The sequence below is a fragment of the Trachypithecus francoisi genome, unplaced genomic scaffold (assembly GCF_009764315.1).
Source record: "Trachypithecus francoisi isolate TF-2019V2 unplaced genomic scaffold, Tfra_2.0 Lachesis_group17, whole genome shotgun sequence".
NCBI lineage: Eukaryota > Metazoa > Chordata > Mammalia > Primates > Cercopithecidae > Trachypithecus > Trachypithecus francoisi.
In genome coordinates this window covers 100183833-100328011 of record NW_022681462.1, presented here as the reverse complement: position 1 = coordinate 100328011, position 144179 = coordinate 100183833, and the positions used below count along the sequence as shown (strand labels likewise).

At 44.9% G+C, this 144179-nt stretch overlaps 2 long non-coding RNA genes across 2 annotated transcripts; both read right to left on the bottom strand.

The window, feature by feature from the left end:
• Positions 1 to 38767: 38767 nt before the first annotated feature.
• On the bottom strand, positions 38768 to 124405 carry LOC117062766. Its single transcript, XR_004428571.1, has 7 exons — positions 124150 to 124405; positions 91219 to 91357; positions 80503 to 80659; positions 79740 to 79830; positions 48949 to 49057; positions 44549 to 44780; positions 38768 to 38920 (listed from the first exon to the last, which is right to left on the bottom strand). It is a non-coding gene; the product is annotated as an uncharacterized LOC117062766 (long non-coding RNA).
• LOC117062767 lies at positions 87661 to 88808 on the bottom strand. The gene is made up of 3 exons (XR_004428572.1): positions 88464 to 88808; positions 87937 to 88028; positions 87661 to 87755 (listed from the first exon to the last, which is right to left on the bottom strand). It is a non-coding gene; the product is annotated as an uncharacterized LOC117062767 (long non-coding RNA).
• Positions 124406 to 144179: the final 19774 nt, after the last annotated feature.

Genomic DNA, 144179 nt, shown 5'->3' with positions numbered 1-144179 from the left:
TGTTGATGTTGTTGTTGTTTTTAATGTAAGAAATGGAATCTTGCTATGTTGACCAGACTGGTCTCAAATTCCTGGCCTCAAGCGATCCTCCCCCCTCAGCCTCCCAAAGCACTGTGATTATAGGCGTGAGCCACTGCATCCAACCTCATTCATCTTTTGGTACCACATTCTCTGCTCCACCACTCAAAAATATGTCAGGTGCTGTACTAGTGCCTTCCACATCCTGGACCCTCAATGCATAGCATGGTAGCACCAAAAGGTGTGAAATAAAGAAATGAAATTATTAAATGAGTCATTCATACCCATCACGGTTATTTATATGGTAATTTATATGGTCAGGCTTGACCGTCTCGGAGGGCCACTGTCATCACAAAGCAGAACAAGGCCCACCAGGACACCCTGACCTTGTGCAGTGAGCAGGCCCTCAGGCTTAGCACAACAACCCCCAAACACTGGCACGTTCCCAGCTGAGCCAACATCCACCAGACCCACCCAAACGTGGCTACATCGGAGCCATCTAGAAACCAATTTGAACACTGCTTCTTGTGGTGAGGGACAGGAAACCAAGAGGACACGGGGGGCCGTGTCGAGGTTAACAGAGAGGGCTGCAAGCCCAGATCTCTGGTTTCTGTTCCTCTCCAGCGTTTGTCCCCTCCTACTGTTGTTAAAAATCAATTGTAAGATGCAGACAGCCAGTCCAGGCTGTCCAGAGGACAGGGCTGAGCTTCACTCCCCACTCCATCCCCAGGGCCTAGCACAGAGCCTGGCACAGAGGCCATATCACAAGTCAGAAGGAAATCTTTCCTTTCTGCCAACCCTTGATCTTCCCAAAGAGGAGCCCTGTATCCCCTGGAGGGCAGGATGGGCGGGCAAGGCAGGGACGCAATAAAGACTAAGGTCGTACACCAGAGAGCTATCGACAAGCATTTGGAAAGCTGTGTGTCAACCAAGATAGTCATTGCAGACTTATCTGTGTTATTAACAGTAAAAAAAAAAAAAAAAGGAAGGACAACTTACTTTAAGCTAAGCCCAGGGGTGCCTTGTCATAGGAGGTTCTGGGGGTAGGTACACAGTTACTGTTTGTCCCATGAATAAAAGAGTGGGTGGAAATAGGCCAGGAGTTGGGGAACTTCACATGACAAATCCAAACTAATGATGGTGAGCCAAAACACAAAACTAACACGAAAGACCCCAAATTGTTACTGTATTTAGAAATAAGATGCAAATTATTGTAAAAAATTATCATCAGATTGCTACAAGGCAATTTTTGGGTTGCTGTAAAAGGCCTCTGGCCCAGGGGCCTAACAACCTCCTAAAAGAGGATATCAGGAAAAGCAGGTGGCTAAATAGGAGAAAATAAAGGAAAAGGAACTTGTCAGTCAAACTGCATCCTGCCTAGCAGGGACTCCACACACTCAGGGAACCTCAGACCCCAGGACTTCGGACTGAGATGGACTCGGTGTCTCTGGCCAATGAGAACCAAAGTCCTTCACGCATCCTATTCTCTGAGACAAGAAAACGTAGGTATGCTTTAGGGGAAAAGCAAAAACAGACAAGGGCAGTGGGAGTTTTGATGAGCATAATCTTTACAAATCCTCGCTTTGGAATTCCAGCTTGGCCACCTACTAATTACATCATTTGGGCAAGTTTCTTAACCCCCTAGAACCTCAGTGTCCTCGTCTGTAAAATGACAGTTATAAGAATGCTACCTACTTCATCACAGCATCGTAAAGACTTACTAAGATAACTCCTGTTAAGTGCTGAGCACGCTGCCCTCCATGCAGTCTTGTTTTTGTGAGAGCGTCAGTGTCGCCATTTACCTGCTGTGCAGTTTTGAACAGATGACGAATGCGTGTGTCCTCTAGGGGCTCCTTCTGTGATATCCCCTAGGCAGCCGGACATGACTCAGCAACACTGTGCCAGGGCCAGATCCCTGAGCTAGACACCAAGGTGTGGGGCCCTCATCTCTGACCTGCCATTAAGCCACAGTGTGAAGCCTGAGCAAAGCCATTTCTCTAGGGACCTTGGTTTAGTTTGCTGGTAAAATACAAGTTTTACTCTAGGTGTTCTGTCAGCTATCTTCCAGGCTGTTTTGAAGCCAGTGCTTTCATACAAACATGGGCTCATGCTGCAGCAGGGATGGCCATGGACGTCCTTAACTCTCCTAAGAGCCACCCAGGGCCTCTCAAGTCACCTCATCAGTTGTCCTCACAGGGAGCCACCCTCTGGGAGTATTTATATCCCTCTGCTTTGATTAAAGCTGATTAGTAAATTTACAACGTGTTTGAATTTCACTAGACTTACATTTCACAACAGAGAGCAAGGTTTAGTCAACACTTTCATTTGCTAAGGGCAACCATCCAGGCTTAATAAGGCTTTCCCTAAACAGACACCTTCTTTACAAACCTCTAGGAAGCCAAGTGTTAAACAAAAGTCTAACTTGAGACTTTTCTCTTGATTCCCTATTATGGGCATTTGCAGTTTGCTTTGCAATTCCATTAGTAAGTGCACACTTGCGCACGTGCCTGGAAACGTGCACACACGCACAATGGAGCAATGCCCCAGTGTGACGGTTCCTGATGGCCAAGAACAGCACTGGGTATTTGCATGGGCAAAGACTTTAACAGCGTGAACAGGATTTTCTGAACAAGTCTGGGAATAAAATAGCTACCCACTGCCAGAGTAAATTACCAAAAAAGCAAAGGAGAAAAACAGTTCTTCCAAAGACAGTCATCTAACATCCTTACTCCCTGTACACAGATTACCAGGCTTCCCAGAAGTCAATCTTAGGCAAGATAAGGAACAATGGAAGGTACTTACAAGTTTAAAAAAATCAGATGTTTGCTTCTGGACTTCCATGCTATGATTGGCCTGAGAAAAAGAATTGTATCTCTATGAGCCTCAGTTTCCCCATATGTGAAATGAGAGTTTCAATTAAGCACTATCTCAGATCCTTTCTACTTTCAAAATCATAGGAAATCTCTGTAACAGATTTTTTAACCCATCTGAGGCCTTGGGTCACTATGAGTATCTGATAAACACGTGGGCCTTATCTCCAGAAATATAGACAAAGGCTCATAAACATGGAGAAGTTTACACAGAGTGAAAGAGGATTCAGAGAACCCCTGAAGCCTGTCCCGGAGGATTGGTTTAAAACTCTCAACTCTGGAGGAGATGTTGAAAGACAATTTCTCCAAAAGAGAGGCAGAAGATACAGTAGCTAGGGAAGTCTGGAAATCTGAAATTTTACTTTAGAAATAGATATCATGATTTTGTTGTGAGCTCTGAAAACTTGAGCCATGATTCTGTATAATGCCTCTAAGACAAAGATAAGATGTTAAAGCAGGTTCGTAACCATGGTCAGCTATGTAAGCGGTACATAAGGCCAGTTAACAGTGTGGAGTCAGGTTCTGAGAGATGAGGTGGCATGGGAATGTCTGGGGCTCTGGGTAATAAGTGGAGAATTTTCCCAGATGTTCTGTCCGTGTTCCAGAGAAGGTAGAAAGCTGGCTACTGACCAAATCCGATTTTGACATTCCTGTAAGATAGTGCCAAGCACTCAGATCTCATCAGTCCCGTGTCAGAGGCAGCAAGGCACCACATCATGGTTGGATAACCCCACATTCAATCCATTTTACTGAAAACAGCACAAATAAACTAAGAATCAGAGCACTCAATGACTCATATCAGAGGTATGAATTGAAAGTCAACACTTGTGTATAATCTAACTGAAGGAGAGTTTATAGCGCAGAATTCTCTCTGTTGAAAAGAAAAACTCCAAATGCGTGTGTGTGTATGTGTGCACACTCACCATTTGAGGCAGCACTGCTCCTTCTAAGAAAGTGAGAAAGAAGAAGAAAAAGCAACTCAAAACTTTTGTTTGATTTAGAAACAAAATTTAAGAATAATTGTCAAAGATATCGCTGGAATCATGATATTAAAAGAGTGATTCATTCTGGTATATTTCCAGAGGCAGTGTTTACCAGGAACTCCCTACTCCCTCTGCATCCATCACTCAGCACGGTATGTTTGCCCTGGCTTCAATTCTCTTTTTCAAAGGAACATTTTGGAGTTTGCAGCTACCTATACCTCTCTGTTTAGTGATGATGCCATTCAGCACTGCCTGTCAATTTAATACATGGGAACCTTCATCCCTCACTAAACTGTAGTAATACACTTACATGCCAAGGCCCTACACTCCTTGTTGGTGTAGCTCCACAACACCTAGTATGATGATTGGCACATAGGTGTAGCCCCACAACACCTAGTGTGATGCTTGGCACATAGGTGATCATAAGTGTTGGTAAATTACATTAAAAGTTCACTCTGGGCCAGGCGTGGTGGCTCACACCTGTAATTCCAACCCTTTGGGAGGCGAATCACCTGAGGTCAGGAGTTCGAGACCAGCCTGGCCAACATGGCGAAACCCTGTCTCTACTAAAAGTACAAAAATTAGCTGGGTGTGATGGCGGGCACCTGTAATCCCAGCTACTCAGGAGGCTGAGGCAGGAAAATTGCTTGAACCCGGGAGGCGGAGGTTGTAGTGAGCCGAGATTGCGCCACTGTACTGCAGCCTGGTGACAGATAGCGACTCCGTCTCAAATAAAAAAAAAAAAAAAGGTTCTCTCTAAGGCCACTGAACGTAAGGTGGTGTCAAAAACACTGGCTGCAAGGCAAGGCACTGATCCTCATTTTACCACTCACTAGTTACTTTAACTTCGGAACTTCTTTTAACTTCCCCCAGCCTCAGCTTCCTTAATAAAATCAAGAGTTTGGATCAAGTGTGAAATCCAAGTCCAATTTGGTTTTATCTTCTATGTGGGATTGTTACCCAAGAACCTAGCTGCAGAAGCGACTCACCTGGGCTCCTGCCCATCCAAGTAATCGAAGTATAAAGACACAGGCCGCCCTTCAGGCTTACATCCTGGCTCTGCATCTTGGCAGTGTGTGGGTGGATGTACGGAGGCTGGCTTCCCTGTTTCCGAGTGGCTTCTGATTTACATGGAGCCTGAAACCTATTCCGGAGGCTATCTGCATTTTAAAGGCCTTTGAAAATGGTCTTATCTGAGGATTGCATTTGAAACTTGCACTAAAGGCCCACGTTGCCTTAGGAAGAACCTGCGCTCATCAAAGCCCACTGGTAGTGAAATGGCTTCTATCTGGGGAAGCCTTTAGAATCCATTACGTAATTGGAACACGGGCTCTGGGGGGCTCTGGGTGGAGAAGCAGCTCCACTTTCCTGAGCCCACTTGAATGTTGCCGACAAGTGAAAAGAAAGGTAGAAAGAAGGCAGAAGGTAGAAAGGAAAGGATGCGAATGGTCAACTTCCAGAGGTCTATTCTCCCTCGTCCGAGTGATCCCAAATGATCTCCCAGAAGCCAAAACAAGAAGCTTTGGTGGGAAATCAGTGCTTTTAGAGGCATTACGGTCATGGAAAGGCGGCCTGCAGACTCAGGGTGCATCTCCTGCCGACCTCAGGGCCTTGCTCTCTGGCTCTTCTGCCTCAGGGTGACTTCTCAGTTTTCTCTCCTCCTGGCAGGGTCTTCCCTGACCCCTCCTCTACCCCCCACATACCATGCCCTTCCCTGCCACCAGGTCTGGCTCTCCTGAATGCCTGTCTTTTCTCCATTGCTGCGTTCACCTCATTGCAAGATGATGACCTGTGTACATTTCTGTCTCTCCTATTGAAATGAAGTTTCTCTGAGGCTAAAAGTTGGTGTCTGTACTTTCTGTAGTTAGCACACAGTTGGCACACAATACAAGTTCAACAAAAGACTAACTGAATGACTGAAGAAACGAATGAGCAAAACTGGGACGGTGGGGATAACCCAGGGACACATTTATTCGATAAACTCTTACTGAGGGCCAACTCTGTTGCTAGACTGAGGGGACAGTGGGACTCACAGGGTGGCAGGAAGACAGGGATGTTCTCAAACTTTGCCGCCTCTCAAGAGGCAGGTACACTTCTAGGTACTTTCTGGAGTGCATTGCAATCCTGAGTTCTGTGTCCCTGTCTTTGGTCCCCGAGCTAACTGACCCAGCATGGAAACTAGGTGGCAAGTGCTGATGAGGGTCACTTCTGGTCACTTCTGGTCCTCCAGGACATGCTTTGGAAGGTCCTGTCTTGTAAATAATCAGCTTTCCCCAGGAAAGAGCTGAGAAGCTGACCAAGACTGGCGAGCCAGGAGAAGGCAGCGGTGTTCTAAAAGGAAAGCTGCGATCCGTGTCAGGCCAGACCCTCTAGGACAGCCAACAGGATCCGGCATGCTCAGTGTGCAGAGGGAACAGGACATTGGCACAGCTGCAGCGATGGCCAGAGTATGAAGGAAGAAGCTGCAGCAGGAACCCAGGAGGTGGGGAGGCCCGGCTGGGGACTGAAGCCCTGGCCAGGGCCAGGGCAGGATGTCGGTGCCTGATCTGCTCTGTCTTGTTCCAGCCTCCTGGGACAACTTACCGGGTCTGAGGTCAGGCGTATGACAATACAATGGGATAGAGTCTGAAGTTCGCACATCAGAGCCCTGACAATCCTTTCTTTCACCCTAACATCCAGGACACACGTAGTCTTGAGCATTTCACACAGTAAAGCATATGTGTCCACACATACATAGATTTTGAAACTGGACTGCTTGGGTTCAAATTCTGGCTCTGTCAATTACTAGCTATGAGACCTTGGGCAAATTACTTAACCTCTCTGTATCTCAGTTTCCTCACATGAAAACGGGATACTCATAGTATCTACCTAACAGAATTGTCAGGATTACAAGAGGTAACATATGCAAGTCACTTTGAATAAGCCCTGGCACATAGTCAGTGCTATGTATGTTGTTGTTATCATGATTGTTAATATTATTTATATATTAACATACAGTTATGCATGTATATGCCCTCTGATTTTATAGTGCTGTATATTAAATGATGACAGGGAGAGAACAATCACCTGGTTAACATGGCTATGTTAGGAGAGAGGGACTTTTACTCCATCTGAAACCAAGTGGCAGAGGGCATGTGGTGGTGATGGGGTGGGGGTGGCTGGGTATGTGTGCGTTCCCTGGATGGAAATTTATAACGAAATGGGTGGCAATCATTACCTGACAGGGCTAATAATTAAGAAAGGCAGATGTAGTTTAGAGCAGAAGGGCACAGGATCCCACTCCCGAGTCCTGCAGTAAAGTGCCTATGTGTGGCCTGGTCAAGCCGCCCACTGTGGCTGGGCCTGGGGTTCCTCCTTTAAAATACAAGGGTACTTAAACTAGAAGTGGTGTGGAGAACGACTGGCATCCCAGCTCAGCACCCTGGTGGCTTCTCACCATTTACTCCTCCGACTTCTCGGCAGCTCGGAGAGACAGGCAAGTGGACTGAGCAGCTTAACTTTACAGATGGCGGCAAAGGCTTGGCTCTCATAGGAGGGAGTGACCTGTCCTTGAACTCAGATCTCTTGACCTCTGGGGTCTAGAAAAATTACCAAGGCAAGCCTGCGGGAATGGGCCCCAGAGAAGGGGGCACCCCACAAGTAAACAGGAGAAGTGGGATGTCTTTCTAACTAACCCTCTTATCAACGTTCCGAGTATTTGCCCTCAAATGGTTAACCAAAGTGACACCCAAGGCAGAAGCGGGCCTGGAAAGATCTCTGATGCAGAGAGGCTTGTGTGGCGGGAGGGTGTGTGGGAGGAAGGGAGGAAGTGGCACTTTGGTGGCTTTGTGCAATTATTTTCCAAGACAAACAGGATGCTGTTGTCTTCAAACAAATCTGATGTCCTTGCGCCCTATTGCCCTTGATTTAGATCAGTTTCAAAGACAACTTCCCCCAAGGTGATCCGGACACGTGATGCTCCTTTTAAATTGTCCTTCAGAATGCCTTTGAAGTACTGGTCCTTGCTAGTGGGTACGTTTTCCTTGGCCCAGCTAACTATCAAGTCGTTTTCAAAGTAGTTTCTTTCAAAAGTAGCCCCTTTGAAGTAGTTCCTCAGTAGACATTTTGGCATCAAGCTGTACAGACGTTTATGTAAAACATCACATCAGCCACCAGGCTGCTTCAGAGGCCAAAAGCTGCCCAAGGTTTATCATGATCTAAGTATCCTACCCAGTAAGTGAGAGAGAGCTGCCAAAAAGACAGAAGAGAGACAAAGGTCGAAAAGCAAAGCCATCTCATTCCCCTGCTCACTTGCCCACTCACTTCAAAGAGGCATAAGGAGCCCAAATATGTACTACCTCTATTCTAGAAATGAATGAGGCACAGATCTTGCCATCAAGAAGAACCCTGCAGAATGAAAGGAAAGGCTGACACCAGCCATAGTGATGAGAGGGAAGCGCAGGACAGGTTAAGTGGCTCCGGAGGGCAGAGAGGCTGTTGGCTGTGGCTAGAGGAGGCTTCTGGGATGGATCTGGAAGGATAAATGGGGTTCCTCCATGTGCTCTATCTCTAGAATGCAGTGGCTTATCCAGAGGTGTGCTCAGTTGAAAAAAATAAAACTTGATTTTCAATGTTTGCCAATTTCCTTATTGTAAACACTCCCACTTAAGAATAGCAAATTTTAAGTTACCAGTGGAGACCAACATGACTTCACTGAACGCAGAGTTGGGAAGAGACAGGCAGTGGCCACCGTGATATAGTATGCCACCCTACAGATAGGAAGGGCATAGATACCTTCAGGAAAACAGATCATAGCAAAATAATTAGGAAGTGATGAATCTGAGTATTTATCACCTTTGCTTTTGCTACCATTTGTTTTGTTGTAAATTTTTTTAATTTAATGTTTAATAATGGCTGTGTTGAATAACCAGTTCCCCAGGTTCCTCAAAGTGTAACAATTAGCTCTCACGAACTGACACAAGCCAGCTCGCACACTCCGGGCTACTTCTTCACTCACCTCTACAGCTGTGGTTTGAGCTACCATCGCATCTGCAGGAATGTGGCTCTATCCTTCTGCTCAGTCTCCCTGGCTCAAAAGCAGTGGCTACTCCTCCCATTGTACCCCGCTTCCAACCCATTCTCCACAGGGTAGCTGCAGAAATCTTTCTAAAAGGCAAGTGTGACCCTGCCATCCCCCTGATTGAACCCTCTGATGGTTCTCAGTGTGTTTTCATTCTCCCTGTGGTGTGGACCCCTGCTCATGCCCTGAGTCCTCCCAGCCCCACCTCCTGCTCTCCACATTCACAGAACCCCAGGACTCCCCTGCCCCAGATGTCTGGAAGCCCCTTCTCTCGTTCTTTATGACAGCAGGCTCCTGCCTGTCCTTTCAGATCTTCACTTAGATTTGACTTCCCCTGGGAGATTTTCGCTGGTCCCTGAGATCAGAGGCGGTGCCTCCTCTGTGTGCTGGTGGGGTCCTGGGCTCTAGCCACAGAAGCACCTGTCAGCTGGATGTTGGTGAGATGGTTTTATGGCACCTGGCTGAGCGCGAGGCCTGATGCAGACGGTCCGGTTGTGACCCCTGGCTCTGCCACTCACTGGCTTTGTGTCCTTGGAAAAGCCACGTCACACCCCTAAGCCTCTTTCTTTCCCTGTAGAATGAGGATAACAGCAGCCTCTCCTTCCTCCCTCGGAGGGTTATTTGGAGCCCTGAATGATTTCACGTGGATTGAGTGCCTTGAACATGGGTGTATGGTCAGTGCTAAATACGAGTTAACTAATACCGGCTTTGTCCCCTGTGTTTGCCTCACACCTGATCCCCATGCTGGTGGAGGCTGTTTCCATCTTTTGTCTGTGGTTTCCATAAGTGCAGCCAGTGTTGAACAGCCAGTAGAGGCTCAGGCACTGCTGAAATGGAAAATCCAGAGAATGAGTGGCCCACGGAAGGCAGAAGACATGGGCCCGCCTGCTGACAGAGAGCAAGTGAGGAGGCCAGAAACTTAGTCCTCCCAGTTCTGGAGGTTGGAAGTCCAAGGTCAAAGTCCAGCAGGGTTGGTTTCTGGTGACGGCCACCTGCTGGCTACGTCTCCAAATGGCCAGAAGTGTGCACATAAACTGAGAGTCAGGGAGCGCTCTGCTGTCTCTTCTTGTAAAGACACACATATGATTAAGTCAAGGCCCCACCCTTATGACTCATTTAACCTTAATTACTTCCTTAGAGGCCCCATCTCCAAATACAGCCACAGAGGAGGTTAGAGCTTTAGCATAGGAATTGCAGAGACACAAACATTCAGTCCACAGCAACCTCTTGCCCTAGCCCCCCCGGCTCTGTACACAGAAAGAACAGCACTGTCCTCCCGGCATTCTCTGGTGTGGAGAGGTGAAAGGGGAAAGTCATCTCCTCAGCACTCCACCTAAGCCAGCTGCTCCAGCCACGGCTGCTAATCACCAGCTAACGGTGTCCATTGCTTCTGGAGCCTGAGAATTTGTTTTTTTTTTTTTTTAAACAAGGGACCTTATTAGCTGTTAACTGCTGAGATGAGAAATTATGGTCAGACCATTCAGGTGCTCAGCCTTTCAGCTGAAGTCCCCTCCCCGGGGCCTGCCTCTGCCTCTGCATACTCAGAATTTTCCAGCCAGTTCAGTTTCTGTCAAGTAATTATTTACAAATTAGATTCCCAGGGAATACACAATCAGAAAATGTAAGCATGACACCCTTAAATCACAACAAACTATTGTTCAATAAAAGACAAACCATTTCCAGTAGCCAATGTTAGAAAACTCAGGGACCTGCCACAGCACCAGCCCACAACTGAGAGCATTTATCACCACTTAGTCTTCCTGAGTGCAGCTGAGAATGTATACAGGAACAGTGACAGACAGATACTCTCTAGTCCTAGGGTATCTTTACACAATACTTTTTTCCAAATTATTTTCTCAATTCAAAATACTTGGGCACTCTATAAAATATGGGAATTATTTATCTGTGGTTTCATTAAAGTTATAATTGCTTGTTTTAAAGCATGTACTATTGCTAGGAATAGGTTAGGTATTATGACATATCCTGCAAAATATCTTCAAATAGCCGGTCCCTCCGCCTCCCTAGAACACGGCATATGTTACTCAATGTTATGGATGTTCCACTAGAAAGACTACATTTACCACCCTCTCTCTGGCTGGGTGTGGCCATCTGAGCTCTGGCAGAGGCTGTGCAAGATGAAATGTGTATGTGGGGGTGTATGTGGGGGTGAAATGGCAAGGCAGGGGGGCTTTCAGAAAGGCTGCCTCATAAAAGCAGAAGGGAAGGGAGTGGCACTCTTTTCCCTCTTCCTCTTTTCTGCTCTCTGAAATATGGATGTGATATCTAGAACACCCACAAATATCTTGACCATGAGATAACCTTGAGATTTAAGCAAGCCATGAGCTAGCATAGTGGAAGAATAAGACAGGAGGGGCCTGAGTGGGGGTGACCATGCCACGGTCACCCAGCCATCCACAGCTTGAGTTCACAGAGAGAGTGAACTAGCCTTTGTGTCACCAGAGCGTCTGTTCGTGGGGTGTTCTGTGATGTGCACCCGCACCTGATCCTCAGGGCTGCCATGCACATGTCACGCTAGGGTCGGTAGCCGGTGCATTCATCTGAAACCCAGAGCTCATTGACAGACAGCGTATTTGTGATTCTTTCATTGATTCACAGACAAATCATTTGCTGAAGCTCTGTTTGCTAAGCTTTCAAAAGCCAATTCTCTCCCCTAAGGTTCCCAATCTAGTTCAGACATAAAATCAACCATTATATTGTTAAGATATAAAGCAAGATATCTCAAGCAGGACGACTCTCCTGTGCGAGAATTATACTAGTGTCAAAATATTGGAATTGGATATGGCTAGTCTTTCTTTCTCTTTGAAGGTCTTCAGGATAGAAATTTGGGAGAGAGGTGACCAACAGGGCAATGCGTGTGCGTGTGTGTGTGTGTGTGTGCATACATGTGCTCTTGTGCATGTGAGGATGTTGGAAGATAGAGAAGGCAAGATAGAGAGACAGAAGAAAAGCATATGATGCCGCAGATAAATGCAACCAAATTAGTATTTCCTCCCAAAGTCCCATAATTCTTAACATTTACATCTAAACACTAACTTAACTGCACTTAAGGGTTGTGAAAACTCTAGCCACCATAGCAAAAATTTAGTATAGCTCAACTCCATATAATTTTATTATTTCCAATAAAAACAAAATGTTATGTATATAACTAAATAGAATTGGGTTTTTATGTTTATGTAAGACTCTTCACATCATTAGACTCACCCTTCTATAAACTGCATTTTCTACCATGGCCCCAAGGATGATTACTGTAATCTCAAGACATCTACACAATCCTGAGACAAACCCAAACAACTATGAATCTCCCAGTGGGGGAAAGGTCATGCTGATAGTTATCTTATGTTACTTATTACTAAATTCACAAATTTCAAATTATAGTCACATTACTTGAAATTATAAATACAATATGTCTAGAATAAGCCCCACTAACAATGTGAGCACAGCTCGGAGGTAGAATCAGCCACATCGTGTACTTTACACTGAAACTCCACTCTTTTTCAAGAGTGTGTTAATGGCCTCTGCCTGCAAGTGTGGGCCCATGTGCTTTTTTCCAAAAACCAAAATGACAATAATTAAACCAGGCAGCTGCTGCCCCTAGCAATACGACAACCTCTCCCTGCTCCCTGGAATTTGCCGGAATCACCCTACTTGAGCTCATCCCGTTCGAATTAGCTGCTCCCTCCCTGTGCCCTGGCAATCTGGGTGAGTTTCCCATCTATTAGCTGAATTATTCAGATGTTTTCCCACAATGGCCCTAGCAGTCCTCATATAACTAGTTTCTAAATCAACAGTGAATTACATTATTGACAATCTGAGCAGATTAATTAAGAAATCTGTCAGGAATGACGCGATGAGAGCTGGCTCCTGTTCAAGGTGGATCTGCAGTCTTCAAGATAGAAGCACGCCTGATGTGGCTTTGGAAGTGAGGGGTGAGGAACAGCAGCAGACCCAGGCACAGGCCACCCCCACTGGGCTTAGCAGGATAGCCAACATGGGCAGGCTGGGCTGGAAGTAGTAAGTCTCACACTCACACAACCTCACAGGGCTGCTGGCTGGCTTGCATCAACCAAAGCGTGGGGCTGAAAAAACATTCTGTGTACCCTCAAGCACTTTTTCAACGTGAGCTATGTATTGTTATTCCCATATGCAGATCCTGGGTGACAGAAACCATCATAACTATGTCAGAAGAGGCTACTTGGCTTTTAGGCTTTTAAATTCCTTTGTTTTGGGGGGCTCTCAGGCCCCCAAAACCCAAACAACCTAGAAAATCCATTTTGGTGCCCAGCAACAAGAAAGCAACTTCTATTCTATATCCATCTATTCCTTCATGCATTAGTCCATTTTCACACTGCTATAAAGAAATGCCTGAGACTGGGTAATTTCTAAACTAAAGAGGTTTCATTGATTCACAGTTCCACTTGGCTGGGGAGACCTCAGGAAACTTACCATCATGGCAGAAGAGGGAGCAAGGTTTGTCTTACATGGCAGCAGGAGAGAGAGGGAGTGAGCAGGGGAAACTGCCACTTTAAAACCACCAGCTCTCATGAGAACTCACGAAAACCATCAGATCACGTGGGAACTTCCTCACTACGAGAACAGCATGGAGCCAACTGCCCACATGATTCAATCACCTCCCACCAGGCCCCTCCCTGGACATGTGGGGATTACAATTCCGGATGAGATTTGGGTGGGGACACAGAGCCAAACCATATCACTTCATAATAAAATTTTAGTTGATTTCTCCAGAGAATCTTGCAGTCAAAACCCAACATAAATGCAAGTAAATAAGAATGAAAAATCAGAATATCACAGAGTTCTGTTTGATCTAATCGATTTGAGAGTTTTTTGAGACCCTACTAGATCCATCAGCAATAATTTTGCAAATTTTCAGTGGCTAACACAAAAGATGTAAATTCCAAAGTCCTAGGTTCAAGTTTGAATGAAGCACTTAGGAACTGGGTAGCCCTGCATCAGCCACTCCCAAAGCTGAGTGTTTTCACCTGCAAAGATCCCTGCCTCCCAGGCTGCTGTGAGAATCAGGTAGAAAAATGTGTTTGAAAGAGGGAATGGCTGATGTGTTATCCAACACACAACTTAAATATCTCATTTCATTTAATATTTACAACAACCTGCAATAAACACATTAACTCTGTTTTAAGAATAAGGACATGGAGGCTTAGGGAAGGTGAGTACATTTTTCAATATCAGAGAGTTGCTAGTAGCAGAGGCTGCCCCTGAGCCCCAGGCATCAGATTCCCACATGAGGTTAGGGGTGTCCTGGGCAACTTGGGTTGTAGCTGAGCTCCAAAGGGTGAGTCAAGGTTTTCAGGAGAGAGGGAGCATGGTGAGGGCAGGAATGCTGGGAAGGAGGGTGCCCTGGGCATCCTGTAGAGGAGCCACTGTAGGACCGGGGTGCTGTGTGGGTGCATGGTGTGTCTGAGAACCAGCAAGTGGTCTAATGAAGCCAAGCGGTGCCAAAGGAGCCAGGCAGAAGGTGAAAGAGTGGCGTGACAATTATCCTAATAGCAACAACCACAGCAGCAACCTGATTGACACTAATGAGAATGAGCTGGGGGTCTGATGGCGTTCAGGGTTTTTACACATGCTAATGAACCCAGTGCTCCTCTCACCACGTGATCAATGAAGACAGTGAGCCCAAGAGGAGTGACGTCACTGGACATTGGTTATGAAGTGGACTTTGAGAGCCTGAAGGACAAGAGGAAATGTGTGGCCTCGAACAACAAGAGACAATCATCAGAAGGGCAGGTGGCTGCACAAGCCGTGAGCCTCCCATCACTGAAGCTTTCAGGCAGGAGTTAGAAGAACATTTTCCTGGGATGTTGTAAAGCAATTCTGACACCTTATCTCTTCTACCTCCAGATTCTGTAAGGCCCAGAAGTGGGATCAGTCTTCTGACCTGGTGTTCTTCAGAGTCCTCATTGTGCACACCCAGTCACCTAACAGAACCTAGGGCAAAGAAGGGTGGAGTTTATTCATACCAAAAATGGGAATAAATTAAAAGGAATATCTTCCTAGATCAGAGATGAGACTGTTCAATCCATGATGATATGCAGTTGGAACAAGATCAGGAATGAAAAGAAGCTACAGAAATGCAAGTCAGGAAGAGAGACCTTGACCAGAAGGAATGAATGCAGATAAGACTGTCTCCAAAGACTCAGGGCAGGCCGGGCATGGTAGCTCTTGCCTGTAATCCCAGCACTTTGGGAGGCTGAGTTGGGTGGATCACTAGAGCCCAGGAGTTCAAGACCAGCCTGGGCAACATGGCAGAAAACAGTAATTAGCCAGGCATGGTGGTGCATACCTTTAGTCGCAGCTACTGGGGAGGCTAAGGAGGGAGGATTGCTTAAGCCCAGGAGGTAGAGGTTATCGTGAGCCACGATCTGCCACTGCACTCCAACAGAGCAAGACCCTGTCTCAAAAAAAAAAAAAAAAAGACTCAGGGCTGCCTGCTAGACCTGCTCAGACCTGCAGAGTGGGTGCTGATTTAGGACAAGAATAGTATCAATTTGAGGTGGACTCTAGAAACCACTAGTCAACAGCGGCCTCATATCTTATCACTCACTGCTGTTTGCTTGGAAATCTGCAGTCTTCAGTTCCGCTACTCAATGAAGCATCCAGGGCTCTGGGGGTTCCTCTCAGGGGCAGACTTGGGGCATCAAGCATCCTTTTCAAGCATTCTCCTTCCCCCCAACCTCAGCCAGAGCAAGAGTCTCTGATTAATTTATCATATTTGGTTTATCTTTGAGACTGTGTTGAATAAAAGGGTTTGACTGCTTTCGTAGACTAAAAACACTCTCCAAAACCATTAAAGACTGTTTGTTTTTAACCTGCTCTGTAAAACACCTAATTCTATGCACTGTGCTGAAATATTTTTGGAGGTAACAATGAAGATTTTGGCATAAGAGTGTCCTGATTTTCCCGGAATTCTTAGATTCTAAAATTCTGCGTTTTCTGACATTCTGATTTCCTACTGCCAATCAAAGAGTGACAGTCCACGCCTGACTCTTTGTCCCAGGTTTTCTGTGGTAGAAATTTTCTCTCCCTAATGAGCTGGAAGAGTTTTTGAAAACATTAGAAAGAAGGAGATAATATTAAAAGCACAAAGCCTGTGGGTAGAAAAAATTCAAGACCAGAGAATAGAAAGCCTCCTGCTTTAGTTACTGAGTAATTTAGTTACTGAGAAAGTAGCCAGCCAGAGGGACATACAGTGGTGGAGATAGCCACGTTCATCACACAAAAAGCCAAACCCCTCCATGAACCCACCCAAACATACACCTGTCTCCAGGCTTACGTAGGAGAGACTAAATCATTCCAAGTTGCTAAGACCTGCCTTTAAAGTTTCCTGAAGGATGTTGCAATCATTCTGGGAAATAGATCTATGTATCATTCAAAATGAGCTCATCAACATGATGCATAAATGGGCACCAATACAAAGTTTAATATTTCAGAGTAAATGGTGAATCTTTAGGAATTCATCTATTTAGAAACCAATAACTGACTAGGAGGATACATTATTTCTTTTGATGTGCTTTTTACCTATATTATCTCAGTTAATCCTTCAACAGCTCTCAAGGTAGCTGCTATTATCCCCATTTTATAGATGCAAGAACTAGGGCTCTGCAACCTCACATGAGCTACTTGCTCAAGCTACCTGTACTTGAGCCCAGGTCCTCTGATTAAGCATCTTACATTCTTGCTCCTACACTGAAGGCTTTCAAACAGTGGCCCACAGAGACCCTGAACTAACAACAACAGTAATAATAATGATCCTAATAGCCATGGTAATAGCTCACATGTGTTGAGTACTTAATACGGACCAGCCACTCTGTTGAGCATTTTAGACACTTTATCTTTTTAACTTTCTCTGGAATTCCATGAATGATTCCATCACTTGACTAAGGTCACACAGACAACATGGAGTGAAGCTGAGCTGAAACCCAGGAGGCATCAGGTTGACCCACCAGCACCTCTCCTTCCATGGGATACTTCAGGGACCATTTCTGTGAGTGGGAAAATGAGAGGTGGGCACAGCGGCAGGTCCTGGGGCTCCCAATTGTTCTTCAAACAGAGCAGCTCTTCTTTCTGTCTTGGGATTCCATGAAGGCAGTGACAGAGCAGAGGGTCACAGAAGGGCTTCGAGGTGGCCTTTAGCTCTACCTTCTCAGGACTTACACAATTTCTTACCCAATCACCACAAATGAACACATCCACTAATGAGAAACAGGATGCCTGCTATGCAAACACAGGTGCAAGGCAAGCCCCCAACCAAAGAACTCGTCTTCACGCCCAGGTACCACTTGAGATTTCATTTAATGAAAGAGTTCTGTGGCAAGCATAAATAATTTACTGAATTCAAGTTTCCACATGGCTGCAGTGGCAGGCAAGCAATGGTATTTCTACTATTCCAAGAGGGGTGCTTCAGACACTTGCTTCTCAAAGAGATAGCCCACCGACCGGCAGTATCAGCCCCACCTGCCAGTTAGTTAGAAACTCACAACCCAGTAGGTGCCGCTCAAACCGATGAGTCAGAAACTATATTTAATGAGAGCTCCATGAGACTTGCATGGAGATGAAAATTCGCAACATATGGCTCTAAAAGACCACCAAGTAAGGCGATTTGAAAAAGGGACAAGATTCCAAAACTTCCAAGGGATTTCCAGCACTGACTTGGGATCTCTCTTCTTCATTATCCATTTGATGAAGGCTATGCCTTCAGAAATCCCTCAGCATTGGTCTATTTGTCCTCAATAACATCACATAGTTCACTACAGACTTATCCTGGTACAGCGCTTGCCCCTGGGAGTGGAGCAGAGGCCAATTATGGTAGCCTCACACAGAAGCATATGACTTTCTTTTAATCCTTGAGTGGGGAAATGAAGTCATCTTTGCAGGTCTGAAGCTGTCAAAGATGAGAAACTTCTTTTATAATAAAACCCAGAGGGAATTATGTCTTGCTTGATGTTTACCTTAAAAGTCTCAAATGCAGCACATGTGCACTTAGATTCGGAGTCCATGAAGAGGCTTAATCATATTTTACATGAAGAAAGACCTACTCACATGACCCTGGGCAAGTTACATAGACTTTCTGAGCCTCAATTTTTTTCATCCATAAAATAGAAATAATAATAGTATCGACTTCACAGCATTGATTGAATATGTGCAAAGTGCCAAGAACACATGATAAGTAGGTATATGGCACACGGGCACACACACACACAGAGAGAGCAAGAGAGACAGAGGCAGAGCAAGAGCAAGAGCAAGAGTGAGAGAGAGAGAAAGAAAAAAAATAAGTTAAAAGTGTGTTATTTTTGCATAGTTAAATTCCAGAAGTAGAGCGGTTATTATTTCCTTCCTTACACTCTTCTATATTTTCTAATTTTCTGCAATGAATACTTGTTACTTTAATAATTAGAAAAGATAATCATTTCTAATGAGAATGATGTGTCACTACAAATGGCTAACGGAAAGCCATGACTTCTGGAAGGCTGATGGTGGAGAAGCTGTGGAGTGTAATGAGAAAACCACAGAATTAACCACATCATGACCTTGCCATTATACCTTGGCCAAGTCCCTTTGCCTCTCCAGACCTCATTTCATCATTGGCAAAATGGAATCACGATGTCTTCTCTATAACTCCATTGCATTTCTAAAAAGGTCAAATCTGATCATGTATATAACATGCTTTCTGCAATATAAAAGGCCTCCCCGTTATTATTTCTGTATTATTATTATCATTTATGGACAGAAAACATTAACACTCACGAAAAAGAAATTCACATTTTTTACTTTATATGAAAATGTTGACATCCATTATATCCATTATTTTAGGAATATTACATTGGAGATGAAAATAACACGGGCCCCTTCTAATATGGTTGAGTTTTACTGATATTCATTTATCTATGGATACAGGTTGAACTGTTTTAAAATACAATTGGTTAAACAAAAAGCTTAACCAGTGATGTGGAGAGTAAGAAAACAGCCTCCTCATATCGGTCTTCCCAGTTTTAAGATGAAAAACTATAGACCGTTGAGTCCAGACTGGATGGGGGCTCCTTCACTAGAATACAACATACTGTTGAGAATGCTTTTCCCCTGGGCAGTTTTCCTTGGTCCTGACACTTTCCTCTTCAATCTGTCCAACTAAAATATATTTACCCTTAGCAAGTTCAATCCTTTTCAGAAAAAAACTACAAATGGTCATGTCAAATAATCACGAATTTATTTATTCTAAATATTATTACTACATAAACCTGCAATGTAAAATACTTTCTAACCTCGCACTCCACGTTAAAACAAAACATATCGTGCAGACTCTTCTTAATTTATGACCAAGAAAATGTAGCTAGAAAGATGGAATCTTCTCATTTCAGATGATTCTGTAAATGAAAACAAGAGGTTTGTCATTAAGTGGTATTGATGATACCCACAGTGTTCATATGTTTGTCAATTTCATTAACCTCTCAAATTAGGTATTCATAATGTGTTAATGACAGCATAACACATCATTACATTATTCAATGTAATTTCATGGATATTATGTATAGTTTGTAATGTTAGAATCTCTTGTCTTTACAGCTGTTAGAAAACATTATACTTTCCAAGATGATTAGGGACGTGTGAATACCAAACAGCAGAATCCACAGCTCAAATAATGGTCCCTGCTTGGCCTTGAATTCTGATCAGGGTATGACTAGACAGTTTCCACTGACAAAGGACTAAGCTCCCTTTAACGTGTTATACAAGAACTAAAGAATCACAAAGCTAACAGAGAGCTTGAGAATTTGTCAATTAAATTTCTTCCCTTCAGGCTGGTGGTGATAAATTGAATTATTATCTAGCAAACAGTCCCTCCCTCTCTCATTGGAATAGAACACACTTTGCTGCCCCACTGACTATTGAGGGGATTGGTCGGTGTCTTGTTCTAGCCTAGGAAATGTAAGCAAACCTGATAGGAGCAAAGGTTTTAAATATGCTCTCATGGCTGGTGCGTCCTTTTGCATTCCTGTAATCCAGCGTGAGAAGAATATGGCCCTGGCCGGGCGCGGTGGCTCAAGCCTGTAATCCCAGCACTTTGGGAGGCCGAGACGGGCGGATCACGAGGTCAGGAGATCGAGACCATCCTGGCTAACACGGTGAAACCCCGTCTCTACTAAAAATACAAAAAACTAGCCGGGCGAGGTGGCAGGCGCCTGTAGTCCCAGGTACTCGGGAGGCTGAGGCAGGAAAATGGCGTAAACCCGGGAGGCGGAGCTTGCAGTGAGCTGAGGTCCGGCCACTGCACTCCAGCCTGAGTGACAGAGTGAGACTCCATCTCAAAAAAAAAAAAAAAAGAATATGGCCCAGAGAGCCCCTTCCCTTTTAGTGTGGGCCCCAGAATAAGCCCCCTGGAGCAACTCTGAACCTGAACTGAGCTTGGAACCAAGCCTGACCAAGCCCAATAAGATGAGCAGAACCTCAGCCAAACCACAGATGCACGGCTAGCTAAGAAACATACACATTCATTACAAGACACTGAGAATTCAAACTTGTTTGTTACACAGCATTCTCAGGGAAATAGACTCATACAATGGCAGAACTCTTTAATTGCTCTGTTAAACTGACAGCTGTTGCAATAGGATCATGGAATCTTGAGCTTTGACTTCAGAAGACAGCATTTTTGTCTCTTTCATTAAAATCTTGGCACTTATACAAAATGATATCAGGTGTATCGCTTAACTTGCTGTGTGTGTACGTCAGTTTTCTTATTCATTCATTTGATAAATCAGTCACTCATACATTTTTTTAAGTTCTTTTCATGTTCATGTTCATGTTTATTATGCTAACCACTGTAGATAAAATAGGGAATAAAATAGACATGTGTTTTTTGTTGTTTTGTTTTTTAACTACAGGGACCCACATTCTATAAAATGCATATAACTCCTGGTCTGTTAACCTTATGAGGTAAGTGGAAGAGATTATAAAAGAGAGAATGCAGTGAGATCATCTTTGTGACAGTACTAAAACAGTTGAAAGCCATGAGCAAATTTTAGGGAATTTTACTTTGAATTTTTAGGATTTTTATTGTTTGAAATCTAGCCCAAATTTTCAAAGATCCATGATCCTGCTTTTGATGAATCTATGTCCAACTCTGAAACAGCTATTCTTATCTTCAGCTTGCAGAAAAATGGAAATCTTCATTTGTTTCATCAAATATTGTATGTGTTTGATATTAGCCAAGCTCTGAACCCAGCATAAGATAACTAGGAATCCCTTACTTCATCTCTAAGGCTATTAGAGAAAAAAGATGAATGAATTCTTCCCTTCCAATGTTTTCTGATTTATTTATATTTTTTGAATTTGTGTGTGAATTGATGTTAATTCCTTCACTTTGGCAATTGTTTAGTAACAAGGTGTAAAATGGATGCATTTCAATGGCAAGACTTAGGTAAGTGAGTGTCCGTGAAGTGAGAGACAGCCCAGGGATCACAGACAAGTCGACTCCTAGAGCAGAAAGACACTCAGAGCATCACCCAATCAAACCCTCACCTGCAGGTGCGAAACTCAAACCCAGTGGCTGCAGTACCACACTTTGGAAGAGCCAAGAATGACACTGGCAGCCCTCTACCACAGTCCCATGTCCTCACCTTACTTAAACTCTACAGAGGGCGAAACAATCAGCTAAGAAAAAAAAAAAAAATCAACAGGCAGGTGTCTTTCAACTGCGACGCTCAGTTCTGGATTGGGAGATGGGTAGTAGAGATGTATGTACTTTTCCAGAAAGCATTTCCAGTCTCTAGGTGATCCGATCAGCTCAGCCAGGCAGCCTCCTTCAAAGTTATCATGTGCTTTTTCTCTTTGAACCATCAGAACCCAGCAGTTAAGGGCCCCTGCAAGGCTCTTATCTTGTTTGTGGCTGTTGGGGAAATGATGTGTCACTGACAGCTGTTGCCCACATTTGCTCCTTCACTCTCCCTTCTATGTAAACACACAGATGCAGCTCACATCCATGGAGCACCCTCTATCCTCTCACTGTCCAATGGCTTTGTCTTCACTCTTTGCTGGCCCACCAGCAGTATGTTAAAGTAAAAGTAAGTGACTTGAAACAGCCCTCTCTACTTCTTTGCATGTATTTTACTTCTGATCTTTACAACTCTTTGAGGGATCCTTTATTATCCTCCTTTTACAGATGAGGAAATCAAAGCTCAGAAAGTAGCTTGCCTAGGGTCCCACTGTTAATAAATGTCTGAACCAAAATTCACATCCAGATCTGCCTTCAGAACATTTCCCCTTCGCACAAAGGCACACTTCTCAACAACGGAAGGAGCTCCACAGCCACGTGGTGTTTTCTGCAGATGAATCCAGCTGGTCCTACTTCTAAAACCCACAAATATCAAATGAAGAAGGAAAATGAAAACCGGGAATTTCATTTACATTGCACTCAGCTCTATAGTGTTACCTACACTGATAAAGCCCTTCTACGTTTCCTCTAAAAAGGAAATCAAAAGGTTCTTTGTAAAACCTGAAACTCACCCAAGATCTCGTCATCCTGCCTCACAGCCCTTAAAGCCCCATTCGCATCTGCCTGGAAAGTATCTCTTGGTTATCACAGTTTAGAAAGAGGCATTAATCTCACTAAGCTACTGGAGGGGTGAGTTAGACAAGCAACCCAGTAAGGTTTAAATATATATATATAAAGCACAAGATGTTCTTACATCTGCCAGTGAGAGCATGTTCCTTCAGACTCAGAGAAGAGGCAGGGGAGCCATGGGGAGACCATGGCCAAGCTCAGTCTAGAAGAGAATTAGGGGTGAGCACTTAGTGACTGCAAAGTGCTTCAAAAATGAAAGTGTATCTCAATCCCAACACCTGCCTGGTAAACCCTGGTTTTTCCCATCCTGTCACCCCAGAGTAATGGATGGAACCAGCCAATGCTCTCCCAAAAAAGCCAACAGTGGTGGTCACCACCTTACATGGTCCTCATGCCTCACCCAAGATGACAACATATTCAAAGTGGAGATAGAAGTCCTTTTTTGCATCAACTTAAAAATAATATTAACCGTTCTGTTTCCACTTCTTAAGGCCATGGCAATCTTTCTCTCGTGGGCAGCAAATGATGGAGCTCAACTCTGCATCCATATAGAAGAGGTTAATTTGACCCACTTAAGGCTGCCTTTCTCGCAGCTGCTCACATTTACCAGGGACTGTCTAACACACTGTCCTGCTCTCAGAGGAGAGAGGCATTCTGTGTCATCGGGGGATGTCTGACAGACACAGCTGATCCAACTGTCCCCGGTGCAAGACTTCAGCTGCCCTCCTGACTTGGGAAGTGGCTGCGGCATTGCATGCATGGTGAGAACCAGTTCCCCTGGGGTCCTGTGCTCGGTGGACTTGCCTCTCAGAGTCAGGCTGTTCTTTTCACAACTTCAAATGAAGCTAAACTCTGTCAGCTTTACGGCACTGTTGTCCCCATCGAGAGAAGCCTGCTTGCTGGCAGCCCCTGCCTGGAGCTTGCCTGTTTGCCTGCTTCACCCCCAAACCCCTCCTTTGGTGGAAGCCCTCTACTGTGGCCCAACATCTGATCTTTTTCTTTATACTTCAAAGGTCGGTTCTGGAAACTCCATGGTGAAAAGATGGGGCTGGTGTTCCTGGGAGAAAGGGAAGAATGAAGGCCTGTTTCAGTGTCACGGAGTGGAAAGAATATAGGCTTCTGCATCAGGCAAACCTGGGTACAGCTTCCAACTCAAGTCATTCGCCATCCAGGGGACCTTAACCCTCAGTTTCTTCACTGTTAAATGCCAAAGAGTCAAGTGAAAGAGTCGGGCAAAGTTATGGGCACATGGAAGATAATAAATGTTAACAATTATTAAATATTTCAAGAGAAATTAAGTCAAGGAGGGTAGACTTCCACTGAGTAGCTCCAAGTGACAGCTGACATTTGTCACACACTTACTGTGTATTTGGCTTTGATCTTATCTCATTTACTCTTATTTCATTTACTCCGCTCAATAATCCTATGATGCAAATATTGTCAACATCTGCATTTTCCAGAAGACGACTGTAAAACCCAGAAGGATTAAGTAGCTTCCCCAAAGTCACACAGTCAATACTGTGATGCAAACACAGACAGTCCTCCAACAGAAGCCATTCTCTTAAGCACCAGGACATCTCCAACCCCTCCACGGAAGCTGGTGAGGCTCAGGGTTTCCATTTGAGGATCTACCATTCCATGGCTCACTGCTGTTGTTTTTCACCAGGGAAGTCAGAGTAGAAGAAAAGCTGACAAATGTTTATGAATGCTGGGAAAAATTAAAAAGTGCCAGAGCAAGAGCGGAGTGGAGAATTGTCTGCAGAATGAGAAAACCCAGGTGGCAGCAGCCACCTGCAGACTTGACTTAGCCCAGATTCCCCACCAAACAGAAACTGAGGCTGACTTACATGCTAATGTTTTATTGAAAGATCCAATCCCCGGGCAGAAACAACGAGAGGAAAGGGAAGGATTGAAAACAAGCACAAGGTCGGGGTGTAAACACGTGGTACTTGCTTCCCAAGCCACCAAGAGATTTAAGGGTCCCTGGGCCATGTGGGGCTCCTAGAAACAGGCTGCACAGAGACCTGCCCTAGAGCAGCCCGCCCAGGGGGCCAGGGGAGGAAGTGGTCTGCCAGCTCCCTCATCTCCTGCCTCCTATTAGTCACAATCACCCCACAGGCAGTGACACCCATACTTCCCACGGGGTCATCTAGCTTCTCCAGGTAGCTAGAGGGGACACAGATCCCCCTCTGAGGCATTTCACCCTGGCCTGGGAGGGGCAGGGGTCAGAGACCCCCCCAGGCCTAGTGCAGCCTCAACCACCAGAGTGTGAGAGTGGCCATTCGGAGTCCATCCTCGCCTCCCAGGGATCGGGGGCGTAGGAGGGTAGCAGCCACCTGGGTGCTTCACAAGAGCTCAAGTCTCCTGGAGACAAGTGAGGCCCAGAGAACTCATGAACCCAAGGGGGCCTTAAAATTGTGCCTAAACAGGACCTGGAGTCCCTCTGAGAAGTTATGGGCCAGGCACAGGAGGCCATGCCAAGCTGCAGTCCTGGGCTAACTCACAAGTCTAGGGGCTTGGAGGGGTTTCATCCAAGAATACGAGCTTCCTGGGCACCCAGAGCCATAGAGTCAGGCCAGCTAGGGCAGCTCACATGGCTGTCCCCACTCTTAAGACTGATGGACCAGAGCTCAGGCCGCCCCCAGGGCCGAGCAGGAACCATTTTGACCACCGGCCTGGGAAGGCCACCCTTCCCGAGGGCTGGTGTCAGGAAGAGGCTCCTGGACTCGGAATGAGAAGTTGCCAATTCATGATGCACCCGGCCTCCTGCTAGCTGCACACCCTTGGATGAGGCCTTGAACCTCTTCTCTGCAAAAGCAGTCCTAGCCAGGCCCTGCCAGCCTCTGGAGTCTCTGTCTCCTCACCTGTAAAATGGGGTAAGGGTCCAGGCTAGTCCAACTCCTCGGGCTACTGTGAGGATCACAGGGTTTTGCCAATGGAAACCCTACTGCCCTGCCCTGCAGGACTGTCCTGCGTGCCCCTGCTGGTCCACCGGGCCCATCGGCCTGAGGTCAGAGCGAGGCATGGCCGCCCTAGTTCAATGTCAGCCCAACCCTTCCTATCGGAGGGAAGCAGAGACTGCCCTGTGCAGCCTGCTTCCTGCCCTATGATAGGGGCTTCCCCTTAAGATGATTTTGTTTGTCACAGCCCATAAGGGGAAGGGTATTCCCTGAACCAGCACAGCCCTTTGATGGGACCAGGGGGCCCCTGTCCTGGGTCCAGCACTCCTATCACGAAGAGAGGGACAGAAGAGTCAATGGGTCAGGGCGCGAGTCCTCTTAGGGAGACCTGATCCCACCCACGCCTTGTACCCAAGCCCCCAGAATTCCTAGCCCAGATATCACCAAACCTACTTCCAGTGCCCAAGTCTGATCCCCTGGACATCCCAGAACCTGGGGAGGCCCAAGGTCCACCCCTGTGGGTGGAGCACCCTGGCAGGGAAGAATGAAGTTCAGGGAGGGAAGAGAGGAGATATGAGAGGGGGAGGAGAGGCTGAGGGCAGCCAGGGAGGGAGAAGAGGAGATGTGAGAGGGGGAGGGGAGGCCGATGGCAGCAGGGGCTGGAAGCAGCTTTCTCCAAGGCCTTCTGCTGGCCCGAAGTCTCAAGGAGTCTGAATTCCAAATTCAAACCTAGCCATCGAGGTCAAGGTAGTAGGAGAGAAACCATTTTACTCAACAATGGATAAGCAAAATGCGTCATGTTTTAAATATGAAGATCTTTACCACATGGGCCCCATTTGAACTCTTGCTCTGGGGACCTGCACATGTTCAGGAGCTATGTCCTTTTACTCAGCCTCCTTCCAGCACCTTCCACCTTCTGCTGCCCCAAACCTCATAGCCCCAGGGTGCAGTATTCTCGTAAAACCTGGATACTCCCTTCTGGTCCACAGGCATCTGTTCTAAGGCATCACCTTGCCTTGATCATGAAAGGAACGTCCTTTGAAAAGGCTGCCATCCAAAATATTCCCTGCTATCCATTCATTCACTTATTCATTCCTTTATTCAACAAACGCTTGAGTATCTCCTTCTGTGCCAGGCCACACTCTGGAGATAGTGCAATGAACAACACCAGCAGGAGCCCCTGCCCTCATGAGCTTCTATCTTGGTGGACAAAGACTCACAGCAAGCCGGTGAGCACATGAGATGGACAGAGCATCAGGAAGGACCACCAGCACTCCGTGCCTGTGCACCCACTGTGACTGCCCACAGCTGGGGGCCTGGCCCACAGCACTTCACATGGTGGACAACGAAGCCCTGTGAGGCTCCCTGTGGCCCCTAACTCCTAAGTGACCAGGCTGGGATTCCCACTCAGATGGCGCTGAGGCCAAAGGCCTCAAAGGCTTTCCACCACCAGGTCCCTCCTGAGTCAGGACTAGCATTAATTATAAGAACAGTATCAATTAGCCCCTCTTGGCTCCAAAATATAATGGCTACTTCCTCTGGTACAATACTAGGAGCAGGCACCAGATGAAAAAGCAAACGGATTGAACACCACCCACAGAGATAAACTGGCCTCATGATCAACGATGGTGGATTTTTTTTTTTTTTCAACACAGATAAACAGGAAAGGAGTTTTGGTTTTGAAAATCAAACGATTTCCTTGCTGTAGCCGTATCTAGGTTGGGTATCGAAGAAAACAAAAATAATTCTGGGCACAGAAGGAAGATGGAATATTTCTGCACTCAACACTGGGCCAGTTTGGCTCCTTCCCAGACATAAAGAATTCTGGTGTCCCTTTTTAAATAAAAATAAATAAAGCAGTTCAACCCAGATGGGGGTGCCAGCAGATGTGACAGAGCCATGGAGAGTGGGTGGGTGGTGTGCAACACTTGGCCATTGCTGACAGCAGCCCTGTTGTGAAGCACACAGCTGGGAGGACGGCACAGGTGCGCTCACACAGCCGGCATTCCCACAGGCCCGCCCACTGCCCTGATCTCGGGCCACGGCTGACCGCAGGAGCCTCCCAAAAGAGGAGGCAGTTGTGGGAGGGAGGCTGCTGCCAAGCCAACGCCCCTGCAAGAGTCAGTCCCTGCTCTCTCTGCAAGGTCCCCCACCCCCAGCAGCCCTGGCTCCCCTTCAATCCAAGACCCAGCTCCTAGACCTGAGGCCAGGCCACAGGCTCTGCTTCCTGGCTGCCTCCTGCTGCCTGAAAGCCTCACAAGCAACTTCATTAGATTAAAAAATACCAAAGGCTACTTAACAATAATTGAATGTATATTTTCAAACAGCTAGAAGAGAGGATTTTGAATGTTCCCAACACACGGAAATGACAGATGTTTGAGGTGATGGATATGTTAATGACCCCCAATTGACCATTACCCATTGGATCCATGTATCAAAATATCACTCTGTACCCCTTAAATACATACAATTATTACATGTTGATTAAAAAAAATACCAAAGGCAGGACTAGGATAGGACAGGCTTCATGGGGGATTTCAGGAAGTTCCATGTTCAAATCCTGGCTTGGGTGAGTCAACCTCTGAGCCTCAAGTTACTTATGGGAGCTTAGAAGAATCTCAACCATGCATGATTCTCGGCACAGCAGTAAGTAGTAGTAGTTCTTTATGATAATTTTAGCAGCAATACCGGGGAGGTTTCTGGAACAATTTTAAAAAATTTAATGAAAGTGAAAACCTCTTTCATGATGTTAAAAGAAGTTTGTCTCACTCCGCAGTAATCCCACCTACACACAAAAGAGACCTTTTCCTGGCTTTTCACGTTCTTTACGTTTGAGGGGTATAGAATTATTTTTCCAAGCACCTTTTGTTCTGTCAAACAGATAAAGAATTGATAGACACATAGAAAGTACTGGCATTCTTGGGGTTATTTTTAATGGTAAATGTCATAATTTCATTAAACGAGACAAATATTTAAAAGACAACAAGTTGACAGTGTTGGATGCCCTTGATGTGGTTCATTTTGTATGACAGGTGACAACCCCTTTTCTTCTTTCAAATGCAAAGTTTCTAAAGCCAGATGGAGCCGGGGGCCTTTAGCGCCCCTGAAACTGGGTATGTGTACTCCTTTTTCTACAAGAGTGTCCATAGCTCTTATTGGCATCTCAAAAAGGCTCGAAGCTACCCATGGGGGTCACCCTCTCCAGCACCAAAGGGGAATTAGACACCTGTTTGTTGAAGACCAACCAGACATCATCAGTTCTCCCTTTTGGAAACCACCAGTGAGCTCCAGGCATGTTCCTGTACTCCAGTTTCCAGTTCTCCCATCGCTTCCCCTGTCTGCCTACTTCACAGACTCAAGTGCATCTTACAGGGATCCTTTTTCTGAAAATAAACACTTGGACATAGCATAGTGCAAGGAGGCAGGGGAGTATGGTGCCGGGAAGCAGCACAGTGAGCCCGCGGGTCAGGGAGCAGTGGGGCAGCACCTTCCCCACTGCCCCCACCTCCAAGCCCTGCTCTCCAAGGGGCCCACCCCCTAGCCACCTCTGTGCTATAAGAGCACTTTCACTGGGACCAGGAGAGAGGCCAGTTTTGCTTTTCACGAACGTGATCATTGAGTTCTCCTGGTCACCTCCTACAGGCCGTGGGGGCCCGACATGGGAGCTTCAACAGCCGGGAGGCTCTGCGGCCTCCACTCCACTGAGCAAGGGCAGGCCCAGGATTTTTCAAGCTCTCCCAGGAGGCCTTTGAGCACCTGGTTCCCAGTGGCTTGAATCAAACTAGGTGATGCTTACATGGCTGAGGAAAAAAAAAAAAGAGCTACTAGTTGGACAAATGAACTTATGCACATGTTAGAGTTTGACTTCAGTTCTGTAATGCACCTTGCTTTCTCCCCAGCCATGGGGTGGCCTTGGGAGCACCCACCAAAGGACCCAGGCAGGGACCATCTCCAGGCAGTGACCAGTGCCACCACCAGCAGCCATGAGACTGTGAACATGTTTATTTGTTCATCTGTTTATCTGATTCCTATAGAGCCAGCTGCTCTGGGCTTCTGAGAAGCCTCACTCTGCCGCTATACTACCAGCTGTGTGGCCAGACCTACGTTACAGCCTCTGCTGACCTTGATTTCCTCATCTCTAAAAGTGAGGAGAGTTCTGCATTCCTCAGAGGGTTGTTGTGAGGATGGAATGAAATAATTATATAAAGCGCATAACACCACACGTGGCAGGTAACAGGTATTCAATAAATACTATGAGTTGGATGGCATCCTGGCCCCAGCATCGGGGTAGAGAACATTCAGACATTGCTAGATGCCACTTGACCAAGGTTCACAGATTCAAAAGAAATAAGTGAGTGAGTGCTGAAATAAACAAAAAGAGTGGGGTGGGTGCTAGAGGAGCCCTCACAAGCACTCTAAGCGACAGTGCAAAGCTGGCTTGCTTGTGGCAATACGGTTGTTAGAAATACCCCCAGACAGCTGGGGCTCTGGCTGGGAGACAGGCGGGCTGCCATGTGGCCCTGGAATCTGGGTAGCCCATAAATGATGCATCAAGAGCAGAGCTGGCCACAAACCACGGCAATGTAGGCCACGGGAACATCTGTGCAGACAGAGAGACTCCGAGCAAAGGCAGCCCCAGCTGTGCAGGCCTGCCCCTGCACCCTCAGACTCCTCGCCCCTATACACCCTCGCCCCTACACCCCCACACACCCCACCACCCCTGCAGGTGACCACTCACCCTAACTGTCCTATGGTACACTCTCAAGCAAGCCCACCCCATGGTCCCAGCTCTGGTTTACACAGCAAATGACATTTATTGCAACCTTGAGATATATAAAATATTTTAAATAGGCACAAGGGTTCCCAATGGCAGTACATGCTCTTTTCTCTACTATTAGGTGGGAGGATGGAAAGGAAAATCTTACCTCTGACTCCAACATGGAGCCCTGTAGGAACGGCCCCCATCTAGTGACCCTAGCAAGTCCCCAGTGCCCAACTCAGGCCTGACACACGGGGCCCCAGGCGAGGCTCTGGAGCAAGTGTTCTTACAGAGCCAGTGACTGTGGAGCCTGTGACCATGCAGAGGGACTGGTGGGAGAAGTTGGGAATCACCCTGTCCAACATTCTTGTTCCCTAGGAATCTTCCATCTTCTTGTCTCCACCCAGTCTGTCTTGACGGAACTCTAATTTTTTCAGCAATTTTAATCTCAGAAATGAGCAGGGAAGGACTCCAGTATATGTGAGAGAGAAGGATCCTGAAAACAAGTAAATATCCTGGCCTTGGACACCCAGTGAATGTTTAACCCTGCAGGACGGCTGCATTGGCACTTGGTGACCCAGCAGGTGACCAGGATCTGCTGGTGATCTTGGTTCTCTGGGTGATCTGTGGTCCTCCAGGTGCTCTGATCCACCAGGTGGTCTTCCAGGTGCACTGATCCACCAGGTGTTCTTCCAGGTGCTCAGATCCACCAGGTGGTCCTCCAGGTGCTCTGATCTGCCAGGTGGTCCTCCAGGTGCTCTGATCCGCCAGGTGGTCCTCCAGGTGCTCTGATCCGCCAGGTGGTCCTCCAGGTGCTCTGATCTGTCAGGTGATCCTCCAGGGCACTTTCTAGTTACAACTGTCAGCTTCAGAGGAACACAGTAGAATGGAATCTTGCTCTGCCACTGCAGCAGCCGCCCGACCCTACCCAAGTCCTTTAACCCTGCGGCCTGGGTCTTCTCGTTTGTAAAATTGGGGAGACTGATCTCTATCTCACAGGGTTGCTGTGGGCATTAAACGAATTATTGTTGGTAAAGTGTCCATCAACGATAGGCTGGATAAACAAAATGTGGTACATCTACACCATGGAATATTTTGCAGCCATAAAAAGGAATGAGATCATGTCCTTCGCAGGGACATGGATGGAGCTGGAAGCCATTACCCTCAGCAGACTAACACAGGAGCAGAAAACCAAACACCGCATGTTCTCACTCATAAGTGGAAGGTGAACAATGAGAACACACGGACACAGGGAGGGGAACGTCACATGCTGGGAGCCTGTCGGCAGGTGGGGTGGTGGGAGGGAGAGCATTAGAAAAAATAGCTAATGCATGCTGGGCTTAATACCTAGGTGATGGGTTGATAGGTGCAGCAAACCACCATGGCACACATTTACCTATATAACAAACCTGCACATGTGTAGGATACACTTAAAAATTTAAGATACACTTAAATTTAGGATACACTTTAAAAATGCACTTAAAAATTTAAATGTATTTTTTTAAAAGTGCCTTAGCAGGACTGCCACAGCAGAATGCTCTGTGGTTTGCTATCTTTTCAATACTAGTTTTAAATTAAAATAAAATAAAATGTTTCTAAGACCATAAGTGCAAACTGCAGAAACCCTAAATGCAACTATTAGTATTATTATCATTATTTTCATGGGGATTGGAGAGGAGGGTAAATTATAACAATATAAATGATACGCTTATCAGACAAGACTCCTACCTGAGAAAGGATGTTAAGAAAAGTAAAAACTAACCCAAAGAACATATCTGTCTCTGTGCTCATTTCTTTTACATAACGACTTCGGAGAAAATGTTTTCATTCATCGAATGGTCAAACAAAAGTTAAAGCCCTGAAAATTATTTGGAAAATCCAGTGTAAACTAACAAAAGATGAGATTTCCCATGGGCTAATCCAATAGGAAGTTTCACTTGGTCCTGAATTTCCTCATAAAATTATTTAAAATGCTCTTTTGTTCCTATTCTCCTTTGCTACCAATTTAAAGGAAAGAAAAGTGGGTCATGCATTCAACAGAAGAATGAACCAGGCCGCAAAACAAGCCGAGGGTGAAAAGGGAAGTTTTCTGGCAGTGTATGTGGCCTCCGACGCTAAGTGGTGAGAAGTGCACAAAACTCAGTCTAAGGGGCAATTATATTCTAGAGTCAAGAATGGGAACACTGTTTCAAAGAGGAGCAGAACTTAGAAAAGCAGTTAACTGTCTAAGGCTGCCAAACCCAAACTCTGTCCAGAGCCCTGGCCACAGCAGAGCTGCCGGCAGCCAGACTTGAGGCAGTTATCTGCTGGGAGTGTGGTCAGCGGTCAGTGTCCAGGGCTGCACGCTCAGGGCTCTGCACACGGGACTGCTAACCCTAAGGCCACCGCCAGGAAGGAGCCCCAGGAACACCTGGCCTGCCCATGACGAGAAAAGCAGAAACAGCAGCTGCTGTCCTGCGTGTCGCCAGCATCACCACCTCAACTGCTGTGCAGACACACCTGCCCAGAAACACCAAGAGCTTGTCCACCAGCGCTGTGCACAGCATGCTGTCCTGCAAAGTGGTCCAGCAACCATTCTTGTAACATACAGAGTACAACATACATGTCCAGCCATCCAGATCGACTCGTAGTCAGTTTCTCAAAGGCAGGAAGAATGCGTTATCCATTGCTCGATGTTATCCCTCCCCGAAACATAGTCAAATAATTTGCATGAAGTAGATGCTCAGTTAGAGTTGGTGAAATAACTTAATAAATGAATGAGAGGAAAGAATCCTCATTCTACAGATCCAGTTCAGCTTAAACCTGATCCAACAGATGAGCAGTTCTCAAACTTTTTGGTCTCAGGATTCCTTTGCACTCCTAACAATTGAGAATTCCAAAGAGCTTTTGTTTATGAGGGCTATCAATGTTCATTGCATAAATAGTTAAAACAGCCTACCCATTAAGTCACTAGGAATTGAGAGCAAAATGTTCAATGTTCAACCAAGCTTCCCGCAGGTAAAATGTGTACAGAATGAAGCTGTATGGCAGTCACCAGGAGATGCAGAGGAAACCCGGAACAAGCCGTAGAGTACAGACCAGCCACAGGCGCCAGGTGAAGGGTCTAGACACACGCCTGTGAACAAATCAGTACCCTGTCTAATGGTGATCAATTCTTAGAGCTGAGCAGTTCCAGCATAGGGAGTGGCACCGTGCTTGGCATTTTACATACATCACCTTGAATGATTCTCCTAACACCGCAAGGATCCATACTACTTCTGTTTATCAGAAACTAAAGGAGAGTCGATGAGATTCACTTAACTAGCATCAAACAGCTACTAGAGGCTGGAGAGGGACTCCAGTGGGGTCATTCATATTTCCAAAATCCTTGCTGTCCCCACAGATCAAGCTGTTTTCCTAAAATAGATCATTTCTTTATTTCAGGTCCCCGGATCCCTGCCCCTGTTGTTCAGAAATGAACAATATGAGAATGTTCACAGCAGGCTACTCATAAATTCTTTCTTTGGTGGTTTGCCTTCTTGACAAAAAATTTGACTAAGGGTGAACAGAGAGTGGTCACTCAATGTTTTGAGAATCAGAAATTACATTTCTAAGATTTCAGAAGTGGTAGAGCTAATTTCTATTAATGTATATTCTTGGACAAGGTTGACCTTCCCAGGGGCTGGAATTGTTACTCATTCGGGTGTCCCCAGGGTCTGGTGTGGTCCTGGCTCACAGAGATGCTCAATATACATTTGTTGAATTGCCTATTAAGTATATGTATTATATGTAGAATATATACATATATAGATAAATGGATTCTCTTTGATTAAAATTTATTTTTTTTCAAATCATATTAGAATAACACTAAAGGAAAACTATAATAATTGCTGTTAATCTGGTAAGGCCAATGGAAAAATTATAGAGCCATAATGAAATTTTCTTTTTCCTTTAGGCATTTTATTTGCATTTATTATTATTAACAGGTACCATATATGGAGCCCTTTTTTAAACATGTCAGTCCCATTTTAACTTATTTATGATGACATGTACTACATGTTACTGGTTTAGACCTTTCTTATAAATTAGGAAAGAAGCATAATTTAAGGATATATATGAATGAACAATTCAGACAGAGGATGAAAAAGGGCAACCATTATCCTAGAATATAAAAAATTATAATTTCACCAAAATTTCTAAGACACATTTTTCTGTAGAATGTTCCTCCAGAACTCCAGCCAGCTTCCACAGAAGCATGAGGTTCATCAACACACTGGGTACCAGACGCTGCCGATCAGAAAGCTGGATTGAGTAGAGGTGATGGGGTGAGGCTAGAGTGACTCTTTCATGAAAGAGAGGGGGACAGGGCAAAATACAGCAATCTTGTCAACTTATAAATAAGTCCTTTATTCACAACCGTGAGCTAATGTGAACCAACATTAACCATGAGCAATTAAAAAAAAAAAAAACAGAAAATTAGGACTCCCAAATAACCATTTAACAAACATTTTTTCAACACTTTCAAACCTAGAAATAAAATAAATTGGGCCTTTAAAAAAAGAAGCAGCAGAAAGAGACGAGTCAACCAAACAGTTCCTATCGCCAATCACTCAAGTCTGGCATTGCTCTGAGCTGTGCATTTCAATGTCATCCTTTTTTGCTTGTTCTTTCTCTGATTCAGAGATTAGCCCAGCATATTATATGCATGTTTCCCACTTCCTGACCACACACTTTTATCTAAATTTCTTCAAGGTCTCACAATGAGACACCAGCAACTTCTATAAGAACTGATGTCTTTTTCTTAGCCAGCTCTTGTGTAATCATTTCTTGTGACAATTTCCGGAGGGCATAGGTGCCTTTGTTCATTCAACAAATGTTTATCGAACTTTTTTGTAGGTACCTAGGACCTGAGTTTGAGCAGGTGGAAAAGCGCCTTGCCTGCATGGAACTTCCATTCTAGTTTTAAGGGGTAGAAAATAACAGAGGTAATGAGTTAGACTGGAATTATACTACATAGTACAGCTTAGAACCAGAATGGGGAGAAGGTAACAGGCTGCATGACAAGTTTTGGAAGAATATTCCAGGAGGAATTGAAAATACAAGAATGCTTTGGGACAGGAATAAGCTAGGCACGTGGAAAAACAAAACAAAACTGTAAGTCTAAAATGTCTGAAATACAATAACAAAAACATCCAAAATGAGATGAAGGAGAAAAAACAGGTAGAGGCCAGATCCTACAGAGATTTCTAGGTCATATTGAGGATATTGAAATTGATGCTAGGGGCAATAGAAGTTCGTGGAGATATTTCAAGCAAAATAGTCAGAAAGTGTGATTTATCTTTCAGAAAGTTTTGACTAATACTCTTAAATACACCACTCCAAATTCTAGCCCCAAGTTCTTCTTTAATGGCATGAATGCCACACAGATTACATGGAGATAGAGTAGAGGTTATTATGACATCTATTAGAAATTTCATTTTTAATAGATTTCTGATTCTAGCAAAACAAAAATAGCTCTAGGCTGATACTCGGCTTGGCATATATTAAAAATCTGTTTGGAAGCAAACTGTTTTTAAAGTACCTTTGGTTTTAATTAGTTTAGCATTTTAATTCTAAGAAAGGATGAGAAACCTTAATAAGAAGCATTTTCCATTTGGGTGTTTAAATCTGCACCATAATGTTATATTAAAATCGTTTCTGGTGTGTTAATTAATAATTATCTTAGGAATATTGCAAATGTGAAAGGCCATTGTGACTCACCGAGCTTCATTTGAGCTCATTCCATTTTAAAATTCTATTAATCCTTGTTACAAATGACAGGGTCATTTAATTTCTTAAATGAGACATTTTTATTACACATCAGGTCTTTCATCTAAGTGAATTTTATTGGCTATGACAGGTCCTAAAACTCATTTTTATTTTTCAAAATGCATTTTGTCAAATATTTGGCCTCTAATGAATGAATGTTTAGACTCCAAATAAATCTGGCTGTCCTTCCACAGTTCTCCTCCCAAGGATCTAAAGAGCACTCACTGTATACAGAGCTCGACCATGTAAGAACAGAACAGGCAGGTGTCAGTCAGGTCCACGGTACATCCATGAGCTTTGCAATCACAACCAAAGCAACCATGTGGAAATGCACTTTTGTGCACACAAATGGCCTTTTACCATTTTTAATTTGCAGGCTATAAACAGCAGTATGATGGACAAGATAAAATCATCCAAAATGTTAAAAAGATAAATAATTTAATATTTATAGCAAGTTAGGATACATTTAAAGGCTTGTGTTGGGGTTACAGAAAATCAACGTCCTCTGAGAGGTGACTGCCCCATCTAATCCTTCCTTTCCACAGTCATCGACACTGGTTTAAAAATATTCAAACATTTAAAATATTGTTCCTGAAGAGACTCCGTGGTGAGAGGCTGGAAGAGTTGCATTCACTTTTATGCTAAACCCACTCAACAATTTGGCATTTTCAATACTGCAAGGGAGCCAGAAGTCTGTGGGGTTCAAATAGTTTGCTCAACTCATAAATTTTATTATCACTAGTATTCTAATGATACTATTTATTAGTATCCACCTCTCCCGATTTCATATCTCTTCTACTTGCTAAAAAATAATAGGAATAGGAGCCCCTTTGATGGAAAAAGTGTTTTGTTATTGGGTGATTTGTTTTTTATTCCTTTTTTTAACCTCTTTTTAAAAGTAAAGATCTTTTTTTTTTTTTTTTTTTTTTTTGAGGCAGAGTCTCGCTCTGTCGCCTGGGCTGGAGTGCAGTGGCGCGATCTCGGCTCACTGCAAGCTCCGCCTCCCAGGTTCACGCCATTCTCCTGCCTCAGCCTCCCGAGTAGCTGGGACTACAGGCGCCTGCCACCTCGCCCGGTAGTTTTTTTTTGTTTTTTTTTTTTTTGTATTTTTTAGTAGAGACGGGGTTTCACTGTGTTAGCCAGGATGGTGTCGATCTCCTGACCTCGTGATCCGCCCGTCTCGGCCTCCCAAAGTGCTGGGATTACAGGCTTGAGCCACCGCGCCCTGCCGTAAAGATCCTTTTTAAAGATACAAATCCTTGCTGTAACCTGTGTGGTCATTTTGATAACCATGAAACAAGTGGGGAAAACTGAGGCTCCAAGAGATTAAGGTACTTGCCTCAGGTAATGCAGGATTCCCATGCAGATCTATCTGGAACTTTCCACGGGTGCCATGCTGCCTGCTGCGTTAAGGTTATTGTGACTTGAGGCAAATGGTGACCTTGAGTCACGAAGCACCCAAGACCACATATGAAGGCACAGAAAGCATCAGCACTTACAGTTTCTAAGTCCCAAACAGTGAGTGAATCTCAGGAGAACTTCTGTGGGGGTGGCAAATTAAAGCAAGCCACACATTCTTTGACACTTCTCTCACGGACAGATGAGTTCTATTTTCCCTCCACTTGGATCTGGGCTGACCAGGGGCCGCTTTGACAAACAGAGGATCATGAAAGTGACTCCAGGCTACGGCTGTCAGAAAAAATACAGAACACCCAGCCCCATTTGAATTTCAGATAAATTACAATTTCTGCATGAGTATGTTCCATGCAATATTTGAGACACTCTTATAATCAGTGTTATTTATCTGGAATTCAAACTGAACTGGGCATTGTCTCATATTTGCTAAAGTTGGCAACCCTACTCTAGGCCAGTTCCAAGACTTGCCTTTAGGAGAACGTGAAGCTTTCACCTTGGCCCCTTGGAGCCCTGAGCTCTCATGAAAAGAGTCTCTATTGCCCTGCTGGAGAGACCGTGTGAAGAAGACTTGAGGGGACATGGAGGTCGGGAGGGTCCCATTGAGCCCAACCCTGCAGCCCACCCTGCCAAGACTCTAAGTATGGGAATGAAGCTGTCTGGGATGATTCGGACCAGCCCCCAGTGAACTCCACTGAGCAGTCCTGGTCCACACCAAGTGAAACAGAAGGATCATCAGTTAGTCCCTTCCTGAAACCCTTATCCACAACATCATAAAGCATGATAAAATGGTTATTGGTCAGGCACGGTGGCTCAGGACTAATCCCAGCACTTTGGGAGGCTGAAACCGGTGGATCATGAGGTCAAGAGATTGAGACCATCCTGGCCAACATGGTGAAACCCCATCTCTACTAAAAATATAAAGTGTAGCTGGTTGTGGTGGGATGTGCCTGTAGTCCCAGCTACTGAGGAGACTGAGGCAGGAGAATGGTTTGAAACCTGGAGGTGGAGGTTTGGTGAGCTGAGATCATGCCACTGCACTCTAGCCTGGCAACAGAGTGAGACTCCGTCTCAAAAAATTTAAAGAATGGTTATTGTATTTAGTCACTACATTGTGGTGATATGGTTTGGCCGTGTCCCCACCCAAATCTCATCTGGAATTGCAGTTCCCATAATCCCTGCGTGTCGTGGGAAGAACCCATGGGAGTTAATTGAATCATGGGGGCAGGATTTTCCCATGCTGCTCTTGTGAGAGTGAATAAGTCTCTGAGATCTGGTGGTTTTATAAAGGGCAGTTCTCCTGCACATGCTGTCTTGCCTGCCACCGTATAAGATGTGCCTTTGCTCCTCCTTCACCTTCTGCCATGATTGTGAGGCCTCCCCAGCCATGTGGAACTGTGAGTCCGTTAAACCTGTTTCCCTTATAAATTACCCAGTCTAGAGTATGTCTTCATAGCAGAATGAGAACAGACTAATCCATGCGGGGTAGTTTACTATGCAGCAATAGATCACTGGAACAGAACTGAAAAAAGAAGAGGAAGAAAAGTGAAATCCAAGCTAAGGCCCATAACCATTGGAGGGTAACCAAAATCACAAAATGGCCTTGAGACACTGGAAAACAGACAACTGTTTATTCCACATCAATTTTTAAATTAAAATGTTGAATTTGTTGTAACTCAACCTTTACTTTGGCTTTTTGAGTGAAAGTTGATAATCCAGAAACATAGTTTTTAAAATATGTCCTGAAACATAAAAATAACTCTAAGGAATATTTCTCAATCTTCACCTCGATAGGTCTTCCTTTTACTGCATGGTACTTTTTAAAGAATAATTTAGAATAGCTTGTTTATGAGATATCAGCAGCTGTTGATTCATTTGCTAATTAATGATTCAGGCAAAATCAGTGTATAATATCCAGTGATAACCAGTTTATAATTATGAGTTCCTTCCTTGTCATAAACCTTATAAATTACAGACAATTTCAGAATTTTTACTCATCATTAGCTGCCGAATAGACTCTTCGAATGATTCCATTCATTATTTCATGAATTACATGCAAGCAAGAGGCCTGGGCTTTTTCTTTGTTACTCGTTCTTTATTATCTCGCAGGACCAGTCAAGGACCAATACCTGTGGATCCTGCCTCCTAAATCGCTTTCAGGGCCATGCCCTTCCCTTTACCCCCTCATGGTTTAGGACAATGATGACGATATTTTACCCAGTCCTCTTGCCACCATCATTGTTCCTGGGCCAGCTGAATGGTATCACCTTCAGACCCCGGGAACCCCTTTGAATTTTTTACCTTACTGACAAAAGGGACTTCACCGCTGTGATTAAATAAAGGCTGCTGAGGTAGGGGGATTTTTCTGAATAATCTGGGTGTGTCTCGTATAATCACAGGATTCATATAAGAGTGAGGCAGTTGGTTACAGTCAGAGGGAGTGAGGGTGATGGTACAACAGAACGAGAGGCTGGAGTGATGTGCTCTGAAGACCGAGGAAGGGACCATGAGCCAAGGAACACAGGAGGCCTCGAGGAAACAGAAAAATCGAGGAGACAGACTGTCTCCTGAAGCCTGTAGGAGAAACACAGCTCTGCCAACATTTCGATTTCTACTTCTGACCTCCAGACAGTAACAGAAGAAATATGGGCTGTTTTAAGCCACCAAGCTGGTGGTAATTTATTACAGCAGCAATGGGAAACTAATCCACTCCCTGATTAGTTCTTCACACCAGCAGGTCTCTTTAAGACATACATATGTTCATATCACCCCCTGGCATAAAACTTTTTATAAAGACTTCCAATTTATATTGGAATAAAGTCAGAATTCCTTAACGTGGCCTGCAGGAGCGATTCCAGCCTAACCTCTGTCCTCGCTTGTTTTCATTCACCCCCTTGCTTGCTAAACGCTAAGCAAAGTGGCCCTCTTTTCGTCAAACAGTCCAGTTCTTCCTGCCTCAAGGCCTGGGACGGAGACCAGAATCTGCCACAAACCTCATCCATTTTCTTCCTGGTGCCATAGAGAGGCTACACTTCGAGTCTCCCTTGAAGTTAACTAGAACCATGTGACTCTTTGGTCCATAGACCAGATAGAAGATTGATCTCTACCCCTGCTGACCCAGGCCCTTGCAATTCACCCTGCCACCCTCTGCTTCCCTCTGACAGCTGAATGCACAGGACATGGGGGTTCGGAGGTTGGTAGAGTCACATCACCATGTGGCTGAATGAATTTCACTTTGGCAGTGATGTGAACAGTGGTGGATTGGGATAGAAAGACTGGAGGTAGAGGGAGGGACCAGTTAGGAAACCACTGGTAAAAATAATAACAATAAATGTATGTTTTTATATTGTTAATATTTATTATATCGTAAGTATAATATATACCAAGCACTGCACTAAGAATTGAATTCCATTAAAACTCATTTACTCTTCACAGCAACCATAGCGGCAAGATGATATAATTATGCCTGTTTTACAGATATTAAAACTGAAACAGAGAAGTTAAGTAACTTCCCAAGATCACACAGCTAGTGAGCAATGGAGTGACAATTTGAATCCAGACAGTCTGATGCCAATTCCAATGCTTTTAACTACTACTTTATACTGGGGTTGCTGTTACTTTCAAGGACAGTGGCAGCAGAGAAAGAGAAATCCCAATGTAAGGAAAAAAATGTCAGACATGACACAAAGTGTTTAACCACAGTGAAAACAGAGGAGGTGTGTTATTCTGGCTCTTTCCAGTGTTTAATTTAGTCTCACACAAAATCCCCTGGATACCAGACTCCCTTTTTTAATAGAAACCAAGCCTTGGAATATCTTTAGATCAAGTAACATTCCCACCATTAAGGTGTCCTCAAACCTATGCCTGGTTACTTCTGCCCTTTCACTTCACATCTCCCACAACTTCTAGACAAGGAGAGGCCAAGAGAATATTGCAGGGAACTAAACAGAGATCACAATCAAAGGTAAAAATGAGGACGATGCTTCTTAGGAAGTTGGAGTGAGTACTTGGGATTACTCCAAACAATTGTAATTCTCCTGGATGCTTGTCACCTTTGCCCTTCCAGTCCTAATCTCTGTGGTAGGTATTTATAAACGGTGCCTGTATTAGTTCATTTTCATACTGCTATAAAGAACTGCCTGAGACTGGGTAATTTATAAAGGAAACAGGTTTAATTGACTCACAGTTCTGCATGGCTGGGGAGGCCTCAGGAAAATTACAGTCATGGCGGAAAGGAAAGCAAGGCACCTTCACACGGCAGCAGGAAGAAGTGCCTGGCGAAGCAGGGAAGAGCCCCTTATAATACCATCAGATCTCATGAGAACTCACTCACTATCACGAGAACAGCACGGGGGAAATTCCAGCCCCATGATTCAATTACCTCCACCTGGTCTCTCCCTTGACACTTGGAGATGATGGGACTTAAAATTCAAGATGAGATCTGGGTGGGGACACAAAGCCTAACCATATCAGTGCCCAATCCAGATGCTCCTGATTAGGGAGTGACATTAATAGAAGGCCCCTCCATAGTCCTGGATTCATAAAGAGTTCTCTGCACTTAGGGCCCCTATTGATTTGATCACATGACTTTTTTTCCTTCAAACAACAAGTCTAGGCCAGCATGCAGGCTTGCTTCAATTAGAGGCCAGCACTATGATAACTGTAATTTTTTCCTTTGGTATGCATGAGTGTTCTTATGGGAACATAATTTAGCTGGACATATTAAATCATGTCATCGGTAGTCACAAGCCAAATGAATTATTGATCAATGGCTGTGAAATCAAAGTGCATCTGCAGAATTACATTTGGAAGCAGGGATTCATTTACAGTAAACTTGACTCTGGAAGCGCTCCATCTGACTGAGGGCAGGCTAGAGTGATCTTTCCACGGCTTTACTTCTTATCCTCTAAGTATCTGTATTGTGCCTCTGAAAGGGCCTCGCTGACTCTAAAGTAAATGCAAATGCTGCCATGATCATCATTTCAGGTGACTGTCTTCTATTTATGAATAGAAATAGAAAATTGGATTTTTCCAGCCTGTATATTACCTCCTACCCAAAATGATACCACCACTACCAATATTCCTCAGCAGACATTGAGGGATGCTGTGGCAGGCACTGCCTTCCACTCCTGGGGCTCCCTTGCTGGCCTTCCTTGCTGGGATTGTTCTTCCCACATACAGCCACATGGCTAGTTCCCTCGCCTCTTACGTGTCATGCTGTTTAATCGTCTCCACAATTAGTATCCTCATGGGACAAACAAGGAAACAGGCAGGGTTAAAGAACTCTCCCAGAATCGCACAGCTAGCAAGCAGGAGAGGTAAGATTCAAACCCAGACAGCGTAAGTCCAGGTCAGATGTGCTGCGTGTCTGCCCATGGGAGACAGGAAAGAAGAATGTGGGCAGCAGGTGTCTGGGGAGTCTGCCTGGCCGGTATCTGAACAGATTGTGGAATGTAGGGTGGGGGGTGATTTCATCTTCATACCCCTCCTCCCCATCTCCCATAGGCACTTTTCAAATTTGCACACAGGTCAGGTGGGTCTTCTGAAAACACAGATTCTGACTCCCTTGGAACAGGGTAGGCCAGAGGTTTTGCATTGCCAACAAACTCAGGTAGCGCTGATGCTGCCGGCCCATGGCCAGGTCTGGAAGGCTGGGTCAGGGGGAGGAAGGCTGAGTGAGGAGGCTGGTGCATCTGTCAGGGTCCTGGCGGACCAAGATGGCACACCCAAGGGCTATTGAAGCACTTATTGAATAGACTGTTTCCAGAGGGGCGAGCAGGTTAAGGGAACCAACAGGGTGACTTAAAGACCCAGGAACTAGCAGCAGGATGCTGCTACCTAGGTCTGAAAGGGGATGAGGAGGAGGGTCTGGCCATGGGAAAGGGGCCATCAAGGGAATCATCTCCAAGGGAACCATCTGGTGCCTGTGCCTTTGCTAAAGAGGTGCCCTCCCCGCGGTGGCTCTCACCTGTAATCCCAGCACTTTGGGAGGCCGAGGCGGGTGGATCATGAGATCAAGAGATCGAGACCATCCTGGGCAACACGGTGAAACCCTGTCTCTGTTAAAAACACAAAAAATTAGCCCGGCATGGTGGCAGGCGCCTGTAATCCCAGCTACTTGGGAGGCTGAGGCAGGAGAATCACTTGAACCTGGGAGGCGGAGGTTTCAGTGAACCGAGAATGCACCATTGTACTCCAGGCTGAGCAAAAAGAGAAAAACTCTGTCTCACAAAAAAAAAAAAAAAAAAGAGGTGCCTTCCCAGTGGCTGGCTTGTGTGGTCTCCTGCATATGGCGTTCAGCTACACCTTGGCCTCCTGAGCAAGGAAAGCCATGCTTCCTCTGGCCCTGTAACCATCGTCTCAAGGATCCCATGCCTCCAGTAACCTCCATCCTCTCCCACATGGAGCCACAAGAACCTGAGACTTCTTCTACACCTTCTAATGGACTCAGAAAACTGGAACGGGGTGAAGGTGACCCGCATCTTTCTCCCAGGCATATAACACTGTGGTCTCAGCTTGCCTCCTGCCTTCAGAAATCTCTGGACCAAAAATAGACAACAGCCTCTATGGCAGAGCATATCCTCTGACTCCAGGGAACCTGTGTGAAGCTCTCCCAAAGACTCCCCCAGATTCCATTTTGACAGCGGCACCAAGATGGGCCCCGGGACTTCTGGAGCTCAGCGAGTGTCCAGAGGGAGAAAGCTGCCAGGCTCCTCGTGCTGCAGACACTTCCATGGACCCTAATAATTCCCCTGGAGTCCTGCCCTTGACTTCAAGGAAAGAGACACCACCCTCTACTGTAGGACTCCCTCACCACCACAGACTCCATGCACCCAAGAACGCCAGCCACCCGACTTTGTGGGGATGGCAGTGGCAGGATGGTGGCTGGTGTTTATAAGGCCTATGGAAGGTGTCCAACATTAATTTCTAACACTCTCTTTAAGAATAGGAGAACACTTAATACATATTGTTGTCAACTATGCATCTTAGTTGCACAAGAAAAGCCTCATGCATCATCTTACTACAAATGAAACCAGAACATACCCATAGATGGACTTGTTAACAATGCTGGTAAAAGTGTGGTTAGGAGAGGTGGCTGCACCTTCTCAGAGAAATGAGCTTTGGCTCTGGGTTTTATTGCAATTCTCACCTTTACTGCAACTGTAACTGAGTCTCGTTACAAATCCTGTGCGTTTACTCTTCCCAAGGGCCTTGTTTGTGACGGACACTCAAATAGTTTTTGATGTTTATAATGCAACCCCATGTTCTTTGACAGATGGATTTTAAGCACGTGATTAGAGGTCATAGCTGCAAAACCAGCTGGCACCAGAGGTCCTTCCTCCTGCATCTGAAGCAGCATTTCCTCAGAGAGTCCATGGAGTCTGGGAGAAATGGACAAGAAAGAGTTGAAGGAAAGGGGATCCCCACAACGTCAGCTACACCAGCCAAATAAACAGAGGCCATGGGAGGTGTGACAGATGTTGCTGTCAAAACACATCATCATGAGCATTGTGACACTAAGCTGACAGTGTGTCTAGTAATAAGATTGACATATGAGGTTCAAGTCATACAATCTGGGAGGTTTTGTTCTAAAATGATCAAAATATGTGCAATTTCTGCCAGGACCTCACCTCTCCATATAATGTTGGAAGGCATCTGATTCCGACTATCCTGGCCACTCCTAATAGGTTTTTCTTCAAACAAATTGTATGGTCTTCAGGTTCCAAGAAGCATGATGTTCACTTTGTAAGTCCTTCCTTGTTGGTTACCCACATTCCTACGCACTGCAACCTATGTCCCAGGGGTATGTGGTGGTCGTGAAAGTCTGCTTTTTCATGATATCTGTTCAGCTGAGCATTCTCTTTGAGGAGTAGGATCTAATTTCAGCCTGGATTGCTAATGGTATTATAATAACCATAATACCTAACAATTATGATGTGTTTACTGCATGCCAGGCTCTGCTTCAAGAACACTGCATGTGTTACTTCACTTAACCCTCCAATAATCATATGACACATGTGCAGATTAGGAAACTGAGGCATGAAGCTGAATAGAATACAGTGACCAGTGACAGGGTGAATCATTGAGACAGTGAAAAAAATAGAGATGAGGACTTGATGCACCTGCTTTCTACTCCAAATTTCCATGGGTGATCCTTTATGTTTTCCCTCTCTGCTGACTGGTAGATGATAAATAACACTGTATTTGCAAGAGGAATCCCTCAGGTGTCCATGCACTGTTCACTTGCATGCTGTGAGTCTAACTGCAAGACTCCTTTAGGGAACATCACCCAACAGCATAGACCTCCTAGTGATGCAAAACAAATAAGTCACATTTGTGATAACCAAAAATTGCTTTACATAGTAAAGCATGACTTTAATAAGCTTTAAATGGTGCAATTGCATAATTTACATGGATATACTCTAATAGCATCATTTCTATAGCTCACACCCTGGCAAAATTTTTTTTTTTTTTTTTTTTTTTTTTTTTTTGAGACGGAGTCTCACTGTGCTGCCCAGGCTGGAGTGCAGTGGCATGATTTCAGCTCACTGCAAGCTCCGCCTCCTGGGTTCACACCATTCTCCTGCCTCAGCCTCCCGAGTAGCTGGGACTACAGGCGCCCGCCACTGCACCCGGCTAATATTTTTGTATTTTTAGTAGAGACGGGGTTTCAAAGCCGATTTCCATTGGAAAAATAATTTTCTCTTTTGCAAGTGGTCTCTAAATGAGAAAAGGCATTTGTATCAATTACTCGACCCAGGACACATAGTGTTGATCTACAAAATGAATTTTAGAAGGGAAAGGGATGAGAAGAGAGAGAGAAAATGATTTTAAGTAAATTGTATGCCAGGCCTACCAAAAGAGTATCTGGGTCCCAGCAAGAAGAGAATCTAGTTCCTCCAAGGCAGCTCACCCCTCATGCTCTCTTTCCACTGCCACTCGTTCAATTTCACCTAACACCTAGTCCCACTGTACTCATATACATTCTTTACCTATCGAGGCAAAGCCTACAATAGTGGAAATGGACACAGAAGTGTTGCTTAGGAAAAGGAACATGATTTGAACAGCTGTAGACTGCATGTTATTTATCAGGATATTCAACCAAGCCAAAGGAAAAAGCAGCCACTGTGCACAGGGAGTTACAGCCCTGCTTGGCCCAGCCGTGACACAAATGGAGTGACAGAGTGAGCTGGGAGAAGAGAGCAAAAACATCCTCCCAGGTTCTCCTGGACAGAAAGTGGGACTTCTCCATCCCCTCTACAAGCATAATTCGTGTGCTTTTCAAGCTCATTTCAAAACAGTGGAATCCTTGACATCAAATTCCAAACAGTGTGAAAAAAGAAGATACTGACAGTTATGAGAACCAGAACTGGTTATTTCTAGGCAGGTTCTGATTTTTTTAGTTACTTGTTTTCATCTGTTCCGCACTACGCCATGCATATTACACATCTTACTGGAAAAAAAAATGCATTGACTCTGAGGCCACACATCAATACATCAATTCCTGCTGGACAAGACACAGACAAATGAGTGTTGCAGAATGGGAGGAGCAGATGCCCAAAAGGGCTTGTGACCTAGCCCCACTCCCTCCTCCACAAATTCTGTGACTTTCACCCTCTCACCAAAGCCCGTTGAGCCTTGTTTTCAATTTTAAAACAGCATTATTTTAGTATTTCATCTGTCTGTGTCGGGCCTGATTTTTCTACTTGAAATTGTATCAACTAAGTTCATGGTGCAAAAGGATTCTGCATTTTGTAAATCTGTCTTTCAAAGCCTCCCTTGTACACAAGGTACCTGTCAGAGCCTCCTGTGGTTAGCTGGGGCTTTTTGACTATTTGAGCAAATAGAATGGGTAGAAATGGGCCAAGGCGCAGTGGCTCACGCCTGTAATCCCAGCACTCTGGGAGGCCAAGGCAGGTGGATTACCTGAGGTCGGGCATTTAAGACCAGCCTGACCAACATGGTGAAACCCCGTCTCTACTAAAAATACAAAGATTAGCCAAGTGTGGTGGCACACGCCTGTAATCCCAGCTGCTTGGGAGGCTGAGGAAAGAGAATGAATCACTTGAACCTGGAAGGCGGAGGTTGCAGTGAGCCAAGATGGCGCCATTGCACTCCAGCCTGGGCAACAGAGACTCCATCTCAAAAAAGAAAAAAGAAAAAAAAGAAGAAGAAGAAGAATGGGTAGAAATGCATTCTGCATGTGAGAAAGACATGAAATTTTTTAGGGACGAGAGAGTGGACTGAATTGTGGCCCCACCCCCATAAATCTTTGCCATTCGTGGAAATGGGGGCTGAAGGACTCTCTTTGTTTGTTTGGGCTGCTGGAATAGAATCCCAGAGACTGAGCAATGAATGAAAAACAGAAATTCATTCCTCACTTCCAGGGCCTGGGAAGTCGAAGATCAAGGTGCCAGCATATGGCAAGGGCCTTCTTACTGTGTCCTCACGTGGCAGAAGGCAGAGGGCGAGAGAAAACAAACTCCCCACATCAAGCCCCCTTGTAAAGGGACCTGATCCAACTATCTACAATAGAGCAACCCTCATGGCCTAGTCACCTCTCACAGGTCCCACCTCTTAATACCATCACATTAGCAGCACCTGAATTTTGGAGGCGGCACATTCAGACCATAACAAGGATCAACACAGTGAAGGCACCAGAGATGAAGACGGGATAGGGGAGAAAGCACCAAAAGAAAGTGGAGTTCACAGACTGAAGCCAGCACTTACGAAGAAGTCTGAGTTTTGAGGCAACCCAGGGAAAAGCAGAGTAGTTGATATTCCACAGTGGGAATAAGGAAGACGTGGTGAAAATGGGCACTAGGCTAAAAATGCCTTCCTGCCATCACAACAGCCTAAATTGGGGCTGGGACACCATCTCGAGGTCCTGCTGTTCACAGACAAACCCTCCCAGGTAGTCATAGCCCATTGACAAAGCATCTTCCTTTCCCTATCAGAAAGCAGCCCCCACAGGGAATGGGGATAAGGGAAATGATGGGAGAGCCAGAAGTCTTCAGCGCATCCCAAAATGCCAGGGCACGAATCCTTTCACCAAATTCTCAAAAAGATCCGTCATTCTATACTACTCAGCCATAATATGGAACAAAATAACGGCCTTGGCAGCAACTTGGATGGAGCTGGAAGCCATTATTCCAAGTGAAGTAACTCAGGAATGGAAAACCAAATATCGTATGTTCTCACTTATAAGTGGGAGCTAAGCTATGAGGATGCAAAGGCATAAGAATGATATAATGGACTTTGGGGACTCAGGGGAAGGGTGGGAGAGGCATGAGGGATAAAAGACTACTTATCGGGTACAGTGTAAACTGCTCAGAAATTACCACTAAAAAACTTATCCCTGTAACCAAAAACCACTTGTACCCAAAAAAACTACTGAATTTTAAAAAATAATAACTACATGTGAAAAAAATAACTATTCTAACAATTCTCAAATAAGATTCCCTGCACCCAGCATATCATTGATTCTCACAGAATTCCCCTAACTAGGTGAATTTATCCAAAAGTATTGATGGTTATGCAAACACCTACCTAGTAACAGTCCTGAGTTGAACTGTCTGGAGACTAGAAGGAGGTGGAATCTCCAGGATTCATAGTTGAGAATGGACACCATTCCTGGACAGGCCGGGGAAGGCCTAAGCTGTAAGGAGATGCATAAGCATGAGTAGGCACCGTGGTGATGTGGCCAGGAACTCACTGTAGGGAGAGAGAGGCAGTCCAGTCTGCTGGTCACAGCACATGGTAGATGGTCAGTGAGGGCACCATCTCTATGTGTGACAGACCCTAGGAAGGGAGCCCTGCAGAGCATCAGTCAGCAGGTTGCAGGGTTCCTGTGACCACACCTTGGGTGGGAGGCGCACATCAATACCAGGGAAGATCAACAGAGGAGATGGTGCTGGGAGACCTGGGATGCTGGTAGATCACAAGGCAAGGACTTAAGGACAGAAATCAGCAATTTAAAAAAAAAGTCAAGGGCTAGGATTGGGGCTCAGCGACAAGGCAGAATTCCAGAAAGGCAAACTGAGCAGCCCTACTGTAAACTCAGCTCCAGAACGTGGAGCCCCAGAAAATCTAGCTTGCGGGCCTCTGCCCACAGTCAGGCAGGCCCTGGGGACAGGGAACAGACAGTTGGGCCAGCAGGAAGAAAAAGGTGGTTCCTGGTTCTGAGAAATAAGAGATTTCAGGGTCTTGGAAATAAGCCCAGGCCTGAGAGACAAAACCAACAGCTTTAGGGTTATTTTTTTCTCTATACTAAAATAACAGTAACGTTGTTTAGAAAATCAGATAATAAACAAAAACACAAAGAAGAAAGCTAACCCATATTGATTCTCCTAAGTGATATCCATCATTAACACCCTGAAACATAAATTTTCAGATTTTTCCTACACACACACACATATATATACACACACATATACATTTGTGGGTTTTACATATATCAATATGCAAATTTTATCCAAAAAAATGTATTTATATGAACTGGCTGTTTCATGACCAGCTTTTTAAACTTAGCAATATATAATGTATATTTTCCCATTTCCATAAATATAGATCACTATTCATTATTTTGCATAACTGGTATAGTATTTATTTTATACATGTAGCATAATGTGCTTTACAAATCCCCCAATGCTAAACATTACTTTCCACCTTTTTGAATTCATAAATGGTACGGCAGGAAACACCCTGTATGTTATTTCCTTAGTCTAAGTTTTCAAAAGTGAAATCATCAGATCTAAGCCCATTTTTAGTTGTTACGTATTGCCAAACTGACTCCATGTAGCAGCTTGCACGCTCATGAATATTTATGTGAGAGGTCCAGGATCCTGTCACCACCATCCTTAACACCTCAAGGGCATCTATCGCTTGGAATGTCACTTGTTTAGGTCATTCAGAAGAGGTCTCAGGTCACTCGTAGCTCCCTTCCCCCCAGGTAAGATGTCAATATGACACTTGCAACTCACCAGAGCACAGACCTCAAGAACCTTGTAAATCATATCTTCTTGGGAAAATGTATGTGTCTTTACTCATTTTTATTTCCATATTAAAATATTTTTTTGGTAATTTTTAATATTCTATTTAAATATGGCTTCTGTTTCTCGCAATTCAGATCAATGGGCCACCAAACGAATCTAATAACGTAACAAAAAATTGCCTTACAAGAAACATTTAATATCACCCTCATTATTTGATTCCATTTAAGCAGTATTAATAGTCCTAGCCTTGTGCAAGCAGAGGCACTGAGTCATGGTGGTGAGAAGCCACATGCTACATTGCATTTGGATTAGAGCTGCTGTGCGCATTGCACATAGACTGAGCCATCCAACACATAAGCACAATTATGGGGGAGGGTGCACATAGCTTCTTCTTACAGCAATACCTAACTAGAATTTTAGAGAAGAGAAGAAGATACCTGGGGGAGAAAGAAAGACTACAAGTCTAGGAGACTTTCAAAAAAGATACTTCATAAAGTCTCGAAGATTGTGTGTTAGTAATAGAAATGTTTTTGTCACGAATGTGACATTGCATAAGAACTGGGAAAGACAGGAACAGACGAATACAGAATGAATGAGGAAACACACCAGGAAGTCTTTGAGTTCCCTTAGTCCATGGAGAGCTCTGGTCTGCAGGAAGCTTTCACAAAGCTGAAGAAAAGAGAAAAGGAAGGGAAGGGGAGGGGAGGGGAGGGGAGGGGAGGAAAGAAGGAAAGAAAAAGGGTAAAAGGAAAGAAAAAAGATGAAAGGAAAGAGGAAAGGGAAGGGAGGGAAGAGGAGAGAAGAGGAGAGAGGGGAAAGGAGGGGAGGGAAGGAGAGAGGAGGGGAGGGGAGAGGAGGGGAGGGGAGGGGAGAGGAGGGGAGGGGAGGAGAGAAGAGGAGAGAAGGGGAAAGGAGGGGAGGGGAGGGGAGGAAAGAAGGAAAGAAAAAGGGTAAAAGGAAAGAAAAAAGAAAGAAAAAAGGAAAGGAAAGGAGGGAGTAAGCAGGATGTATCTAAAATAATACATTCAGGAAAAATAATCTAAGCCAGGATTTCGTAGGGGCCAGTGACATCATAACAAACAGGTATTCTGGGGAAAGACAGTTCTTTGGATAAATAATTGAAGGAAACACCTCATTTTCAACATCTCCCCCTCTTTCTAGAATATTCCCAAAGCACATTATCATTTTTAAAGCCTATAAGAGGTCCTTTTATTAGGAAAATCATCTTTAATTGTGTTTATCCCACAACTATTTAAAAACCCATTTATAAATGAGTACCTAGCATGGCCTCACAGAATATCAATGTTTCGTGAACTATAAGTTAATCTAAAAGGCATATCTGCAACCATGGCTGCCAGAACTCTTATTTATAACCTGTGGTATGATAGTAAACTGGCTCACCATTAAAAAGGAAAGAAAAAACAAAACAAAACCTGATTTGAAGTGTTTGCCAATTCCCATGGTATAAATACTCCTACTGTGACTGATTTGAAGGAAGGTTATTTAACAACCAAGGAAGGTTATAAGGAATAAAAGCCCAGAGTGCTCTGCCCTCCTGTACAGCAAGCCAAACTATTAAACATAACCATAAATGTAAGCACAAAGCATTTATCAACCTTTACAGAGTTGATGATCCATACTTCTTAGGAAAAAAGATGAGATTAAAGCTTTGTGAAATGGTAAATGAATTAATTTCCCCCATGATATGCCTCGTTTTTTTTCTGGTGAATATGTCTACATAAAGAGATTACAGAACTAGAAGAAAGGCAACAAAATAATAAAGATTAGAGGAGCTTCTGTGTGAAAATAGAGTCCGGAATAGTGAAAACTGAGGCTGAACTGATTGAGGCCTGCAAAGGCACTAAACGGTACATGAAAAGGGAGAACATTTTTTAAAATACCATTTGTTGATCAATTCTGTGTGTTCGGTGGTGATTATACAAACAGCCTTCAGGGAAGGCTTCTGGCTGTGGGATGTTTTTAGGTATAAGTAGGAGTTTTACAGATACACAGAGGAAAGAAGAGCATTTGAGGCACAGAGAACCCACGAACATCCCAAAAGTATGAAAGAACCTGGTACTAATTTATTTCAAAATAAATTTAAAAATACACCCCCACATTAAATTAATGACATAACATATTGAACTGATAGCCTTCAGTCAGCCACCTCGGGCTGGGCAAAAACCAAAGTTGGTGCCACCAAACCCCTCCAATGATAGAGACCACGAAAGGTGGTCATCACATAGAGACACTACAGTTCTGCCCCAAATTCCCTGAGGAGGGAACACTGCATCTCTGGGCAGGGAAGATCTGTTCATTGCCCGGCTCTCCTCCTCGTCCTTCACCATCAGTGTCAGGTAGGCTGATGACGAGCAGATGGAAGCCAAACCTCCCATTGACATCGCGTGCATTTGAAAGCAAGCGTGCCTTGGCTGTTCCCCAAAAGACCTACTGGGAAGGATTGTTTTTCTCATGTTGTCAAACTGCTAGGCCTGAGAAATCTCTACTTTTCATAAGGAGGACTTTAACAATCAACTTTCCTAATACTGGATATGCTTTCTCTCAGCCCTTACTTGCCAGTTTCAAATGCTGGAGCCTGAACTCAGTGAAACAGAACTGCTAAAAACATATTACTTAGCCCTCTCAGTCAGTTCCAGGCTGCTATAACAAAATACCTTAGACTAGCTAATTTATAAGTCATAGACATTATTGCTCACAGTTCTGGAGACTGGGAAGTCCAAGATCAAGGTGATAGCAGGTGTGGTCCTGGTGAGGGCTGCTCTCTGCCTCACTGAGGCACCTCTTGCTGCGTCCTCACATGGGCAGAAGGGCAAGAAGGGACAGGGAGCTTCCTCCAGAGCCTCTCTTCTAAGCACATTAACCCTTCAGGAGGGTGGAGCCCTCCTATTCAATCACTGCCCCAAAGGTCCCACCTCTTTTTTTGGGGTGGGTGGGGAGTCTCACTCTGTCGCCCAGGCTGGAGTGCAGTGGCAAGATCTCGGCTCACTGCAAACTCCGCCTCCCGGGTTGATGCCATTCTCCTGCCTCAGCCTCCAGAGCAGCCGGGACCACAGGTAGCCACCACCACGCCCAGCTAATTTTTTGTATTTATTTTTTAGTAGAGATAGGGTTTTGCCGTGTTAGCCAGGATGGTCTTGATCTCTTGACCTCGTGATCTGCCCGCCTCGGTCTCCCAAAGAGCTGGTATTACAGGTGTGAGCCACCGCTCCCGGCCGGTCCCACCTCTTAATACCATTGCATTGGAGATTATGTTTCAACATGAATTTTAAAGGGACATAAACACTCAAACCACAGTAATATTTTTCCCTCACACATGTGTAAGTATGATGTAATTTGGGAGCAATCAGTGTACCATTCCTATGGAAGGTACAAAAAGAAATCTGGACTTGCCCTATTTTTAATCAGGAATGGGAGGTCTAAGTTATCAGGAGCTGCCCAATGAGATTGACACAGTTTCACGGGTCACATGGCACTCGGCTGCACGGAGCCTCCAGGGACCCAGACACTAAGTACACAAGATGTTCGTGCATCACAATTAGGATTAAATGAGCATATGTCAGAAGAAATCTGCTTGCAGGAGAAAAAAATGAAAACAAATATTGCAGGGAAAATGGCACAAATTAGGCAGAGTCATTCGCGGGTCTGTGAACAGAAGAGTACCAACCTGGGGAACCACCGCTAGGGAGCAGGGCGTGGCGGGAAGGTTCCTGGAATAAGGCTACATGCAGAAGTGCAGATTACGCTTGGTTCCTGCCTGCAACTTAAAAATCCAACTGTCGGCCGGGCGCGGTGGCTCAAGCCTGTAATCCCAGCACTTTGGGAGGCCGAGACGGGCGGATCACGAGGTCAGGAGATCGAGACCATCCTGGCTAACACGGTGAAACCCCGTCTCTACTAAAAAATACAAAAAACTAGCCGGGCGACGTGGCGGGCTCCTGTAGTCCCAGCTACTTGGGAGGCTGAGGCAGGAGAATGGCGTAAACCCAGGAGGCGGAGCTTGCAGTGAGCCGAGATCGCGCCACTGCACTCCAGCCTGGGCGACAGAGCTAGACTCCGTCTCAAAAAAAAAAAAAAAAAAAAAAAAAAAATCCAACTGTCCTGCTCCCTGGTGTTGTCCTGTTCTCTGGCAACGATTAAGCAAGCAAGGTGGCTTGCTTTGAAGAAACCATCCTTTAACTATGATTGAAAGTTAACTTCCTAGAGAAGGAATGAGCATTTCTCACCTTAACTTATATTCAGTTGCTCTGGCTTCAGAGAGGATTTCCCTGAATACTCCTCACAAGCTGACACGTGGGTCATGGAGCCAGACAGCTTGTGGGTACTCCCTAATCAGTAGTCGGAATAGTTGTGAAAATGAGCCCTCACTTCTTACTGTCAGGCTTAAAGGCTTTATAAAAGGCATCCTTTCTTAAGTGATTTTGTAGCAATCAAACTGGCCAGAAATGTGTTCCTGGTCCTCATTGCTGGGAAACTTTGGCCCCTCGCTGGGCTGGCAGGGGAGCTCTAGGCTTGGACATTTGTACTTAGTCATACCGGCTCTTGTTAAGGGGACCTAGGTATTAAATCTGACACTCTTCTGGTCCAGTTTTCTTACACAAAGAAAATCTTTTGTGGTGCCGTTGCCAATTCAAATTCTTTACAATCATCAAGTTCTTGAGAGAGTCATATCACTAACCATGAGGAAGGTGGAACTCAGTGCAAACTCAGTATTACCACCTGAAATACACTTGTAGTAACTACTCTCCAAAGCTGTCCCCTCCCAGTTAACCGCACCTCCCAATACTTACACCCTTTTGTAGCCCTTCCCACATTCTGGCTGGCTGGTGTAGCCAATAAAATTTGATGGAAGCAATGCTGCTTGACTTCTGAGACAGGGTGCAAGTTTCTGCATTTGTCTCCTGAAAGACTTATTTTGGAGAAAGCCAGTCACAATGCAGGAAGCCTAAATCCCCTGATCCTGCCATGCTATGAGGAAGCCCAAGCTACTGTGTGGAAGAGCAGTACGGAGAGAGACCCAGCAACCGCAGTTGTTCCAGACATCTTAGTTGGGTGCCAGTCATATGAGAGAAGAAGTCATCTGGGACCCCGATCCAGACAAACTTTCAGATGAATTCTAGTTATTGTCACCATCTGACTGTAAGCACATGAGACTCCATGTCAGAACTGCCCAGCTGAGCTCAGCTGAGCCACAGAGCTATGAGACACACAATATGTTATTTTATATGACTAAGCCATATAGCATACAGCAATAGATAGCAGGACCAATGTTTCCCTCATATTTCAAACCCAAGGTTTGAGCGCTGTGTTGGAGTCAAGAGGCAAATGCATTTGCTCACTGAACAGAGAACGTTAATTCAGAATGAAGCAGAGTATAGCAGGAGGCAGCAGTGTCATACCGTGAAGGGTATCGGATGGCAGGAACTGGTACCATCTGGGCCGCCATCATTGCCCGAGGGACTAGACAAAACTGTTCCAAAACCACAGCTCTCCCACACCCTCCTAAGTTTGCACAAAGGTTCCCTATTGCCCAGGGAGCTTTCCTCTGAATGTCTGCCTGAAAACTTCGCACTCATCATTTAAGTTGTGACCTCAATGCTTCTTCCTCGAAGAAGCCTTCCTACCCTTTTCAGGCCTTTCCCCTGACTCGCATCTGACTTTCTTCCAAGCATCTTGTAGCTCAATCAGTTGCCCACCACCATCTTATGGGTGCCTGCCTGCCTCCTTAGCTCCTGTGCAGCGGGCCCCTCAGGGCAGGGATGGTACCTGTATTAGCCTCCTAGGCTGCAGTCAGAGAGAATCACAGACTGGGGAACTTCAACCCCAGAAAATTATTTTTTCACAATTCTGGAGCCCAGAAGTGGAAATGAAGGTCTGGGTAGGGTTGGATCCTTGTGAGGCTGTGAGGGAAGGGCCTTTCCAGGCTCTCTCCTGGACATGGAGATGGCTTTCTCCCTGTCTCTTCATACCATCCTCTCCCACTATGTGTGTTTCTGTCCAAATTGTCTTTTATTAAAAGGACGTTGGGCATATTGGATTAGGGCCCATCTTGGACCTCGATTTTAACTGAATTGCTCTGTAAAGACCCTGTTTTAAAACACAGTCCAATTCTGAGATATCAGGCCTTGGAATTCAAACATTTGGATTTCCTTGGGGTGGGGAGCCGCTCAGACCACAGCAGAGGCTTATTCTTCCCTGTGATCCCGACTCTCAGCCCTCAGAAGGAACTAACCCTGCTCACACCTCGATTTCTACCCTAGTCTCCAGAACTGTGAGAAAATCAATGTCTGCTGTTGAATCTTTCAGGCTATGGTTCTCTCTGACAGCAGCCTGGGAGACTAATACTGGTACCATCCCTGCCCTCAAGGCTCCCACTGTACGGGAGCTAACGATGCAGGCAGGATCCATAAGACAGCGGCAGGCACTCTTTAACTGTAAGAAGCTCGGTAGAAAGTCAGATGGAGGTCTCAGCAAGTAGATGCTCTAGGAGGGAAGAGGAGTAGGGAGGGAAGGCCACAAGGGAGAGGCAGGAGACAGAGGGTGGGAGAGAGAAAAAAGGGAAGAGGGGTGCGGACTCAGTGTGACTCAGCAGGAACGAAACCACCCGGTCAGAGTTTGCTGCAACTTTGGAAAGGCAGCTCCTAGAGTTCTCCGTATGTAATCTGAAAGAATAAGAAACAAACAAGATAATAACAGTATAGAGAAAAGAATGTTGGCAAGACATGAAAAGCAGTTTGGAGAGGAGAGTGAGTAGCAGAGCAGAGAGGAGGCAGGGAAGAGATGCTAAGAATGGGAACTGAAAGCTGCTGTCCCCAGCACACTGAGTGCAGGAATCACATAAAATGCCACCAGGGAAAGAGATGAAATCTAATCCTCCCACCTTGACTACCAGACTAGAAAGCATTAGGAGAATAAACGCACAAGAGAAAATAGAAAGAAAATAAGCGGACGGGGCTCTGACTCAAAATAACAGAATTTCCTATGAGCACCAAAATGGAAACACATCTATACAAACCTTCACAATTATATACATAGGAATATATGTAATCAGAGCACGAACACATTATGATATTCATTGTGATATTCATAGTAATCAGAGCGCGAACACATTGTGATATTCATAGCCGCATTTAATTTAAAATATCAAGGCCAAGCACGGTGATTCACACCTGTAATCCTGTAATCCCAACACTTTGGGAGGCCAAGGGGGGAGGATCACTTGAGCCCAGGAGTTTGAGACCAGCCTGGACAATATGGCAAGACCCCAGTCTCTATAAAACATACAAAAATTAGCCAGATGTGGTATTGCACACCTGTAGTCCCACTACTCAGGAGGCTGGAGTGGGAAGATCACTTGAGCCCGGGAGGTTGAGGCTGCAGGGAGCTGTGATCAGGCCAGTGCACTCCAGCATGGGCAACAGAGTGGGACCCCTGCCTCAAATAACAACAATAATAATAATATCCAGAAATATTCTTACATCACTGTGTCTAATTATTAGTAAAGAATGTAAATATTCAGACATGTAATGAACAAGATGGGGAAAACCCAGCTTCACCTCTGACTTTAATTCCAAGAGAGAAAAATTTTTATTTTACATCTAACAATCATGACCTAAATAGATGTTTTATAAACATAGCACCAAGTCAATATCTTGATCCCTACACCACCTTCTTCCAGAAATTATTTAGGTTGTTAAAAAAAATGCTTAGGAAAATATTCTGCGTGAGACATACAATCTCATACCACTTTGCAAAGGGCACGAGCATGCCCACCGACGTTTAAGCAACATGCACGTAGCTGTTCGCAAGTTGGTCTGCAACAGGCACTGTGGCTTCTTTATAAACAATATATTGTTTAACAAAACCCCCTAGTCCACTTAGAAAAGATCATTTTAAACCCAACAGTAGCCAATATAGAGAGCGTTTGGAAGTTTTCAACACTAACGTGCAAATAGACTCACTATTTTCTGAAAACAACACTCCTCCAGTTATCCCAGCGCTGGAGAATCAGGCACAGGATGGGATGGAGCACGCAGAGAAAATGTTCTCCCGGTGAAATGTAGGCCAGAAGTCAGGGGAGGTGGGGAGTGGGGAGAAGAGAGCGATGTGCTTAGAAATTCCCGGCTTCTCATTATTAAAGTGCTCTCAGCTCACCTGCTACATCCAAATCAAACTGGCGGGACTGGCGTCAGCGCCTGCAAATTGGTATTGTCTGAGCAGTGGGCAGCTGGAACCCCCTGAGCGTCTTCTCTTGTCAGGGATGAATCAATCATCTCGAAAGATGTCAGCATCTGCCCAAACCATTTTATATTAGAATAAATGGCAGATGGTGGTGTTTTTATATTTAATCAGTTCCACCAAATGCAGTTTCATCTCTTATAAAACGAAACCATCTGCAGCGTGTAGGTGCACAGATCTTGCTAAATGCCCACCATTGAGCCCTTTCCCTGAAAGGTAGAGCTAGACAGGAGAACATTTGCTGACATTAGGCACAATAAGCCCAGAAATCCTTTAAAATAAAGCCCCATGTTTTTAATAAATACTTGCATGTAATCACGCTAAATATTTCTGATTGATGTGCCCGCCATATGCAGTTTGAAACAGAGGTTTTTCTTTCATGCCCAGCATAGCTTTCAAACATTTCTGGAAGCCTCTCATTCTAAAATGCCTGAAAATATTCTCATAACAAAAATGGTCATTTTTTTTTTTTTTTTTTGCCTGTGAATCTTCTTTATGAGCATTTTATCTTTACTTTGACATGACTTCTTTCAGAGCAGATTGGCTATGGCTGCCACATAGTCAACTTCACACACACACACACACAAAACAACAATATAAAATATCATTAATACTTACATTTGTGTATCACCATTTGGGTGGGTTCTGACCAGATGTAAAATAAATAAATAAATAAGAGCTACTTATTTCAAAATGCTGGCAGATGGAACGATGGAACCCCTACTTTTTTGGCCACAGAAAGCAGCAAGCAATCTTACCATCAACAGGCCTTTCTGTGCTTTACTTCTCCTGGAAGGGGAAGCCAGGGTCAGCATAACGGGGTCCCAAGAGGGAGCTCTGTTCTCACCGTGAGTGCTGGCTGGGCCCCCTCTCCCCAGGATGCAGAAGGCTGCAAGGCTGGGTGATCCGGATGGAGGAAGCAGCGTGATTTTCCCGTCAGACTTACAGAGTCAACAGGTGAGATGCCATTCAACCTGACGACGTCCTTTTATTATTGTTTTGAACTTTGACCAGCTCCAGCCTCTCAGAACCCAAATTCCTGAGCTTGGTCTCCAGAGCTCTTCCGACCTGGCCCCTGCCTGCTTCACTCTCCAGCTCTGCTTCCTGAACTGCCCATCACAGACATGTTCAATATATGTTATATTATAAAACAGATGTCCCCCAAATCCCCCCCAAATGAATCTTCATCGATCTGAGCCTCAACATCTGTTTCCTATCAATAGGTGTCCCAGAACCTGCCGTGTGCCGTCTACTTCTGTTGAAGAAACAGTCTCTTACCCATTCACAGATGTTCCCATAGAAATTAGGACATAAAGTCTCTTAGAATATAATGCTAGAAAAGATAGGTATAATAGTGCCTACCTTAGCGGAGAAATCTTTATTGCCCCTGAAAAACTGATTTGCTCTCGAATATCAGATTGTTTCTCCCTTTGCCCTGGCTGCCAGGAACCTCAGAAATGAATGTGATGTCAAATCCGACTTCCTATTACCACCCTCACGTTTCACCCTCTGCTTCCTGCTTTATTCCCCGAAGTTTCTATTTCATCTTTGTTAAACGTAGCGAGTTCTCATTATTGCTACTCTTTAGGTTGGTTGATGTTCCATTTGCAGGTATATTATAAATGCATGTGTGACTGAGTATTTCAGATATAAAAAAGCCTCAGATGCTTTTGAAAATAGAATCATATAATAAAATTCAAAGTTTTAGATCTGATTTCTTTTAACCTGGGTATGTGTGTTATGAGAGTGGGGATGGGGGAGAGAAATTAAATTCATTCTCTTTTGATAGTGGCAGTGAGAGTGCCCTGATATGATTTCAGTGTGTGTCCCTTCTAAATCTCATGCTGAACAGTGACTCCCAATGTTGCAGGTGGGTCCTTATGAATGGCTCAGCACCATCCCCTTGGTGATGAGTGAGTTCTCGCTTAGTTCACGCGAGATCTGGTTGTTTAAAAGAGTGTGTCACTTCCTCCCCCACCCTCCGTCCTTGCTCCCATTCTCACCGTGTGATGTGTCTGCTCCCACTTCACCTTTTGCCATGAGTGGAAGCTTCCTGAGGCCTCATCAGAAGCAGATGCTGGCACCATGCTTTCTGTACACCCTGTAGAACCATGAGCCAATTAAACCTCTTTTCTTTATAAGTTACCTAAATGCCTCCAGTATTTCTTTAAAGTAATGCAAGAGCAGCCTCACACAGGCCGTCTTTAGGCACCGGGAATCTGTGCTGACTCCTGAGCATGAGCCCTGCAGCTCAGCAGGTGATCTTCTGCACACATTGAAGGGACGAGAAGGCAGCCAGGGATCAAACAAGCTGTGAGGGAAGAAATGTGGAACAGGGAGATAAAACTCCTTCCTACCGGGAAAACATTTTTGTTCAAACTAAATAGGGAAGGAAAGAAGGAAGGGAGAATGTTTGCGTTGGGAGGAACTGGTAAATGTTTAACTGATTGGATGGCAAACAGGTCTTCGAATTCACAGTGCCTGCTCTTTCTTCCTGGTGGACTCCGTTGCGACTTCTGCCCAGCATCCCTGCTTTCCACCTTCATCTGGTGAAAATCAGCCAGAGAATCTCATCTCATCGGCCACAGTCAAACGAGTGAACCTGTGCCCGGGACAGACCATTAGAATACTTCCCTGGAATCTGATGTAAGGATACTTGGAGGAAAGAGCTAATCTTTCTCTAAGAGTCCTCCCCTGGGGTGGGAGGCTGCTGCTGACTGCCATGTCTCTCGCTGCCTAAAGGAAGCCGATGTGTAGGCCAACATACAGAGAGAAGCTCAAACTCACGGAGTCTGAGTTTCTGTCAACTGCATCTGAAAGAATTCTGACTCGCATAGTCTCATTTTACAAGTCAGGGGAGAGAAGCCCAGACAGGCGAAGGAACTTCCTGTGGCCACTAGCAAGGGGTCTGGGGCTCCCAGCCTCGCTCAGGGCCATCCTAGCCGCACCATGCCACTCAGTTCCTCTGTGTGGGCTCGAGGTAACCAATGCCCTATGTTCAGAGTTCACTCCCAGGAAGAGGAAAGACTGCAATCTTCAAAGAGTTTCCTCTCAGTTCCCTTCATCCTTGTCCTTTCCCCTCCCTTATCCTAAATTCACAGGGAAGAAAAGAAACTACGTGACTATGTACACTCTGAAAAACTACCAAAATTGGGAACTCAGCCATTCCCCTGAGCCCTGCTCCCAGCTGGTACCAGTTAAGACGTTTCCATTTTTTTCAATAAGGAAGAACTTGCATTGTGAGATTCCACGTGTGTTTGAACAACGATTCATGTTTGTCTTAGCCTCCCTCCTGCTGAAGACCCCCAACTGCTTTGCAAAAATGATACTCCCCATTCTCTCCAGGGAAAAGAGGAAAACAGTGAGAAGGAAGCAGAAGTGTTCCTCCCAGGTCCTCTATCACAGCTGCACAGAGAAGTGGTGTCTTGATTCACACCATGTTGGAGGGAGCCTTGGGATCAACCCCTGACCTAAGCCTCATTTAGTGACCGTGTCAAGGGGTGAGTTACTTCCTGTCCTGAGCCCCCTTTTTTGTTCGCCCATAAAATGGAGATAATAGGAATGTGATCCAGTGAAATCCTGTATTCAGAGCACCTGACACAGGTCTTGGAACACTGCAGGTCCTGCGTTAATGTTAATTTCCTCCTCCTTCCTGTCTCTGCTGATGAGGAAAAAGTGTTTCCTGTGATACACTACTCTACCTGCTCCCAACTAAGCCACACAGAATTATCATATCTTCTCATACATAAATATACATCAGATGAATGGTGTAACATTATTAGCATAATGAATATTCTAATTATGGCTCTAACATTAAAGCTGGCACCAAACATTAATCTCTAGGGAATACCAATTGCCAAGGTTGTCATTACCAACCTGTGATGGGGGGCAGGGTAGAGAAGGGATTGAACTTGTGAAATCAAGGAGCCATTACATTTTTCAAAACACAGGAGGAAATCTATTATCATAGAGCAACCATACACATACACACACACACACCCCCCCACCACCACCCCATCACTCTGATATCATTTATTTTTATATCACGTTACTGAAATGACAGGACAGGTGAGTGCCGTAAATTTAACTAGTACCACTGATAGAAGATTTACAAAGGCTAGGAGCTAGCTAGGAAACTTCCCCATATTTCTCTAACAACAGCCCTAGGCAGGTTTTTAGCAGAAGAGTCCCATTTCCCACTTGGGAATCTGAGGTGCAGCGAGGTTAAGTCATAGTCATTGTAACCAAAACAAAAAGTAACACTTTTGAGTGTTTTTTATCAGCAACATTTCCAGAGTAATTTACACAAATTATAGTTGTTATCACCCCTGTTGTAGTCCATGATACAAACACTTAGCAGAAGTCATTTGGCTAAACTTTGATGGTGCTAGCATGAAGCAAATGTTGTCCTGGAAATGCTAAGAAGCACTTCCCAATGTCCTAGCTCACACAGGTTCATAGTCCAGAAGCTGTAATTCAAACCCAACTCTGGAATCTGGCAAAGTCTACAGTCTAGATCATCATTTCTGGCATTCAGCAATTAAAGTGACATGATTTCTTATGGGTTTCTAAGAAATAAAAGAAATATAGGTTCAGCTGGTTGCCTAACTGTACCAGAGTGCTGATCACAGAATTTCTGCTCAGCCAGGGCAAAGTCAGTCCCAGGCATTGTCAAGAACCAGACTTGAGTCAACAACTCAATTGAGAACAAATGAGGTCACAGCTTACAGTTTTAGAAGACAAGAATATAGGCGGAAGATTGTGCAGATGAGGCTAGGGTGCTAACACTTGGAAATGCACGCACGTCTCAGCCATCTCATCAGGAACATAGGCTTGGCTTTGTCTAGAGTTCAGGTTTAAAGCCCAGCTTGTCCACATCCTTGTTTTCTGTAATGCACCTGAGCCCACTCTTGGCCTCAGGAATCCAGGGGCAACTGAAGTCCAGAAGCCTAAGCCTTGAGTGGATATTGTACCTGCTCAGTTAAAGAAAGTATGTGTGCCTCCATCCACAGGCACCACGGGTGCCACACGCTGGGCCAAGTCTGTGTCCTGTGTGTGTTCAGCACTGGAGACCACGTGGGGCAGAGCATCCAAGAGCCAGTTCTTGGACCTCCTTTGGGGTTTCAAGTGCGAGCCTTCACAGCCACAGAAGCTACAATCATGTCTCTCTACACACTATGCCTTTGCTTTCCCCAAATCCCAATCAATCCTGCCATCAATGTGTCTATTGACTCAAGCACTCATGTGTTCATTATTCAGTGTGCATCCTTGACAGGTGGAGACGCTGACCCCGCCCCAGCTCTGGGAGTGAGCGTGCTAGCCTGGCGTCCTCTGGAGTTTGATGAGGGCCAGGCGTGATTAAAGCCCATTGGGATTAAGCCTGGACATTTGCTGCTGGGGGTTACATGGGGGCAGCCTGAAAACAAAGTCTCAGAGGAAGCCGAAGTCATGCGATGCAGAGAGCAAACAGGTCCGATGACGCCAACCAACCCAGCTCTCCGCTCCTGACTCCCTGGCACATTTCAGTAAGCAAAGCCAATAAAGTCCTTCCTCCATCCTTTTTTTTTTTTTTTTTTACTTTAAACCTGCTTGAATTCAGTTTCCTGTCATTGCTTCTGGAAGAATCCTGACATAAATCAGCCTTCAAGACCCAGCTCATGGCCCGCTTCCTCTGCAGAACTCTTCACTCGGTGAAAGGAGAAAGCAGCCCATGCCTGGCTCTATTGTGGATTGAGGGCTGTGCTACTATGTGTTTTCTCCTAATGCCTTCTCCATCAAATGCTGAGCTCCTGAACCAGGCAAGCCTCTCATTTTATTTTCTGGGAGTCCACAGGGCCTGAGAGTGCTGAGTAATAAATCCTCGGTAAACAGGACTTCCCACTTGTTTACTGTCTAGCATACGTTTAGCTGCTCTGCTTTCATTCAGTAGAATTTTTCCCAGAGCAATCCCTAACTGTCCCCTCACCATCTTTCAAAGGGAATATTCCACAAACTAGCCCTGTTCATGCGTTCAGTCAGTGGATATTTCCTTTCGTGTTTAGTATGTGCCGGACCTTGGTGCTGGGTACAGGTGGTGCAGGCATCAGTATGTCCTCGTGGCCTAGCTGGCAAACAAGTGTCCCTCAGTGAGAGAAAGGTCATGGCAAAGGATGAAGATGCTACGAGGACCCACAGGAGGAAGCACCACCTCTAATTTGATATGATCTGCCACGTGGCTGCTGATGCAGGACTGGAGATGGGATCTGGGTGTACAGACAGGTGGGGATGAAAGAGCTGATAACTTCAGGAAAAATTAGCATGCTGTTTGTATAAGGGAACATATATTGAAATCCATCTGCCATGGTCTCCACGGAGATTCTGCAATCTGAAATCAGTATAAAAATACAAGAAAAAATAAGCACTCACATGACATAATAAATAAATAGGTTTGGCAAATACTCACAGAATTGGCAATTTGTTACCAGAGGCCACAAACTCATGGCTCCCTTCAAATTTTAATTTAAAAACTTACAAATGCAGAGGAAAACATCTGCATTGTATTTCCAGAGGAATACAGCCCTATGACCTCAGAACCTTATATTCTCAGTTTCCCAGGGAACCAAATCAAAGGAATCCATCTTGATATGCCTCCTCTCTCTGAAATCTTATAGCAAATTCATTTGATGAATGCTTATAAAACCCTGTATATGCTAAGCAATACGTTAGATGATCACAATATAATGGTATATGTTCCCAGGACTTCTAGTCTGATGGCAGGTCGAATCAGGAAACATTCATTGATCACTTGCCATGCCCTGTGAACCTATGATCATTTCTATAGAATGCCACAGTCAGTGATGACAGCCTGATCATATTCTGACTGTGCATTGCTTTGCTGTGTATATTGCAATATTTGCCTAACACCTATGGCCTCTACTTTGGGGGAAAGGACCATACTGATCTTTTAGGGTCCTCTCAACCCCTCTCAGTCCAGACAGTGTGGCTGGGGCTGGCAAGCAGTCCTGACTCCTAGAAAGGATAGGGTGCCCAGGTCAAGGCAATGAGAACATTCCATCACTCTGTCCACAGCCACTGGGTCAAGGGAGAATGTGGCCCAATATGGGCCAAGTAGAGTCAGAGCATCAACCTTGAGAATGCTACAAACAGGAAACTGAAGATTGCTTTCCATTGGCTTACTGACCTGAGAGGACAGAAGCCTGAAGTCTCCTGGATCCACTATGTGGGGAGCATGCCCCTAAGTATGAAGCCAAGGGAAGGGGATAGATTCTGTCCCTATGATTTCAGTAACCCCTGCTCTAGTTCTGTTCACTGGAATCAGATGGATCTGCCCTGACACTTTTCAATTGCATGAACCAACAAATTCCCTCCTTTGGTTTAAGCTATAGAAAAGAATTGCTGTCGCTTGCAATCAAAACATCTTAATTAACACTGTGTTGAATCCACTCAACTCTGGGGTAATCAATTAAGGTGAGAGCCATGTATCTTTTCCTGTGTCCTCCGCTGGCCCTTGTCCAGTGCTCCCTGAAGAACCCATGCAGCGAGTGCACACTAGGAGGATGAACAACCCCGATTATAACTTTACAGGGTAATTCACACCATGTTCATGGAGCAGGACCCACACCCTGGTTCAAAGTGTTCTAGCAAACAGGTATCAGTGACTGAGTCTGGAGGCCATCATTAAAGTTGTTCTTAGCTTTGTGACTTCTCCCCAGGGCAAGCTGGCTCTGGGAAACTAATAGGTTCAGATGAAACTCACAGGAGACTGATTAAAGCAGATGGTAATTTACTAATAACCATAGTAGCTGCCAGTCACTGAACAGTTACCATGAGACAGACTCTAGGCTAGGCATTTACACATCTCATCTCTGTTGCTGTATTATAGGCTCAGGAAAGAAAAACAACATCCCTCATCCGTCTTCTCTTTCAGAAAGGGTCATGACAGCCAAGGACGGCTTTGTAAGCAGATGCCATCTGCTGATGCAGCCTAAGCAGCAGGTCCCTTACTTGCCGAGGCCCCTTCCACGGCCCTACGTGCTCTCCTTGGAGGGCATGGAAGGAAGGAAGGCAAGGAGGAGGAAGCGTGCAGCTCTACCCCAGCTTAGGGTCTTCCTCTTCACCCTGGTGATAGTCCTGAGCATGGGGCAGAGTCGGTAGGCTGCAGCGCCATCTCTACCCCACACCAGTGTCCAGCCCCTGCCTCCGACCCTAACAGGAAGAATCTGAACAAGCAACTGCTGTGGTCCTGCTCTGTGTTTGGAGGTATCACACCTAATCTCACTCTCAAGGGCCAACTCACCCCCAACAATGGCGGGGGTTGGAGGGCAGTGTGGTGCACGGACCTGGCTAAGCAGCACCAGCCACTGAGGCAATAGTATGACAGCTCGTGCCTAGTGAGACCCACAGGTAACAGTTGCTCAAGGTTGTCTCTGGGAAGCAGCTCTGCACAAGCGAGAAACGGCAGGGGCGGTCCCAGTGACCACAGTGAAGAATCCTGCGGGTGAAAGGGACTTCCCTAAACTACCGAGAATCCACAGCAAACTCCATCAGCCATCCCTGAAGGAAGACTGAATTCTTTCCTCTCACTCAAAAGAAAATAACACTACAAAACTGTTGTCATACAAAGAGGCAATCACAGGACATGAAGCCAAAAATCTGGAGAAAAAAGATATACTATAGAGGTGTGTTGGGCAGCTAACTAGCAATAGTGTGCTATTTGTGGGGGTTTCTGTCATGACAGTGATATTTGTCAACTTTTTAAATTTGTTGTGTTTTTCCCCCATTCTAAATAAATTTTAATGCCCATACCTCACTGTGCATTTAAAATCTGTACTTCTTTTTTTAAGAGGGCACCAAAAGCTGTATAAGCTTTCGACTCCACACAACCTGGATGTACCCTTGGCTTTGAGAAAACGGACATATCAAAAGATAACTCCCCATTCCCCAGCATGAGGCCTACATCTGTTTATTTATCAATAGAGATGCATCCCTTATTTTTAACCCTAAAGGGGGGAATACTTTTGACTACTTTGAATAACACTTAGGGTTTAGCCTAACAAGGTTGATGAAGGTGAGAAACACCAGTTCAGTACCTGGAATTCACCCCTGGGGCAGCCAGAGGCTGAGAACCCCTGACAGACAACCGGTGCAGAAGGGGAAGTGGAGTCGTCCAAAGAAAAGGTGAACCTAGTCCACGGTTGTACACAGGATCAGTGCTGAGGATGAGAACCCTCTTCCGGCTACAGCCAGCTGCTTAACTGCCAAGACAAACTTGGACTCCACCAAATCCAAAGCTATCGAGTGGTGGCCATTTCCAGGTTTCCCTCCTCCACATCCACCTGCAAACCCGCTATCACCCAAGCCTGCGTGGCTTTCTGCCCCTGATCTCCAACATCAGCCACTGGCCTGTCCTTTCTGCCACGTTTTCCATTTCCTCCTCCCACCCACAGCGTGGGAGGGAAGAAACTCCCAAACAGAAGCCACCTTAATCCTTCTGGCCTTCAAGTTTAATTCCATGCATCCTCTCCAGATAACCTCAGTCAGCACCCATCAGCTTCCCTAGGAATTGCCAAGTCTGAGCTCCTGCTTATAAACTCCTCCCTGGCCTGCAAGGGAGTGCTCTCTGTCCTGATCTTCCTGGTCTCCTCCCTCATTTGCCCAGGTGCCATCCAGTCCTCTTCTTGCACCAGCTGGACATGTCACCACCTCTCCCACCCCCTCATCAGGGTCTCGTATTGGGCCAAGAGTTGCCACACAGAATTTGAGTCCCTCTCACTGCCCCCACTCTCTGCTAGAAGTAAGCCCTAGACAGATGGATGCAAAAAATCAAGGACGCAGAAACACTCCATAGAAGTTGCTATAACTGAAATAATTCATTGATGATGCCTCAGGACAAGAGAATTAATAAAGCCATGGACTTAAAACAAAACAAAACAAAACAAAAAACAGTGAACTCTGCATGCTTGCAATGCAGTGGCCAACACAGGCCTGATGTCCCCTGGGAGAGGGCCAGGATTGGAGTCTGTTGGGATACCCTGGAGCTGGGCTCTCAACTCCTCTGGGAGGAGCTCCCCAGCAGATCCACCTGCTACAATAGCTCCTTGTGAGAGCAGATCGATGAGGGGGCCACTTGCTCAAGTGGGCAAGCAGCTGCCAAGTGTGTGATTTAAAGGATGCTATAAAGACAGTGTACCCCAAACATCTCCCTGCTATGCCCCCCAGAACACTCTGGCTGGGACGAAAGTCCCCATCATTGGAGCTGCAGGCACCCAGCCTTCTTAGTTACTGAGCAGATGATGCAGAGATGTCTCCACTGACTTTCGGTCCCCAGAGCCAGAGCCTAAATGCAGGTGAGAGGTAAAACAAGCACATTTCCTGCAAGGACAGGTGGGGCACACACAAAGAGGAGGGTCTCGCTCTGTTGCTCACTTCTGTTCCTTCCATTTTTCCCCTCTGCCATGCCACGTTCCAGACAGGATTTAAGGCAGCGCCAGACCTTTTCCAGGCTCCACCATCATGAGCATGTCCCAAGGGTCAGTATGAAGAATGCTGGACTGGTCCCTTCAGAAGGTGACTGAGACCCCGTGCCGAGGGAGCCAGAAGAGGCAGAAAGGACACAAGACCCACAGGGGCTGTGCTCAAAGCCAAAGACTAAGATGGCCCAGGGCATGCCAGGGAGGGGTTATGAGAACAAAGAGATGTTATTTTGCAAGTCTCATCCCATGCTTTCTGTATGAGCCACCGCTGCAGAAAACGGGCCGCCCCTTCTTATCTCCACTCTACCTCCTCAAACCAGCTCCTCCTTTGCCCCGGCAATTACTTCCCTGTATCTTCACTTTACACATCCAGTTTGTCTACTGCCCGGCAGTGATTGTTGAACAAGAAAGTTATGAAAGCCTTTTAATGATTTTAAAGACATATTAAAAATGATATAACGTGGAATCACCAAATATTTGCATTCATGGCGATACTATCATTTTGCAATATAAGAAGCATATATTTCATTTTTAAAAAAGAAAATTCTGTTAGGAGAATATAGCACTGAATAACTGTCAGCACTCCCCAGGGATTTGGAAATGAATAACATAGACCCTCTCTCTTTTTTCTAAAGAAACGTAGTAATTACGTTGCTGCTAAATGCAAACTATTCGATATACTATCTGGCCACTGAAATTCAACCAGGAGACGCTAAAAGTCACCTGCTCCCTTTTGGAAGGTCTATTACATTTCTACCTCTATAATGAGCAGACATGTAAATGTAAAAGAAAAAACAGTGTTGAGGCCGCAGTTATGTGAAGCTCCTCGTCCAAGCTCTTCAGGTAAGCAAATTACAGAAATCATTTTCCATCCAAGGGTTGAAGCTAATGCAATAAGCCCAAATCAAATATGACATGGAGAAATCACATATGCTGATGCTAGATAAACAAACTAGGCAAACTTTAACTTACCAAAGAACAAAGGGGTAAAATGCTATTGAAGGAAGGTTATGTCATTTCTGTGTTAAATATTGGATAAGGTACTCACAAGCAGTTCTTTACACAAGGCCACAGATTCACTTTTGCATATGATGCTATTCACATTGAAACATTTAAAATGATGTTGATACTTATTTCTGTAGTTTGTGTAATTACATTAAACTGTTGTACTTTCTAATTATGCTATTTTTAATTTTGATGCAATAATCATGTCAGTCAACCCAAAGATCCTAACTCAATTAACTGTACATAGAGAATAATCCTGAAAATTTTATCATTAAGATTTTGACATATGTAGCACCACCTGATGGTACAAAAGAGAGATGGGAATGGGCCTTAATATTTGAACCACAGAAAGGGAAATTATGTCTTATTATATTAATGTATATGTTTTAAAACACAAAATATTTTGAGAATTTTAGGATGGGGCATCAATTTAGAAATAGAAAGTTTTAAAGAGATTTTCATGTAAAATCTATCAAAATTATATTTATATAGAAAAAATATAACTGAGAATAAGAATTCACAAATCACATCATTATTTCTTCATATCAAAACATTGTATTTAATAATCTAAGTTATAAAGAATAACCCATATAACATTATGTATTTAACAAAAACCCTTGAAATGCCAAAAAAAAATGCCAATAGAGAATACCAAATATCACACATGTTGCAACATGACACTTCCCAAAATTTGGACTCTTCTATATTTAAAATACAAAGACTTAAAATATGATGGAGAATTCCAGTTTTACTATGAAGCAGAAAAAAGCTATTTTAACCCTCTTGCAAAACCAATCGGCAAGTTGTGACAAAACTCAGAAGCCTAGGCAACCCAAAATATAACATAGGAGGAAGAGAAGCTGAGTCTACACTCAAACACGAGAGAGGGTTCGAGGGCTACAGACTTTAGACAAGGGTTAGAGGGCAAAGGCCCCAAAGGAAGCGGGACACTCATAGAAGCAAATGAACCTCCCTTGTTGGGGACAGCAGGGAGAGGTGGGGAGTGGGTGGCTTCCATGGAAGCGGAAAAGGAAAGCAAGATGTGGTGAGCTAGATGGGAAATCTCTCAGACACACCATATATGCAGGAAGCAGACTGTGAGTGAGGCAGGAGGCAGAAGAAATCGTATTATGGGCAGGGTTGCATCTACACATTTCAGATGACTTTCAAAGTAAGGCTGGAAAGAATGCCCTCAAACAGGCCGTGTCCTGTGAAGAATTCCTGCTAACTCGTTCATGGCCCTGCCCTCCAGTGTGTAACTCTGCAATTAACTGGGCCAGAAATAATTTGCTTCATTCAAATATAATTATAAGCCAAAAAAAAAAAAAAAAAAAAAAAAAACAGCCAGCACCCAGATCAATTAAAAGAAAAAATACTGCAGGAAAAGAAGGAAATCTTGCATAAATGAAAAACAAACATCAACTAGAAAAATATTACTATGGAGAAGCTCAAAAGTGTGATCTATAACATATCACCATGTGTTTAAAAGAATTAAGCAAATCACCTTGACAGAATATGATCTCAAAGTAGCTGCGAGAACTCATGGAAACTATATTTCACCAACAACAGGTGATAAAACAAGTTGGTAGTACTTAGAAAAGATTAGGAAGAGAAATTAAAACCATCAGAGAAACAAAAGCCACACTGACAGCAGTTTTGAGGAATAGAGAAACTGGTAACCTGGCAAGACTTAGTAATCAAAAGATTGAGAAATGTAATCAATAAAAATAAAGTTAAAATAAGCAAAGGTTTAAAAGAGCCAGAGAGAAAATGAAAGATATCCAACATATGCCTAATTGGTATCTCCAAGATGAAACAGTTAAAATATGTTTATATTTATATATATCTAAATAGATACATTAAGAAAACTTTTCAAAAATAAAATGTTTTAAGCTACAGAATCAAAAAACATATCCCAGAGAAAATTGACAGTCAAAAAAAATTTTAAGAAATTGAAAACTAAGTATATTCTATAAAGTAATAAAACAACATTAAAACAAATACAAACTTTGAAAATTGTTGAAAGAAATACACAGATAAGAAAATATTAGGCCACAAAGAAAACCTCAATTAATTCCTCAAATTAGAAATAATAAAATGTCCTGATCACAACGAACAAAACTAGAAATTAGTAATAAAACTAAAACATAAAACTAACAAACAAATTCCTGCCACTTGGAAACTTAAAGGCTTTTTCTCAATTCATACTTAAATAAGAAATCAAAACTGAAATTTGTTATAATTAGAAAATAGCAAAAATTAAAATGCTATTCAGTAGAACCAATGGGTTACAGCTACAGTGGAACTTAGAGAAACACCCATAACCTCAAATACATGTGTTAATAAACAGAAAAAACTAAAAATATTTGAACAGATCATCCAAAGGAAAATAATAGAAATAGATCAAGTCAAGTCAAGAATAACAGCAGGAATGAATTAGTAAGCATTAAATATGAAATTAATTAGGAAACTAAAAACTGATAATAATGATAAATCCAAGAGCTATAAATAAGTGAATACATTTAGATATAAGTTAATTATTTTCTAACTTAATTTTAACAAATAAAAAATACACAAATAAACACTGCAAGACATGATAAAGGGAGAAATTTTAGGATTCATAAGAGACCACTTTACTGAATTCTCTGTAACTCTAAGAATCTGAGTAGGTGAAATTATTTTCTAGAAAAGATAAATCATCAAAACTTTCATCAAAAAATTTAGGAATTCTAAGTAGACCAGTTACTCTAGAAGAAATAGAATTGTGTAAGTGCTAATTCCTCCCCTAGAGCAGTGAGTTGAGATAGCTTGACAGGAGAATTCTATCAAACCTTTAAAAAACAGAAGTCTCCAGCATACTTTCGAACTCTTCTAGATGGTGAAAAAATTAAAAAGACTCTTAATTTTTTTTTTTTTTTTTTTGAGACAGGGTCTTGCTCTGCCGCCCAGGCTGGAGTGCAGTGGCGTGATCACGGCTCACTGCAACCTCCGCTTCCCAGGTTCAAGTGATTCTCGTGCCTCAGCCTCCCAAGTAGCTGGGATTACAGGTGCCCGCTACCACGCCTGGCTAATTTTTTTTCTTTTTTTTTTTTGAGACAGGGTCTTGCTCTGCTGCCCAGGCTGTCATGCAGTGGGGCAATCACGGCTCACTGCAGTAGCCTCCACCTTCCAGGCTTAAGCAATACCCTGACCTCAGCCTCCCAAGCAGCTGGGACTGCAGGAACATGTCACCACCACAGCTAATTTTTTGGATGTTTTGTAGATACGTGTTGCTCAGGCTGGTCTTGAACTCCTGAGCTCAGTGATCCACCTCAGCTTCACAAAGTGCCGGGATTGCGCATGAGCCACTGTGCCCAGCCTCCATTCTTTTTAAAGCCAGCATTATATTGATGAACAACAACAAAAAGGACCCAAAACAAGAAAATCTCATTTTAGAAGAACAATGAAAAACCCTTAACAAAAATATTAAAAGAACAATACATGGCAACCAAGCAATATAAATTTCAGAATATAAGAATTATTAAATATCACTGAATCTATTAATATAAATCATTATATCAAAAGAAAAACCAAAAGATCATCTCCATATGTGATGGAAAAGGCATTTCACATAAGTCAACATCCATTTTTATTAATTATTCTTAAATATGGTAATAGGTAGATGATTCCTCAATTGGATATAAAAATATAACATTTATTTTAAAATGCCAATTAAATATGTGTTTGTGTATATTTAGTTTGTGTGGGTGTGTGTTATCTAAAAGTCAGACTGTCTAATAGAGGAAAGCTAGAAGCTTCCAATTTAGTCAAGAAAAAGATAAGAAAGCTCATGATCACAACTACTGACTCTGTTTCACAGGTATTTGGTCATCCAACTAATAAGAAAAATACATATGAAGTATAAAACTTGGAAAAAGGAATTCAGATTATATGGAAAATGTTCTTGGAAAATAAAAGGAAATCATTGAAAAACTATCAGGAACAGTAAATAATTTAGTAAGATAGCTGTATGCAAATTTTATATAAAGAAATCAAACACTTTTCCAACTCATGATCAGATTGATGAAATTCAATATGCTGCTGTAGACCAAGTTCATATTGAACTTCAGCATATAATTTAAAGTGAAAATAGCAAAGCACTTAAGTATTTACACATAGTAAATTTCTGGCTGGGAGCAGTGGTTCACGCCTGTTATCCCAGCACTTTGGGAGGCCAAGGCGGGTGGATCACTTGAGGTCTGACGTTCACAACCAGCCTGGCCAACATGGTGAAACCCCATCTCTACTAAAAATACAGAAAATTAGCTGGGCATGGTGGCGGGTGCCTGTGGTCCCAGCTACACGGGAGGCTGAGGCAGGAGAATAATTTCAGCCCAGGAGGTAGAGGTTGCAGTGAGCCAAGATCATACCAATGCACTCCAACCTGGGTGACAGAGTAAGACTCAGTTTCAAATAAATAAATACATTTGTGCCCTCCCCAGCAAAAAATAAAAAATAACCTATGTAGACACATAAGCTTACATATGCATAAAATATCTATAGAAGGAAACTCCTCACACCGGTTGCCTCTAAGGAAGGGAATGGGATAAGGAAGGGAGGCCGTCTTTTCTGTGTACTCTCTTTATACTTTTGAGTGTTGTATCATATGCATATAAGAACGGTCCAAAATATAAATAAAATATATTTTGACCAATATGAAGGAAATATATATTTACTGGCAGTGTTTCTCATTCCACAGTTAGTTCTTAAGGATTCTTATCTTTGGAGCCTTAAAATATTCCTAAAAATTCTGGGTCTCAAAATTCCTATCTTGGAAACTGTTGAGAAAAACAATACCTATTCTAATCATGATTCTCTTATAACATTTAAAGTTGTTTTAAATTAAAAGCATAGCCTTATATCTTTTTACGTTGCTTTTAACCACAGAGCATCTTAGCATCATTATAGTGTGATTGTGTTATCCACTGTGTGGCATTTCACCTTCCTCAGAATGGAGGGAGGGAGGCAGTGGGTCAAAACAATGTGAGTCTGCATGGGACCTGTCACCCAGGTCACCAGGACACAAGCCTCAGTGCTGGCACCGACAAGCTGGTGACCCTGAGCAAACTCTTAACCAAAGTCCCCATCTGTAAAATAAGGATGATCATAGCCTCCCTCTCAAAAGGCCGTTGTGAGGACATTGAGTGAACTCCATCTAACAGAACACTGCACAAGTTACCAGCCCGTGGTAAATGGTATAGATGTGCAGCTAGGATGGTTTTTCAGAGTTGGGGTCTCAGCTCAGTTCTTTTGGAAAGTGGTGTGCCCTCTTAGATGGCCCTGCTGAGGAAGATAAGCCCACGCCACTTGACTCTTTCAGTCCTAATTCCCCGTTTGTGGTTTCTTTGTGTGGGTAGGTGAGAAGTCTGAAAAGCAAGAAATGCGTGCCCTACTTCTGAGTGTGGCGCAAAGGGTACCCACAGCTTGTGGGCTCCTCCTATTTTAAAATGTTCATTCTCAAAAACAAAAACCACTGCTTTTTTCTGTTGGGTCAGCGAGGCAGTGGATCACTTAGCAAAATTATTTTTCACTTTAGAAGAATCATGCTGATTTGTATACAAAGAAAAATAGGCTTTGACAATGCAGAGTAAACTTTACTAGAGATTGTAAAAAGGTCATCCTTATACCCAGGATAGCCATTAAATTGCAAACTACAATTACATTTTCTTCTACTACTAATTGTTTAGTGTTAAAAAGGGATCAAGGACATAAAAATTTAAGCGTTAACCGATTCTTCCTCAAACACGAACTTAGCCTCTGTTCTGTGCCAGGCAATAGTGCTAACTATTGAGTCTGGAAAACAATACCAGAATTTATTCTTTTGAGCAGTTCAGCCTAGTGCCTCCTCTAATGTGCCATGATAATCAATGTTTTAAGATATCAATTAAAGAAGGTTTAATTTTGTATCATATTTACATTTTGGAAAACGTACCTTACTCAGATATTGTCTTTCCAAAACCTGGTTTCTCTCTGCCTAGCTGAAACACCCTTTTCTCCTTTTCGCCTAAAGAACAAACCACTCAAAAGTAGGTCAAATATCTTCTCCTTCAGACACTTGTCCCAATACCCCTCCATGCCCCCATCAACTCCACTAGGTTGGTTGGTACAGGGCCTAGGCTCTCTGGGGTATCCTTGTCATAGCCCTGAACATGCTCTGTTACCAGAGTCTCTCTTTCCTGAGAAGCCCCAGGCCCTTGGGGGAGTAGATTCCATTGTCCTCATCACTATATTCTCAGCACCAATTACAATGCCTGGACTACAACAGGTACTTCATAAACGGTTGATGAAGGAATGAATGAGCAGTTCCAGAAACATTCCAGCTCTCCCTTTACCCGCCTGGCTCAACCTCAGCTTCCCCCTGGGATTTCTATGGCATGGCCGCTGTCTTAGCTAAAATCCACTGAGCACTGCCCACAGGTAATATAGCCTACCAGCACCTATATGCAAATCTAGAACATACTGACAATCGGTAGGCCATCTTTAGGTCATATCACTCTAATAGATTCACATGATGATCTATAATTTGAGTAGAAACAGAACATTTGGAATTCAGTGAAAATCATTTGTTTTGGGGCAAAAAGGATAAAAATATCCAAGAATACCCAAATCGATAATAATAGCATGCAGATGCTCTTTGTCATGAACTTTACTGTCAGCGCACTGTTAGGAATTCCCTTCCGTCCTTGAAAGAATAGACTTCGAATTCAACCTGAAACCCCAAAGTACACAAATGCAAAACCGCACCCACGATGGGTACAAAATCATCACCAAACCAAAAACAGGTAGTAGCTTACAAGATGACAGTCTGTCTCAGTCATTCTAGGCAAAGCCTCTCATGCATGGTTCTCTGAGCCTTTTGCATCTCTTCCCTTCTGTTGGTTCTTGGGCATTTTTCGACTCTCCTGATCATTTCAGTACCAGCAGGAGGGTAGGAGAGGCAAATAGAGATGATATCATAATCCTCTTTCTTTCCCCCTCATGGTATTTATGATAAAAGGCTTGAGGGAAAAGAGAGCTAAATTTAAGAGCTGAAATGAGGGCTTTGAATAACCCTAGGGTTTTGATTATTCATGGCAATGGCTCTCTCCTGTTTTCACAGACATTTGATTCAAATCAACAAGTGCATCCCGAGAATCTATTCTTTCCCAAACAAAGTGCTAGGCATTTTGAGAAAGATATGAGAACCAAAGATTTCAGCTCTGCTCTCAGGAAGGTTTTCACCTCTTGAGCAGTATAAGGTTTACATATGTGAAATAACCATGAGCCATTAAGACAGTAAGGCAATCAAAGATCCAAATAAATAGAACAAATACACATATGATGGAAATTCCCAGCATCAGTTGAACTGGCTCTTCTCTCTCATCCCCAGCTACACATTGGCTGATGAGAATTGGCCTAGAATCTTGTCTCCCTCTTTTATAATCTATTAACACAAAGAGCAGCAACATACCAAAGTTCAAATATGGTAACAAAAATGAAGACAATGCAAGATTTTTTACTAACAAAGATACCCTGAGAGCCTGGCCACCAGGTCATGCCAACAGCTAAATAAATTATTTTTTTTTTTGGTCTCTAGCTCTGAAGCTTTTCACTCAGGATTCCAACAAACCACTCTCCCTGGTGACCTGAAGATCCAAACAGTCACTATCTCATCCCTGCCCACTAAAGAACACCACACAAGAGCACTTGTTCTACAGTGGGGGTCAAATAGTCAGCGGGAATGCTTTGTTCAAATTTGGAATCTAATTCTGTGATATTCGTAGATTATAATACATTGCAATTTTTTTTCATTCTCTTTGCATGTAAATTAATCTGCTGCACTGAAACTACTACTTAAAACAAAGGGGTTTGATTTATAGTCAGTTTCTCCCTCATAAATCACACCTGCAGCATGGTGCTCAGGGCCCGCCAGGCTGTGCCAGCATTTACCTTTTATAAATGATTTGAGGTGACCTCCCATTGTGAAGAAGCCTGATACAATCCCATTCCCCCTTCCCACATTCGCTTTTCCTTGGCTGGTTATTCCCACAGGGACTTCAGACCCTGTGTTTGCAAGCATGCCAGTTGTGTTCTGTTTTGTTTTATTTTTTACATTAAGGAGTGTGAAAATTAAAATCTATGGCTTTGCCCCCCTGTATTTGGTGTCTATAGAAATACAGCTGTGCCTCTTTTCCCCTCCCTTGTAACCACCATTCCTTTCAGCGTCCCATCTGGGTCACTTTTAGAGTCAGAAGTCGGACCTTTCAAGAGCCTAGAGTGCGAGGGGGCAGCCAGCTTTCTCATTTGGCAGAGGAAGCTGGCTAATAACCACAGGAGTTCCCTATGAAGTGTTCTGTTAGGGGAGAAATGCTCAAGTCCATCATTTCCCGTGCATCTGGCTTCCCTGCCACTTACAGAGACCTACAGGAAGCCAGGCAGAAGGCATGTCAAGGAAGCAGGGACTCAGGATACCAGCCATGCCTGGGAGAGCTAAAATCAGCCCTCACCAGACCCTTTGCTGATGGAGTTAGGCAGTGTCAGGAGAGAAAAGGGTGACAACATGTTCTTAAAGCCCAAAGTAGTGACAGCAGGTCCCTGAGCCCAGATCTGAAAAATTATTTATCTTTTCTGAAGTCTTGAGATGTTAAAGGCTCCTAGCACAATACGCACAGCAGAGCTGGTAGCATCCCCTGTACACATTTCCCTGTTGTTAATGGCTGTTATAATGGCAATGGTATTGTTACAAGAAAAACTTTAGATACATTAATTCAACAGAGTTTGAGCAAAGAACAATTCTTGAATTGGGCAGCACTTGGAACCAGAAGAGAGGTGCAGAGAGCTGTCTGCTCTGCAAGTGCACAGGCAGCATGTATGGACAGAAAACAGAAGTGTGGTGCAGAAACTGCCTGACTGATTACAGGCAGCCTTTGCCATATTTGAACTGGGACTGACTGAAGCTCCGCTGCTGTGATTGGCTGAGACTCAGTTATGACACAAAAGTATACTTCAAAGGTGGGCTTTCAGTTAGTTACATACTAAGTTAGGTTGCAATTTGTTACCTAAGGACTCTAGGTACGGAGGCCTCCTCAGGCCAAATTTTGCTTAATTTAACGGTGTCATTATTGATAAAAGTGAGGGGTACGCAGCTTTACCTTCCTGGTAAAGGGGATGGGAGCCTCTGGTCGGCCTCCACTGGATCACCTCAGGCAAGCCACACGACCTCTGCAGGCATCACTTTATTTTCTAGCGCAGTGAGGCATAGGGGCCATGTTTTATTACTTCTAGCTGTAAAGTTAAATTATTCTGAGATTTATGCAGTCAGGGAAGATTGATGTTTATCAGTCTAAGTTTATCAAACTTAGGAAGTGTTTCCTAAGAAAACACTTCCCAAAAAATTCGGTATAAGAACCAGTTAAGTGTTACCTGGTGGGAAACATTTGGGACACACTAGGTTTCCTTATGGTAGGACTTCTCAGAACCTTTTTTGGATCTCCTTTTTTTATTGTTTTCTTTATTTTATAGGATTATTTCACTTATAAAAAATACATGCCCCTTATAAACAACACAGAGGTTAATTAAATATTGATAACCTTACCTTTGTTACTCCAATAGCAGCCCCAGAGGTAAACAACACTAGGGTTCGGTGAGTCTGCATCTTCCCAAAATCTCAGGTCCACCAGGACTCTCTAGGAGAAGGATGGAGCAAGAAACACTCCCCAAATTGTTTGACCATTGTACCCTTTTTCACATAGTATCTCACAGGTCTATGTCTTGTTCTGGTTTACATACTAAGGGAAATCTTGAAATAAAGCTAAGGATTGCTTTTGAGGGAATAAGATTCTTTTACCAAATCTATAAGAAATCCACACAGGTAAGAGGTCAACAAAAATAACACTATTTAGACCCCAGATCACAGGATCCATTCATTCTTTTTTTTTATTTATGTATTTATTTTGAGACAGAGTATTGCTCTGTTGCCCAAGGTGGAGTGCAGTGGCACAATCTCAGTTCACTGCAACCTCCACCTCCTGGGTCCCAGCGATTCTTCTGACTCAGCCTCCCAAGTAGCTGGGATTACAGGTGTGCATCACCACACCCACCTAATTTTTGTATATTTTGTCAAGACGTGGGTTTCAACCTGATGGCCAGGCTGGTCTTGAACTCCTGACCTCAAGTGATCCACCTACCTCAGCCTCCCAAATTACTGAAATCACAGGTGAGAACCACAGCACCCGGCTGATCCATTCATTTTTTAATAAGATTTGGGAGATAAATCACCGAGATGCTACAAATAGCTTCTCTGAAGGAGGCTCTCAGACCTGGTGTCAGGGTTCCTCCCAATTTGGGCTATCACTTACCCTGTGTGTCCTCAGGTTCTCCAAGCATCAGGGATGGAAGATGGTGGGACTCAAAACCACCCCTGCCACATACACAAAGGCTGGCAGAGGCGGACACTGTGATCATTAGGTTCCCAGCTCCAGCAGCACCTGGCACATAGCAGGTCCTTGGCAAGCACTGTTGAATTTGTGGAGGAATAAATACAACACTCATTAAGAAAATGAGAAAACAGCTAACACAAACGTAAGGCCCATCACCTTGCCTGGCCACTGGTCAGAGCCTCTGTTCTCCAGCTTGTAATATTTTACTTAATCAACACACACACAAAAAAAACTCTGAATTCAGCAGTACTATTCCTGTCGTGCTGAGGGCTCAAGTTTGCATGACTCAAAGTCCAAAATCTTGGTTCTGTAGCCTCTGATTACAAGCCAAGTGATCACACTCCACCATAGCTGCCTCTATCCTTCCTTCCTTCAAGTCCTGCAGTCTAATCCTTAGGGATTGTGGATTGGGCACGACAGAGTGCAAGACAGCTGGATGCAGGAAGCATACCTGAGGTCTGGGCAGATTGAAGGGTAACTGTGCGGTCTTTAGCCTAAGTGAGCTCTCACAGTTTTCACTCTATCGGCGCTCCCATGGCATTGTCTATATCATCCTATCTTCTATCCAACCTTCAGTCTGTTCTCAAATGAAAGTGATTCCATTATAGTGGTAACCTTGGACATTTTCCAAACATAAATAGCAACATGAACATGTCATAACCAAAAACACAGGGAAAATATTACTACTACTGTGGGTCTTCCCAGGTCACAGACCGAACTTGATTAAGTACTGAAATACAAAATGTCCACGCTGGCCTCTAAACCATAGATCATTGAGATGCACTATCATTTATTCACTGAACATGTACTACAGGACGTATCTGTGCCCAATCCTGAGTGAGACACCAGAGATACAAAGGTGAATAGGACAGGTGCCCTGTCTTCCCGGTAGTCACAGGCTGGAGAGGAGGCCAAACCTGCATTCAAACCATCACAGCACAGTGAGTACCTAATAGTGGAGGAATTAAACCCAGGTGTAGACCAAAAAAAAAAAATCAAACAACAACAAAACATTTGCAATAAAATCCAGGAAAAAAATGAAAATATTTTTAGAGTGAACCCTAGGAACTGTATTTTAGGCCCAACTATAAAACCTGCTCTGGTTTAGTTTCTGTAGACTTACAAGTTTCCATGGTCCACACCCAAATTTGCACAGAAGAGATTCAATACCTGTGAGGTTCCAGTGGATTTCAAAATGCACTCACCTCTTGGTAGTGAAACAAAAGCTTATTCTTTTGAAGAATATCTCATGATATATACGGAGAAGATTCCAAATATCCAAGATTAGAGTGACAGATTAAATATTTGGTTTTGGAGCAGTACAAAGAACATAAGCTCTGCATTACAGAATATTGTGTGGTCAATGCAAACCAGGCTAATTTATACAGCAAGATCATTTAACTGGATTTAAAGCATTTTTACACTTTATAATATTGTAAGGGGCAGACTCTGGGAGGGACATGCACATTTCACACTAGAAGTAGCAGCCTGCAGAAATTGCAGACAAGCACATGTTTTAGAAACTTTGTGTAGTAGTGACTGTTCCCCATTAACCCACGTTCATCTTTGTCTACTGGCCATTTTCATTCTTAGTTGTTCGCTTTGATTCAACCAATATTTTTATGGGTAGAAACATTTAGGCACAAAGTTCTTCTAAAGTAAAACTTTTCTACAAAATTTATAATGACTTGTATCTTTAGCTCACCTGATTTTTCTAATTATTCAAGGATTCTAAAATTCATGTGTATCATGAGAAAATTTTTTATCTTCCCTGGGGGATAAAAAATATTATGTAAAAGAAAGTCTTTCAGTGCAATGATGAGTAAAGGAAAACAGGCCAAATCCAAGAACCTATGAATATAAGCCGGAGCCTGTTTTCATAGAACACTTTTCGTTCCATTTTTCCACTAATAATGGAAATGTACTGTTCTAGAATTTCTAACTTTAGGGATAAGAACTAATGCCTGTGTCTAAAACACCAGTGAAGAGCCTTATGGTGGTGGTGGTGGTTTTCCATTAAGAGCCATAGACTTACAGAAACATGCAGCGAGAGTTGCAAATGTGTTAAAATCAATTTGGGTTGGGTGTGCCTCACTTTTTAGAGGCAAATAAATATAAATAATTTTATTCATTGCCTTTAAAGGTAGGAATGGACAAACAAAATTATTTCAGTAAAAACCACAAGCAATAGGTAAGCGTGATGGTGTGTTTTGCAAGGTCTGTTGAGTAAGAGAAGAGGTGGGAAAACAGATGAAAACCCAATAGGAGAAGGGGAACAGTTCAGATATGCAGAATGGACTAAGAGGATAAAGAAAAAGATGCATCTAAAGACAGAGAGCTAGACAAAACTAATAGAAAATTCTACCATAATGGCCAAGGAAGGCCTCTTTAAAAGGTGAAACTTGATCTGAGTTCTGAATCTTCAGAGGGAATGTTCTCAGCAGAGGACACAGCAAATTCAATGACCCTGCAGCATGGCCCAGTACAGAACATTAAGGCCAGTGTGACTGGAGCCAGGCAGCCGAAGGGGAACAAGGACACCAAGGCAGAGAGTTGGACGGCATGGTAGGTAGTTGTTTTAGGACATGAGGACATGTCGTTCTTTTAGGACATGAGGTCGTCCGTTTCAGATTTGAGGCGTGGGGGAATTTCACCTTTTTGATTTTTATTTTTATTTTTGAGACAGACTCTTGCTCTATAACCCAGGCTGGAGTGCAGTGGCGTGATCTCAGCTCCCTACAACCTCTGCCTCCTGGGTTCAAGTGATTCTCCTGCCTCAGCCTCTCAAGTAGCTGGGATTACAGGCGTGCACCACTATGCCTGGCTAAGTTTTTGTATTTTTAGTAGAAACGAGGTTTCACCATGCTGGCCAGGCTGGTCTTGAACGCCTGACCTCATGATCCGCCCACCTCAGCCTCCAAAGTGCTGGGATAACAGGCGTGAACCACTGCGCTCAGCTCCTCTTCATTATGAATGCAATATAAATCCATTGGGAGATTTTTAATAGAGGGGTGATATGCTGTGATATACATGTGTGAGAAGGTCATTCTGGCTGCTTTGGGGGAAAGGAATTTAGGTGGGAAAGACTGGTTGTAGAAAGACCAACTCAAGATTAAGAGACAATAATGGAAAAGTCCAGGGAATAGCTGGCATTGGCTTGGTCTCGGGTGGTAACATTGGAAATTGTGAGAATGGTGAGACTTGAAAGATACTTTGAAAGTAAAGCCAATAAGGTGTGGTGTTAGATTAGATGTGAGGGGTAAAGGAAATGGTTAATCCTCAATGAACCCTGGGTTTTTGGACTAAGAAACTGGGTGGATGGTGATGCCATGAAACAAAATAAGTTTTGAGGGATGAAAGTGGGAATCAACAGAAGAGCTTTGGCCTGATTTGTTTTGAGATGACCCTAGGACGTCGAAGTGGAGCTGCAGAACAGACAGTGATGTGTGACCTCCTTGGCAGGGTCTGGAGGAGGGATACCTTTGTGGCTCATCACCATGCATCCTCTCATTGAATCTGCTAAGCAGTGATATGGTGAGTGTTGTAGAGTAAATAAGTATCCCCATTTTCCAGGGAGAGCACTGAGGCTCAGAGAGATTGAGTTAACTCAACAAAAGCTGCATCAACAGGTAAATCATGCCTCTGAGAATACAACCTCCACCTCCAAGTCTAGTGCGCTTTCTAGTACACCGCAAAGAAAACCACAAAGAATGTAGCAAGAGAGTGGCTAAGAATAATCTGAAATTAGCATATCAGAAATTTCTGTTTTGATTACTTATCCATTAATTTAAAGTTTGGGCACTAAAATCAATTATGATCATTGTTTTTTATATTATTTTTATACTTGAAGTTCTGGAGTACATGTGCAGAATGTGCAGGCTTGTTACATAGGTATACATGTGCCATGGTGGTTTGCTGCACCCATCAACCCGTCATTTACATTAGGTATTTCTCCTAATGCTATCCTCCCATAGCCCCCCACTCCCGGAAAGGCCCTGGTGTGTGATATTCCTCTCCCTGTGTCCATGTGTTCTCATTGTTCAACTCCCACTTATGAGTGAGAACATGCGGTATTTGGTTTTCTGTTACTATGTTGGTTTCCTGAGAATTACGGTTTTCAGCTCCATCCATGTCCCTGCAAAGGACATGAACTCATCCTTTTTTATGGCTGCATAGTATTCCATGGTGTATATGTGCCACATTTTCTTTATACAGTTTATCATTGAGGGGCATTTGGGTTAGTTCCAAGTCTTTGCTATTGCGAACAGTGCCACAATAAACATATGTGTGCCTGTGTCTTTATAGTAGAATGATTTATAATCCTTTGGGTATATACCCAGTAATGCGATTGCTGGGTCAAATGGTATTTCTGGTTCCAGATGCTTGAGGAATCACCACACTGACGCCCACAATGGTTGAACTAATTTACACTCTCTTCAACAGTGTAAAAGCATTCCTATTTCTCCATGTCCTCTCCAGCATCTGTTGTTTCCTGACTTTTTAATGAATGCCTTTCTACCTGGCATGAGATGATATCTCATTGTGGTTTTGATTTGCATTTCTCTAATGACCAGCGATGATGAGCTTTTTTTCATGTTTGTTGGCTGCATAAATGTCTTCTTTAGAGAAGTGTCTATTCATATCCTTTGCCCACTTTTTGATGGGGTTGTTTTTTTCTTGTAAATTTGTTTAAGTTCTTGCAGATTCTGGATATTAGCCCTTTGTCAGATGGATAGATTGCAAAAATTTTCTCCCCTTCTGTAGGTTGCCTGTTCACTCTGATGATAGTTTCTTTTGCTGTGCAGAAGCTCCTTAGTTTAATAAGATCCCATTTGTCTATTTTTACTTTTGTTGGCATTGCTTTTGGTGTTTTAGTCATGAAGTCCTTGCCCATGCCTATGTCCTGAATGGCATTGCCTAGGTTTTCTTCTATGGCTTTTATGGTTTTTAGGTCTTAACGTTTAAGTCTTTAATCCATCTTGAATTAATTTTTGCATAAGGTGAAAGGAAGAGATCATTGTTAAGATGTTCTACTAGCTATCCATTATGCCTTCTTTGAACTTAGAATCTAGCAAGTGTCTATAAAAATTGTGTAAGACTTTGAAACGGACCAGAAAAAAAAGACTGTAGTCTGTCTTGCCTAGTTCACCCTTCCAAGTTTTCACTAACTTTCCTTGTCTTTGAGCTATTTTACAACTGTAAACTGTAGAAAACTGATAGTAATGCAGGTGATTTGTGTCCACAGAAATGCAAATTTTGTTTGGTGGTGATGCACTTGATTATTTCTCCGGGGTTATCGACCAGTTTTGCATCTATTTGTAAATTCACTAAAGTGTCCCTGATTGTCTAAGTATGTATATTTTAAATTCACTTTTGAACTGGTAGTAATATCTTATTGGTTCTTTTATTAATAAATGAGTTAAAGTAAAGCTTTGCTAGTCATTCATTCGTGTTTGTATAAGTCATGATTTTAACCCTTTTTAAAAATTATTTTTAACATAGATTACTTTTTAATAATAGAAATTTTAAAATCATTTAAAAAATATTCCCCCAAATTTTGAAGAACTTATTTTTCTGAAAGAAATTGCTTAAATTTTAGAAACCACTTTTCGAATTTTAGAAATATAGATCAATTTACCAGTAAATGACCTGTGAGACTTTTTTGTTGTTTTTTGTTGTGGTTGTTGTTGCTGTTTTTGAGACGAAGTTTCACTCTTGTTGCCCAAGCTGGAGTGCAATGATGCAATCTCGCCTCTGCCTCCCCAGTTCAAGTGATTCTCCTGCCTCAGCCTCCCAAGTAGCTGGGATTACAGGCACACACCACCATGCCCGGCTAATTTTTTGTATTTTTAGTAGAAACGGGGGTTTCACCATGTTAGCCAGGCTGGTTTTGAACTCCTGACCTCAGATGATCTGCCCACCTTGGCCTCCCAAAGTGTTGGGATTAAAGGCGTGAGCCACTGTGCCCAGCCAACTAGTGAGACTTACTTATATTGAATAGTTTGTAGTGAAATTAAAGCTTCCATAGCTCACAGATCATGAATGCTATATTCAAACAATTTTCTAAATGGTTGTGGCCAGGTGCAGTGGCTCATGCCTGTAATCCCAGCACTTTGGGAGGCCAAGGCAGGTGGATCACTGGGGGTCAGGAGTTCGAGACCAGCCTGGCCAAAATGGTGAAATCTGTCTCTACTAAAAATATAACAAATTGGCCAGGCATGGTGGCACACACCTGTAATCCCAATTACTCAGGGAGGCTGAGGCAGGAGAATCACTTGAACCTGGGAGGTGGAGATTGCAGTGAGCAGAGATTGCACCACTACACTGCAGCCTTGGCAACAAAGTGAGACTTTGTCTCAAAAAAAATTAAAAATAAAAAAATTTTAAAGTGGTTGTGAGTCTTTCGTAGCTGAATGCCAAAAACTATTTGCTCCTCACCAACCACTTGACTCTTCATTGAACAAAGAAGATGGGTTTTGAAGCAACTTGATACATCCATTCTGACAAAGAAGTGTTGTGTAAGTGTGGCTGCAGTGATGGATAGGAGTTGGTGATCTAATGAACATTTCATAGTAGAACAAAAGCAAATATCTCCTCCCCTGGGTATGAAGAACTGGCCACAGAAGATGGGAGTTGAAAAATTGGTAGAAGAAGCCAAAAGCCTATTAGGAAAAAAAAAGACAGACCCAGACATTCAAAATTGAGAATCTGTCAAGACTAATAGTGTCCCTGTCCCAAGATTCCCAAAAGGAATTCACCAGGAAGTCACTGAGAGTCTATTTGCTGGCTTGGACTCAATATAAGGCCTGAAGTCTTGTTGAGAAGGGTTGCTCCTGGCATAGCTTGTACTGGTAACTCCTAAACATAGCCACCCAAGCATTGTGTCCTGTGGCAGGGAAGGCTTGGCTAAGCCTATCTGTATGAACTGTGGAACTGCACCCTGGGAGGCCACCCAGAGACCACGATCTCAGCTTATGCAGAAATGGAGAAAACAAAGGCATCAATACAATGGATGTGTGTTCACCAAGCTGTGCAGGACAGCTCTTCAACAGTGCCACCATGTGGTTGTAAGGAACAATTGTTAATAGTGGCTGCTGAGCACCTTCCCAGTTCCTTCACGGCTGAGATTTAGAAGCAGAATTGACCAAACCTGCATTATGTTTTACCTGGACCTGAGAAGAGATAATCAAAAAAACAGAATTGGGAAAAACAGCAGTTGACTACTCTTTATAGCTTTTCAGCGGTTTCAATTTCAGCTCCTGCCCTTGCTGAAGGACAGAAGAGAAAGGGGGCAGGAATTGCTATCTATTGCTAGTAAAACAGGTAAGATTTGAGCCAGGGGCCCAAGCCTACCTGATCAGAAGCCCCTGGTCTCAGATTTTAAGACTCCGGTATTCTAGCCATAAGAGCAGGACTCAACCATGTTCTGCTAAGGGCCATAAAACCTGGGACAAAAATGAAAGCTATGGAAAACTTTAGTTGCAGGTATCTTTGCTTCTAATGCCAATAGAGCTTCTTGGGACAACTGAAAGACAAGGCTACATATAAAGGCTTTTTGACTTCCATAAAGAAAGACATTAAATAAGTCCATGCCAAGCCAGCCCTTCTGATAGGTGAGCAGAGAACCAAGTCAGAGCCCCCAGAATAGACACTGGATGTCTACCACTGCAGTTTTCACTTCCACATGACCCAGAGTTGCACTTCCAGGTAGGCCTGGTGGTTACTGAAAGTGACCCAAGGTGGTGAGGCTGTTAGTCCAGGTTCTCCATTAACTTTGGCCCCACCTGTAACCATCGTTAGGTTAGGAGAGGAACTTCAAGTACAGACTTCACCCAGAATGAAACTAGCTCAAGGCAAGAAATTCTTAGTAACACCATCACCTCCTCTTTCATACAGACTCAGGGTCCAGTCTCTGGGTCAAAGTCCCTTTCATTCCCTTATGTGCCTTCCCAGTGGTCCTCTGTCCTTAGTCTCTGGATAACGGAAACAATTACATGGAACTCGGTAGCTCACTCAAAATGTGCATGTTTTCTTTCATATCAAAAAGATCTAGACTTCTGGAGGGTTATAGAACTAAAAGCCAGAGAATCTTACGGTGGTCGAAACTGGTCAAATGCCATAAGCTAAAAATCTTTCAGGGTTTTCTCTCCAGAGAAAACAGAAACCAGGCAATTTTCAGCTTTTTTATCTGTCCTATATCTATCCAAACAAATACGCTGGAGAGAAGAAGACATAAGCACTTAATCATGAGAAACATCTTTGACAAAGAAAGATCATAATAGGAACTGAGCAGGAAAAGAGAGCATGAGGGAGGGGGGCAGGGGAATAAAATAGGATGACAGGAAGAATGAATTACTTCCCTCTTGGTCAGTCATTAAATTCCACCCAGGCTAGTGGTGAAGAAAAGTCATTCCCACATCATAAATAGGAACAGAGCAGTCCTTTTGCACCTTCAAATTTTAGCCAAGCATCCATATCACAAACCTTCCTTCAATGTTTACAGGAAGAAGGGAGTGTTATAAAATATATTCTCCTGAATAAATCTTAGATAGTTTCAGCTGTAAGATTGTTAAAATTAAAAGAAACAAGTGGTTGAGCAATTGAAGATTATCCATGCTAACTGGCAAAGGAGAGGATGGCTAGGTATGAGTCACTTTGAAAATACTGAGTCTAGTTTCCTGAATGCAGTATTATTCATTAATTATTCCTTGCTGCCTGCCTGCCTGCCTGCCTTCCTTCCTTCCTTCCTTCCTTCCTTCCTTCCTCCCTCCCTTCCTTCCTTTCCTCATTGTGCTTTAAGTAGTTCACAGCTTCATGGGAGAGAGGTACCTAGTACACAAATAGCTGCATTAAAATGGGAACAGTGGTAACAGTCACAGAGCGGGCCTGTTAAGACACCCCTACCCCTTGGCAAGTTCAAAAAGGGCAGAAACTGAGGTTGAAGCAGCTGAGAAGTTATCATTATCATTCAACTCCAATTTTACCTAATTTGATTTCTTAAATTCTCTCCCCTGAAGCCCAGGAAGGATATAAAACCAAATCTGGTGGCAGGTATGAGAAGGAGCTCAGGACATGAGCAGGACCTGGGTAGCAGGGTTGGATTCCTTGGTGGGGAGAACAGGTACTGCCTTGCTCATGGGCATGACAACCAAAAGAGCAGTCGCTGTCATTTATTTAACGTGGACTATGTCCTCCGCATTTACTTACCTGCCAAAGGGGATGACCTTGCCAATTTGCCTTTTGTAAGTGAGAAGACAGAATCTGAGAAGTTCAGTAGCAGCCCAAGAACACCTACCTTGGGATGGGGTGGGATGGGGTGAGATGGGGTGGGATGGGATGGGATGGGATGGGATGGGGTGGGAAGGGCTGGTGTGGGGCAGGATGGGATGGGATGGGGTGGGATGGGAAAGGCTGGGATGGGGTAGGATGGGGTGATGGGATGGGGTGGGGTGGGATGGGGTGATGGGATAGGATGGGGTGAGGTGAGATGGGATGGGATGGGGTGGGATGGGGCGATGGGATGGGGTGAGGTGGGATGGGCCAGCGTGGTGTGGGCTGGGATGGAATGGGATGGGGTGGGATGCAGTAGGATGGGGTAGGATGGAGTGAGGTGGGATGGGATGGCATGGGATGGGATGAGGTGGGGCAGACTGTACTGGAGGGAGTTCTAGGGGACCGGGATGGGCAGTGCAAAAGCACAAGGGTAAGGAACGCACGAGCTGGCTCAGGTTGCCCGGATTTCAGAGCCACGAACAGAGCAACAGATCAATGAGGTCAGGGGTCAGCTGGCCCTCATGCCGTGGGAGCCTTGATGCTCCCTAGCTTGCATGCACCCATCAGGACTTCTTCATACAGATATGTAAGAGTAAGAGTAAGGTACAGGAACGGTTGTCTCATCTTTCTTGAGAATGCAGCACAAGTTGTTTTTTGTCTTCAAATATTGCAAACAGCAAGACAAGATCACGAGTTGCCTTAGTCAGAACCAACGTGGAGGTGGCTCAGAGATCATTTGATGCCACCATCAGCAAAGCCTGAACAGGATACCTGAGGCCCAGGGACTCAATGGAGCCTCAGAGCTGAGAGTCAGATCAGAGCTGGGATTGGGGCAGCCTGGGTCTAAACGGAGCACCTGCTGCTCAGGGCAGCCTGTCAAATGGGGAGCCATTGGCCCTTCCAAAGGGCCATGAAATGGGAAACCCAATCTAGGCTTTCAAAGGTAGGGAAAAAACTCACAGCAGGGCAAACCAACCACGAAAGCCCTTCTGTGCAATGGGCTCAGGAAGCCGTCCTCCTGGGTCACCGACAGGACATCCTCTGCTGCCTTCAGGGGTGACAGGAGCTCAGGTCAAACACAACTTAGGATCACACCTTCTTCAAAGTCAACCCCATGCCCTGTAGACATCATTCACAACACAGGCCTACGGCCCCTCTCCACAGGCAGCCCACATGCCGGCAGGCCGGCAACTGGCTGGAGACACAAGCCGGGTGGACTCTGCGGGAAGGAAGGTGTTGAGGAAGTTTAAGAACGGGCCTCCCTCCCAAAAAGAGCTAACGTGTGGGGTCCCAGTGGGGGCCCGGACTGCCCAGGAAACCACTTAGTGACTGTAATATCCTGGGCAGTCAGAATTCTCTTACCTTAGGCAAACTCCTTGTCAGAAAATCTCTTCTTAGAATCAAAGAATCACAGGATTTTTGAGCTGAAAAAGTCTTTCGTCTTTGTCTTGTGTAGTTGTAGTTGCTCACCTCAAACAGTGCTGAGGGGAATTAAGGACTCCTGAAAAAAAAAAAAAAAAGAGACAAATATGACCCGACAGGGTGCCTAGGCAAATTTGCTTAACTAAAGGATCCCTGTGAATAACACCTACTAGGCAAAGAAAGGCATGTTCCATCGGAAGACACCGACAGCATCTTTGGTTAGGAATCAGCCAGCCCCCGCCAGCCTCCAAATGCTAGCCACGCAGCCTGCCTCGGGAATGCGGGAGGTCCACAGGCCATGCCTTCTCCAGCAAAGCCAGGAGACCAGAAGCCCCTCAAGGGGGTGTTGAGCCAGAGGCCTGAGGCCTTGCAGATCTGACGCTCCAGAACTGAGGGGTCTCCTCCTTGCCCCCCACTACAGGGAATGGAAATGTGAGGTCCTGGAACCCAGTTCGATCCAACCTAATTCCTTCAGGCCCAACCAGGGTCCAAGCTTCAAGGCTAGGCCTGCGGGGTCAAACACAGACATTTCCTGCCCAGGAGGTTCCTGTGAGCCAGTGGGACACCTCAAGACAGCGTGGGGAGGGGCTCTGACCGGAGTCCTCCTGGCCCTGCTCTCCTCAAGGGACTTGGTCCAGCACCTCATACTTGGCCACTGCTGTTTTCCAGGCCTTGCACACACCTTGTCCACATGATCAGTGCTTGGAACCGAACCAGGTCTGGGCAGGTCACACCGAGGGCTGATCAATAGGCTGCCCAAGCACATCTGTCCATCTGCTCTGCTTTGCAAGCCACTAACAGGCCATGAATGCTGACTCAGTGCCCTAGCTCAGGGAGGCGAGCAGGCAGAAGAATGGAGGGGTCAGGATTCCCAGCTGCTCAGAGGCAGAGTGTGAGAAGGAGACGCTAAGAAGCTCCCAGGTCCCAAATTCCTGTCACTGTCACTGGAAAGACAATGATGCCATTGAGAAAGATGTGTGGAGGGCAACTTGAGGAGCTGTTTATTGAAGAACTGCTGTGATGGCCGCATAGCACCAGCAGCAGGTATGAGCTGAAGGGCCTGCCACCCTCCCCAGGACCACCTGTCCTGCTACCTAAGCTTGAGTGGCCCGGGGCATTGTTCTGGAACGATTCTGGAGCACAGACATCAGCACGTTCACGTACGTTCCATCACAGACTCCATGTAACAAATCTCAGGTCCCAGTTACCAACTGAGGAGAAGGAGAATCAGGCTTCTGGGAGGCTCCAGGGACTTCAAGGGGTACAAGACTATTCTGAGGCTAAAACAACTGCAGATTCTAAGACGGAAACCGATACTGTGCACATTAAAAAAAATATGGAGGGAAAAGAAAGTTCCCTTTCTTTGCAGGCAAAACAGAAAGCTGTGCACGTTAGTTCTGAAGCGCACCTGTTTCTGTGCACAGTCTTGCCTTCATGGGATTTCTAATCCAAAGGAAAGGTACACTGAAGCCTAGCATATGCAACTCACAATGAGGTAGCCGTGGTTTAAAGGCCACTGGTATCCCCAGGCAGCTCAGTGAGTGAGTGAGCCGCGTCTGTCTGGGATTCCAGGTCTTTGAGTTGACTGGACCCCGCAGGCCAAGCCCTGGTGCTTGGACCCTGGCTAGGCCTGAAGAAATTGGGTTGGATGCAACTGAGTCCAGGACCTCACATCTCCATTCCCCATAGTGGGGGCAGCGGGGAGACACCTGGCTCTGGAGCTTCAGAGCTGCAAGGCTTCAGGCCTGCGGCTTAGCACCCCCACGAGGGGCTTCTGGCCTCCTGGCTCCGCTGGAGAAGGCACTGCCTGTGGACCTCCTTTGTCTCACCCTCCTTTGGGTTCCCATGATAGGTAGCCTGTATTAGATGCTCAAAACTATTTGCCAATTTTTAAAAATTCCTGGAAAATACTGAAGACACCCGGAATGAAGCGACCTGACAAATTGGAAGTTTCTCTACAAGAAATTCACATTTGCAAAGTGAAGAGGCTCTCGGTTGAAACAGGCTCACTGCTGTGAACGTGGAAATGCGAAGTGAAGGCTTTCTTTGGAAATCACTTTGTACGCTGCCAACACCTTCCCGTGCTTTTGCTCCAACAGCTGATCCACAGAAAAAGCAGGGTGACAACCTCATTGTTCCTGGGTGACCAGCCTGCCTGTGGGGCGGCCTTTCTTTGAGAAGCCATGGAATATAAGGCATGGGCCTTTGTCAGAAGCTCCCAACAGAACCAACCTTCCAGAAACAGAAACACTCCCACAGCTCCCTTCCCCCTCTGCAGGCTAAGAGCTCAGACCACAGCCTTCTGAGGGTCTCCAGCTGCCAGGTCTGTTTGAGGGGAAGTTGATGAGGTCAGGCAGGAGAGAAGGAAAAAGGGGGAGCCACAGGGAAGCTGGGCTTGGGAGCTTCAGAGCCTCTTGCTGCTTCTCAGAGATCACCTGCCCTTCACCTACCTCCTGCCCAGCACCTTACACAGAGGACCTCCCTGAGGCTGCTCCTCCAGGCTCACATCAATGGCAGGAATGAAATGCAGAGGAAGGCTTCCTGTGCAAATGCCTCCCAGAGGAGTAACTGGCCTAAACTCTCCCAAAAGCACGAATAGCTGATCTCTCTAAGGCAAAGATTGATGGGAGAATAGGGAACAGGCGAATGTGGGTAGCTCACCGGGGGCACAGAAGAGGCAGCATTGCCACCTCATAATTCTGTCTCAGGCCAGTCCCAGGGAACCCACGGGGAAGGTCAGCTACACAGCCGCAACACCAGTGGGCGGGCTGAGCTCCCAGGTCTGGCTGTCTCGGCATGGCCAGCCGGCCCCAGAGTTCCCTTGTCATTTTGTCTTTTAGGGAGGCCACACCGAATCACCAACCCAAGGTGTTATTGGGATGAGTCTATAGCGCAGGTCCTCATTCCTCCTGCCTGCTTCTATGTAGCGTGTGGCTCCGGGCAAGTCACACCATCGCCGTGGGCCTCAGGTTTGTGAGGCTCTGTAAGGCTTCACTGTTGAAAGGAGCCCTTCATTCCAGGGAGAAATCCTGGTATTCCCAGAATCACAACAGCTTTCCCAAAAGACCATTAATTCATGTCCCACCTGGTCCCGACAACCCCATGAGGGGTTACTGCTGTCCTCGTGAGAATGAGGACAATTTCTGGAATGCCAGTCTAGAGACAGGTGAAGAAGTCCGCCTAGGCTGGGCAGCAGCTGCAAAGTAGAGGTTTGTAAAACACGAATCCTTTCTACTGCTTCCCCTCCTCTATCCTACTCCCCTTTCCCTTCTGTTCCTTTCCCTTCTCTCCCCTTCTTTTTTCTTCCGTTCCTCCTTCTTTCCTTCCACCTCCCTTTCGCTATTCTGCCTTTAATCCTACAGAAGATTCCCCATGATTTCCATACGGAATGTTCTGTGTTTCTAACACACTGAGGCTGAAGCCACACAGAAATTGAGCTATGAGGCTGGGCACAGTGGCTCACACCTGTAATCCCAGCACTTTGAGAGCCTGAGACAGGCAGATCACCTGAGGTTAGGAGTTCGAGACCAGCCTGGTCGACATGGTGAAACCCCATCTCTAATAAAACTACAAAAAGTAGCCAGGCATGGTGGCACACATCTGTAATCCCAGCTACTGAGGAGGCAGAGGCAGGAGAATCACTTGAACCCAGGAGGCAGAGGCTGCAGTGAGCCAAGTGCCGTTGCTCTCCAGCCTGAGTAACAGAGCAAGACTCTGTCACCAAAAGAAAAAGAAAGAACTTGAACTATAAGCTGCTAGCTCAAGTGTACACCTTGTACTACAAAAGGGAAAGGCTTCTTTAAACTAACAAGAAGAAAGACAAGGCAATGCGATTGCTCATTCAAGCGTGCAAGAGCTTTACTGTGTAAGCTGTCCACCTGAAGGGTCTGCAGCTCCCATTCCGGAAGAAACACCCGTCCAGGCCATCCCTTCCTCAGAGCATCCCATCAGAGCCTAATAGGGAAATTCTCATTATAGTTTATTTAGGGAAAAAAACATAATTCAACGCATGTCCCTGCAAAACCGTACAGTATAACAGGACATTAAAGTGACTTTTGCTCTGGCACAGAGAAGAACTGAGTGAAACGATCTCTGGATTCTGAAAGCCCAATTGTCCTGGGCTGCCACTTAGGTTGGCGTGCTCGCATTAATGTTCCACAGCAACATATAGTCCGTGAGCAACCACAGGACTTTTATTGTCTGCCTTCCTAAATCTGTCCTGCTGTAACTTAAAAAAGAAGTTACAGCATCTCTATAACACTATTTGGTTTTAACTAGGTTGCTAAATGTGTTTGCTGAAGTCAGCTATAAGGCGTTAAGCATTTCAGTGGTACAGGGTGTCAGAGATAAATTCTGCAGTCAGTGTGTGGCACTGGATGAGATTTATTTTGCAAACTTTGCCAACCCCAAAAAGGAGATTATACGTTTTGGGAGATAGGGCACCATCCTGTTAGTGAAGTTCATTTAGATGTATTTCTTATGCCAAAGGGCATTAAGTCTCTCTATAAATATTAACAGAATTGCATTGCAAAGTATAAGTCCCAAATGGGGGTGTCATTTGGCAGACCGTGCCCCCCAGGTATGGACTGTGCCATCACCGGGGAGAACTGGCTTCTCTCTCCTGTATGGCATCAATTATAAGCTTTCATTCTTCCGAGAGAATTAGAAAACATCTGGAGTCAGCACTTCCACAATCTTGGTTTTGTTTCTAAGAGTAGCTGCATTATTTGCTGGCAATTAGGATGTTCAGATACTAAATCAACGATTTTCTCCATGGCCCATGACTTATGTTTGTAATATCATAGACACAGCAAGAGTGCCATGCCCTTACAGCTCTTTAAAAAATAACCAAAAAGTGAATCTATTAATTTTATTTCTAAAAATTATTTTATTTAAACCAGTGGTTTAAATAAACTGGGGGCAATTTTGCACCTCCTTCCCAGAAACATTTGTCAATGTTACTTTTTGTGTCACATCTTGGGGGCATGTATTGGCATGGATACAAGCCACTGGATAAGGCCAGGGATGCTGCTGGACATTCTGCAATGCACAGCACACCCCAGGCAGGAATCATTCAGCCCAGGCTGTCCACAGGGCCAAGGTGAACAGACCTGGCAGAAACCTACTACAAATTCTCTTTCTTGTAGAAACAAGAGGCAGATAATTCTCTGTGCATGAGTGTTGAGTGTTTCCAATATACCAGCACTTTGCTGAGCTTGTCTTATTTAATCCTGTCTCCATCAGAAGCAGTCTTTTCTGATATGACCTGATAATTGTGTTGTATAAAGTCCTAGTATGATCAAAAATGGCCAAAGTTCTCAGTATCTCTACCTCCAACCCCAAATTTCTCTCCCGCATCTCACTTAACTTCCCGGTGGCACTCAACACTGTGGACCACATTTCCCTCTGAGAAACCCTCTTTTACTCTGTCCAGCGGCTACCTCACTGGCCTGGCCTTGTCTGCAGCCTTCACTGATCTTCTCCAAGCCAGTCAGTGCTGCAGCGACTCAAGGTTCAAGCCCAGGTCCTCTTCTATAGGGCCTCTCAAAGGCAACTCAGCAAACACCCAACACTTAACCCAAACTCCTAATCTCCCTCTCTGAATCCTTGTCCTCTTCCAGGTCTCCCAGGTTTGGCCAGGGGTGGCCCCATTGGCCCCACATTTATCCACTTCTGGAGTCGGAGCTCACAGGTCTTTTTTACCCCTCACTTTCCGGCTGCCCATAATCCAACCATGAACCAGTCCTGAGCTGGACTTCCAAACATCTTCAAATCCATCCACTTCTCTCCAATCCTAGACCACCACCTTTGCACAAGTTACCATTACCTCTAACCTAGATAGCTGAGGAGACTCTTGCCAGATGTGCCTGCCTCCCCTCAGCTCTCTCTTACCTGCGGCCACAGTGATTCTACCAACCATGCATCACATCACGCTGTCTCGTCCTCACCCAGCCTACCTACACACATACACACACACACACGTACATGCACACACACACACATGTGCATGCATACACACATGCATGCATGCACATACATGTACACACATATACATGCACACACGTACATGCACATACACACATCTTGAAGCCTGTCACTGGCTTTCTGTAGCTCTTAAAACACAACTTCTGGGCTGGGCGCGGTGGCTCAAGCCTGTAATCCCAGCACTTTGGGAGGCCGAGGCGGGCGGATCACGAGGTCAGGAGATCGAGACCATCCTGGCTAACACGGTGAAACCCCGTCTCTACTAAAAAAATACAAAAAAAAAAAGCTAGCCGGGTGAGGTGGCGGGCGCCTGTAGTCCCAGCTACTCCGGAGGCTGAGGCAGGAGAATGGCGTGAACCCGGGAGGCGGAGCTTGCAGTGAGCTGAGATCCAGCCACTGCACTCCAGCCCGGGCGACAGAGCGAGACTCCGTCTCAAAAAAAAAAAAAAAACACAACTTCTGAACTTGACCTACATGACCCTGTGCATTCTGGTCCCTGGTCCCTGCCACTTACTCTGCCCTTCAGACACACTGGCCTCGCATCCCCCATCTTCCCCCTCTGACCACAGGACTTCTGTCGAGGCTCCTCTCTCGGCTGAGATCACCTTTTCCTGACCACTTTCCCCCTTAACTCATATCTGTCCTCCAGATCTCGGTTCAGCATCATTTCCTCCTGGAAGCTCTCCTGCTCTCCCAACCGGATCCCTGTGGCAGCCTCTCAGAGCGTCATGCTCTGACCCTCTGAAGCTCTCAGCAGCTGCAATTTGGTCTGTTTTCTGTGTATCGTTGTTTGGTTGTTCTCTCTCTCCCAGACTTGATTATGAGCAACTTGAGGACAGGGAAACTGAGGCCTTAGAGACACTAAAGAACTTGACCAAGGCAAATGAGTACACACAGTGGCCCTCTGACCCTTCGGTCCACTGTTCCTTACCCACTGACTATTGATGTTGAGGAATTGCAGTGAAACATGAGTAAATATCTAAACTCTGGTTTAATCTCAATGTCACCTAAATAACAATAGGATAGATCTTTTAAATAGGATGGATGGATGAATGGATGAATGAACAAAGACTTGCGCTTTCCATTTGCCCTCTTCAGACACTTAGTTGACTTTTACAGTTTGCAAAATGTAAGAATCGGCTACCTAGGGAGACACATGCCCACTTTCACCATTTTTATTCTGATTAAGGGTTGAGTCACACCTCTCAGCGCCATACTACTTAATGCATGTTCTTCCATCTCAGTCAGTAGCAAGAAGGACCACTTCTGCGTCCATATCTTTTTGCAACATTCACCATTTGTTTCTAAGTAAGGAAGCCACTCGGCTGTTAGTGTCCAGCACACTTCTTGTTTAAGATCATCCTGACTACCACAAAGGCCTTTTTGTTGTATCAGCTTCACTACAAGGAGAAATGCTTTTAAAATAAACCGTGGAGTATCCCTTAATAAAGGAGTAATTGGCAGTCAGTAATTCTGCTATACCTGAGGAACACTGAAATAAATCATGGTTAAATCAAGTTGTTTCCATAAAGGAAAAGTGTAAAACCCTGGAAATATCTGTGTAGTATAGAAATAGAATGAGAGGGAAACACAACTCTCAAAATAGAGCCTGTAGGAAAGTTCATCAAGGCAGATGCTCAAGAAAACGTAAACTTTATGGTTTCAAAAGGACAGCAACATGCATCAACTGTCCAGTGAGCCTGCCCAAAATACAACCACAGCTCCTCGTAAAGTGGTGAGTTAATAAATAGGTGGCTTTGTTCTAATTTTCCATCTCTAAATTTAGATTCATTGCAGTGTACAGCTCAAGGTCTTAAAATGCATACCAGGGAGTTTGTACTAAATTCCAAATTGACTTTATTCATGTTGTTCTTCACTTAAAAATGTGAGATGCATTTTGCACAGCCCATGAATTACAGCTACCTGTTGGGATGGGAATGGGTTTTTAGTTTTTCATTTCTGGGACCACCATTGGATGGTGTCTGACAGCTTTAAAAGACAACACAGAGCTGGCAGCGGCAGGTGGGGGGGTGGGTGCGGGAGTGCTGATGCCTCCTGGCACCACAAGGCGATGGGCTCCATGGCCTTGCACCAGAACCAGTGTGAGCCCTGGGCTCTGCCGGGTGGGAGTTGGCAGACTCTGAAGACAGGCACCAGTTAAGCCCTTGTTCTGCTCATTGCTCACAGGTCTCCTCTCTCCTCCTTTCTTCCCCTGCCTTCTGCACTCGGCCCATGGGAGCAAGACTGGGCAGCCCAGTCCTTCTCTCAACCAGAGCCATGCAGACTCAAACCAGAAGCCCAGCTCTGACTGGCTTCCCTTCCCCAGGCACCACATCTCCATCTGCAAAAGGACATTGCACTGCTGGCCTTGCGAGGCTTCATGAAGCCTCATGAAGGGAGGGACGCAAATGTGGTACCGTCGACCATCCACATTGATTCACGTCCCCACCGCCTGCCTCCCTGATGCGAAATTCACCTGAGTTGTTCTTATGACCATTTCCTGAATTATCACCTGCGTAGACCAAAGCTCTCCTCTCATCCATTCTTCCCCTTCTTCTCCCACAACCTCATGACCAAGTCTGCTTCTGCCTTCTGTATACTTTGGAGTCTTATTTAGCTTCTAACACTTCTGGACCAGAATCACAGCTGGTACAGTGTCCACTATGCCTAGATGGCAAAGAGGCAGAAATCATCAGAATCAGCTCCCCACAAAATAACTTCCAAAGGCAGCACTCACCGAATGCTACTTGCGTAGGTCATCTCCTACAAAGTTCTGCAGGCAAATTACAATTTGTTTTAAAGGCAGTGTTTCTGCTACTGAATCACACTATCTCAGGCAGTCACAGAAAAGACCTGGGCAAACACAGACATGGAACGTCATACAAGGATGGAGCTGGGGGAAGGAGAAGCATTGTTCGGCTGGGGCAGTCCACTTTTCCCAGTCCAGGCTGCAGTACCCGTGAAGTCACTGCTGTCCTCGCATTATAATAGACTGGTTCCCAGAGGCACGGGCAGAAGGTGAAAGGCCCAGGATGGGAAGAGGAGAGACCATTAGGAGCGGAGAATGAAGATGGGAAGAGGCAAACCAAACACAGTCCCAGAGCTCGGTTTTACTACACAGCTGCCCTGAGCCCACCCCTCACCCCAACTGCCCAGGCAGCCCACTCTAAAAGGTAATGGTTCAGGCTGGGGAGGACAGCTGTGGCTCAGCAGTTAGGGGCAAGGACAGGCCAAGGCACCTTGATTTTTCACTTTGGTACCTGTGATTGGAGCTATTTCTTTCCCTTTTTGGAACACTGAACGATGCCATCAGTGAAACTTCAAATGACAGGCACATCCCAGTTCACCAAAAGATTATCCTGCTCACCAGCCTGATTATTTGCCACTCATTAAGGAGGGTTGAATTCACTTGCTAGGAATGATGGTTGTAAGGACCCCCCAGCCACATAGAATTCAAAATTCCAGCAACAATCCCAGTATAGGCACACAGGGGGAAGGCCCCTGAGGATGCTGGCGCATGCCCACCCTGTGTCTGCCAGCGTCTCCCTGCACCAGGCCTTCAGGGAGGAAGCAAGCAGGCAACCTCCCCAGCACCATTCCTAAATTGGGGCCTGGAAAGCAGTGGCCCCTGGCTGCCCCAATGGCTTGACTCCAGAACTACACCCTAACAGGGCCCCTTTTAGGCCGCTCTGTCGTGGAGGTACACCGCATGCACAGCCTGGCATGGCGGGGCCTCAGGAGCTCCGAGGGTCTCACACCATACAGCTCAGCCATTCCTGTGAAAAAGAATGCGCAGACCCCAGGTGTTGGTACAAAGAGGAGGGTATTGTCTTTTGCAACAACAAAACATCCACAATGCAATCATCTCCCAACCCCAACGCCAGAACCCCTGCGGCAAGCTGGCCAGGTGAGGTGGGCTGCTCCAGGTGGCTGAGAGCACCTCTGAAGCTGCAGCACAGCTGGAGAGGGGTGGCCTTGGCCCCAGCATGATGCATTTGCTCTGCAGGAAGAGGCACTGGAGCTGAGTCCCCTGAATGATGCAGTTCACTTCTCCCCTGCCTCTCACAGGCACAATTTGATATATTTTTCAGAAACCATTAAAAAGCTTAAGCTCATTAAAGTAAATGTTGCCCCACCTGCCCTCTCCACCCAGGTGCCTGGTCATGTGCCAACTGGCAACTGTCAATGATAACTGCACCGATTCACCAGGGATCATTCTACCAGCTCCCCGTGCCTCTCGACTCTTCTCCTGGAGGTAAATGGCATGGCTGCCTGGAAGTCCCTGGAGCGTCAGCAGGTTTTTGGAATGGGCAGCCTCTAGTTTTGAATTCATTTATAGCAAAGTCCCAGAATGGTGGGGGCAGACATCTGGGGCCTCTGCTCCACCTCCACCAGTTGGAAACTTGATCTCAACGTTCCTTTCTAATCCACATTCTGCCCTGACCTTCAGTTCAGATATCATCTACTTAGAGTAGATGGAGAGAAATAAAATGGCCAATGACTGTTGACTTGTCATTGGGCATCTAATGCAAAACACCACGTGCCCTTCCACGGAGACCAACCCTGGCTCGTCACTTTGGAAGCAACCCGAAATCAGCGAGCAACTTGCCTTAACCCTAGTACCTGGCACCCCTGATGACAGAACTCAAGAGGGAAAAAGAAAAACATAAGAAATAACCAACAGGGTGAAGTAACTACAGCCCTAAACACTTCAAAAGTAAATGATCTGGGCATTACTGTTCAAGGGAAGACCATACAAGTTTAACAATGTTCATGGAATCAGAAAGCTGCTTTGCACTACCAATGTGTCTGGGTTCTTGAACATGACTGAGGTCTGTGTCACCACCCAATCTCATGTGGAATTGTAATCCCCAGTGTAGCAGATGGGGCCTGGTGGGAGGTGATTGGCTCACGGGGCAGATTTCTCCCTTTGGTGCTGTTCTAATGACAAAGCCCTCAAGAGAACTGGTTATTTTAAAGTCTATTCATTCTGCTCCAGCCACGTAGCTCACAGTTCTGGAGGCTGTACAGGATGCAGAGTGGCTTCTGCTTCTGGGGCGGCTTCAGGAACCTTTCAATCATGGTGGAAGCCTCCCCAGAGACCGAGCCACTATGCATCCTGCACAACCTGCAGAACTGTGAGCCGGTTAATCCTCTTCTTTATAAGTCTCAGGTATTTCTTTAGAGCGGGACAAGAATGGACTAGTACATCCTTCAATTAAAATCACGGTGTGAAAGAGAAATGGCCGTCTGTTGAGGACTGCTTTGCATAGTTTGGTCAATCATGTCTGAAAGCTGGCCAACGAGAAGAAAAGGAGATCAACTCTCTCTTGTAGTTAATTTCCACACTACAAATTCACTGCATTCATTCCACTCATTGTCCATTGTTCTAAAACTGCATCTATTCTTCCGATCTGATTTTGCTGGTTTTATCAGTTCCTCTTACTTTTCCCTTTCCTTTTCTTTCTTAAGGATTTCCATCATTACTTTCAATCCTAACCATCCTCCCTCTGAGGAACAGTGTAAGCAGGTGGGGCAGTGAAGGTCAGTATGTGCCTGTTCCACCTGGGGCTCCCAAAAATATTGTCTCTGATTAGGGACTGTTTTTTTTTCTTTTTTAACTTGTGTTTGAGCCACTGTGCTTGCCCAGTTTCTGAAATTGTCCTGTGAGGCTCAGCTGTCTACCATCCTTCCAGCCTCATGAGCCACATAGCTCACTGTCTCAAGAGGGGCTCTGGGAAGTCCCAAAGCCTTCCCAGGCCCTGCCCCAAGGCCTGTCCCTCGCTGCTGGCCCTGACATGCCAGCCAGCTCTGCTCTCCCCATCCCCAGCACCAGCCAGCCAGGCTCTGGGATGCCTGTCTGGCCACATTCCAAGACAACCTGATAGTCTTTCCTCTCTGCCTGTTCTCTCCACCTGTCCTCACACACTCATCTCTCCTCCTCTGACCTCCACTATCTTTTCCATGGCAATTAGAAGTCAAAACAGACAAGATAGAAAAGATATGCTGACCGTCACTCATCCACTCCCTCCCTCTTTGTATATCACCTACGGCCAGCATGCTGGATAAATTTCTGGCGCATGTGCAATTTGGAGAAATTCCAGAGGTCTGCCCTCCTTGTCTCCCTGGGTCATAGGGAGGTAAATGGCACGGAGCTGGCTATGGTCCCCACTTTACAAATGAGGAAATTACTTCTCAAGGGCACTGAAGTCATTTTTTCATTTATAAAGTGGGGACCATAGCCACTTGACTATGGTTCTGACTCAAGCAGGGCTACACAGCCAATAATTGGTCACTCAGGTGTCAGCTTCCAATTCCTCTAATCTATCAATGTCATCATGCCCCTCAGTTGCTGGCAAGTGAACATATGAAGTAAAGTAAGGCTTTAGCCCTTGAGGAACTTAGGCTTATAATGGGCTGAACAATAGATAGGTGAAGGTAAAATTTGGAAGCAGCAACAGAGAACAGACCATGATCAGGTGTCCAAGGAGTGGTGCCCACCACGAAGCATGGAAATGACAAGATGGCTGGGAATAGAAGGGGTCAGAGATGCAAACATGACAAAAGTAAGATGGGACCTGAGACTTAGCCTTGAAGGGCAGCAGTAACCAAATTGCTGAGAAGAATGACAGGAGTGAATTGGCAGGTAGCACAGTCTGGGGAAAGGCAGTAAGACAAGAGTAGGTAGAGTTTAATCAGAGAACAGGGAGAAACCAGGCTATGTAAAGGAGAGAGCCCCATCCATGAGCAGCAGTAACCAGGTTTGCTAGGCTGGCTGGGACATAGGCACTGAATGGCAGACTAAGGATCTGTCCCGGCCTTCCCATCTCGTTCTGTCTCCTTAGTAGGAATAACGTGCGCAGTTGTTCTGTTTTACAAATGCTACTCACATTGAATTTTTAAATATTTTCCTCCCCTATTTTTATTCTGTTGCCTGTTTTCTCTTGTTTCTAACATGAGTGAACCTCCACAATTTTAGAAACCTTAATGAATTTATTCACATGCATTTACCATCAATGTAAAGAAACTAATTCCCATCTTCTTGTATTAGCTTATAGTCAAACTAAGAGCTTCAGGCCTGAGAACAATCTTCCCTAAAAAGAGATGTACTTTCTCTTTTCTGCTGACAAAAACTACATAACTATCCTCTTTTCCTTTTCGCCCTTGCTGGTAGGCAGCTCAGAGATACATTTTGACTCAGCTGCAAAAATAAATTAATCCCCCCTGGTTGTCATATTTGCTTTGCCTCCTGTCTCCTTTATTTCCAGTGCCTTGTATGTTTATAAAGCTTATTGTCTCTATATCCTTTGTTGAAGTTCACCTCAAAGCCTTTGTGGAAAGAGGCAAAATAAATAAACATCAACCAACCAACAATATCACTTTCTGTTTCACTCAACTCTTTCCTTCATTCACTCAACAAGTATTCAGTGAGCCTTGACAATGTGCTAAATCTGTGCCTGGAGTTTAGGATTAAGAAAGAATGGTCTGAGTGCAGTGGCTTATGCCTGTAATCCCAGCACTTTGGGAGACCAAGGCAGGAGGATCACTTGAGGCCAGGAGTTCAAGTCTGGCCTGGGCAACATGGTGAAACCCCCTCTCTACTAAAAATGCCAAGAAAATTTAGCTGGGCATGGTGGTACATGCCTATAATCCCAGCTACTAGGGAAGCTGAGGCACAAAAATCATTTGAACCTGGGAGGCAGAGGTTGCAGTGAGCCAAGATCACACCACTGCACTCCAGCCTGGGCGACGGAGCGAGACTGTGTCTCAAAAAACAAACAACAAAATAAATATATGCATATATATTTTTCATAAGTCTTATTGCTTCTTCACTAAAGGAAGAAGATAAATTGATTTGGTTTCATTAAGTGAGGCATATGGGAGAATTTGCTACATAAGGAAGCAGGAAAAGGAGTCCATTTCCTGAAAGTTACTTTTTAGAAGCAGGCAGGCTTCTCTCACACATCTGAGACAACCTGGCATCCAGGCGTCCTGTGATCTTTCTAAATTTGGTCTCACCTAGATTTTATTAGAGAATTGACCTAAGCAATACACTTTAGGGTCTGTTTTTTTTTTTTTTTTTTTTTTTTTTTTTTTTTTTTTTTTGAGACGGAGTCTCGCTCTGCCACCCAGGCTGGAGTGCAGTGGCCGGATCTCAGCTCACTGCAAGCTCCGCCTCCCGGGTTTACGCCATTCTCCTGCCTCAGCCTCCCGAGTAGCTGGGACTACAGGCGCCCGCCTGGTCGCCCGGCTAGTTTTTTTTGTATTTTTAAGTAGAGACAGGGTTTCACCGTATTAGCCAGGATGGTCTCGATCTCCTGACCTCGTGATCCGCCCGTCTCGGCCTCCCAAAGTGCTGGGATTACAGGCTCGAGCCACCGCGCCCGGCCAGGGTCTGTTATTTTAACTGACAAATCAAAATTGTCTATGCCTTATATTTATATTTTATTTATATTTTTCACAATATCATATGTATATATTGTAAAATGGCTAAGTTGAGCTAGTTAACATATGCAATACTTCTCATTTTTGTGGTAAGAACTCACATACTTCTCATTTTCGTGTTAAGAACACTTAAATATGGCCTATTAGTAAGATAACATAGTTATTGTTTTATGTAAGAAGCTAAAATCCTCGGGCCGTGCGTGGTGGCTCCTGCCTGTAATAATAGCACTCTGGGAGGCCAAAGCAGGTGGATTGTCTGAGCTCAGGAGTTCAAAACCAGCCCCAGGGAACACAGTGAAACCCCATTTCTACTAAAATACAAAAAAAATTAGCCAGGAGTGGTGGCATCCGCCTGTAATCACAGCTACTTGGGAGGCTGAGGCAGGAGAATAACTTGAACCTGGGAGGGAGTTGTTACAGTGAGCCGAGATTGCACCATTGCACTCCAGCCTGGGTGACACAGCAAGACTCCATCTCGGGGGAAAAAAAAAAAAAGAAAAAAGACAAAGCTAAAATCACCAGTAAAGGAATCCTTGCTCCAAATTAGAAAATATTTTATTTAAAAATTATGCTTTAAAAAATCCCAGTTAAAATGATGCCATCACCACTGTCTACCCTCAACACACACGAATTAATTTTAAAAATAAAGCTTATTTCTAAATCCTTACACAAAAGAACCGATTTAAAATGACACGCAATTGGTAGCAGATCCGAACCACACAGAGCCTCAGCTTGGTGCTCTGCCTCCCCGGCCATGTGAGGACACAGCCCTCTTGGACTTCTAAACTGCCCCTCAGGAAGCAGAGCAGCATGGAAACAGCATGAAAACCAAGCCAGCCTTTCCATTCACCAGAGGTTTTCATTCCTATTCAATATACTGGACAAAGTCATCCACAGAGCAACTAAATTACTTCCTGATCTTTCTCAAAGTATTTCAGTTCTCAGGCAGACCCAGAGCATACAAAGTTGTGTCCAAAATCATCACTCTACCTCCAGGTTTCTCTGTAACCAGCAATTTACTAAAAGTACTTCCTGGGCCTCAAGGTAGGAACTTTATGAGCTTCAGATTCTGCAGCCTCCCAGTCTAACCAAAGTTACACATGATCATTAGTTTCATGTCTCAACTTGACTGGGCTACGAGATGCCCAGATAGTTGGTAAAACAGTATTTCTGGGGTGCCTGGGACAGCATTTCCAGAACAGATTAGCATTTGAATCAGTGTACTGAGTAAGGAACACCAACCCTCATCAATGTGAGTGTCATCATCTGTCCAATGAATAGAGTAAAAGGTGAAGGAAGGGTGAGTTCACTTCCTCTGCTTCAGCTGGAACATCCTTCTTCTCTCACCCCCTGACACTGGCATTTCTCGTTCTCTGGCCTTCAGACTTGCACTAAATTCCCCACCAGCTTTCATGGCTCTCCAGCTTATAAATGGCAGATCGTGGAACGTCTGGACCTCCACAACCCTGGGAGCCATTCACATTATGAACCTCCCCAAGTGTCTATCTCTATATGTCCTATAGGTTACGTTTCTCTTAGAGAACCCTGACTAATACTGTACACTTCCCAATGCCTGCTTCAATTCTCAAAAGAAAGCTGAATCTGATTTGTACAGTTTTATTAAATAAAGATCTCGATGACAATGTCAATTCAGGTGAATGGAACAGGTAAAACTGAGCCAAAATGCTGTGTGACACTGAAGTTCCAGAAAGATTTATAGCAAAAAGTTATTTTTTATTCTTTATTTATATTTATTTTCATTTATTTTATTTTTTAGTTGGAGTATTGCTCCCATTGCGCAGGCTAGGGTGCAGTGGCGCAATCTTGGCTCACTGCAACCTCCACCTCCTGGGTTCAAGTAATTCTCCTTCCTCAGCCTCCCAAATAGCTGGGATTACAGGCATGTGCCACCATGCCCGGCTAATGTTTTTGTATGTTTAGTAGAGACAGGGTTTCCCCATATTGACCAGGCTGGTCTCAAACTCCTGACCTCAGGTGATCCGCCCGCCTCAGCCTCTCAAAGTGCTGGGATTACAGGTGTGAGCCACTGCACCCGACCAGCACAAAGTTATTCTTACTCTGTTTTTCAATCCTACTCTATACCAAGCTGTAATGGGTATACATACATAGACTATAAAGCATTGAGACCCCTTGTTCATGTCCCACAGTGATGTCCAAGTTATCTTCAATATGCTATATTCATTGGTTAATGTGAGTACTTGGGGAGTTTCTAATATAACTTTTAATGTGTGTGAACAAATTGTCAATAAATCCCAGAATAGACTTTAAGAAGTCAGCATGATTTTTCCCTGCTAGATATCATCTTTAAAAAGGGTAGGAGAAAGTTGTCTGGAAAAAAAAAAATTCAGCATGTAAATTAATTTTAAAATGGGCATGGTAGTTTTACATTTTGAAGATAATAAGATTAACCAGAAGGAACTGAGAGAGAAAATTATCAAACCTGAATGGGGAAAAAATGCTTTAAAAAATATAGCTGTGAAGAGAGCTGAGTCATTTGTGAGAGAATTTTAAGGCCCTGCAAAAGTCCCGAACATGGTCACAAGTGGTTTACATAAATCCATGTGCCCTCTTCTTCGAGCCAATCAACTGCTCTCCAGCCCTGCGGCGAGTGGCATCGCTAGGATGAGTCGATGACACTGTCACACAGTAGAAAACACAGCCTCCTTTCATCTCGATGATGTGCTTTCTTGCAGCTTCATTCAACTGAACCAGAAATCACATCAGACAACAGGGAAGAGACATGGGATGACTTTTGACGTGAGATTGAGAGACAGGTGGGTGAGACTTCAAGAAAAATGACACAAAGATAAGAGACTTTCATATTCAAGGTGATCTTACTCTTCTGAAAACCTAAACATCAACGTCTTAGGGCTGGAAAGTAAAACTTCTAATGAATAGGATGTGAAAGTCGCCAGGCCGACTCCTTGCCTTTCGCCATGACACTAAATGAAAGCACAGAAAGTCCAACAGCGAAATGAATGTGTAAGATTTCTCAGACAAGATCTCTGAGGTCGCTCTAATACCCAAATGTTGTTAACAACAATAGAAAGCGCAATTTAAATATGTGATTGGGTGGTTTTTTAAAATACATTTGGGGCTCTTTTGAGAGTTCTGAAATTTCCATAGCAGCTGCGTACTTCAGACCTGGTGGCATTTGCGGAAACACTTATCAAATCCATACTTGGAGCCAAAGCTGCCTGGGTGAAAACAAATTTTTTCCCTATTGTTAAGTGAAAATTCCATGAGCAAAATATTCTTACATTGTGTCCAGTAGAAATATATCTTTACACTGAAAATATTACCCTAATGAGCTTCCTTGTAATGTTTACACTGGAAATAACAGAAACATGCAGGCCCTCTCTGTCTTTTTCTCTTCTATGACATTCTCCTCCACTTTGCTGAGAGAGTATGAGTAAGCTGGCAAAAAATCAACAGGGACAAAGGGAACTGCTGGCCTCTTGGTTCCAGGGGGCCCTTTCGATACCATCCTGCATCTGCAATCCACCACCGTTTCCTCCTCCATGATGTGGTGTTCTTTAAGGAATAGTTTAGAAGGGCCTGACTTAGAACTATGCCAATAGCTCTTGGCACCACTTATTTGCAGACTCTGGCCCAACTGGCTGAAATCAGTCTTTGCTAATTTATCAGTCAGCCTAGGTCTCAGCTGCAGTTTTCAGCTTTGATCAAAGCTGAAGCCCATATCCTCATAACATCATGTGTGAGCCTGGGTCTGGATCAGCAGTGGCTGGGAAGACCAAGGAGAAGCACAGAAGGGACCCGGAGCATGGCTGGGCCACCTGCTCCCCTCATTAGGATGGGATGACATAGTGTAGCTGATTGGCCCAGGGAGAAGGGGGTGTGGGCTGGGGATGGAACAGAGGATGGTTAGAGAGGGGCTCCCAGGAGGCTGGAATTCCATCTCACCGGCTGCCATCTATTAACCTTGACTAAAGACCTGGCACTGGCCTTGGCACTTACAGATGGTTAGAAACCCAGCCCTCAAGGACTCAGAGACCAGAGACTGCTAATTGTAATACACGTCAGACCTATAAATGCATGTATGGGGAAGAAATAATCAACCGTGGGACTACAGAGAAACAAAGAAATATCAGAAGGACAGACTACAAGGATAGCTTAGCTGCAAATTCACCCCAAAACAGAGAAAATTAGAGGAGAAAAAAGGTTCCAGGACCTTCTCTACTTTCAGTCAAATCCACTTATTAAGCACCTACTAATGCAACTATTTATTAAGCACCTTCTACATGCAAGGCATACAAATATTAATAGATAGAGTTCCAGCCCTCCAGGACTTCAAGACACAAACACAAACAACTGTGGAAAAGATTGCATAGTAATAAGATTTGCCTGTGCAAAGCACTGTGAGTGAGAGACCCTGTCCGGGGAAGGATCTGGAGAGCTTCCAGGAGAAGCTGCCATTCACAGTGAGCCTTCCAAGGTGAGTAGGGCTTCAACGTGCCAAGATGGGAGGTTAGCTTTGGCTCAACTCTTGGGAGCCTGAAAAGGTAACAATGCCAGGTGTAGAGCTTTCTTCCCTTTCCTGGAGGTTTGAAGGGGGAGGCTCACAGCCTGCAGGCAGCATGGCCTGCACTCTCTTATGAGATGTATCTCTTTGAGATACAGCTCCTTGCCCTGCAGAAAAGTGCAGCAGTTAACTGGGGCAGCAGTGAGACCCGGAATTCTGGGAGAGCACCGGGCAAAACAGAGGCGGACCCAACCCGGTGGCTCCTGCACCACAACTCCCCCGTGACTTTCAGTTCAGTTACAGGCTTCTCAACCTCCGTCTCTCGGTCCTCCTATAAATGACCCACACTGTGTCCCACCCACTGCTCTCCTTAACAGGCTGTGCAACCTCAGGCAACTGCTTGAACTGCTCTATCTCAAATTTGTCCTCTGTAAAATGGAGACCATTAAAACCAGAATCTCACAGGGCCCCACTGAAGAGTCCAGGGAGTAGTGCTTTGTACAGGATTTAGCCCAGAGCCAGCTCTCAGGAACTTTTGTTATATTTAAGGATCATTTTGTAACGACATGATCTCCACCACACCCACGACTTCACCATACCCCCACATCTGTGTCTGCAGCTCTCTTCTCTTTCCCCATGGCCTGCCCTAGAAGTCTGACAGCCTTATGGACACCACCCCAAAATTACAACAAACACCTCTGACTTTTCAGACTCCTCAAATTAATCGTCTTTCCTCAACCGTGCCTCCTTCTTCCTGGATCTCGGGGATGACGTCAGCACCCAGTTCTTCCACAAAAGAGAAGTCAGATGCCAGCACAGACTCATCCTCTCGTTTCATCCAATAAATAGATCTGATTTACTAGAACCCCTTGGCCGGAAAATCTCCTTCCCCTTCCCATCTGGGAATACCATCTGGGGACTCTTTCTCACCTGCCCAGCCCTGGTGCCCCCAGGCTGGGGTCCCCAGCATGTCTTGCACACGATGGCCAACACACATGTCTGATCATGTCCAAGTCCTGGTTAGAGCCTCCCTGGCTCTCCATGGCTTTCCGGATAAGGCCTGTGCTGCGGTCGGCACCTGAGGCCCTCCCGGTCTCTCCTGCTTTTCTAGCCAGGCCTCCATAAATGTCGGCCTCACGTTTAGTAAAGCATGGGTTCTCCACGAATAACTAGAATGGATGAATGAATGAACCTGCCACTTGGGGTCCTGAAAAAACTGTTCCTCTGGCCATTCTGAACTATTAATATTTCTAATTCCCTCGACATGGCACTCTTAAAGACAGGCTGTGCTTGCCGTGTATTCCCTAGGCATCAGCTTATTGCTGGTCTTCCCACTAATCTCAGAGTTTCCTAAAGTCAGGAATGATGTCATATTTGTCTAGGAGTCTCTGGGCACTGCCCGGTCTAACGCCACATTCTGTTAATGATTTATTAACCTGCGAAGGAATGAGCCACGTGCCAATTGTGTCATACAAACAACACAAGTGAAGGGAGACATCAGTGTGGCATCTCTTTTTCCTTTTGGCTTTATTTCCATAAGGCTTTCCAGTATATATGCCCCAATCTGTCTTAGGAGAAGAGAATAGACCTTGGGGGTTTTTTTCCCCTTCCTTTTTCTGCCAGACTCACTTCCTGCTGCATTGAGAGACTTTCGGAAGGTTCACCTTTCCCTCAAATTTCTCATGATGATGAAGAACTATAATTGCCACCGAATGGTCCAGTTTAGCACAGAGAAAGCCAACCAACAGTCACCAGCAGACTTTAAACGCTTGCGGTTGAAACAGCCAAGAAAAGTTCATTAAGCGCTGAGCAAGAAAAAGAGCAGGAAAATGAGACAGAACCGCTCCCTGGGGCATTGCAAAAGCAGGCCTTTGTGAGGAAACATTCCTGAAGGAATCTGGGGAAATGACATTATAAAACTGCAACAGACGGCAGGATAAGACAACGGGATCCCAAATAACTGCATGGCGCCACACCAATGCTCCTTGCGGAGGGAGAGCACATCACAGAGCCCTTGAGAGGCAGGCTGGAGAAGGCTGCCCCAGCACACCCGAACGTCAAGGTGGTTTCAAACTTCTTAATTGTTTCTTTTCCTTTCTTTCTTTCTTTCTTTTCTTTCTTTCTTTCTTTCTTTCTTTCTTTCTGTTTTGTTTTGGAGACACAGTCTCTCTCTGCTGCCCAGGCTGGAGTGTAGTGGTGCCATCTCAGCTCACTGCCATCTGCCTCCCTGGTTCAAGTAATTCTCATGCCTCAGCCTCCCAAGTAGCTGGGACTACAGGCACACCACCACGCTCAGCTAATTTTTGTATTATTAGTAGAGACAGAGTTTCACCAGGTTGCCCAGGCTGATCTCGAACTCCTGACCTCAAGCGATCCACCTGCCTCAGCCTCCCAAAATGCTGGAATTATAGGCGTGAGCCCCCACGTCCGGCCTAAACTGTTTCTTTAAAGACCATTTGTACTCCCCTTGCCTCAGCACTGAAGGGTATGAGAATTCAGGAAAGTATGCCTCCCTCCTCTCAGTTTGCAGTTGAAAACTGGTCAAGAGGAACCAGGTACATTTGGTTTTTTTCTAAAGAAGCCAAGGGTTAAAACCATGGCCACTATACCATGGACAGCTTCGAAATGAACAGAATTGTTTTCACACACAGGACCAGCCAGAGGTAAAGGTGCATTTTCAAAAAATGTGGTGTCAATGCAATGTGCAGAAACTGTGAGGGGCGGGGGAGGGGGACGTTAAGTATGATGGCCATATTGTGTATTGTCCACACGAGGTCATTTCTGAGAGCAAAAGGAGAAGTTACTACTTACAGGACCTGGACAACTCATTGCAAACCAGCACTACCCAGGCAAATAAGTGAGTTTGGCCAACCTCACTCTGAGTAATGTACTCCGTGAACAAATTGCTGAGGTGAGGAGGAGAAAGAATATCTGGGTTGTAGAGGCCAACACATACTTTTTTAAAAAATAAAGAAAGAGGCTCTCTCTGGACTTAGTACTTTGACTTTTTTCTGATGCAGTTTCAACCCAAATCACATAGGCATTTCTTATCAGCAAAAGCAGCCAATAAAATACAGAAGGACCGCGAGAGAGACGGGCCAGAGCTCTTGTGAAAGTCTTTCAACACACTGGCAGGCTTCTGCCAACAGGAAAACATTTAGCAAGAGGTGTGCAAGCTATTTGTAGACACAACCCAAAGATTCAAAGGTGGCTATGATCTGGCACACAACAGCACGTCCCCTTTAAAAATAAGCCCATAAAAGGGAAGCTTTGCTTCACGTGTCTAAGTGCAGGTGATTTTGAAAAAGTGAGAAACAGATATATTACCTGGGCAGTGGAAATGCCCACGTTCCTCCAACTTCAGAACTGGCTGAGCCCACAGCACTGACCTTACTGACTACTTCAAGGACAGGTGATTTGTGACAAGCCTTCTTCAAGTCTCCACCCCAATAAAATCACCTGGAAAAATCTGAAGTCAGGATCACTATAGTTAAAATCAAACAAAAGCCCAGCAGATAGTGCGAACAAACAGACAAACAACGAAAATCAAGAGCGTTTCCTTGCAGCAGGTTCTTCTGTTCAGTGGCCAAAATTTTACTCCTGGATTCTTCATTTTAAAAATAAATAAATAAGGCCAGGCACAGTGGCTCATGTCTGTAATCCCAACACTTTGGGAAGCTGAGCATGTGGATCTCTTGAGCTCAGGAGTTCAAGACCAGCCTGGGCGACATGTGAAAGCCCATCACTACAAAAACTTCAAAAGTAGCCAGGCATGGTGGTGTGCGCCTGCCTGGCTACCCAGGTACTCAGGAGGCTGAGGTGGGAGGATCGATGGAGCCCGGGAGGTCCAGGCTACATTAAGCCATGGTCACATAACTGCACTCCAGCCTGGGTGACACAGGGAGACCCTGCCTCAAAAAAATAAAAATAGATCGAAGTCCTCTTGACTCATCCTCAAATGCAAACCTGAAGGAGAAAGCAGGCTTCCCACCCATCTCAGATCTCCACTTGTGTGCAGCCACCTTGCAGTGATGCTCCTGGTGCTGGAACATAATGAGGGTTCATGAGGAAGACATTGTCAAAATCCTCAGAGAGGAGAGAAGGAGAGGCTGCCCCCCGGCACAGAGGCCAAGTTGCAAACTGACAGAGCCTAGCTGCGAGGCAGCCTAACAGGCACGCGGCACTGGGTGGGAACAACTCCTTCTGGGCTCAGCACATCTACTGGTCTTGAGCAAGTCCTTCATTCTCTGGAGACAAGCTGGGACTCGGCTCATCTCAGATGGAGACGCTGTGCAAAGAGCAGGTTGCTGAGCACACAGTGCCAGACAAGCCCACCAATTTTTAGCATTGTGTTAAAACATTGTGTGTTCTGTGGGTTCTGGGTGTGTGACCTGCAAAGAACATGGAAGCTCCTGGAATTCTGCTTTCTGTTGACTGTCCTCACGAAGTCTATTCACCCCGAAACATTGCCTACACCACTTGCCTTTCCCCAAGCGAAGTTCACATTTTGGCAAAGTAAACCTGTTCGTGTGAACTAAGGTTAAACTTCATTAACTTGGAATCGGCTGATTTGGAATCATTCACACTAGGCTGAAGTTTAACTTCACACCCAGCAATCCTTTTCTTCTTTACACAGCAATTTAAATGTATAAACAGTATTTGGAGGGGGAAGTGTCAAAATGCATCAGAGAATACATTGTTTCAACACATCCAAAGCACTCACTCACAAATAATTGTTACAGGAAATAAGTCATTGTTAAATATTCAGTAATTGTAGCTCCCTAAAGATTTCTAATAGGCAACATTTCTATTTTAGTTTTGTTATTGTAGCTCATGCAGTTCCTCTACTATTCAGACTGGTGTTTCCCTAAATTCTCTCAAATGAGTGTCATCTTATTCCATTTGAAATGAAAAGGGTCCTATGTCTAATAAACATTAATTTTACAGTGTTTCATTTAGTACCCAATCAGAAGGTGGTATTGACAGTGCTGATTTTTATATTTGAAAGTGAAGATCCAAAAGTTTCCAGTTGCTCTGCTACTAAACACTTTCTTTGTACCCCATACCATGCTCTGTGTCCTACAGGAGATATGAATCCAGCTAGGCAGGCAAGTCTAGCTCTTACGAGAATAATCCAATCCCAAAGTCTAGAGTATTAAATCCAAGCAAAACAGAAAATCTCCAAAGGCAAGAGACTGAGCAGAATTCACACCTGAGCCCAGAAGACTATTTCAGTCCTCCGGAACTTGGCACATGCTGTATTTCCTTGGGTTAAGAGAGCACTTTCTTGCCACCACCTCCTGGGCTGTCTGCATAAGTCAGCTCAACAATGCCTCCTGAGATGCTTTTGGGCCCTGGTGCTCTTGATCTAATAACAGCATCAACATGCCTGCCATTTGCCTCACCCTGTGCATGCCTCTGCCATTGCACATTACATTTCACATTCCCCTGTGCATCTCTAGTTTCTCCACAACTGGACTGTGCACTCCTTGAGGGCAGAGACCACGCCAATGCCTCTGGGAGTGACCACCATCTTCCAAGGAACCAGGAACTCGTTGAGCTCTCGATAGAACTTTGTCAAATGAATGAATGGATGAACTTATTCCTGTGTTCTACCTCTCTGGGGAAATGTCCTGGCTTTAGACATTAAGAAGTAAGTCAGGGCTGTGACATGGTTCCCCAGTAGCCCTCCTGCATCAGAGGTTGTGCAGCCCTGCTGAGTGTGGTCATCATTTTTAAACATCACCATTGTCAGAGAGTTACAAAGGTGCTACCATTTCTTTCACAGGGGAAAGTCCCTCAGCAGAGTAGACAGTGAGCTCTCTGTCTCCATGACTCACACCTACCAGCCCTCAGCCACCTTCAGGTGGTCCCTTTGAACTGCTAGCCCATCTTCAAGCATCCGTCTATAATCATCTCCATGGCAACCACATTGCTTACATGATAGTACCTGTTCATAACAATAAGCTCCTCTTCTGGAAAGAGAAAAACCAGTCTCATAAATATCCTGAGCAGGTGAACAAAGTACTGGTGTTCTTGAGGTAGGCTTACTTCAAGAGCCTCTAAAATAACAGTGTGGACTATGATTCAGCCCATGAATGCAAATAATGCATGAATGCCTAAGGAACAGATATTTTGCTGCCTTCTTTTCATGCATATTTCAGTGTTTCACTTACTGGATCTACGTAGTCTGCTGGACTTCATTTCTTTTTTACTTCAACTTTTCTATTGTTACCCTCCCTCATACATCTGTTGCCAAAGAACCTGTACTCTGATGCCAAAATCTTATTTCACAGAAAGTTAATCAGTCTTTGACCTTTCCTAACTTCATGTGGGTGACCCATTTTGTTCCTGAGGTTTGAATTGCTCTTTAACCTGAATTCAAACTTTCAGTGTTCTAATTAAACTTGATTCTAACCTAAGTTTCAATTTTTTAAAAAATGCCCTCTAGAACCCCTCACCCTGCCAACATATGGTCAGCTTTAATCACTGGATTCATGAAGCAGGGGACTGTACTGGTCTCTGCCTCTGATGTGCCAGGACCTTCTGCTGTTGCCACAACCAGGGAGAGGTGTCCTATCTGCACGTTCCTACCTCTACCCCACACTTCCCCTGAGTCCTGTGCAGGCAAGAGACCAGAAAGTCAGCCTAGGAAGACACAGGCTCCAGTGGCACCCAGATCTCCACGATGCTCACTGCCTCTCCACGCATCTTTCTCAGTCCATTGGCAACCACATCCTAGACTAACCAGAGAACTGGGCCTGCTACAAGCAGGGGAGTGGGGAAGACAAGGTGCTGATGTGGCACATGGGAAAAACCACTGTCTTCACATCATCAAAGCCAGCTCTGAATTCTGCCTTCCTGCTTAGTAGTCACATAAGCTTTGACAGGTGGGTCACCCTTCTGTGCCTCAGTTACTCAGATGTAAAGGGACAATAATAATAATGTCAACTCCATGCAGTGGTTGCAAAGATTAATTGAGATAACATAATTAAGGCACCAGAGCCTGGCACACTATAAACACTCAATAAATGTAGACTTTTATAGACTATCATCTGTCTATCATCTCTATGTATCTATATCTAAATATGTCTTACTCCTCTAATCAATTACCCACTTCTTGGGAACAGATACCATTCTGATTTATCTTTTCACGATCAGAGAAGGTAGTCATGAAGTGCTAATTGATTTAATGTTGTTAAATTCTCATGCTAACCCAACCTGCTGTCACTTTCAAAATATTTTAATTATTATAAGATATTGTAAACAAACATATGGACTTCTCTTTTTCCTTTCCATACCAGGCTTCCTGGGATAATTTTTCAAACCTCTATACATCTTGCTTCTTATGAGAACATCTGCAACCCAAAGCAGCCAGAAGCTTGGGAAATAGTCCAGCAGACAGTTGCCACCTCACATAGGTAATGTCACGTGCATGGAAGCTGTCAACAGAGAGAGACAGAGACAGAGAGAAAGAGAGAGTCAGGGGAGAGAGAAAAAGACAGACAGAGACAGAGAAAGAAAGAGAAATAGGAAGACAGAGCCAGATTCAGACATGGAGAGAGACAGAGGGAGGCCAAGACACAGAGAGAGGGAAGGAGAGAGACGGAGAGAGAAGAAGAAAGAGACAGACAGAGAGATCAACCAAAGTGAACTATTGAATTATAAACAAATGTGCGTCTTATTTTGGGAGTACTTCACACAGCCCTTCACTACAGACTACACGGTATCTGGCAAGACCAATAAGTTATTTATTTGGGCAAAATGGAGGCAGAGCGTGGTTATCTATATGCATCAGGTAAAAAATAAAATTTTCCCTAACATACAGAGGCTGTTAAAGTCAAGTTGAATTTTTTGGTTTGAAATAACTGGGTAATGTTTCAAACATCTACTTCATACCATATGTGAAAGATATACTCTAAAGGCATCTTGAGCATTAAAGGCATTTTCAGCAAAATGCTTATGAGTGTTGACTATGTGCCAGGTGGCAAAAAGATGTTCTTGCCTTAGCAGAGGGGAGGCAGCAGTGAAACAAGGGCATTGAAGTAAGCAAAGGCCATCAGTGCTGTGACAGACACTGTACAGTGTGTGTGTTAGGGGAGGGGGATAATTTAAGCTTGCAAATGAGCTTTACAAGTGGGATCCTTTTTTATATGTATTTTGAGATGGAGTTTCACTCTGTTGCCCAGGCTGGAGTACAGTGATGTGATCTCAGCTCACTGCAACCTCCACCTCCCACATTCAAGAGATTCTTCTGCCTCAGCCTCCTGAGTAGCTGGGACTACAGGTGTGCACCACCACACCCAGCTAATTTTTGTATTTTTAGTAGAGACGGGGTTTCATCATGTTGGCCAGGCTGGTCTCGAACTCTTGACCTTGTGATTCGCCTGCCTAGGCCTCCCAAAGTGCTGGGATTACAGGCGTGAGCTACCACGCCCAGCCAAGTGGGGTCCATTTTAAAAAGTAGATAAAGTAAAAATTCAAGTGTATTCAAAACCATACTTAGGCCAGGCATGGTGGCTCACACCTGTAATCTCAGCACTTTGGGAGGCCAAAGTGGGCAAATCATCTGAGGTCAGGCATTCCAGACCAGCCTGACCAACATGATGAAACCCCGTCTCTATTAAAAACACAAAAATTAGCCAGGCATGGTGGTGGGCACCTGTAATCCCAGCTACTCAGGAGGCTGAGGCAGGAGAATCGCTTGAACCCAGGAGGCCGAGGTTCCAGTGAGTGGAGATGGCACCACTGCCGTCCAGCCTGGGTGACAGAGTGAGACTCTGTCTCAAAAAACAAACAAACAAACTACATTGGCATGGTGCCCAAATGTTCCCATCTAAGACCAACTCATAACAAACCCTGAGAAAAGTGTTCCCAAATCATCCCTCTTCCACTGCTGTTAATTGTCTGTTGGAGTAGAGCCACAGAGGCAAAAGCCCAGCCCGGAAAGTGAAATGCCTGTCTCTCACCAGTTTGTTACAGGAGGATTGAATATACCCTGGGACAGAAGAGACTCCTGCAGCAGGACAGTACCTAAACCAGAGGCCCGTCTCTCCAGCACCACCGTGGAGGAACAACAGCTCCTCCTCTCTTAGACTCCAGCACTCTGTATCACTTCGGCACACCAATGTGTTTTTCCAGTCAATCAGCAAACACTACTGAGTGGCCATCATAGGCACCCCAGGCTTCCCCTGGAAACACCAAAGTGAAAAGACCCCACTGCCCAGGATGCCAGCACTGATCCTTCATGTAGCATTTCAGCAACACATGACTCACAGTAGGCAAACTACAGGGATACAAATGAAACTGGGAAATCCATGCATGGGATTCTTCTTCTTCTTTGGTCTCTTCTCCCAGATCAGTGAGTGTTCCCCTTGGAGCTCTCTGGAGGGCAAAGCAGGGTGCGTCTTGTGCCAGAATTACTGGGGCTGCTGCCTCCACTCAGGAGGCCCCTATTTCTCCATCACCCAATCCAAGAATCCCTCCGTCAAGTCTGACCCTAGAAGGTGCAGCCAGAGTGCAACCTCCTGCCCTGCTGAGCCTCATTCCAGCCCTTGATGGCTGGAGCACCCCCTGACATCTGTGTTTGTGCTGCCTGCTTCCCATACCCTTAGCCACCCAGGTCACTCACAGGAGGGTGGCCAGCTCCTGTCTCGGAGCCAAATGTCTTCTTTCTACCCCATCATTGTTTGGCCTCCCATCAATCAATTTCTGGCTCATTATAAAATTAGCATACCCACAGTTGCCACAACCTACAGATGACTGTTTTTGTCTGAAGCTTTTTAAAAAGCAGATTCTTCAGAAGCTATTCTAGATAAACATATGCCACCCTTATATATAACCAGGATTTTGGAAGAGGGTTATGAATTTTACCTTCTGATGAAAAATGTCATTCTTCCACCAATCACCAGTGCCCGTCAGCCTCCCCATCCCAAACTAAGTCTATTCTGGGCCCTGAAATTCTATTCACTCCTTGGAGTTAAAACTTACAAGATCTTTGGGAAGCTGAATATATACCAGCTATAATTCCTGCTGTTGTGGGTTTTAGTGATCAGGTCAATTGTCCATGACTGTTGATGAGCAGGACCCTGCTAGAAGGAGGAACAGAGGGTCCAGAGGGACCCCAGGACCAGGCAGTGCCAGGGAGCCAAAGAAGGGGGGATTACAGAAAGAGCAGTCTTAGGACCTGGACTCATACCTGCACAGCAGGACCTTGGCCTTGTGGGAAAGCAGAGAAGATGTGAACATTCTCCACTGTGCCTAATTCATTTGGAAGGCACCTCCCTTGAAAATCACAGCTCGTGAACTTCTGTCATCTCTGCAACGCCCTTTCCCTCAATGTTACACAAGTTATCACACGTCATTATGTCATTGCATCACATACCTTAAAGGGATGGGGTAAATTTTTTTTAAATTCTTAGCGGTGGCTCAAGCCTGTAATCCCAGCACTTTGGGAGGCCGAGACGGGCAGATCACAAGGTCAGGAGATCAAGACCATCCTGGCTAACCCAATGAAACCCCGTCTCTACTAAAAAATACAAAAAACTAGCCGGGCGAGGTGGCGAGTGCCTATAGTCCCAGCTACTCGGGAGGCTGAGGCAGGAGAATGGCATGAACCCTAAAGGTGGAGCTTGCAGTGAGCTGAGATCCGGCCACTGCACTCCAGCCTGGGCAACAGAGTGAGACTCCGTCTCAAAAAAAAAAAAAATTCTTAGAAAAATGGCCATATTTTAGCATCTTAATGATGGCGTCGGAGAAGCCCACCTTGCTTTCCTTTTCAGGTATTTACTCTGCAAAAACCATCCCCTTTCTCAGTCAAGAGCTTCATGATGCATTTCCAGAAGCAGGAGGCCCCATGGGAGCCCAGGCAAAACTTGCAATCCTGATTGAGATGTCTGGGCAGGTCTGGCTGAACCATGGAGGGACTCTCTGGAACTCCATTTGCACCAGAAACAGAAAGCCTCCTGGGAGACTCCTCCTAAGGTTATCGAAGGCCAGGAACACAAGATTCTTCAAGTCACAGTGCAGTGAGTTCACAGGGGAATGAGCAACCCCAGTACAGAGTGGCCTTGGCACATCTTCACCCTTCGCAGTTCCTGAGGGTCCCTGGGACCACAGGAGGGGGTGGCGGACCTGCAAGTAAGGCTTGGGGCTGAAAGTGACAGAAAAACCTAACCACAGTGGCTTAAACAAATAAGGGACTTACTTTTCGGTTTAGTGGCCCAATGCTGAGGTCTCTGAGACCGTCTTGGCCTCTCCCTCAAGGTCTCCAGTAGTGGGAACTGCTCCACCTATCACATCTGCCTCTCTTTCATCAGAAGAGAGGAAACAAACCCTGTAGCAGAAGTTTTCAGGAACTCTAAGCAAACTTGCTTTCTTATGCCTCTTTGACCAGCTGTACCCACATGGCCACCCCCAGCTGGGAGGCAGCCAAGGCAAAGGGGGTTGGAAATGGAGGTTGGAACAGTCAGCCTGCCCCAAGGGGAACACGGCAAGAAGGGATGAGCTTGGAGTCAGCAACACCGCTTTCATGCCCAGTCCCAAACTGAGAAAGCAGCGCCCGCCATCTGCAAAGAGCACGGGGTGGCTTGGACACACGGTGGACGGCTTCACATCGGTGCCACCTCATGGCTGGGGCCCTCCCTGTGCAGCATGGTGCCTCACGGTGCCACCTCATGGCTGGGGCCCTCCCTGTGCAGCATGGTGCCTCACGGCGCCGCCTCATGGTGCCTCCGGGTGCCACGTCATGGCACACGGTGCCGCCTCATAGTGCCTCTGGGTGCCACGTCATGGCACATGGTGCCACCTCATGGAGGCTCTGGGTGCCACGTCATGGTACACTGTGCCACCTCATGACTGGGGCCCTCCCTGTGCAGCATGGTGTCTCACGGTGCCGCCTCATGGTGCCTCTGGGTGCCACGTCATGGCACACGGTGCCACCTCATGGTGCCTCTGGTTGCCACGTCATGGTACACTGTCCCACCTCATGGCTGGGGCCCTCCCTGTGCAGCAGTGGGAGGTGGTCCCGGGGCTCTGGGACAGCCCCACAGAGACGTAGGTGAAGCCCTGAAAGCACCTTCGTGGTGTACATGGGTCTCCCGAAGGAGCTTGAGTAGGAAAGCGGGGGGCAAGGGGATGCCACATAGGAAGAGAGGAGGAACTGCCACGCATCCATAAGGGAGCCCCTCGGTCCTTCCAGGAATAACTGAGTGAGATTTCTCCTGGGCCTGAGTTCCCACGGTAGCAAGAGACCACGCTGGTATCCCTGGCTTCCCAGCTTGGGGAAACAGTGACCTTCAGCAACTGGAATCCACTAATCGTGTGACCGAACAAATAAAAGACCAGAGGACCATTGGCTAGGGCACTAACTTGAGAATTTATTTCTGAAAAACAAAGTTTTCTTTTCCGAAGAAGTGGGATATGAAACATTTATAGAGGGCCTAATGCATGCCAAATACTTTACACAGATTGTTTTATTGAATCCTTATAACCACCCTATAAATAGCCATTATTTTCATTTACTGATAAGAAAACTGAGACTCAAAGATTTCAAAAAATTTATCTAAGATCATGCACCTAAAACGTGGAAGAGCCACATAAACCCCACAGATTTTCTGAATCCAAAGTCCACAGTCCATCCTGAACAGTGCTTGGGTGCCAATTCCTCAAGTTTTATCTGAAGAATTATTTGTGTTCTATATAATACCCCACCTACATCTAAGAAGATATACTCCTATCAACACCTTACCACCAGCTACCTAGTAATGCCCCTTAATGTTGAAGATAATGAAAATGCTGGGACTTTTCTCAAATGCATAGGAAGGTGGGAAATCCAGGTCACACCCAGACTCACAAGCTCCTTTAACAGTGCTGTCTACACCAAGGCTAGCGTCCTGGCTGTGAAATCCAGTTACCCATTAAATGGCTCAGGGATACCCAGGATGAGGGTAAACCAACCGAGATACAATTTAAGGAGAGCCAAAAATCTCCATCATCAAGATAAATAATATTTTCATGCAACATTTGTTTTCTTAACTATTATGGATACATAATAGTTGTACATATTTATGGAATATGTGTGGTATTTTACTATTAATAGAAGCATACTATGTGTGATGATCTAATCAGGGCAGTTGTGGTCTCCATCCCTCAAGCACTTATCATTTCTTTGTGTTAGGAACGTTCCAGTTTTTGAAACTGGAATTTTAGTTTCTTTCTAGTTTTTATTGAAATATATTTTTGAAATACACAATATCTGAGTTATTTTTGAGTTTTTGAAATATACCATAAATTATTGGTTACTAGAGTCTCCCTGTTGTGCTACTGAACACCAGATCTTACTCTTTCTATCCAGTAGTATTTTTGAACTCATAGTGGGGAGGGGGAACCAAAAGAGGGGATGGTTAATGCAATATTTTTAAAAATAAAAATTAAAGCAAAAAATTCATGATGAACAAAGTATCAACATTTTAAATAAAGACAAGGCGTTTGTTTGCTTGTCTGTTTCCAATCAGCTGTGGTTCCTGGGCGCCATGGCCTCCCTGTCCCCATGGGACTACTGCATGAGGGTTCTCGGTGGCATGCTGTGTTAGGCTGTGTTTGCATGACTGTAATGAAATACCCAGGACTGGTTAATTTATAAAGAAAAGAGGTGTGATTGGGTCCTGGTTCTGCAGGCTGTACAAGCATGGTGCTGGCATCTGATCAGCTGCAGGGAGGCCTCAGGGAGCATTTACTTGTGGCGGAAGAAGAAGTGGGTGCAGGCCCCTTACATGGCAAAAGCAGGAGCAAGGGCTGGGGTGGACGTGCCACACACATAAACAACCAGATCTCATGAGAACTCACTCACTATCATGAGGACAGCCCCAAGCCCTGAGGGATCCTCCCCCATGACCCAAGCACCTCCCACCAGACCCACCTCCAACACTGGAGATTACCTTTCAACATGAGATCTGAGCAGGGACAACCATCCAAACCGTATCATGTGCGGATAGAGCAACACTGGGCTTCATATCTAGTCATGGGTTTTGATTCCAGAGGTTCTATTCACGTTTTCTGCTTGGTTCAGAACACGGAGGACATTCTGGCAAGTACACGTGGGGGTGCATGTGCTTCCTCTTGCCTCAGGCTCCAGTTCGGCCCCATGTGGCATGGGCACGGCCCATCATTTAGTCAGCACAGAGAGGTGACAGGAAACTGCACGAGGAAGAGAATCTATGGTGGAATTAGTGCGTTCACAGCTTCCCGTGGGCTAACAGCACCACGCACACTCCACGTGATGTGAACTGCCAAGTCCCTTGCAAACATCCCTGTCTTTGGGAGAGACTGTAATTTTTAAATGACCCTAACAATCTTGACACAATCTTGCCACTCTGAAAGACACCAGTGTGTCATAGGAGCAGATGCAAAACATGTTCCTTGTTCATGGAAGCAATGATAATTACTTTGACAGCAATAGAGAAGCTAGAAGGTATTAGGCTGGGAACAAGACAATGCAAACAGGACTGGATTAATTTGCATTAAAAAGATTGCAAGAGCAATCAGCACCTCATTAATATGACATAAATGTTAATTTATACAGATCCCAAGTGACCCTCAACTTCCTTCCTCCCCACCAGTGTGATGGTGTTGTAGGAAGCCCTCCATGGGAATGGCTCTCAAAGGCTGGGAGCAAATCCATCTGCCCAGCCCTTCCAAGGAGGTGCAGATGAGCTCGAGTGTCCACTTAGCTGAGTGTTCACTTAGCTGAGGCCACAGCAACCTTCTCACACAAAGGGGTCGCCTGTGGGAATTCCACCGCAGCCCACAGAAGGCTTTGTGTTCACAGGGGAGCCGCAACACTGCTGCACACAACAGCGCAGTGGCCATGGTGGCCCAGGAAGGGCTGCATCCACGCTGGGAGGGGTGGAGCCCACAGAGAACTGCACAGCTAAGGTTTTCCACCACGAACCTGCAGCTCATTAGGATCAAAGCAATTGCCTTGAATCATTGATTCTTTATACCAGTACAAAAATAAAATAAAATACAACCCTGGAGGGTTGTGAATGGCATGAGATATAATTGCACCACTTGAGAGTGAGAGGCACTTAACGCCTTGAGGGTGAGATTAGGGCATCCTACATCAAAGGACGGTGTCCTAAAATAGTTCACCAAGTAAATCATTTCACACAATTAACTGTAAATGACGCTGCCAGGCAGAGGAGATTCTGGAGAGCTTCTACCACCCCTTTTATTCTCTGCTGACCTTTAGGAAGAAGGAGACAGGATAGAAAAGGAGTCTGAGGGTAACTGGGTGTGGGCACCTCCCTGTGGGAAAGAAATCTCACTGTTATTCTCACTTTGACTTACAGGGACACTGACCTCCAGGATGTGGTTAAACACACACACAGTCACAAACACACTCCCACATATTCTCACACACATGCACGTGCACACACACACACAGCTTGTGCCAGAATCTACCTCCATTCAAGAATTGTCCTCGGTGTTCATCACCACAACAGTCTTGCAAAGCCTTCTGCAGCTCCACCTAGGGACACGATGGCAGCACCCCAACACCTGTCCCACCACCCCAACACCTGTCCCACGACAGCATTCACCAGCTCCACAGTGGATCCATGACGCAGGACAGTCTCCCAAATCCAACTTAACTCCAAAGCTGTGCAGAGCAACCAGTGAGTTCAGAACACTCTGCCAGGCACAGTGGGGTGCAGGGGATTCCGAGCAAGTCCCCGGGGGGAGGTTAACACAGCGACTAAGATGGATGGACCCCAAGAAGCCATTCAAGGCCATTACCAGGATAGAGAAGAACGGGGACGGTTAAGAGGACCTCATGGAAGAAGTCAAATCCGAAATGGTCCTCCTGAAGAACGAGGCAATTTCAGTAGCCCCACGTGGATAGAAGCGCTCGCATGAAGGGAAGAACACAGGCCAAGGCACGGCACAGGGGACTCGAGATGGGTGCTCAGGACCAGGTATGGGCCGCAGTTCTCGAAACCCTCTGAGACGTGTCACATAGCAAGCACACGGACAAGGAACCAGGGTGCTGGAAACGGGAATCGACTCAGAGAATGTGAGACAGACTCACTAGATGGGTGTTTCTCAAACTCAGATTCCAGGATGTACTGTCAAATCTGCAGCTCTTCCTTGGAAAGTTAAAAGTCGACTGTTTTCGTCGTGATAATCGTCTTAGAGGAAAGGCCGCTCTATGCCTATCTTGCACCACCTAGTTCACTTCCTAACAAGCCTCCGTCTTAGTGCCTGTGTTTGCTTCTGTGCTTATGGGGGTGTTGGTGCCGTGGAACTCTGCTTTAATGGGTGAAGCCTAGGAGAAAAGAACAGAGGCGACTTGATAGACGAAGAGTGAAGTTGAGCCAAGCAAAAGGTCAGATGGCCCCACAAAGCACAGCGTGAATGGAAGCTTCACAGAAGTTCATGTGGAGGACTCCGGTGGGTGGGAGAAGTGAGTCTCCAGAGACAGGGCAGTGTACGAGGCTGGCTCCACCAGGCCTGGCCCGGCCACCAGCACCGGGACACAGCCGGGTCAACAAAGCATCGTCGTAAACTCCAACGGCAGTGGGTTTGGGTTTGGTGCATACGTCATTAGAAAAACTCTCTAGTTTTGTAAACATGTAGAACTACACACCGAAAAAGGTTGACTCCTAGTTGTGTTTTTGCATAAATAGAACATGTTTAGGCCAGGCGCGGTGGCTCAAGCCTGTAATCCCAGCACTTTGGGAGGCCGAGACGGGCGGATCACGAGGTCAGGAGATCGAGACCATCCTGGCTAACACAGTGAAACCCCGTCTCTACTAAAAATACAAAAACTAGCCAGGTGAGGTGGCGGGCGCCTGTAGTCCCAGCTACTCGGGAGGCTGAGGCAGGAGAATGGTGTAAACCCGGGAGGCGGAGCTTGCAGTGAGCTGAGATCCGGCCACTGCACTCCAGTCCGGGCGACAGAGCGAGACTCCGCCTCAAAAAAAAAAAAAAAAAAAGAACATGTTTAAAACAACACCAGGGGACTGAGGTTTTTTTCCCCTTTTCAAAGGAGTTGCTTCATTACTCCAGTCCGAGAAACGCTGCCCCAGACAGGCAGCTTATTGAGGGCAGGGACCAAGTCTTACTCATCTCTGGACTGCTGTTTCCAGCTGGGGCCTGGCATGTGGTAGGGATTTGACAGAAACCAGCCGAATCACACGGACATCTGGGTGTGTGACATCTGTTGGAGGCACCGCGGATTAATCCTCCAGGTGCTGTGGTCGCCCTTGGGCAGAGTAGGTTATGGCAGATGATAGTGAGCCATGCACTTTGGATGACACACAGTCACCCAGAGGAACAATCGCACTCACCTCAGCACAGCTGTCCATGCTAATTTAGAGGACAGCAGTGAGCAGAATGGAAATTCAGGAACGGGGACTGCAGGTCAATGAAATTCCAAGATACCATCCCATTTTCTCAAGGGATTCTTTATGTGTATTTTTAACTTTCTGAATTTTTACGAGTGTATATTACTTATTTTTAGGAAAGTTTAAAATACTAAAAAGTACAAAGACTAATATAACAGATGCCCATATTCTCAACATCCAGAATGAACAATTACAATGGGCCCCCCCCCCATCCACAGGTTCCCAAATCTTCACAGATTTAATTAACCCAGGATCAAAAATGTAGTTAGAACTACGACGGTTGCATCTGCACTAAATACGTACACTTTTTTCCCTGTCATTATTCCCTAAACAATACAGTTTACGAACTAGTTACACAGCATTTAGATTGTATTTGGTATTATAAGTAATCTAGAGATTATTTAAAGTAGAGGGAAGGACATGTGTCGGTTATATGCAAATACTGCTGAGTTTTATATCGGGGACTGGAGCATCTGAGGATTTTGGTATGTTGGGGGATCCTGGAACTAATCCTCCATGGATACCAAGGGATGACCTTATTTACATTTTCTCTAATTTGCATGAAATATTTTTATGTAAACACATTTTGAATTACAGAAGTAATATGGATATAGTATCTATTAAAGGAGGAGGAAGAAGAAGAAAAAGAAAGAGAGAGAGAGGAAGTAAGGAAAGAAGGAAAGAGGGAGAAAAAGAGATGAGGGTAGAGAAGTAATCATACCTAAAGCAGAAGCAAGCTGGGTGAGGTGGCTCACGCCTGGGATCCCAGCACTTTGGAAGGCTGAGGCGGGCGGATCACGAGGTCAGGAGATCGAAACCATCCTGGCTAACACGGTGAAACCCCGTCTCGACTAAAAATACAAAAAACTAGCCAGGCGTGGTGGCAGGCACCTGTAGTCCCAGCTACTCAGGAGGCTGAGGCAGGAGAATGGTGTGAACCTGGGAGGCGGAGCTTGCAATGAGCCGAGATTGTGCCACTGTGCTCCAGCCTGGGCAACACAGCAAGACTCCACCTCAAAAAAAAAAAAAAAAAAGCCAAAGTGACTTTTCAACCAATTCCAGGACTATTGAGCTTGTCTGCCTCACCTTCTTTTCTGAAACGACCTCCCTCCTAATCTTTTTATGTTCACATGCATATATATGTATCCATATATGTATGCATTGTTTTGTGTGTGCTTAATTTGCATGAATATCCCACTCAAAGTTCTATTCAACTTGTTTTTTCACTTATCACTATAGTTCTGAGTATCTGTCCATATTGACATACACAGATCTATTTCCATCCTTCTAATAACTATGCAGTATTTCATCTTGTGAAAATACCACATTTCATCTGTCCATTTCTCTATTAAAGGACATGTAGGCTATTTCAAATAGTTTGCTGTTATAAACAATGCTACAATTAACATCTTTGTCCATGAGTTTGTATGCATTTGTTGGAATGTTCTTCTAAACTGTACGCCTAGAAATGATATTGCAGAGTAGCTGGGCCTGCATGTTTTTAATTTTACTGGATATTGTCAAATTGCTCTCCCAAGTAGCTCTGCAAATTTAAACCTCCTCCAACAACATGTAATGCCCATATTTGTGCAAAACCTTGATACAATCATACTTTAAATTTTTGCCAACTTCCCTCATGACTTTAAGTTTTGGTATCTTGATTTCATATGCAATTTAGATATACAAGTAAAAGTGAACACTTATGTGTACGTTTACTAGCAACTGTGTGTTTCTCATCCATGAGATGACTTCATATCCTTTACTCATTTTCCACTGCATTTTTTTCTTTTTCACTTGTAGTTCTTTACATTTAAGTCCTAAACTTTTGATATTGGTTAAAAATTAACATTTTTATAGAGTCGTTGATCATGGAGAGAGTTTAAATATTGATATTGGCTAATTGCATCTTGTTTCAGAAAGTTCTCTCCGTATCTTCTTCTGTAATTTTACATTTTTTATTTTTCAAATTTAGACACTGAGTCCTCCTGGGATATCTGTTTTGTATGTGGTCTGAGTTAATAGCGATCTATGTTGTCCGTAAGCAAAGATAGTGATGGCAATATCATTTATTAATAGTCCATGCCGCCACGCTCATCTCCCATGCCTCCCTTTCACGTCACAGACTCCCACGTGGCTCTTGTGTGCTGTTCCTCCACCTGCCTGGCCACCCCTGTGCTGGCCCACCCTGCTTCCATCCCTATTGCTTTATAACATGTCTTGATGTCTGATAGAGAAAAATCTCTCATCCTTTTCCTTTATAATCATCTTGGCTATTCTTGCCTTTATTCTACTATATACATTTTTTATAATTTTATTTGGACCTATGAATAATAAAGGTATTACAATGACTTGGATTTAAATTGCATTTGAATTATAGGTTATTTTGAAAGACCAACAGCTTTACAAAAATAAGCCTGTCAATTCACCAATGCCATAGGTCTCCATTCTTGTCCTTCCAGATGGGCTTTTATCATTTTCCCCATGAAGATATTATGCCATTTTGTTATAGTTGCTCCAAATTTGTTATACTTTTGTTCCTTTTGTAAATAGATGCTTTTTCTTACATTTTCTGCTTGGCCCTGACATATACAGGGGTGGTTCAAAGGAAAGTAAGATCCATTATTTTACAGAAGCAAGTTCTGTAAAACTTGCTAGTTCTTTGGGGGTAGAAAGCAAGCGGTTGGAAGATGGGCCTTCCAGGTAGAGGTAACAGAAGATCCCACTCAAGCTACTATAAGCAGCTTGGCTGGGCTGAGTAGAGTGGCATGGAAGCTTGGTGGGAGAAGGTGAGATCCAATATGTGGGAAGAGGCCAGGCCACAGTGGGATACACAAGCCCATGACTGTGATGACGGGAGGGCACAGTTTCTCTCCATCGATCGCCCGGTTTGACCAAAGGGGCTTTCTCCAAATTTCTCATGGCCCTGACTCCTTTTCAGCAGCCAGACATGGAGACAGCCTCGGCCTTAGAGGGAGCACTGCCGTAGTAATGTAAAAGGAAATAAAAGAGCTAATTATTGGACTTTTAAAATGAAAATACACTTTTGGACTTTATAGAAGACACAATAGTTTCAGACAGTAGACATAAAAATAACTTGGGACTAGACAAAGATTCTCAGACAGGACAAGAAAGAAGAGAACCAGAGGGGAAGCCAGAGAGTCCAGACAGCTGGAAGCAGACACTGGAGGTGTTTCCAGAAGATCTGAGCATCAGGAGGACCCGGGTGTACCTCCAGGGGGTCCCAGTGAGCAGTAGGAGCCCAGAGCCCTAGGGGAGGTGTATGTCCAGGCAGTTGGGCTCAGGACAGCCTTCTGGGGCTCCTTGGCATGAGACACTTCTCAAAAGAAGACATTCATGGGCCTAGGAGTCTCCCATAAGAAGTGGAAGAGCTTTGGTAGTTTCCAAGTTCCCAAAGACCCAGAGGTATTTAAGAAAGCAGAGCCATGTAACCTGTGGTCCCAACACGGGGCTGAAAGTAGCTAAAGGAGAGATACCAGGCAAGACCCTCTGCCTGAGACCATCCATCAACAGCTGGGACCAAACCACATTACACAGTCACAGTTGTCAGAGCTAGCACTCATTCAGCTCCTACCGTGTGCCACTGTTTTAAGCTCTGAGCATAAAGTGACCCATTTAGCCAGTACTGCCCATGAGACAGGCAAGAGAAGAAGAGGAGCCCCTGCCTAGGCCCCATGCATTAGGGAACAACATGTCACAAGTGCAAACAAAATTACATATAAAGAACATACATGTAAGTGCCTTGTCATTCATGATTGGCACTCAACATGGACACAGTGTGGTTCATCTGTGGTTGGCTGGATAATGGCCCCTCTAAAAAATATGCACATCTTAATTCCCAGAACCTGTAAATGTTACCTCAGATGGGACTTTGCAAATGCAATTAAGGTAAGGATTTTGAGATGGGGTCATTATCGTAGATTATCAGGGTGGGTCCGAAATGCCATCATCACAAGTATCCTTATGAGAGAGAAGCAGAGCAAGATTTGACACATGGGGGAGGGGAGGAAGCAATGCAACCAAGGGGGAAAGATTGGAGTGGCGTGGCTAGGAGCCAAGGAATGCAGCCTTCGGAAGTTGCAAGAGTCAAGGAACAGAGTTCCCCTGGAGCATCCTGAGAGAGTGTGGCCCTGCCAACACCTTGACTTCAGCCCAGGGAAAGTGATTTCAGACTGAGGCCTTCCAGAACCGAGAGCGAAGAAATACCTGTCGCTTTAAGCCACCCAATTTGGGTAACTGAAGAGTAATTTTTTAAAGGAAATTTAATAGGTCATCCTGGATCCTCTGCTCTCATGACTAACACCATTCAGGCCCGGGGAGACTTCTTCACATATTTAGCCTTGTGTCCTTGAAACAAAAGATGCCTGTACCCAAAGGCCATGAAAGTCTGAAGGCTGGATACGGATGCCACTTAGGAGCACTGCAAAGGATGAACAGTGGAAACAGTTAGATGGGAGGAAAGACAGAGGGGCGCCCCTCTCCAATCCTCCCTCTCGGTGGGCAGGTCTACCGTAGATCCCTAGAGGTCCTGATTGTCCTGGCCTTGCTTCTACTCATGTTCCAGTTCATGGTTCCAGAGATATACACAGATCAGTGTGGTGTCTGCAGCAGATGGTGACTGAGGAACATTCTGCAACATTAAATGATTCATACTACTGTCACATTCGTAGATATGTGGATATAGACATCACATGCATATAACATGACACTAATCTTTTACATGGGCAACCAAAGGAATATTGAACACTAGAAATGCAAGGAGTTTCTATTAAAACTGTATTAAGGTATTTATTTTTCAAAAGTAACTAAAAACTTCACCTGTATTATAATTTGATGTTAATTGTTGAAATGTATTAATTATAATGTATACTTTTGAGCATATTATGTTAAATAATTTGAAAGAAAAATAACTTTTTGAAAACATACATGGAAAAGAAATAACTTTAATATCCTGAATTAAAATATTTTTAAATTTATGTTTTAGTGAAAACATATTCAAATTTTGTATATCTTGAATACAATTGTATTTGATATTTTAATCCTTTAGATCTTTACTGTTACTAGAACCCAAATTCTGTGGAAATCTTAAGTATAACAATATAATTTGTTACGTTGCTAAAATGATGACAAGAAAATTAAGTTTCATGTGGAATGAATATATGATAATACATAAGTTATGTGCCTTTATTGCTCATCCAAACATCACTGGCTCCTTCAACAACACAAGAGTTCCAGCATGGAGGAGGCCTCTACCAGGGTAGACACTCAACAAACGTTCACTGAATGAGTGAGTGAATGTGGGTGAGTTTACATGGTGGTAAAGCCAGATAGTGCAGGTCCTTGATTACTGGTCAGACTTTAGCCAGGATGTGATCAGCATAAAGACTCCTCTTATGCAGGGGAGAGACGCTATTAGAGCAATGTTAGGGAAATGAATCAAACATTCAGATGTGAGAGAGGCTGGAATTAGGAGACATCAAAAGTAATATAACTATGCACTTTTGCTTTCACTTTTAACTTTTATGTTTTCACTTTTTTTTTCATTCTTTCTTTCTTTTTTTTTTTTTTTTTGACAGAGTCACTCTGTCTCCTAGGCTAGAGTACAGCGGTGGGATACGGGCTCACTGCAGCCTCCACCTCCCAGGTTCAAGCAATTCTCCTGCCTCAGCTTCCAAAGTAGCTGAGATCACAGGCATGCGCCACCACACCAAGCTAAAATTTTTTGTGTTTTTAGTAGAGATGGGGTTTCATCATGTTGGCCAGGCTGGTCTCAAACTCCTGAGCTCAAGTGATCCTCCCACCTAGGCCTCCCAAATGGCAGTGGTTACAGGCATGAGCCACCGTGCCTGGCCTGTTTTCACTCTTTTTAAGCTGTGGTTCTTTTCTTTTGAGCCATGGGCAGGAATGCCCTGACCTCTTGGGTGCAGGTGTGCAGTACTGCCCTCTGTAAGGAAGGCCTCTGTAAGTCCTGCCCTCTGTAAGGAAGACTACTCCAGCCGTCGGGGATGGCTTGGTGCTGGGGAAGATCATGGACTTGGAGTTTCTCAGGCCTCATCTGAGTTCTAGCACCACAACTTCATCTCCAGGGATTCTTAGGCTCCCACCTTAACTTCTCTGGACCTCAATTATTTCACCTGTAAAATAGAGACAACGCTACCTCCCTCACGAGGTGGTTGTGACCTGAGAAATGGTGTGCAAAGCATACTTAGAGCAAATAGTGGGTGATCAATAAATAGCAGCTGCTACGTTCCTTCAGGCTCCAGAGCCTGCAGGCAATGAATGGCATGCATGCTGTGTGCAGATCCCACACTCCAGACCCCTACTGCAGAAGGGTGGGCCAGGAATCAGCAGCTTTGCCTTAACCATAGCAGGAAGCTTGTCAGAAACGCAGGGTCTTGGCCCTTTCCCCCAGGCCAACGAATCAGGGTCTGCATCTCCACAAGTTCCCAAGTGACTGGTGCACAAGACGAATTCGGAGAAGCATCTAGACCAGTAGTTTCCAGTCCTGACCACACATTCAAGTAACCTAAGGAGCTTTTAATAACCAGTGCCCCAGCCCCGCCCCAGACATATTAATTCAGAATCCCAAAGAATGGTGTGAGCCTGGGCTTTATTCAAAAATTGCCCAGGTGACTTTACTGTCCAGCCACAATTGAGCCCCACTGGCTGGATCAAAACACGTGAAGGCTTAGGACACAGTCTCATTATGGCTTTGGTGGACTCTAGGCACCTTTGCCTCCAGGAGTCCCTTCTTCTATAAAATAATATTAGAAATTAGTTTACTACATCTTGGTATAAAGAGAAATATGTTAATACTATATAGTAAGATATTTTCTTTAAAGCTTCCTTTTTAAAAAAAGTTTTATTATACTTTAAGTTCTGGGGCACATGTGCAGAACATGCAGGTTTGTTACATAGGTATACACGTGCCATGGTGGTTTGCTGCACCCATCAACCTGTCATCTACATTAGGTATTTCTCCTAATGCTATCCCTCACCAAGAGGCCCCGGTGTGTAATGTTCCCCTCTCTGTGTCCATGTGTTCTCATTGTTCAACTCCCACTTGGGAGTGAGAATATGTGATGTTTGCTTTTGTGTTCTTGGGGTTAGTTTGCTGAGAATGATGGTTTCCAGCTTCATCCATGTCCCTGCCAAGGACATGAACTCATCCTTTCTTATGGCTGCATAGTATTCCATGGTATGTGTGCCACAATTTCTTTCTCCAGTCTATGACTGATGGGCATTTGGGCTGATTCCAAGTCTTTGCTATTGTGAACAGTGCTGCAATAAACATACATGTGCATGTGTCTTTATAGTAGAATGATTTATAATGCTTTGGGTATATACCCAGTAATGGGATTGCTAAGTCAAATGGCATTTCTGGTTCTAGATCCTCGAGGAATCACCACACTGTCTTCCACAATGGTTGAACTAATTTACACTCCCACCAACAGTGTAAAAGCATTCCTATTTCTCCATGTCCTCTCCAGCATCTGTTGTTTCCTGTACTTAATCTTCTGATTCAAAACACAAGCATTAACACGTTTCATAGGTCCCTGAAAGTGTGCAGGCCTGAGGCATTGAGCCCCTGGATACATTGGCCATGCTTTGGGGTATTATATAAAGGTAAGGGTGGCAAACATAGTTAATGAGAGAAGAGAGTTCTTCATGGAGCTGTAAAGCTGATGGTTCACAGAATACCTGATCCAAGGTAGAAGAGGGAGAAGGAGAAGAGGAAGAAGAAAAAGAGATAGAAAAAAGAAAGGAAGAAGAGAAGGGAGGAAGGAAGGTCTAGATTTTAATAAAATTCTAACCTAATGAAAGAAGTGCTGGGCAGGGGTCAAGAAATACACACACCTGCATCTGTACAGCTATGACGCAGAGTTAATGCAAACAATGTCTACCGCACACCTCTATCCACTCTTTTAATCGCTCATTGTTTTGTTTCTCCAGTTCACAACAGAGCCCCATGCATATGCCAAACCCCAGCAATTTAAAGATGCAGAAACTATCATCTCTTCCTTCAATGGGCCAAACACTTGAGGCAGGCAACCCCATACCTGGTTTATTTCATTACTTTCTCAAGAATGTTAATGCAAGATTGCTAGAATGACCACACTTAATTAAAGCAACATGACCAAGAAGAAATCCACAGGAAACACGTGGAAGTGCAGTGAAAGCTTCAGATATTTCCCCTGTAATTACAAGCTGTGTGGCCTGACAGCTGCTCCCAAGAGAGGCTGTTTGTAAATTATTTTCACTATTACTTTTTTAGAAATCTGGCACGAAAGGATTGGTTATAAAGGCGAATTCTTGCCAGTAGAAATCTTGAGTGGACTGTACCCACACCATAGCTGTCCAAACACAGAGATGAGGTTGAAAAGAGAGCAAGAAACCAGACAGAGACCACCCCACAAAAGGGTGAAGTCAAAACCAGTGGAAACAAAAATTCGCCTTTTCATGAGTACTTTGTTAGAAGAGGAAGGGAAGAGAAAAGTAGTATTCAGAAGTCGCATTTAAGCTGAGTAATTAGAAATACAGTACCACCATTCAATGCACAAAAGAGCAGGGAGTTTGGATGTGAAAATTAAACATTTTGAATGTGAAAGTTTCAAGTAAACAAAAGATTAATTACTATATGCATCGACTTTTGCATTAAAAAACAGCCGCCAGGCCTGCATGTTTCTCTGTGATTTCCTGTGTAAAGGATAACTCTATGAGTTTTCCATAACAAGAATTTTTAATATGAGGAAATGTATGCAAAATATATGCAGGTGGTAACATTTTATAACTAAGTTGCCTTGCCAGGCAACATGCTAGAAATCACTGAAACTCAAGAAAACGTGTTCGAATCTAAATTCACATTTGGTGAATACTTTGCTTGTTCAACACTCTTTATAAATACTAACCAATGCTCCTGAAATTGATGTAATGTATTATTTCATCCATTATAGAAGCAGAGAAACTCGTCTAAAGAGACCCAAATGCATCAGAGAAGGAACGTGGCAGAATGGGGCCTGGAAATCTCAAGTTCTCAGAAGCCATCCTCTCACTGACAAGGTCACTGGGAAAGGACAAAACAGACCATTGTAGTTTTGTGATTCCGAAACCAGAGCCATACCTGACCTGGAGTACGCATTACCTGGGGTAGGCACTCAATGAATGTATAAGGAAGGGAGAGTGGGAGGCAAGAGGCAAATAAGGGAAGGAGGGAAGGAAGGAGGCAGGAAGGAATGAAGTGGAACGGGATGGTAGAACAGAGAGGTTGGGGGGTGTCATGGTAAACATCTCAAGAAGTTATTCCAAGGTCTTTTTCAGGGCAAAGTGATACTGAATAGTGTAGCTTTATTAGTTTGATGGTATTAAAGGATTTATTGTATGTTTTTTAGAAATCTTGAAAAAATATAAATTTCTATGCAGCATAAAAGCTATTGATTCACCAGATCTTCAAATCTTGTCTTTCTCTATCTTCATTGAGGTAAGTCCTTATGACTCCATTCTTTGCCTAAGCTTCTCCTCTCTTCTGGACTCTGAGGGCTCCTAGGTCTTCTCCAGAGACCTAGTCACTCCCAGTGGAATTACCACCTCAGCACTGGCAGGTGTCTGCCCTGTCCTCCATATACACACACAGACATGGATTAATATCAATGCAGAGAGAACACACGTGCATCATGTGCTGTTCATTCAAGAAAGAGCTGAAGGATGGCATCCCCATCACATTTCCAGAGTGCCCGATCCATTACAGAGCATCTATAAGAAGCCATCGAGAGAGAATTTGGCATTGGAGAGCACAGCATTCACCCCCTAAACATGCACAGCTGGCAATGAGGCCTGACACCATGGCAGGCAGAATACCGGAGGCTCCCATCAGGCTGTGGTATGCAACTGTGAGAGTTTCCACCAGTGGGGAACTGGACAGATGCCACAAGTATAATGCCTGAAACCCTGGAGAGGTTCTGGGGAAGCAGTCATCACAAGGATAAATGGAATTGAACGTCGCTCAGTGGCATCATTGGAGAAAGACAATGAAAGCCCGAGAGTTATTAATCACCAACTTAAGGTGAAGCATGCAAGTCAGAGAACCTTCCTGGCAGCATATAAGTAGGTAGGCTCACATCTCCTTCAGTCAGATGGCAGGAAAAGCTGAAGAGCTGGCTTAGGCTTGAATTACAAAGGGCAAAAGAGCTCCAGAGATGGCTGAACTTTCAGCCCTGACAAGTCTGCCATGCCAGCAGAGGACCTTGTTGTAAAGGAGTGGGACTCTAATATTTGGGATGGGGACATCCGGATCGACATCCCCCCAGCAACTGTGAGAACACTCTGGCCTTGCAGAAGGGTCTCTCTCCTCCTTGTTCAAGGCTAGTGCTCCGCCCTTGCTTGAAAATGCTGCAGGGCAGGGGTCCCCAACCCCTGGGCCATGAACCAGTATCCATCCATGGCCTGTTAGGAACCAGGCCACACAGCAGGAGGTGCGCAGCGGGCAAGTGAGCATCACCACCTGAGCTTCGCCTCCTGCCAGATCAGCAGCATTAGCTTCTCATAGGAGTGCAATCCCTGTTGTGAGCTGCACAGGCGAGGGATCTAGGTTGCATGCTCCTTATGAGAATCTAACGCCTGATGATCTGTCCCTGTCTCCCACCACCCCCAGATGGGACCATCTAGTTGTGGGAAAACAAGCTCAGGCTCCCAGTGATTCCACATGATGGCGAGTTGCATAATTATTTCATTACATATTACAATGTAATGATAATAGAAATAGAGTGTACAATCAATGTAATGTGCTTGAATCATCCTGAAACCACCCCCCACCCCCAGTCTATGAAAAAATTGTCTTCCATGAAACCAGTCTCTGGTGCCAGAAAGACTGGGGACCCCTGCTGCAGAAGCTCTGCCCCACAAGACAATGTGGGCATCTCCCTGACGCATGCACCCCTGGGCCTCTGCCCCCACTTCCCCTCCCGCTAGCCGGGCTGATCATGAGGTTCAGGTCACAGCAGTACATAGATGGAGAAGTGCAGGAAGTGCCTGCCACAGGAAGAAAGGCCCCCAGAGAAGATGCAAGGCCTCTCCGAGAGGCATGGGCAGGAACCAGGAGAATGTGTGGGGCTGGGTTCTGAGGGTACACGACTAAGACGTGCAGAACCTAAGCTTGGAATAGGGAGAGTTTATCAATGTGGGCCTGTCCTTCCATGATCCATCATTATAAACTCTGGCAAGGCCCCTAAGTAGTGCTAAAGTGCTCTAGGAGGGCTCCTAGGAGCTTGAAGGAAGCAAAGGTCTACACTAAGTTAAGCAGAAATGCCTGAGCCGCCCTCCTGCCCATGAAGGAAGGGACAGAGAGGCTCAGAGGAGTGTGGCCTCTAGAGCAGGTCTAGCATATCAGCTCGGAAAGTCAGCCACGCTCTTCAACCAGAGAACATGCCAGTTACCAACCAGATAAAGAACGTACTGCTGAGAGGGAGCCTGCTGAACCACGCAGGGCGGCTATGCTGTTGCTACAGAATTGGACTCCTGAATGCAAAGGAGGTCAATGGAATCCCACAACAATAGAAGCTAGTGTGTCATTTGGCAGGAAGCAAGGTAGACACAGTGACACAGGGCACCAAGCCTGGAGTGGCACCTGGAGCACCTGACCCAGTGGCAGGAATGAACACATCTGCAGAGGGGTAGATATACAGCAGCGGAAAAGGACACCTCTCAATCCACACACCCTTAACAAAAGCTTTTCTCAAGGAAAACTGATCAAGAGACTCAGGAAACTGACCAATAGAAAGCCACATTTCAGCCCTGGAGCTGAGCTCATTTTCAGACCTGAAACCCACTGACTGAGAGAGAGGGTGAGTCCCGGGAGAAAGGACCTTCCAACATCACAGCAGTGTCTATACATTCTCCCCCAGATCACCCACAAAGAGACGGAGGCCATTTGAGGACCACTGGGCACAGGATCTGAGGTGACATTGGTACCTAGGGACCTAGGCCTGGTCCTGAACCCTCTGTTAGAGTCGGGGTGTGCAGGGGCCAGTTTTAAAGGAAGAGGTAACCAAATCCAGCTCACAGTGGCTCCCCCGGGTCCATAAACCCAACCAGGAGCCCTTTCCCCAGCCTCCAAATGTAGAATTCAACCTGACTTTTGAAACTGGTAAAACTGCCACATCAGTTTCTAGGAGTCGGTGGTAGGAACTACTCCCATGGGGAAGTTCAAGTGGAGGCCCCCACTCCCAGAGACACACACCAATGCAGGAAATCAAAAATAATATCACATCCCAGAGGAAATGCCAGAGACTAAACACCTAGAGGATGTGGGGGCTGCACCCAGCACACCCCTATTTAATTCATGTCTGGCCCTACAAAATCCCGACAGACTCTAGAGGATGACAATGGACATCTGCAATTCGACCGGGCAGTTGCTGTTTGTAACTGGCAGGGAGCAGCTTTCCTGGTGCAGGTGAGCTCGGTGGCCTGTGGCCCAGGAATGCAGCCTGTACCAGGCGAATACATTCTTTTCCACCCTTATCAGGAAGGAGAACTAGAACAGGCTGCATTCATGTGGGACACCTGGCAGGCTGCTTTGGAGAAGAAAGCAAGATCAGAAGATTGAGGCAAGCTCATGGGACCAGCACATGATGGGCGTGGGGCATGCGTGCAGAGCGTGTTCACACCCCCAGCAGCGTGAGCACCACTGGGAAGAACTAAGCACCCAAGTGTGCAACTGGCCAGGTGCTGCCAGCCCCTGTCACTGCCACCATCGTGCTGACACAACAGGCAATTTGTTGACTAGAATCAAAGCATCATCCACGTACAGTCTGACCTTTCCTGCCCAAGGGCTTCAGCCAGCTCCATGCCCAAGGGCCCACGGCATGTTTGATTTGCCAGCACAGGATCCCACAAAACACTACATCAGACCAAGTGTCCAACCTTGCAACAAAGGTTGCACAGCATGGGATCATGAGATCCGTGGCCATCCTTTTGGGTCCTCCCACCATCCAGAAAGCTGCTGGCCTGATAACACCATGGAACTGTCTTTGAAAGATGTAGCTGAGGCTGGGCACAGTGGTTCACACCTGTAATCCCAGTACTTTGGGAGGCTGAGGTGGGCAGATCACTTGTGGTCAGGAGTTCAGGACCAGCCTGGCCAACATGGTGAAACTCCATCTCTACTAAGAAATACAAAAACTAGCCAGGCATGGCGGTACATACCTATAATCCCAGCTGCTCGGGAGGCTGAAGCAAGAGAATTGCTTCAACACAGGAGGCAGAGGTTGCAGTGAGCTGAGATTGTGTCACTGCATTCCAGCCTGGGTGACAGAGTGAGACTCCATCTAAAAAAAAAAAAAAAAAAAAAAAAAAATGTAGCTGAAACACCAGCTTGGAGCTGATCCACTGCAAGGATGGCACACAGCAAAATCAATGATCTTCAAATAGTACTGTGTCCCCAGCAGGTAGAACACATGGATTCCAATACAATGGGCTGGATGCAGGGATGACCATACCATTACTCCCACTCCAGGAACCTGTGCTTCGTCGTGCTCTACCACTCTGGACACACTAAACCAGACATCAGGCTCCCAAAACGGGCCTGTGTCTGCACTCTGGGCCCCTTGCAGCAAGTGTCCAGTAGGCAAGGAAAAGAACTGCCAACCTGGGGAATTGCAGGGGGATTCTCAGGAGGATGAAGCTACAGCACAATGGGAGCAGAGAAGACTCCATTCGGCACTCTGGAGATCCATCAAGGTGTTGCCTTGGACTCTTTCATCCATACTTGATGGTGAATGGACAAGAGCAGCAGCCATGGCCAAAGGAGGACATGATGACCAAGGGCACAGGCTCTCAGGTGTGGAGGTCTGGACCACCCCTCCAGGTAAGCCACCTAGAAATCGAGGTTAGAGATGGAGAATTGCCAGCACAGAGGCACTGGTTGACATAGGGAGAGATTATAGGAGCCTCAGAACACTGTGAGGAGACACCGGCATGGAGGATCAGGTAGGAAGAGGCAATCGCATTGATCAAGCTAATAGACTCTGAAACAAGTAATGCTGTTGTGGGAATGGCCCAGCCCATCCCACCGTCAACATCAATAACAACAAAAACATTAACGACCCACAGGACTTGCAGTCGTGAATGAAGAAGTGCGACGCTGCTTTGCCTCTGTCAACGCTTACGCGACTGGACAAATTCATTCATTCCTTGATTATCATTCATCTCTTCGTACTGTGCTTTGCTGCCTTCTCGCCTCAATGACAAAAGAGGATTAAATTCAGTTAATACGTGCATTTTCATTACGAGACAACTAAAGAAATTACCCTTATTTTACTTGATATGTTTTTACACTCTGAGGAATTGGGATAGTTTGGGGAAGGTGGCAACTGTGGGAGGTTCCACACCTGCCTGCTCTCTGCTCTAGCACCTTTGGGAAAGCACATCTGTCCCCAAGAAACTGCCCATGTGCATGGAGCCTGCAGGCAGCCCTCCAGCCAGCGGAAGACGGTTCTGCTTTACAGACCCACACATTTGCAAAGGAAACCACATCAACTCCCTTTGCTCACCAACATAGTTCTTCATTCATAGATTCAACCCAAAACCATCAGGCATTTGAAGAAAATAAGTAAATAAATTGTTAGAAGTCTAGATAAAGAAACAGGACAACTGACCCTGCTGAAAAGAGGAATAATTATTGGACAGAAAAGAACTTTAAAAAGATGTAATGGGCATGGTCAGAGAGATTGGCTATGCTATTATAGCCATCCCCAAAGAACTCACTGCTTGAGGAAAGGAGGAAGCAGAGAACAATAAAGTATCTTGGCAATTTAGAATCTATTTGTGAATATTAAACATTCAGTATACAGGTTAATTAAAATTTGAACACAGCTTAAGACCAAGTTACTAAAGACCAATAGCACAAGCTACAAAAGACACAGAGAGAGAAAATATGAAAGGAAAATGAAAATGTAAAGAAGCTAAACCCAGAAGGTTCAATATCACCTAATCTATCTCCAGAAGCAGATAACAAAGTACCAGGAAAGATGAGTTAAAGAGCATTTTAAAAAGACCTAGACATGTCCTGTTAGTATTTCAGAACCCCAAGGCTCAAATAACAACTGTAAATATTTCTAGAAGGAAAAAAAAACCTATAAAGAATAAGAAGTAACTTGACCTCAGATTTATCAGTAGAATGTAACATTAGAAGACAAAGGAATAAAGCTTTCAAAAATTTTAAGGGAAAATTATTTTGAAACTAAAATTACATTCCAAACTATCAATCAAGTGGGGCAGTGGAAAATAAAGATATTTTAAGAGTTGTAAGACTCAAAGTTTTACTTCCCTTTCTGAAAAGAAAAAAAAAAAAAAAATCACAGAGCAGTAAATACTCACCGGGTACTTTTCTTAGCACTTTTCATGTGTTAAAACTCCTTGAAACTTCACATCAACACTATGGCATTATTAATATCCTAATTTTACAGATGAGGAAATTGTGGCACAGAGAGGGTTACACTCTGGCAAAATGAAGAAGAAACTCAAGGAAAACGATGCCATGCAATTGAACTCACGGTGAACCATGGAGGAGATCAATGAAAAGAAATTTGAGATTGACAGCTGTCCCCTGTGCCTAGAAAGCAAGTGACCAACTAGAAGAGAAAGTAGGAGGGGCTTGGAGAAAAGGGCCTTCAAGACAGAAGCAAAGTTAATTACATATATTATTTGATTAAGAATCTCAAAAGTCTGAAAGATGCATATGTCTCTTCCCTCAGTGGTTGGAAAAAACAAACAAAAAGGGAAACAAGAAATACCAAGGTAGGAGTTGGGGGAGATAGCTCCATAAAACATGCATGGACCAAATATGAAGCAGATTTAAAGGTGGCCTAATTTTGAGCAATGGTTGTAATTTTAAGAAAAGTAAAAATACGGCCGGGTGCGGTGGGTCACGCCTGTAATCCCAGCACTTTGGGAGGCCGAGGCGGGTGGATCACGAGGTCAGGAGATCCAGACCATCCTGGCTAACATGGTGAAGCCCATTCTCTACTAAAAATACAAAAAAAATCAGCCAGGCGTGGTGGCAGGCGCCTGTAGTCCCGGCTACTCGGGAGGCTGAGGCAGGAGAATGGCGTGAACCTGGGAGGTGGAGCTTGCAGTGAGCTGAGATCGCGTCACTGCCCTCCAGCCTGGGTGACAGAGCGAGACTCCGTCTCCAAAAAAAAAAAAAAAAGAAAAGTAAAAATACATTTAATCTTGATCCTCGGAAGATTATCCTTCAAATGGCACTGTTCAGTGACATAAAACCACTTTTATTTGTTTTGCAGTGAAAATTTTTAAATAATCATAATAAAAGAAATGCTATATTTTAACTTTCTATTTTTATCCTAGATTTTAGAAGCATTGAAAATTTAATTATAGTTACAGTAAAACATACACATATTTTAAATCTTAATGATGTAAAAATAACGGCATAGCCAACCAAAAAGGAAAGAGAGGTAGGATGTATAAGGGTGCTAATTTTCTCACCAACAGATAACATCTACAGTTGATGGAACTACAATCCCAAAGGTACA